This window comes from Coturnix japonica, chromosome 1 (assembly GCF_054131305.1).
Source record: "Coturnix japonica strain WE chromosome 1, WE-NBRP24, whole genome shotgun sequence".
Taxonomy (NCBI): Eukaryota; Metazoa; Chordata; class Aves; order Galliformes; family Phasianidae; genus Coturnix; species Coturnix japonica.
Genome location: NC_140663.1, coordinates 108,391,711 through 108,505,611, shown reverse-complemented (window position 1 = coordinate 108,505,611; position 113,901 = coordinate 108,391,711). Strand labels below are relative to the sequence as shown.

The window sequence follows — 113,901 nt, the reverse complement described above, 5'->3', positions numbered from 1 at the left end:
ACTGCAGGTGAGGCCTCACCAGTGCAGAGCAGGGGGGCAGGACATCCCCAGCCCACTGTGGGCAGAAGCAAGTGCCTGCCTGCCAGCCAGCAGCATTCCCAAGGTGCTGAGGTGTTTTCAAAACACATGGGTTAAAGTGCAGGGGCAGAATTTCCAAGGCTGGTTGCTGTCACTTGGCATCCCACTACCACTGCAAAGGCACCTTTGAACTGCCCTCCTCTAGCTTTACTTATGGCGGGTCAAACTCCATTCTGGGTCTTTGTGATCTCCATTAACCTTTCTATTAGCCCTGTTTCAGTGACTGGCACAACAACAACAACCAGATAGGAGAAAACACAGAACCTTCTCTGTTTTGCTTTACAAGCTCAATCTTGGTGCAATCAGTTTGGCCAGCTAAATTCCTCTTCCCCCCTACCCCAGACCAACTTCCTAGCATGGGCCAACACAGATTTGCAGGAACATTTACCACCACATAGCCAGAATGAAACTGGCCCAGAAACAGAAGGCTCTTACTCTGCAAAAGGAGACATCTTGTAGATAAATTCTTGGGATATATCAAGTACCCCCTGGATTACTGTTACCTTCCATCCATCTCTTCAAGCCACACATCAATGGATTTGCAAGCAGGAGTTATTTGCATCTGAGCAGCACTGGGCAGGCCTGGCAGAGGGGCAGAAATAAGCACCAAACAAGCACCAAAGAAGTAAGACTGTATTAATTCACTTTTAGACCAAACTGGCTGGAGGTTCCAGTGTTAACAGCAGTCATTGCACACTGCTCCTCAGCCTTGCAGGGAAACACACCCACCTTATGTAACCATGCATCTCCAAGAGCTGGCAGACAGTAAACAAGGCCAAGGGAATGAAGTCCACTGCATGACACAGTGCAGCCAGTTCAAATGGAAGTGACTGAGGCCAAGGTTAGAGAGTCTCAGAGAAGAAAGCCTTACCATAAGCAAATATGCAGGATTTATAGGCATCAGGCCATGACCTTCTCAGCACAAGGAAGCAATAAAATGATTCTGCATTTCCAAGCCAAGCTCGCCATCACCAAACTGTCTGAAATCTGACCAGAAGACATGCGGGAAGCTATGCCCTGGGGAAGCCCTGCATGTGTGAGGAAGCTACGCAACAACCACATTGCCAGCACTGCTTTTACTTGCCATTTGGAATTGGCTGTTACTTCGGGCTATGCAAAGCTAAATCACTTTTCACCCTGCAGTTGGATGCCCTCAGGATCCGTGCTGCATGCCCTAGCAGGACCAGCTTTGCCTCCACACACCACTGCCATGTGCCCCTGTGCAGTGCAGGCAGCCAGAGGCAGAGAGCCTGTACCACAACCCACAGCAACTGAGTGCTGCACATATGTGCTCAGAGGGGCTGAACCACAGAATGACAGGATGGCTGAGGCTGTTAGGTCCTAGGGGTCCATCAGGTCCTGTCCAAGCAGGGACACTCAGAGCAGGATGCTCAGGCCCATGGCCAGGCAGCTATTGGAGATCTCCAAAGGAGGAGACCCCACAGTCTCTGGGTAGCTCTGGCTGGCGCTCCCTCACCTGCACAGCACAGAAGTGCTGCCTGGTGCTCAGAGAGAACCTCCTGCACGGCAGTTTGTGCCTGTTGCCTCTGGTACTGGGCACCACTGACCAGAGCATAAAATCCCATGCTGCAGGAACGCCTTCCTCCAGCTGCTCTATAGTGTGGCATGATGGCTCAGCACCAACGATCCCTGCAGTGCCAGGTGCCTTCAAACAAGCCATAAAAATACCAGTCAGGAACCCGAAACTGTTTAGTTTCTTTTCAGGCAGCAGCTCCACTGCAGGAGGTTTATCTGCTCTCTCCTGCCCCACCACGATCCATTGCCAAACTGGCTCACCTTGAGGTAAACAACGTACTGGCAGCCCAACACTCAGCATGAAATCCTGGCCTTTGCTGCATCTGCCATGAAGTTATGAGACGCAGCCGTGACCTTCAAGTGTGCACCGTAAGAAACATCTGGTGCTCTTTTCAGCAAAGCATTCCACAACGTTTATGAACCCAAAACAAGCACCAGGTTGGAATTAGCCTACAATAAATTACTTCAGGGTACTGAGTTTTGCTTTCAGGAAACTGGTGTGGAAAGGCCTGAAATGAGGGTACACACAAAAAGAAGCCAGCACAGTTTCTTTGCAAGCTCTCACTGCTTCCTTGGCAGAGGAGAGGCTGCTGTGCAACAGGGGACAGCCCCAGGCAGCTGCCTTGGCACAGGGCAATGCAGCAGGGGGCTCTGGGGAGCCCAGCCATGCAGCTGGAGGTATGGAGCTGGCACAGAGTCCAGCCCCATGATGGGTCAGTGAGGCCACGGGGCCAATACAGTGACAAATTAACCCAGCTAAAAAGCACCACGTTCCAAATAAATGCACATAAAAGAGTGAATGTACTGTTTTCTGCCTCTCCAGGTAATAACTGCCTGCATTTTAAGGAAACATAGTCATGCGATCAGTGATAAAGGCTGCAGCAGTAACCACACATGAGGAGACTGAAGGACCCATAGCAGAGAAGCCTGGAAAGCAGGGGAGGCCAAGGTGTGACAGCTCTCCCAGTTACTCCAGGAAGGGCCAGAGGCCAGAGCAGCATTGGGAAGGCAGCCAGATGGGGGCACGGGCCCTCTAACACACCTCAAAACATAGAGACAGGTCCCCACAGGGGCTAATGCCACTCTATAAACATGTCATGCCTGATGCATGACAGCAGACATACTGCTCCCAGACAGCCTCCCTGCCTTCAGCAACCACCTTTTGTCCAGGCAGTTGGAAACTATTCTTTTAAGATAGATCAAAAAAACCCTATGGGAACAGTTTCAAGGGTAGGCACACAGCTGATGTCAGCAGGCTGTGTTCAACAACAAAACCCGTTTTTTTTGTAGGAAGCCAAAGCATAGCACGGCACTTTGAACTGAGGTTACCTTTATGATTCATGGTATGAATGAGCACTTGCTTGAGCGCCCTACAAGTCAGGAAATGGCTCCCTCAGGAAGTGAGTCTGAGGCCGGCTGTATTTACAGAGACGTTTGTGGACTTAATCTAGGGCAGGGGGTGGGGGAGGGGAAGAATCCCTTTCACTATGGATGATTGCACAGCTCCGTGCGTTTCTGTACACAGATACTAACAAAAAAGAAAGGATCCAGAAACACAAAGCCTGGAAAAGACCACTAAGATCATCTAGTCCAGCCATCAGCCCAACCCCACCATGCCCACTAACCGTTCCTCTCAGCGCCACGTCTCCACAGTTCTTGAACACCAACAAGGACAGTGATTCCATCTCCCTGGGCAGCCTCCATGGCTTTCTGCTTACAAGCTTTGCTTGGTGCATGCATGCAGCCACTTAGTCTTGCCCAGCTTAATGCTTAACCCTTCTCCCTACCTCCAGGAAGACAAAAGTGCTCTCCTGCACTGCCAGTAAGCCATCACAAGGCAGTACCTCTGTACATCTCTGTTTTAGGCCTGTTTTCCCCTCTGGCAGGCTCCATCTGGGTCCAGGTAGGGATTGAGGTCAGCTCATGCAGCAGGTGGGTACTGTGCCCTGGAACTGAGCGCATCACATTGACTACATAGACATTGGGATTATTACTACGATGGGACAGAGACCACAGGGTTTCAAAGAACTCCAATATGGTAAGTGGTGTGGTTGTGTAGCCATCATGTAGCAACACTGGAAAAAGGAGATTCCGTGGTAGCAAGAGCAACATTCTGGACGAACCCAAAACATCAAGATAACAACATGAAAGTCCAGATCACGCACCGGGCTTTAGCATGATGACCAACAATGAACTTCACTGATGGAATGGGAGAAAACAATGCAATTGCATCAATACACCAACACTGCTTTCAGAGAGGCCTGGAGAAAGCAGTCAGCTCCTGACATATCAAGAAGACACAGCCAAGAAACACCAGAATCAGCTGATGGCCCAGATGCAGAAGGACAGGATGTTTGTTACACAAGACTTTTTTCTGCTAAGAGACATCTCCTCTTCTGCTTTGTAGTTACGACATTGCTATTAAAGGTTTTCCTTGTAAACAAGCAGCTTTTGTACCTGTCAAAAACACTACCCAGGGCTGCTGACCCAGGCAGCTGCCAGGCCATCCAGGTGCAAAAGTTGATCCTGTTCTGAGATGCTACATTCAGAAAGATTCAGAAAAGCCCAGTGGGAAAGTACGTGGGCTCCTCTGGCAAACCTGAAGAACTGAAACGCTCTCTGTTAACTGCAAATTATTATGTTAAAACTGGCTTTACAAGGAGCTTGGAGTTTATAGTATAGACAAGTAGCAAGCCACTTGTCCAGCTGCAAAATAATACCACTGCTGCTGTCCCTATCTTGTTTTCTCACACTGAAGGATTGTAACTCTCTTCAGTAGTGACAGCTACAACAAGGAAGGTTCCAGAACACTCCAGTTATCACCTCTGCTGATAAATTCGCTGGGGCCTCCTGCAGTCAGAGCACTGACCCAACTTCTTTTTTTCTTTCAGTAAACACTTGTGTCAAAATACCGCGGTATTATTCAAAGCTGCAAGGTTTTCCATTTACATGGGCTAGCAGGATTAGTCAGCTGGCCATGTATTTCTGGCAAAATGAGAGGCTGCCTTATTCCACGTTTACTCAGACATATAAAAAAACTATGTAGAGGGATTTCCATCACACAGCAAGGGCTGAATTGGAGAATCAGATCATCTCCACAAGCTGCAGAGCTTAAAGAACGTGTTTTTAAGAGGCGGCATTGCAACCCATCCCTAACAAATACGCTGACACTGCGACTGAGGGCGCTGAGATGAGGACAGTTTCCTCATTTACACAGACTCCAGTTACCAAGTCAAAAGGCTTAGGGTGGAAGGTTGATCAAATTGCTGATGTGAAACTTGGGTGGGGAATATACTGCTTTTATCTGATGTTGTAATACTTACAAGCAAAGCCTGGCAAAAGATAACATACAGAAAAGAGGCCACAACATCTGTATACATATACATACATACAAACAGCAGCCAACTGCTCTCCTGTTCCTCATCGGGAGTATGTCGAGTGAGATGAATGCCTACAACCTCTTGCACTCTCCAAAGCATACATTATTTTTCTGTACTTGTAAAAAACTGTTGCTAGAAGAGGTAAACCAAGGATTCCAGTTAGGGACATCTTGTTCCCATTTTGGAACCATCCCCTCCATCTGTGTATGCAGGTGGCTGAAGGCAGCCTTTTTCCTGCTAGATAAAAGCATTTGCAGCCTATTGTTTTGGGGCATTTCTAAGCAGCGGTGTAAACAGGCAAAATAAGGATGCACCCAAACGAAAAGCATTTAAGTCACTACACTTAGTTAACCTGGTATTTTCTAAACACAACACATACAGTTATTTACCAGCCTAAAACACTCATAAAAACATGTGCTGAACATGTTGCGAGATACTATTTTCTGCCTGAGGCAACTACGTGCCTTATGCCTGTATCAAAGAATGTGCCTGTTTTATAATGCCCACATAGACTGGCATTAACATTGCCAAGGTTCATTTGTTTTTCCACTGTGGAAGTCTGTGGAAATACAGCCAGCCTGTGGAACACCGCAGCAAGTAACAACAAACATGTTTAGAAACATTTTAAATCCAATTTACCTTGTAGTTTCTTGCCTTTTTCTTTCAGAACTCATCTTACAGGCACTCATTTAGTTCCATCCTTCCCTTGTATTCACTGATGATTAATTTAGGAACATTTTAAGATTCACCCACAGTACTTTAAACGCTACGAGCTGCCTGGATTACAAGCATCACAACTGACTTTGTATCAGTATCTCCTGAAGCATCACCAGGGAGAGATTCCTGAAAATGGCACCAAATGATGGTTTTATTGTGAGAAATGGTTTTATAGTGAAAAGATTTCAAAATGTTTGAAATCTTCTTTTATTTCCCTTTGCTTTGTTTTTTCTCCCCTCCCTAGCCCAGGATGAGGAAACAGACAAGTTATTCTATAGCTGGTTCTCACCCCCATAGTATTCTCATACCCACTGAACCGTGCAGTCAAGCAAAAACAAGGACAAACATTAACAGCTCCATTCCCACCCATCTACTAGACAGGAATTCACAGATGCTTCATTATATACCTCCCACTGGCACTGGTGAGGCAGAAGATTGGTATAGAAAGGAGAGGGAGACTCAGACAAAACACAGGATTCATTGTAATTGTTGCAATGCATAATTCCAGTAACTAATGTCAACCAAAACACCATGCTACTTCAAGCTTTTCCTCACTGTTAGATGTAACAGCACTGTCAACAGCACCTTAAGAACCTTTCCTAGATTACACCAAGGTCAGACACATGATCTTAAAGAACACAGGAAAGGAAAAGAAATCATAACCATTTTATGTAATAGGAATTTTATTTTATACATAAATAATAACAAGACTGAGGATTTTTGCGACTTGCCACTTGCAATGCTGATCCTGCAATGGGACAAGCGTGGCAGACTTAACTCCCACTGGAGAGCAGAGGACAAGGTCTCAAGATTGACCCAAAATATGCAGCAGTGTCCTTTCCCAAACGCCATTCCAGAAGCCCGAGCAGCACATTGGCAGTCTTTCCTGAGGCAGAAGGCAGATTAGTCATACTCAAAATGAAAATGGATTCCGATGGTTATCCTCTTTTTCCTAGGAAATCGTTGCTTCTATCTATATTTTTATTCGCCTAAGTTAAAAAGTAAGAATTAAAAAAAAAGGGGGGGATTATATTGAGATGGGGGTGAAGAAGAGAGAAAAAACAGAATTACAATATCGGCCTTTTATACTTTTTTCTTTGATGCTGAAAGTTGATTAAAATCTATTTGATGAACACTCACTGTTAATATCTTGTGTAGGGATTTAAGTATTCATATCTCTGACATGACAGCACTAATCATAGAATGGCTTAGGTTGGAAGGGACCCCAAGGATCAAGTTCCTTGGTTCCTATAGCTGCGCTATATGCTGTATGGAAATACAGAAGAGAAAGTACATTTCATAGCAACAAAGCATCAATTGTCATCTTTTGTAATAAATGAGTGTTCTCAAATGGAACTCTATTTCATTCCCATCAGGTGTACTTTCTCTAATCTGATTTACTCTGGTATAAGTCTAGGGTAATGTAATTGGAACAAATACAGCCTGAACAGGTTAGAAATGACAGGTGCCATGGAAAACCACAAACTTTTGTCACCTCCATGACATTCACCAGCACAGCAACTGGATAAAATTAAAGCTTGTCTCTCTCACAATGGGATGGACACAGTCTGGGCTGTAGTTCACATATAATTGCTAACTACAGACATGCACTAAAGGAAGTGCAATGCTGCTGGGTTTTTTGGAACAGAGAAACATGTTACTCCTTCCAAGCCAAAGCAATTTTGTCCCTGGCTGATCAGTCAAAACTCAAAGACCCGTACTGTGACAAATCCTTATAAGGAAAATGAGACTGCGTTTGCTTTATAACCAGATTCAACTAGGAGTATTGCCAACAGTTTAAAATACAGCGATACTCTCAGGACTGATCTCATTCAGAATAAACAAACACATCTTTTCAAAGATCACAGCAGTGTTCTCCAACGTTTGGGATCACACAAATCCAACAAAACAGCTGGACTTGAGTACGGAGTTAAATAACCAGATTTGATTTCAAGCAGAAGTAGCAAATTGCCACCCCCACACAACAGCTGAAAACCGAGACTGAATTGAACTTCCACCATTTGGCTGCTCCAGGTCAAAACTCTAGTAGTTGCATTTATGTATCTCCTCCAGAAACAGCATGTGGTAAAGCGAGCAGATTTCAAAACCAGCAGCACCCAGATACTTTAAACAATCTTAACACTAGCAAGACAACAGAACATCTGAGGCAGCAGCTGTTAAAAAAGCATGCCTCAAAACTCACTTTACTTATACAGTATGAGTACTTAGGATTGAAATCCTGAGGACAAAGGTTTGGATAATTTTAGTATAAATCTTCCTGACAGCTTTTCCTCCTTTTTTATTTATTTATTTTTTATTTCTTCTTCTTAAACAAAACTTGTCATAAGCACAAAGTACCACTGTCTCAAAAAGCGAGTAATGACCTGGCAGGAATTATGTTTATATGCTAAAGAAAATAAAATCTATTTGTGGGTTTCTGTTTGTATTGAAGCTTGGGACAGTGTCCCATAAATACACCAAAATTAAGCTTTCCTGGCTTTTATCACTTACTAATGCTGTCCTAATTAAAAAGCAGCACAATTTCAGAGGAGCTTTCCTTCCTCTTTGCTTTCCTCAAAAAAATACAAAAATAAAATTTAAAAAAAAGACATCCTTAATATCTTCTGTGTAAAAAGATAATCTGATATTTTGTCCTAAATGATGTCCAATTATATAATCATTAGCGATAATAGGCCTTACAGACCCAGCTATTTCTGTTCTATGAACCAGAACTACCTTTAGAAGTTAAGAGTTATGTTTCTGTCTTTTGTTTTGTATTCTTTCTTTCTAGAAATTTAACAACCACCGGACTTCCTACAGTTTAGAAAGCAGCCTAAAACAGAACTGGAATCTCAACTCTAGTTTCTGGCTCAGAGCACTGGGGAACAATGACTCCATTTCCTCCACTATGGTTCCCAACTGAAGAAGCAAGACTCATTAGTGAGGTGCCCCAACATGAAAGGTCAGGCACACCATGGGTTGTTACAGGCTGTATGATGAGGCTGTACCTTAAAACTGCCAAAACTTTAGATAAAACATAAGAGCTGAGAATAGGATCCTCTCCTCTTCATACCTGCACAGGCAAACAGTTTTTTGGTACTAGAGGCAGAAATGGAATGGGGAGAAGAAAACAAACTATCAAACAGAACTGAAATTATTACCTTTCTTCCCCTTTACATCAATATGAAGAAGATAACTACCTAATAGTCAGATCTGCACGCGTTTGTGTTACTTTGCTGCTGCAGTCATATACAATTACTGATTTTTATCCTCTACCTGTTTGATGTCAAGTGATCTGGTGTTCTACTTCAGGGCTCGCTCTTCATCTGAAGCAGCATGGACTTCCAGGGGCTTGTCACCCTCCACTTCACCCTTAAGGAGAGAAAAACAGGCACAACACTTCAACTGAGGCAAGCCACTAGTAGCATTTTTGCTACAACAGGAGCCCTTCTCAAAAGCTGGAACAAAAACTTCTTGCAAAAAAAATCAAGTCATTGATGGGGCTGGTTCACTGTGATACCCTCCCCAAACTGTTTCTAGATTTTAGTCTTCCTGTAGTTAGCTCAGCAATTAATGGATGTGAAAGAACAAGTAGCTCAAGAGAAGATGCTTTAATTGACTCATTTTTGCCTGCACTAATAACAGAGGATGAATTCCCACAGAGTAGTTGCTATTTTGCATTCTTTGAATTCTGTGTGGACTTATACAATAGGCCTCTTTTAGTACATATCCTTTGAAAGAGTGTTCTCACACTTTCTCTGAAATAAATGATGGAAATCAAAGAATGAAGAGAGGCTTGTTACAGCATCTGGTCTATCTATTTGCCAAGTATGCTATAACAAACAGTCACTTGATTACAGTTTTAAATAGATGTCAACAAAAAAGAAAAAAACTTAAAGGGGTACACACATGGACAGAGGAACGAAGAACACAGCATTGTAGAACAGGCAGAGAGACCTAGGCCTCTTCAGATGCGAGAAGACCAGACAAAGGGGAAGTCCAATTTCTATACACAGTCATTTAATGGCCTTTTACATAATTGGAAGAGCCAGGCTCTTCTCTGAGGTTCACACCAAAAGGACAAGGAACAAAGGACATGGGAGCAGCACAGCAAATTTCTAGTAGTAGATATGAGGAAAGAGGAATGTAAATCACACCACAGTTGCCCAGAGAAGTGACTGAATCTCCATCTTTGGAGATATTCACTACTTGACTGGACAAGGCCCACGCCGCCAAATCTGTCTTCAAAGCCGGTCCTCCTTTGAACATAGGGAAGGATGAAATGATGGGAGGCCACACCCAACATCAGTTATTTTTACATTTTCAACACTAAAATTAAATTTTGCTTTGTTTGTATTCAGAAGAGATTTTTATCAGTATGCCTTCAATAAACGTGATGGAAAATAAAACAAAATAAGCAGGAAAAGACTAGAAAACATGACGGTTTTACAGGATCATTCACATTTATGCTCCAGCACCAGTTAAGCACTATGGTAGGGGCTCAGAATCCATGAAAAACTTCATATGCTGTGCTGGAGATAAGGACCGAATGCACTAAGATTTGATTATGAATATAACTCTTACAGTTCCTACTCAAAATACAACTAGCAAGACTTTTAAAAGATAAATCTTTGAAAAGAAAAAAAACACCGTTTTGATCGCTATCCTGGATATTTCATAGTAAATGAAGTCACATCCACAGAACACACCCATGTCAAAGCAATGACATAGTTCATAATTCTCATGTACAGGAACTTGTACATTCCGACATTTCACAGCACACAATGAACAAAGTGATTCACGATGCCTCATCTCAGGGATTACTCAATTCTGAGCAAATGAACTAAAAATAAGCTGTTCACAGAGGGTTGTGCTCTTCTACTTGCTTGCTTTGACTTGTAAAAATGAAAATGATACCCAGGTAGGGTGCTTTTTCTTTTTTGTGTTTGTTTGAGGGTTTTTTTCGGTTCTGGAAGGAGAAAAAGAATAAAAAAGCCAATACAACAAACAATAACAAGTGTAGGGAAACGGGGATTTTGCTCAGTTCCTTTGTGCTGATGAGATCAGTAGGTCTCATCACAGGGCTTGTCTTCATCAGAACCATCAGGAGTTGTTTAATTCAAGTCAAACCACTGCCAAAGCGTCACTCCTCATATACAAACACGTTTGCTCAATTAGCAATTAATAAATTCTTTTAACTCCAACCGTAGCCTGTGCTTACTGCATCAGTAGTGAGCCTGATAAAGCATTAAAGCAGGTAGCCAGAAAAAGAAGTCCTCCGAGCTGGCACAGGATATAAACACGCTTAATTTTACCAAGTGCCAAGGTCCTCAAGTCACACCCAAAACAAATTAGAAGCAAACAAACACGTTTAGGTCAATGACCCAAAAGACAGCCTCCTCCGTGGCACAATGCCTTCTTGTAATTAGAAGCAGGCACATAGTCAAAAAATCTTCCTATTTTCTGGCTCAACACAAGCACTTCATAACACATCTGGGTGAACAGAGTTCATGCATCAGATTTCTATCCCACAGCAGGAGAGGAAATATTTTGTATTGTTATGCAACTGACATTTTCAACTGTGTGATGATTGTAACAAATCTTCCTAACGCACTCCTGTATTCAATACACCAGGATTCCACAAGATTTAAAGAAATATATATATATATATTTCTTAATATATATATATTTATATATTATAATTATTTATTTATTTATTTATTTATATTTATGTACTGATATATTATATTGATGTATTATATCGTTATATGTAATTGAAAATAATAAAAGTAAGGGGGAGGGAGCAGTGGGGCTCCCAAAAGATAGAGTATGGCCCCAGAAAAGAAAAGGAATTACACAAGAAAAACAAAGCTTTTTAGGCTCACAGATACATAATTTGCACTTTCTTCTGTCTCTTTTGTTTGCCAGGTATTTATTGCTTAGCATAAAGATATCATCCTCTCCCAGTCAGTCAATAACAACACATTTTCAGCTGCTTACTTCTAGTTGAGCTTGAAATTTGCCCTCTCAGAAATATGGAGCACTTTAAAAAATGTTACTGTATTTTAAGTCACCCTAAAAAGCACAGCCTATAGTAGGGTAGATTCTTCGTTTTTCACCTCTCAAACACCCACATTCATCACAACCCAAACTGAGGATCCAGCCCAAAAGGAAACTGCAGCCTTTTCAAGTTCTACTCTGTTTTTGTCTTACTACCAAACAACAAAAAGTGAATGTATAACAGCAGGCAGTACTTTCTGTCAGAGGCGGATGTTTATCATTTAGTTCAGGTAGCTGTCAATCTCAAGAAACCACCAAATTGTTAATGTTTTTTTAACAGGAAATGCCCCTACCTATTTATCTGTCAGCTGCTCATGCTCTGTTCTAAAATATACTTAAACCACAAGTGACTCAAAACTCTCAAAGCACAATTTAGGTTTGCTATGATGACCATTTATCGTGTTCATGGTAAAGTTACCCAGCCAAGACACCGACACCACAACTTCCACTTTCATTGCTCCCTTGGTACAAGAGCAGGAAATGAGCACCCCAAAGCTGAACAGTCTTTAGGCTTGAAAGCACTCTGTGACCAGCTGATGCTTAACAAGATACTCAAACAGCTGTGCTTAACTAAGCATGTGTAGTTCTGTACATGCATACATATGTACTTAGACATATGCAGAAAGCATTGGTAAATTACAGATAGTTTCTATCACTAGACCAGGAATGAAACTCAAACAATGAGCTGTATGAGTTTCTCTGAATTTCTGAAGCCGTTTTAAAAAATAAACAAATGACAGCATGGGGAAAAACTAAAAGAATCAGTCTTGTGTAAGATGTTATTACTGATTGGAACAAGGTAAGAAAAAGCACACACTATTTTTCTGTGCTTCAGTATGTTTCAGCTCATGGCTGGAATAAAACCTGTGTCCAAGTGACTTGGTGCAAGAACACAGGGCTCCATGACTGCAACCACTGAAGCATGAGAGCTAACAACCCTACAGAACAGTACAGAGGATAAAAATAGCAAAACCAGAGACAAAAGAGGAAGGACAAAAAAGGTTGTGTTTTATGACAGCTATCATCAGATGAGCTGAGTGACAAACAAGAAACTTACAGCTCAGATATATTAAACTGGGGGTCTGAAACACAGACGTTTAAGTAGCTTTCAGTAAAGAAGTTATCATCTTTCGCATATAGAGCTACAGCCCTTAAAGCTGTTGCACAAAAATCCTCCAGCCATTATAGTTGTTTTAGCCCTCTGATCTAAGAGCAGGTATTATAGTTACCAAACTCATGGAGAATTAAACAGAGATCCTGTAGGGAGGAGAAAAAGAAGCTGCAATTCACAGTTCAGCAAACACTGAATGGGAAAGCAAGAAGAAAAGCGTAGAGGAAGGAGATCTTGCATGGATTTAATTGGGCAAAGAGACTAATTACTTAACAAAGAGTAACCAGAGCCAATGCAGAGCATGAGCCTTCATAATTGCAAAATTACAGTAATGAAAGTTTGGTATGGCCTAAGGCTACTCAAAAGAGCTCCAAACAGTATTCATCACTCCTAAAAACTCTATAAAATCATAGATATGATTCTCTATAAACTACAAACCAAGATAAACAAGGTTTGAACTTCACTGTCACCTTTCCTGAACACTGACTACTTGGTAAGATAAACGTTAACAGTAATTTCACTGATTTTTGTGAGATCCCTTCATGTGAGACAGTAATCAAGTAAGCAAAAAATATTCAGAAGATAGAATGCTTCAAATACACCTGGCCCACCAAGTAGCTGGTTACATTTCTTGCTCTGTGTTCTTTGTCTGGGGGAAGACATAGGAAAGTTGTCCCCTTGATATCAAGGTAACATAGGCAGAAGATGAATAACTACTCCTCATGTCCTTTTTGAAGAAAGCGTTTCATCCTTCTTTAAATAAAAAACATGGGCATAGATTGTCGCTTATGGTACCTGTATAGTTTCAGTTGAACACTTCTCATCTGATAACCACTTCCTTCAATGAGCCAGTGTCAGGATACCAGAATGCTGCACTGCAAATTACATATTCAGAACTACAGACTGACTTGCTCCTGTCAGCATTTCAAACACTGCAGCAAAAAGTCCTGGAATTCATCTTTCTTGGCAGAACGTAGGTGATATGGCCTCGATTTGGCATAGCTTACTGCCTCATAAAACCTTTAGGAAATCAACATACCACATGTATTTTAATGACCTACTGCTGCACAAACATGAAGTTATGCACAGCTGTGGTGCCTATGACCATCAAACAAATCATGGGCTGTGTAACAAATTAACACAAGCCAAGAAGAGCCACCCATATACAGTTCAACTATTTGCAAGGATCCTTCATGTAGCAACAAAGAAACGCTAGAGCAAATGTCACAAAAACAAACAAGTAACATCATTTGCTCTGGCATGGCCTCAGGAAATAAGTTACAACCACCAGGATAAGAATTCAAGCACAACTTTGCTTGAACTTAAGAAGTCCAGCTGCCTGCTACATCGAGAGGGAAAGAATATAGAAAAACAATCTGATAATTTTGACATCTTAGGACACAATAAAATAAAAAGCTCAGATAACTGTTACTGATTCAGTCCATCTGCCTTCCTGAAATATTTTTACGTTGCCTATTTGTTTGAGACATTTTTTGATAGACAAGGTTTTAGGAGAGGTACAATATGATTAACTAACCTCTGGTTATTCAAAGAGTAATACAGGTGCATTAATTGAAGAGCCTAGGAGTCAAAACAAGGTGACTATTCACAAGAAAAGTCAGCTGACAACAGCTCTCAAAAAACTCAGCAACTGCTAACACAGGTGAGCATTCCTCCAACCCATTCTGTTTGGAACCAGCGCTATACCTAGACCCACGCAGGAAACTCATTCCAATATCCAATACCCTCTCGCAAGTGCAGTTGTCTCTCTGCAAACTGTTTCTCTTGATGTCCATCCCACTTACTTCTTAGAACTCTGGGTTGCAAATATCTTGCTGTGGTCAGACAGTACTTCTGGTTTCTGTTCCCAGAACACCACCGTTAAAGCAACACATGAAAATCTTACAGGCTGCCCCTCATGCATATTTTACTAACCTGCACAATCATTCAGTGTCTTACACTGCAATTCACTGAGCCATCCACATGTATGTGGATAAACTTTCTTTATCTATATCAGAGGTACAACTACAAGGACAGCCTGCCCCTGAGGGCTGATGGAAACGTGCAGTAGATAAAAAACAAACATCATTACGATAATTAACTCCAGAAGCTTTAGGCAGCCTATAAATTATGATCTAGACATTACATAATGTAATGATTCAACAAAACGAGTTCCCCTTTCTTCACAAGTCAATTCTAATTGTCAGCTAATATCACCAATCACACTGCACTAATTTTGAATCTTTGCTTCCTACAAAATGCATTTGAAGTAAAACAGCACCTTCCTTCGTATTCTGTGGGTTTTCTTTTTTGTGCAATATTTATGAATAGCTGCCTGAGCATAGTGATGCACGGCATGCTGCTCTATCAGACATTACTATCCAGTCCCAACATACAGACCTAATACAAATAAACAATGATAGACATATCATTAAACTTCCAACCACTTTCTGAAATTGAAATAAGCCCAGTACTTTTTCCATAGCTTAGAAATATAATATGAAATCTTTGTCTTTAGAAATGTAAGCTGAGTCAGAGTAAGTAAGATCATTTCTTTGTCTAAAAACACGCTGGTAGATTTTCTCCTAATCCAGAAATCAAGTTTCTCAGCCTTCTTACCTTATCACCTTTTTTCCCATATCTCCTCTTTTTAGGATTATCCTTCCAAAGAGATTCTACAGCAATATATCCCTGGAGACTCCAGTCATACAGCTGGGCACCAGCAACCTTTGAAACAAAAGATATTTGAAAGCATGAGTCTAACAATCTCAGAAACATTAATGTGTTTCTCATTCACGTGGAAAAAATCCCAGGAGAACCCAAGAACTTGAACATCTTCCTGCTCAAACTCAGAGAATAAAGCCCTAATTAACATCTTTGAGAAAAATAATGCATGGGGAATTAGAAAAGCCAACTTGCTAGAAAAAGCTGTTAGAAGACTATGTGAAATACAACTGTATGAAAAGCAGTGGAATGATGCTGCACAGAAGCAATTCTAGGTTTTATAATCTGAGTAATCTATGCTCAATATATTTAATATACACAAATTATTTCTTAAACTGTCCATGCTCACTTTAAAGACAAAACATTCTTTCTCACTTTGATATTAATTTGCAATTTTACATTTTCACTGTCTTGATAAACTAGTAGGAATGCTCCCTTGTCTCTTTTTATTTGCAATTTAGAAGAAAAACCTGATTTGCTGATAGATGGCTGTAACAAATAATTAGCGATTAAGCCTCAAAACAGAAGATAGATAAGGAAAGGCAGCGTTTGCTATATTACACCTACAGGGAATTCTGTAACAGGACAAATCCCTACGTCTAATATGAGAATTCCCACCCCTTATGTGATATGGAACTATAATAACGATAGCATTGATAGATCCATAGCATCCTAACATCTAAGAGTTTTAGGTTTTCACAGCTCCAGGCACACATCAGTAGTAATTTTCAGATTAGTACCTTTTTCTTATAAAAACAGAAGCAAAAATAGACAATTTGTCCAACTAGATGGATTAAACTAAAAATTGTATGAAATGGAGAAATGAGAAGGTATCATTTGCTCTTCAATAGCAAAACTGGAAAACCACCACTATGAGATCAGAGCAAGTGTGATTTGTCTGAAGTTTCTTCCAGCCTCTACCGATGCACTGCTCAGAGTTTCCCTGAGCCAGAGGCAATTCCTGTAAGTAACAATGCCCAGTGAACACCTCCTTATGAACTCATCCCATCTCCTCTGGAGTCACATGCGTCTTTTTAGCATCCAGAACATCACATGCTGAGTTCTACTGCTAGGCACATATCACACAAAGAACGACCTCCTTCTGATTGAACAAGATTAGCTACATCAATTGTGCTCCATCACCATGACAGATATGGGCAGAGATCATGCTGCCACCTTTGTATTACAGCTTACATAAAATTTCAAACTGTACTCCAACCTCATATTGTGATTTTTTTAGTGCTGCATTATATTTTAGGAAGTGCAAATAAAAACCTGTCCATCTGCAACGTGCATACAAGGATAAATACTTCATAGTAAGGTACAGAAGCCCACATAGGTTATTCCACCACAGTCAGCGTTCCAACATTGCACACACCTCTCAAGAGGCAGAACCCACACGGAGTTCACATGTGCTGAGAAACACAGTTCTAGTGAGACTGTAAGCTGCAAGTTACAAGGTCAACAGGATTACTGCCAAGAAATTCTTGCTAATCATCTGATACACCCCCTTGTTAGCAGAACGCTAGAGGTTGTGTTGTATCTTGTACTTTACACCTCTCTCTTTCTCATGGAGTAGTTTCAGAGGAAAGAGGCAGGTACTGCAGTCAGCACCATGGCTCTAGGGAGTGGCAGTTACAATCCAGGAAAGTAAAAGGAACAGTAAGTACAGAAGTTCATTCAGCTGGTACTAAGTGTTCATTTGAGCACTGACACAGAGTTTCCTTCAGAAAAGGACATGTTCTTTTTTTCTGACAGTCATCTGCCATTCTTAATTTCTGAAAGGTAATTTCCAGTTTGTTTGCATTAAATTATTACACGCTAAAATACCTCTGTTTGGTGCAACACTGGAAGAAAGTTTGCATGCTAAAATGTAAACAAACAAGTTCAAAAGTCAGACTGACTGGTTTTCTGAAGTAGTTTGAAAGTGACCTTGGGCTACAAGTAGCCATATTTGCCCTGCTGTAGCACCATCAGCATAACCTAAGGCCAAATACACATGTGAACACACTTCCATCTTTTAACTCCACACGAGACTGTAAGTATATAATACTGAATATTCTGTATGCTGTATGTCAAGATTATCAAGTAGAATTATTCTTTACCAAAACTGCACGCTGAGAATCTAAACTGAGGATCTGCTGCCTTTTCTGCTGTACACCGCTAATGAAGTAGTCACAGTACAATTTTACATGCCTCTTCTATTCTGCAGTGAACATGGATCAATTGAACCCAACTCCTCTTTTTCAATCTATAGTCTCTGTAATTGTGTCATGCTCTCAGTTGCGTCAGCGTAGCTGATTATGCCTTACAGAATCAAACGGACATGGGAAGAGATATACATTCAGAAGAAAAACAATTTTGTTTGTTTACAAGTAAGTAAACTTCCGTATTAGGAAGTTTTCATTTCAAGAAGCAAGCAAGCATAAAACACATGCTGCTACATGGAACGTGAGAACTTCTAATACCAGGGAAAAAATAATAATTCTAATGACGAAGAGACTGATGTAAGTAATTTAATAATGGAAAGTTTTCCAGTTGGAATATAAACCACAGTTAATACAAAACATATTGAAATGCATTATGGTTAGCTGAAAAGCAATGCAGCTCTTACACACTAGTTAAAGTTCCACTACAACAAAAGAATCATTAATATTAAATTTGGTTCCCTTACCACATATACAACCTGACTGGTTGTTCTAAGTTACACAAATGAAAACAATGCTGACAGTGAAGTAATAAGTCCCTTACAAAATTGTGATTTGTTCCAGAATATTTCCTATAGTCTTCTACTAACCTGGCACATCAGCTTCATGCTGCAGGCATCTCTTTCAGTCTTAGAGAATATTTCTTTTTCACAGGCCTACGAAACTTTTCCAAATAATTACTATGTGAGTGTTTCCAATTTCAGATTGAAACATACAAAAGATAAGATAACAAGATGTGATCTGCTTAAAACTTTTCTCCTTTAAGAAAAGCACGTGTGAGGTTAGAGAAACCACAATAGTATCTAGGATATCACACTCTCCACAGAAGTTTTCAAACCCTTACATCTAGTTCCCTGACCAAGTCAACAGAGCTAAAACCACTCCAATCAAGTTCCAGGCTTAGAGTCCCTCACTGGATCTTTTTGTTATTCAAGTTGAACTAAGAACCATGAACTGATCAAAGCTCAACCATAAACTTCAAAGTTATGATAAAATAAACAAGGTATTGTGAAGCTGTTAGTAGCAAATCCACAGTTAATCACAGAATCATAGAATGGCCTGGGTTGAAAAGGACCACAATGATTACCTAGTTTCAACCCTCCTGCTACATGCAGGGTCACCAACCACCAGACCAGGCTGCCCAGAGCCACATCCAGCCTGGCCTTGAATGCCTTCATTAATGGGGTAACCTCCCTGGGTAACCTGTTCCAGTGTGCCACCACCCTCTGTGTGAAAAACTTCCTCCTAAACCCTAACCTAAACCTCCCCTGACTCAGTTTAAAACCATTCCCCCTTGTCCTATCACTATCTACCCTTGTGAACAGCTGTCCCCCCTCCTGTTTAAACACTCCCTTCAAGTACTGTAAGACTGCAGTGAAGTCTCTCCAGAGCCTTCTCGTTTCTATGCTAACAAGCCCAGTTCTCTCAACCTTTCCTCATAGGAGAGGTGCTCCAGCCCTCTGACCATCTTAGTGGCCCTCCTCTGGACATGTTCCAAGATCTCCACATCCTTCCTGTACCGGGGGCCCCAGGCCTGGATGCAGTACTGCAGATGGGGTCTCACAAGAGCTGAGTAGAGGGGGACAATCACCTCCCTCTCCCTGCTGGCCACCCCTCTTTTAATGCAGCCCAGAACACAGTTGGCCTTCCGGGCTGCAAGTGCACACTGCTGGCTCATATCCAGCTTCTTGTCCACCAGGACCCCCAGGTCCTTCTCAAGGAGATCTTCTCCCAGTTTGTATAAATACCTGGGGTTACCCCGATCCAAGTGCAGCACCCTGCACTTGGCCTTGTTGAACCTCATTAGGTTAACATGGGCCCACTTCTCCAGCTTGTCCAGTTAAGACTGAACAGAGCTTTTTTTAAATACAGTAACATCAGTTTGATCACCACTTTATCTTTTCCCACTTCACTGTTGAGAAGACAAACAGAATTTAAAGTTTCACAACAGAAATAACTAAGCTTCTTAAATTTTAGTCTTTTTCCTGCCACTTGCAGAATTTTCACACTCCGTGGATAAGTAAACAGACTTATCTGTATTTAGAGCATCTGAATCCTGGAAGCATTAAAAACAAACTCCTTCCAACACAAGCATATCGCTATGCTGTATTTGAATTCTCCTTAAGTCAGTGACGTTTCAGTTTTCAAGCTCTATGTTCTTGAGAACATCATCCTTTAATCCTGATATATCAGCATTATACACAAGCCAATTTATCAAAGCCTAAAGTAAAAAAAAATATTTCAGACAGACTAAGTAGGGGCACTTTGTGAAGATGAAAAAAAAAAAAAAAAGAATTTGATATAGAACTGAGGAATCTACCAGTAAAGTGTGTGTAGACAACAAGGTGTATAAGATGAACAGGGACTGCCAGCAAATGTCACTTCAGTTTTCTTCCCTCCTCCCCACCCCAGGAAACGCACCGTAAATCTAAGTTAGAATGACGTGCAAGTGCCTGAAACAACAAATGCATCAACAGAGAAGGCATTCAATAAGCAGCAGAACCCTTACCTCGTTTCAGAACGTGCACAGTATCTTTCTTCAAACTCTATTCAGCAAAACCTAATTAATGATCTTTATCTCAGAAATGTTACTCATGTGATTTCTGTTCAGAATCTCCTTTTGTGTTTTGTTTTTTTCTTTTAAACCCTGTTTTCATTTGTTCTCAAGACATTTTAGGCTTCCTTGTAACTGAACCTGCAAACTGTACGTACTGAGCTTATTTATATTAATTTATAATAACTTGAGGTTTGGGATTCAGAAAGGAGGTTATGGACCTCAAACTGAAGACAACATCAGATTTTCAAAAACAAAACAAAGTCACTGAAAGGAACAGAATTATTGAGAGGCTTCAGTTGGCAGGGATCTTAAAGCCCATCCAGTTCCAACCCCTGCCAAGGGCAGGGCTGTCACCCACTTGATCAGGCTGCCCAGGGCCCCAGCCAGCCTGGTCCTGAACTCCTCCAGGAATGGGGCGCCCACAACATGCCTGCCCTTCAACCTATACCACATTTTATTTGATAAAACTATTATTTTGTTAAGTGACGAGCATGCTGACCAGATTTCTAAGATTAATTTGAACATAGGAAGCAATAATTCCAAGTAAAAGACACTTCTCTAAAGAAAGGTGTAGTCACTGACCTTTGCAATAGCAACTGCTTGTTCAGGATAATACATGGAAGCACCAATACTCATGAAACCTGCAGGATACACCAGCTTCTTTATTTTTGATCCTGTTTTGCAATGAAAAATAGACTGTTAGAATATATGTTAACAGACAATGAATGGCCCTACTCAACTTCTACTTATAAATAACATCATTCTGTTATGTAGAGTTTAGCATATCTTCTGTTTAGTCTGATTTAAAAAACAAAAAAGTATTACTGGAACACTAACATAGTGAATATGACCTTACAGCTACAATTACTGAACAATACGTAATTTATTTGCGAACTAACTAATGAAGCACAAACCACAGTTAAGGGATAATTAAGAGAATTATACCAACTGATATTCTTTTCTAAAGGAAGAAAAACTCAGGAAAGAAAGTTTAGGTCACCATTCTTACAATATATTTCACAGAACAAGAACAGCTTACTATGAAGTTTGTAAGTTACCCTTGATTCACAAGTACTTATATGTCCATAGCTGTTCTTAAGACTAAGTGTTCTTGTTTCACTACAGCAGTTCACAAAAAAAATAGATGTATTTTTTAAAAGAAAACACTAACAATTAAGCCGTACGCCAATCACAAGGTAAATTCTGAACATTTTAATCAGTTCAAACTCTACTCAGTTATGCACAAGTCTGAATAGTGTAACTGCCTAAAAAGTTCATCCTTTCTCACAGCTGGCCAAAGGCTGTGTATGTTGGCTGGCCAGTGAGACAACTGCGTGCCGGTGAGTCAGTCACAGGGCACGATGCAGTTTAACAAGGAACGTAGACGGGAGCAGCTACAGGAACAAAGCAAGTAGTAAAACAGAAAAAAAAAGGGAAATGGGATCACAGAAGAGACATACTGGAGTCAGAATTCAGTAATCCTGTTCCTCATAGAATGTTTATTTCTACATGCAAAGTCATATGTGCTTCTAGTAACAGTTGGCATTTTTAGTTATAACTGCCAAGGAATCATAGAATGGCTTGGGTTGGAAGGGACCTCAAGGATCAGCAAGCTCCAACTATATAAAAATTAAATCAAGTACTTGTACTACATGGGATTTTTAGTTTTATTAAACTTAGGACCTTCACTTTCGGATTCAGTCTCAATACTGCTTCCTCCCTCCTCCTCCCCCTCCCCCCATGATCTTTGTGTTTCTCATAATTTTGCTACAGTCAACTAGAAACTGATATAATACATAATTGTGTAGCTCAAGGAGCAGGAGTTTAGAGAGAAAATGTCAAACTGGTTAAGACAGAGACCTTGATTGTCGTGAAAGTGCACACACCAGAAAAGAAAGCATTATTAAATATTTTGAGGAGTACGCACATGAATGTATATATTCATAGGATTACTTCAATTTCTGAATAGCCAAGCATACGCTTTGTTTCTTCAACACACATGGAGTCCGCTAATGTGTACTGTTACCCAAAGTGAGTTCTCCCTAGGGTTTAAGCTTTGCAACTTCCCAGGTCCAGTACCAAAAAGTATTTATCTGGTATCACTTCATTTCACCACATTAAGAATATTCCACCACAAATACAAAATATTTTCATAACTCACTTTTCTTAACATTTGTAACATTAACATTTCTTTCTGTTTAAGTATGAACATATTAGTTTCTTCATGAGTGCAATGAAACTAACTCTGTAGTTCTCTACAGTAACATATGTATGTGATCAAAAACTGAAAAAGACTTTTTGGCTAGGAAAAGAAATAAATACTTCTCCTACTTTTGTTATATTAAGCTAGAATTGAAGTGGATCAAAGGCTGGAGTCCAGTAACAGATACAATGTTCATAAGCATTAATTAATGGTTATACACACCTTTTACAAGAAGGTTCTGTATAATTTGAGGAATACTGTAGAAACATGCTTGCACAATTAAGTCAGATCTCATGTGTCACAGTTAAAAATTAGTAACAAGAAAAAAATCTCACAAATAAATGCTTTATCCCAAATTTTACCATAAGCAGTTCAAAAGGTTCCCACTGACCTCTGGCAAGAAACAATCCAAGAATTCCAGCAAAACCTATCACACCGAGCCTTGGATAAAATCCAGCAGGGGGGTTTTGCAGAAATTCACAGCCCTCTGAAAAGAAGTCAGAGCACAGTGCATTAATGTAATGTGAAAGTGTTTTTGTGATAAGGAATCATCAATATATGCTGGCAATTGTTACAAAACTGAGTAATCAAAACACATTTAATTATCATGCACATTTGAGATCTGCTGGCATAAAATTCAAAGCCTTTGAGATCTTCTCTAGTGACACATGAATGAAACTGAATATTGCATTGTATTTACCAATTTTCATAGAAGATTTTGCCTTTGCTACCAGGCCATCTGCTTTGCTTTGCTCTTTTGCACGTTGATTATAACCTTTTCAAATTAATGTTCAACATCCTTTACAAAATAGATTATTGCATTTACATGATGACAAGTATTAGTGTCGGTGAAACACTGTACAAAAAACAAATCACAGATCAAAGGAAGAACACAGCAAAAACAAAGCTCATTCCAAGATGGGAGTCTGATGGAAGATGAAAAACCTGTCATTAAAGAGATCAAGAGACCGAGACTGTTGAATTCAGGAAGGAAAAAGAGGTGCAGTATCTGAAAGGAGCCCTAGATAGCATCCACGCTCAGTCTCAATGAGACTAGATATGGAAGGATGCTTCCAGAACAGAAATGAATAATAAGTTACTTTGAATCAACTCAAAATTCTTAGGACATTCAAGGAAACAAACCAGCATGAGGCAAATTTCATTTACTGGGCTGAGTCAAGCAAATATTGATATATTATGCTTGGTTTCAGCTAGGAATACTTAGTCTTCCTTATGTGTCTGTCTTAATTACATTGGTTATGATAGATGCAGGTCTCAGACTCCAGCTGTTTAGAAAAGGAAATTTAAACTGATTTACTGTGCACAGAAAAGTAGCCTCAACTGGATAAAGAAAACCATACGCAGTGATTCTTAATGAGATTGCCTTCTGATAAAAGATACAGTACAGTCCTACATTTTAAATTGCTAGTTAAGAAAACTAAACTGATTTACCTCTACCATGCTCAACAGCTTTTTCTAATTTGGGCATAGCTTTGGCATAAAGATCCTAAAAAAAAAGGAAAAGAAAACAATGGTAAATAGATACCAATTAAGTGAAACTAACTATAGATTTTCACTGAAAAAAAAAAACCAAAAAATAGAACAAAAAACTGCTGGGTACCTAATAAAGTCTCCTGGTTAAACTACCTATTAATGTCTTTGTAGTTTTGGACCCATAAAACCTACCTGCATGTCTTTTTATTCAGTAAAAAAGAAATAAAGGGGAAACAAAACAAACAAACAAAAAAAGCATTGCTTTATACTAATACACAAGGTCAGCAAAGAAACCAAGGAAAAACAGAACAATTTCAGTTTCAATTTTACCCATCTTAAGAAAGCTACTTATTTTTATTCCCACTTCTTCATTCCCTTATTACAGGCTAACACACACATTTTTTCCTCCAAGTGGTCTTTGGATGGAGATTAAACATAATAGCTCAAAACACAGGAGTCTACTTCAATATTTCACTGATTTCCTGATCACGTATCCAAATTATTTTCAGAGATCATTTCAGGTTTCTCAGCATGTTTAGTCACTGCAAAAGTACTTGATTAAATGCAAAAGAGGCCAGTACAGCACTGCAACAAACTCTTTCCTAGTGTTTTACAGGGGGAGATGGAGCTCATTTTGCAGGGTGATACATTACTCTTTTCAAAAAATTATATCTAACAAAAATGGATTTCTGATGTGACTTGGAAAAAAAGAGATGCTGGTCCACTGTCCTATGTAGACTGAAGGGACTCTATCAAAGTAAGATTCTTGGACTGAAAATATACAAGACATAACAGACATAAATATATATGCAGACTTCACATCATCTTCTATCAAATTAAAAAAAAACTGGGTAAGAATAGCCTTGCTAATTGTTATTAAGCAAATAATAATTAACAAGTTAGACAGCATAAGACCATTCATTAATTAGGGAACAAGTCCATTAGCACATATGCCCAAAGCTGAAGAAGAGAATGGTCTTGCAATACCACTTGAGCTCTATCTGTGGAAAAGCATTTGTTTGAGATACTGCACGTGGATGTCATCTTTAGAAGAACTTCCATTTCCTCAAAGCCAACAGTGACCTAACAAAAACTTGTGGCAAAAAAGAAAAGTCTTAGCATGGGACACACAACAAATTTATATGGGTGTTATTAACAGCCAGTGAAGGAAACAACAAACAAACACCATTCTAAGGATCACATAGGCTAAGTAACTCTGATCTATCACAGCTCACACAAAACCAGTTCATTTCTGTACCTGTGTTTTGAATTGAGTTTCCCATAGGCTTAAGCAATGAACTTTAGAGAAGTAAAATTATGAACATAATCAATTTCCTAGGTACCGTGGGTTGTGTTTCTAAAGACAACTGGGAGACAAGTAGAAGATTATTTTCTTCAGTATATCTGGGGTAAAAATCCAAATGATCCCTGACTACAGTTAAGCAAGCAAGGTGATCCCAGGCCCATACAGGCTACACGCTCTCTTCATAGAATGAGTCAGTAAACCACTGCCAGGAAATGGTTTGTTATATGTAAACAGAACAGCATGTTTTATGTACATGACCACCATCTAGACAAAAAAAATAAAAAGGCAAATGAAAGGACACCAGGCAGTGAGACATGAAGCAGTGTTGAGAGCTTACGAGCAATCAGTCCTATCAACCAACTCAATTCATCTCCAATTTCATCTCAGAATTACCACAGGTAACCCAAGAGGGAATTATAGGCCAGAACTCTTTAACTATTACAGAAAATCAACCATCATCTTCAGAACTGAAGTTAGTACTTCTGTTGATGATGGCACTTTAGAAACACATCGCTAATCTGAGAAACCGAATATTGTAAAATGTTATGGTACCACTAATGGTCAGCACCACAGCACACAAATTCTAGGCAGGAAGGACACCCTGATCTGAACATTTTGGGTCTTTATGCAAAACAAGAAAAACAGTTTGCAGCTTAACACGAGGATTCACAGCTGTCAGTTTGCAAAGCAGAGAAACATGTACAGCTGCAAAGAGGCAACCAGGTGACAAGGATACCCTTGCTTCCCAAGTAAGCTTCAACACACAAAGTAAGGTCAGGAGAGAGCAAGAAAGCCAACAATGTAGTTCAGTACTCTAATACCAATAACTTAACCCCTGATTACAAAGATCTTTGCTACCATCTATGCCCCAATGACTACTTTTGTACTGTGTGACTATTTATTATGAACATGATACCTAACCAAAATATAAAAGCAAGTTTCAGGGTAAGGCCCAGAGGCCAAATTTGCTTCTGAGTAGCAGTTAGGGGATTTTTGCTCTTCTGGAGAGCCAAGTTCCTGCTCTCAACATTCCAGTTCAGTAAATACTATTTTTAATTATTATTATTTTTTATTTTACAAAGTTTTAATGTGTCATTGCTGCAATGAGGACAATTCAGTACAATTTGCTGCCTGCAAAACACACTGTTTGAGCATGCAAAATGCCACTGTCTTGAGTCACAGAACAGTACCAAATCCAGATATACCACCCCTTGTGATATCATAAACTTTTGAACTTCTATATAAGAAAACAGGCAGCAAATTAATCGTACTAGAAAAAAAGTTCAGGTTTTATTAGCAAGTCTAAAGGCCTGCTATAAAGGAACAAACATGACTTTACATTATTAACCTACTTGAACAGATTTTTGGTCAAAAAGATTATTTTCCAGTATCTAGTTTTATTTTGAGGTGAGGACACCTCAAAAGCCTTTGTAATGCTCTCTGCACAGAAAGTTTCCTTTACAGGCAGCGCTACCCTAAAAGCAATAAAAGATAATTAAGTTTTCCTGTTGTGAATAAGTAAATAAAACTTAAAAGATTTGTTTGTGGAGACATCAGCACTTTCAACAACAAATGATTCTAAGTTTATGAAGTTGATCATCAACCTCTCAAGTAACTTTGTTCCCTGATAACTACTCCATGAAAGTTAACTGTAAGAACATTACAGACAGTAATTCTGAGCTTCAGTTAGTTAACTTTTTTGGAACAGAAAGTGTGTAAAAGTAGGTGTTTAATTAACAGAAAGAAAAAAGTAGCTTATGTAATAAGGGGTAAACACAAGCCAGCTTGTGGAAAATACTAGGAGGTGCAGCATTGTGAAAAAATACTCACATAGCTGTTATTTTCTTCCTAAAAATGCTTTGTTGCTATCTATTAATTCTGTGCTGAAAACCAGGACCCGACCTTCATCCTTACCAGCAAAGCAATACCAGATGCAACACAAAACCATTATACCTGACACCAGGCTGTGTATGGCTCCATAGCATGCCGTAACTGTGCAACCCCCTCCTCCAATTGGGTTTGTGGATTCTCCACATATTTAGTCTCACGAGCTGGAGAGGAGTAGAGTGACAGCTGTGAATATTAGCAAACAAGAAGTTAAAAATAAAGGTGTAACTGTAAATAAGTTCTCAGGGTACATACAGCCTAACCAGAGAACATCTAACATGGTGCCTACTATATGAAAAATGAGCAATAAAAATTCAGGTACAGCTTTGAGACAACCATTATGAACAAAGTTTAATTATACACTGTGATGAAGATGACTTGTAATTGCTATGCAATTAATCCATAGCTGCTACATGATCCCAGTCACACGTTATAGATTAATATTAAACCAGTTAATAAGAATACAAAACGTAATAGTGAAAAATGCTTCTGGTCTTAATCAGCACTTCAGGTTCCCAGTTAAGCCACTCTGAAATCACAGTTGACCATTTTCTATATTTGCATAAGCCATCATTAAAGAATTTAAGTTGTTTCTAACACAGGTAACATCCAATACAAATTTGGCTGTTACTGAGCAGGAAAACGGTGCTACATCCCAATGTTGCCGTCATTAATCACATCAGCAACTGTCAGAATTAATAGCACCATGTGCCTGAGCAAACAGAAACTGTAACAGCCACCTGAAGAGCGGTGAGCATCCTCACGTGATAGATCATGATAAATACAGAAACAGTGTTCAGAGTTTTGCATCATAATGTATTTATTACAATCACCTTAACACATTCCAGACTGCAGCACTCCATTAAAAGGCCGAAGTCCATACTGCCCAACAGTAAAGTTCAGATCAAACTAAAAACTGCTCCTAGTGGTTTATACACTGCATTGATGCTTACAGTGAAAGATTTTATACCACATTTGTAAGATATGGATTTCACATAATATTTTAAAAGACAAACAACTTAAGTTTCACTTCTCAGGAAATGCAGTCATCTCTTGCTATCATGCTCAGAACCACTATAACTCTGACCCCAACAGATACCCTAATGGACGTGCCTGACACCAGAACAGAAGCCTCAGGGAGAATGAAATTCCCATACATTTTATGAAGCTGGACAGCTGATTAGTTCTAAATGAACATAGGCTGTGAATGCTCAGAACAGCAGCCAAAAACCCAGTGCTGCACGTTCTGCTCTGCTGCTGGTAGGCAAGCCAATGACTCAGCACACACTTAACGTCAGCCTGCTGCCTCATCACCAAGTCATGCCAGCAGAGGCACAGGGCACACAGGGGCCCAGGCAATGGTCACCAACACGAGGTCAGGAGGCTGCTTCAACCACTGCTGCTCTCAAACTACCCATGGGAGCTGCTGATCCAGACACACACAGACAGTGCAGGTACATACAGACATAGGTTATGTTTTGTTTTACTGCTCACATAACACTTGAGCTCGGGCTGATGTACTTAACATTTTAAGGGAAGCGTAAAGCCATATATGGTTATCAACTACAAAAACACATCATTTCACTGTTGGAGACTGTTTCAAGCCTATACAGCAATGCCAGTGAGTAATTACACTACAGTTTAATAGGGTGTTCTAGACCTCTCCTTACGAAACAACCAAAACATCTGTAACACCTTAGAGAAGGAATAAAGCAACAGGTAGTTATTATCATTACTACTCATATTAGTTGTTTGTTGAATGCTGCGAGGCAGGGAAAACTGGTATAATTCTTGGCAGAGGCAGCCCAGCCTGTAGGCTACACTGTTCAGGACTAAACTTTACTAAGAAAAAAATCCGCTTGGAAAAAAAGAGAATAAATTGCTGTGTTTTTTATAATAAAACCCTTTGATTTTGCTGTTTTATTGGAAAACACAAATGGAGTTTTTCTGCAATTTTCCAGCACTGTTCACTCATAATTAAAAATGTGGTCTGACTCGGGTGGGAAAAAAAAAAGTCCCATGGATTTAAAACATGAAACATTAAGTCTACAAACAGGAGTAGGTAATTTCTGAAAGGAGAAGAGAAGGCTTCAACACAAAAAAGTCTTGCACACAGACATGTCTACGCTGTAAAGCAGAGAGCATTAGATACAGCCCTAGGTAAAAGAAGCACAGTCACACCAATGTCTCTAATGCTAAAAACTAAGAAGCAAGTTTACAGGTAGGAATACAAAGTATAAAGAGAAGTACCTAAATGGGTTTTACACATCAAAGTATAACATCTGTCAGAATAGCGCAGGTATTTCTGTATAGATAGAATGCTGGCTGCTCTAACCATACTTACTTCATCAACTTTCAACAACTCTTTTTTGGATGTTTCCTTCTCTGAAGAGGAAGCGTAAACCTGGATAGAAAGCAAGCTCAGGCTTACTGGGGTGGCCCCCAGCCGAATTACCTAGAAACATGAGGGGAAGACAAACATACCCATAAGTTCAAACAGAACGCAAACATGTCTGAATACACCCCACCCATATAGACCATATATATGGCCCAGTAGATGATGAACAATAAATTAACACGGAAATCAGGAGAGAAGGGGAAGTCAGCAGTGCAACATCTAATGCTGTCAGGCACCCATATGATAACGTCTCGAATATTAGGATGATATTTAGAAAAGCCTAACACTAAAGGAGAGAGTAGCTGTAAAAGCTTTCATCTCACGAGAGATCTTCTGTTTTCTCCCACATCTGTCAACCTTGCTAGTATCAATTCTAACAATATGATATTCATGTTTTAAACAACTTTATGAGTATCCATAGCACCCTTCTTTTTTTCTCTTTTCTTTTCTCTTCTTTTCTCTTCTTTTCTTTTCTCTTCTTTTCTCTTCTCTTCTCTTCTTTTCTTTTCTTTTCTTTTCTTTTCTTTTCTTTTCTTTTCTTTTCTTTTCTTTTCTTTTCTTTTCTTTTCTTTTCTTTTCTTTTCTTTTCTTTTCTTTTCTTTTCTTTCCCCCCTGCACTCAGTACCAAAGAATTCAACATTTTATTTCTAGTTACTGAAAGCATCAGATCGATTTCTAACAATCTCAGGAACGACACAGAATCACAGAAGGAATCTCAAAGCCCACCCAGCCCCAACCCCTGCCATGGGCAGGGCTGTCCCCCACCAGCTCAGCTGCCCAGGGCCCCATCCAACCTGGCCTTGAGCAGCTCCAGGGATGAGGCACCACAGCTTCTCTGGTGAGGCACTGGCACAGGTCGCCCACAGAAGTGGTGGATGCCCCATCCCTGGAGACACTCAGGGTTAGGCTGGATGGAGCTCCAAGCACTCTGATCCAGCTTTTGATGTCCCTGTTCACTGCAGGTGAGTGCAGCCTGCCTTTGTAGGAGTAACCTCTCAGTGTCACATACTCTCACTTCTACTCTGATAAGCCCGTGCTTCAGTTGTGCAGCAGTCACAGCTCAGCCTAGCCCTGCCCGCAGCATCCATTCCCAGCAGTCTTGTTTTGGTGGCAGACACCTCTATCATGATGCAACCAACCCGACCCGTTTGGCCATTGGCCAGTCGTGCACAAGTGCAGAGCTTGGTGTGGGGTCAGCAAGTTGAACCTACTCATGAACATATTTGTGCTGACAAGCACCAGAGGGCTGTGCGGCCAGAGAAGGGAGGATGAAGGAGAAGGCAGCACAGGAACCAGGTCATAGGATCGCTTTTCAGAATAAAACATGAGGGATCTGATGGATCAAAAGGTACGGAAAAACTTACTTAAAGGTGAAGTTTTTCTGTATTTGTATTTACGGACACGTTATTACAGCACTATAATGGAACACCACAAAGACTGGGGCAGCTCTGTTCAGAGCCAAGGAAAGACGGGATCAATCTGCAGTGGTGATGCTGAGAGACTTTTCACATACTCCCATTAGCCAAGATGCACAAACACCACTAACCATTCAGAACTGCAGAACATAGTTCCTCATTCTTGCCTTTTTTTTTTCACTGCAAAGCTGTTCTCTCACTGAAAAGGCAAAGGTTTTAAATGCATTTTCATTCAGAGAAATACGCTTTCAGTAAAACATTACAGAAAACTTCTGCTGCTCATATTAATCATAACACAGAAGCGCAGGAAGTCTGACCACTTCACATTTACATGTTAACCATCACAAGTCTGAGATCAAGTTCTTCTTAATGTACCATCCAAGCTACACAGCAATGACCCTCCACACTGAGTACATTCCCAGAACAGATGCTACCAATAATCAAATACCACATACACATACAAGCACAATAAATCTTGTATTCACTAGTGTGAGAGATGAGCAGTTCTGCCTCCTGCTTCCAAAGCCTACATTTGGACCTCATGTCTTAGTTCCATATTAACCTTGTATTGTCAAACCAACTCATTTAGTATCACTTAGTGTCACATTTCAGTAGAGCTGTGCCTTCAGTTTGCCTATCTTACAGCTGTTCAGTTGATACAAAAAAGAAGTACAATAGGCTCTGTCTGGGCAGTGCTCTGTATTTACTTTAATGAAATATATATGTATATATTGTTTGTTGTTTCTAATTAAAAGAATAAAGTTTACCTGAAGACACCAAAACATTCCTAAGTCAATTTTGAGTGGAAAAGATAACCACATTTCAAAGAAATACAGGATACCTCGAGGTGGAAGGGACCAACAGTGATCATGAAATCACAGAATGGCTTGGGTTGGAAGGGACTGCAAGGATCATCAAGCCCCAACCTCCCTGCTACAGGCGGGGTGACCAACCTCCACATTTAATACTAGACCAGGCTGCCCAGGGTCCCATCCAACCTGGCCTTGAACCCTCCCAGGGATGAGGCATCCACAATCTCTCTAGGCAGCCTCCTAGCTCCATACTGCCCTCCTCCGAGTTCTTAACCACAGAATGCCAACAGGAGGAATAAATCACATATTAGTTCTCAAAACAAGTGATGGAAGAGAAGTCGTGCCATATTTTTTCTCACATCTGTGGTTTCGTGTTTCACTTGTTATCATTATTATCAGCTTGTCAAAGCCGGGAAAGAAAACAACAGAAAGGCTCCCTCACCGTACCTTCTGGGAAGGCTGATGTTTGCCGTAGCGTATGAAGGTGCTAAATACAATCACGGAATGTCAGAATCATTAGCACAGGAAAAGACAAAGCAGCTAATCCAACCTGCCCGCACTGTGCCCACTAACTACATCCCTTACTGACACAACTACACGGCTCTTCACCACCACCACAGAATCACAGAATGACCCGGGTTGGAAGGGACCTCAAGGATCATGTTGTTCCAACCCCCTTGCCTGGCAGGGCCACCAATCATACACATTTACTAGATCAGGTTGCCCAGGGCCCCGTCCAACCTGGCCTTGAACACCTCCAAGGACGGGGCATCCACAACCTCCCTGGGCAGCCTGTTCCAGGGCCTAACCACTCTCCTAGTGAAGAACTTCCCCCTAACATCCAACCTAAATCTTCCCTCTTTTCACTTAAAACCATTTCCCCGTGTCCTGCTATTGTCAGCCCTTTCCAAGAGTTTACTCCACTCCTGGGAGTAAGTTCCCTTCAGATATTGAAAGGCTGCAATGAGGTCACCCCGCAACCTTCTCTTCTCCAGGCTGAACAAGCCCAACTCCCTCAGCCTGTCCTCATAGGGGAGGTGCTCCAGCCCCCTGATCATCTTCGTGGCCCTCCTCTGGACCCTTTCCAAAATCTCCATGTCTTTTTTGTACTGAGGGCTCCACACCTGGACACAGTACAACAGATGGGGCCTCACAAGAGCACCACCGCCACCACCAAAGACAGTGACTCCACAGCCGCCCCGGGCAGCCATAACACAGCCATAGCAGTGCCATGAGCTATAAATAACGTGCTGTCTCGTATCGCGGGTCTCCGAGCTCATTGGGCAGCGCCGAGCTCCGCGCCCGCCTCGGGATCCGGTACCGCTCTTAGGGCGTCCCCTGCCGGACACACCGCGCTGCGCCGCCCCCTGACGATCCCGGCGCCTCCCTCCCTCCCGCCCGCAGACACGCCGGCTCCTCGCTGCTGCGAGGCTCCATTGGGGCTGAGGAACCCGGAGGAGGGATAGAGGGAAACGCGGGGCCGGGCCGCGGAGAGAGGCTGAGGAGTGGGGGCGAGCAGCCCCGGGGCTCCACAGCGGAGCAGGCAGACACGCGGGCGGGCAGTGACAGGCAGTGACGGCCACTAAGGGCTCCTCACCTTGAGCATGGTGCCACCCGGCTGCGGATACCCCGGCCAACCGCGTCGCAGCTATGATGGAGAACCACGCGTCGTCGCGTTGTAATCACATCACCGAGCGGCCGCTGGGTGCTTACGACACGGCCTGCGTGTATCCGCCACCGCCATGTTGTGGGCGGAACAACATGGGGTCTGCGATGTGTCTGGGAGCGGGATGCTCTTAGCCCTGGTAACTAATGACAGAATTAGAGATAACAGCCTTAAGTTGTGGCAGGAGAATTTCAGCATGGATAATAGGAAACTGAATAGGAACTGGACAGTGCTTCTCAGTGTGCTGTTTGTAAAAATAGCACAGTCCTTATTCGGTGATAGATTCAACTATTGTCAGGAGCTATAAGAGGTGAAGTAAGAAGACTGCAGGTTGTGCCTATCTTTTTAAAGCTTTATCATCTTTTTCTGTGTTACTTTACAGGCAGCAGGTGATTCTTGTGAGTTAATGGGATATTGGAAATACTTCAAACCAGTGGTATGTGTTTCAGTACCAAAACTATTAACAGGCGTTGGTAACAGATAACAGGTATTACTAAAGTGAAAGATGATATGCACGTAAGAAATGCTTTTAAATCTCTTATTACAGGTTTGATTGTAAACATTCCCTCTTTAACAAGAGTTGTATCTAAAATGTTGGTTGATGTTTAGTTGCGTCTAAATGACCTGTGATTAAAGAATACAAATGGGTCTCTTCCACCATTGAATTGTACTTATGCAGTCAGTGATACACATGGGGAAATAAGCCATCAGAGTACGGCAAACATTTCTGGAAAGGTGGTTTCCAGTATTTTTGGTAGCTTTGTGAGCAGTGCAGTGACTGGGCAGTTTGCAAAGCAGGCACATTTTTTGATGTATTTTATTCATCAATGGTATATATGATACAAATACATATTTCTGTGATTCACTGATATGCAGTGACTACACAGCAATTACAGATAGAAACGTAAATACCTGAAGAACAAAGAGCTGTCAGACTTTAAACAAAACTGAAGTTTCTGCATCTGAAGCTAAAGAATAAAGGCCTTTGGTCCGATCACCTCATGGCTGTTTCTAATGTTAGGTAAGAATCTGTACCAAGCTAGAGTTTAATTTCGCATGCAGCACCTTTCCCTCTCCTCGGTAAATAGCTTTTCTATAAACTTTTTTCTTTAATTTGGAGTTAAACTTACCTTGAACTTTTGCTTTCCATTCTTAAACACGAGTATTTTTTAAAGCATTCTGAATGTAATGCTTCTCAGAGTTGCTATTTTGGAAGCTACAGGGTTTGTAGCAATACATTGAAGAACTAAACTGAAAACTAAAGGACGGATGCTATTGCAATTTTCTTGGTGGCTTCCCACTGACCTACCTTGAACTGCATCAAAGGCACTTCTGCATTTTAGCACATGCTGTGTCATCAACTTTGTCACGTTCTAACAGCTTCCAAAACATACTTGGTGCTGTCTAAATCCTGAGCGGTGACAGGCAAATCAGATCAACGTATCCTGCAAAAAGAGCGTAATCCAATTGAATTGAGTTTCACTGTTGATAGCTCCGCTGGTTAAACACTGTCGTGTTCCTTCCATAATCCAGGTCTCTGACTTCTTACTGCAGCCATCAGTAGCTCGAGTTCCACATTTGGAATTACACCATCCCAGCACTGATGAATAATTCTTCTGCTAACAAGCAGCTGATACTACCAGCAGAGATGTCAGCTTAGAGGTGCACAGTTGGAGCACTACTAGTAGCAGTGAGAACAGAAACTAACAGGTATTTTTTGATGTTTCTTTGCACTCACCACAACAAAATCCAACTCTTCAAAATCAAATGCATCTCACATTTCTATTGAGCTGGTTACACGTAAAATGTGTTGCAACAGTTACTGGTCTCCTACATCAAATTTGTTCTTAAAAAGTTACTTTCACAGTAATGCTGAATTTCTTAGCAGGAGAAAGTATTTATCTTTGTATGAGGTATTGACTTCAGTATCTATCTGTATAAACACAAAATGTAGCACTTTATTTACCTGAATACGGACTGTATTTTAATGTTTCTAACAGTATCCACACACACTTCTAACAGTGAGAATCTATGGGACTTACCCACCTGCACATACAAAGGAAACTGCTGGAGAATGTAACCACTATGTGCTGCGCTATATCTTGCATGGTCCAGGTTAGCTGCAAATACGAAATACAGCTTCTCACACCTGTTTTTAGCAGAACAGATCATTGCAACTACAAAAAATAAAATCCAACTATACCACAGAGCTGGCATAAAACTGGAATGTATGCAGTTATCACGCTTGTTTAGGAGCAGAACTTCTCTGATGTACAGATGGTTACTTAGGTGTTACAAAGCTTGTATGCAGATTCCTTTGGCTGGAGTATTTAGTTTATTTAACTTATGCAGAGGTCAGCCTTACTCCTTGGTTTCAGAAAGCAGTACTTAGTCAAAATCCAGTTCTTTCAGAAATCAGCTAACATTTTCCAATGTTCTTCGTAATGACTGGATCAGCTCCCAGCATTAAGAACATGAATATTCACTAAAATAGAAGCTTTAGTTCAGTTAATTATAATAATCTGTTTTGGTTTTTTTCCTTCCTGACTGCACAATTCTTTTTAACACTTTGGATAATCCAGATCCATCCCTGGCAATGTTCAAGAGGTGTCTGGATGAGGAGCTACGAGAGATGGTTTAGTGGTTTGCTGTAGCTAGAGTAATTGGAGGATGGTTGGACTAAATGATCTTGTAGGTCCTTTCCATTCTTGTGATTCTGTGACCCAGGAGAAACAGCAAAGGTTGCAATAATGTACTGAGAATCAAGAGGCAATGTTTTGCACTGTAAAATGCCTACATTTGTAATGTTTTGAGTTTGTCATATTAAAAATTAACACTGGAAGTTACAGTAGTTTCTTGGTATTAAGCTGCCACCCTTGTGAGGTAAGAAATCCAAGGGAAACAACCTGTAAGGTCCAGAGCCAGAAGAGCTGTTACAAGTAACACAATTCCATGCATTTTGATGACTTCAGCAATCTCAGAAAGTAAATATGAGAGGAATACACTGACCAGCCTGGAATTCCTCCCTTCAGATTAAACCACACAGCAGCATATGGATGAAATATTTTGTTTCAGCTCATATTGTTTTGACAAAGAAGGGATTGTAAACTTAGTCTCAAATAGTTAGGAACACACCCATCACATACACATTTGACTTGAGCAGATGGAAGATTCTCACACAGAATAAAGAATTATATGATTGGTTTAACTCAAATATGTGAGATGAGCTACGTGACAAAAAGGGAGTACGTGAAGCAACACTTGGACTGTGCCTGAGGACATGCAGAAGGTGGGTGTGGGAAAGAAAGCTGGGAATTTATGTCAAAGATGTATCTATCTCATAAAATTAAACAGTGCAATATAAAGGTTAATAATTAAAGCCATCTATCAGAGCCATTTACTGAACATTTATCCTTAAGAGAACTATTACCATGGGTGACATCAGGGTGAGACACAATGCTGACATTCCTTCGTGTGGACATAAAACTGAAGAGTCACTGGGTACTTAGAGATCAGGAAGAGGTTTATTTTTACAAAGCACCTGTCAGTGCAACTAAAGGGAAGAATGTAGAAGTGAAAAAGCGTTAATGAAAACAAGAAATTACTCACATTCCCTGCACTCTTTCTGCAACAAGCAAAAACTTTTCATGTGCCAAGAACATTACAGTGGCCAAGAAGGTATGCTGGTGAAAAGATGACACTGAATAAATAAGACTTGGGTTAATGGCTGGGAGAAGGGAGAGAATACATCAACAAGTATGTTATGAACCCAAAAACATAGAATCAGAATCTATATGTGGGCCAGTATCATGGCAAAAAGGTATTGCCAAAAACATGAGCTGGCTCACGATGGAAGCTTAAAAGACAAATTAAAGAAATAAAATTACAACATGAATGACTGCAATCTTCTCTTCCACTGTACTATTCCACAACGTTTGGTCTCCTTTTCAATGAAAAATAGGGAATATCGCAAATAAGAGGCCTCTTCTCTTGTGATACATTCCACATCTGCACCGTTCTCTCATTAAACAACACTAAGTGTAGCATCAAGTTCAGTTAGCAAAGAGGGAGGAGCAAAATGATTTCACGCAAATAAAATCTTAATTGATCCTATGCACTAAAACAAAATTTAAACACTATTTTAGAACTCGAGATGAAAGAAAGGGGAAAAAAAAAAAAAAGAGAGACCTTCAGAGTTACTTTTAAACATTTTTTAACATAGAATCATAGAATTACCCATGTTGGAAAAGACCTTGAAGATCATCAAGTCCATCTGCAGCCTAACCAGTACCCTAACTCTTAACAACCCTACACTAAATCATATCCCCGAGCACCACATCCAAACGGCTCTTAAACACAACCAGGGATGGCGATTCAACCACCTCCCTGGGGAGCCTATTCCAGTACCTAACTACCCTTTCTGTGAAGAAGTTCTTCCTAATATCCAACCTAAACTTGCCCTGGTGCAACTTGAGGCCATGATTATTTTATGGCAGATTTTTAAAGCGGGGACTTTGACGCATAGAGCTGCTGAAGAACAGACAGTGGCAGAAACAAAGTTGTGGTAAGGGACTGACAGGGAAGATTTTTCAAGCAGCCTCATGAAAGCAAGTCGAGATCATGGTCTCTCTCCTGTTTTCCCTCACCCCTTCCCTTCTTGGTACTGGATGCTGTCCTAATCTGAGGCATTAATCCTGACATGAATGCTTCATTATGGAAAACTTGAAAACCCTGGCACACTACACTAAGCATTACAAAGCATACAGCAGAGGGTTTAAAGCTGAAAAATATTTTATTTACACTTCTCTTTATACATATTTTTATACATATATATTTTTTTTTCAGTTTAAAAACTGAACAGAGCACAAATGCGAGTCAGAGCATACTGTACCCACAGCTGAGGATAGTTACCTTCTGCCAAAAAGAGACAAGAAAAAAGGCTTTTTAAAACAGTTCAAAAGAGGCAAGTCTTAATTTTTTTTTACAGAGAAGTATATAGCAGCCCTGATGTAGTCATTAGACAGTTCATCCAAATGTACATATGAGGTCACACATATATATATATATATAATGTTATTTTTATATAGGAAAAGTATTTCCAATTGCTAGACACAAACACGGCAGACTTCGAAAATAACTTTTCCTGTTATCAAATACATTCCTTTCAATACAAACATTCTGATATTGTACACTAGAAACAAGTGGGATACTATAGCAGGATTGCATTCTCCAGCATATAACCATATACTTTAAAAAGATCTAAAAAAATAATAATATATAGGGGAAAATAAAAAACATAGCTCACTCTCCCCTTCACCTGTTCCCATAACTGACGTAGAAGTTAGGTGGGTTCCACTGAGGTAATACAAGCCCCCTAAGCACAGCTACAGTACAGTCCTACGTAATACTGTATCTCCTAGATTTACAGCAATGCTTCCTCTACTGGACCCATAGATCAAATCTGCCATCTGCAAATAGAAGTGGTTTTCCCCTAGCTACCAACTCAATATTAATCCAAAGGTATTTGACCATGGAAAGCTATTTTAAAAGACTATCTAAGCATTCATTCTAATTTGGGAAATGAAAATATATATATAAATTAGTAAAGATCCAGTGAAGCTTTTCTGCCACCTGGCACATGACTGCTTTTAAAGTTAGCCCACGCAAAGGGAAAATCTAAATTGTTTACAAACACCCCAAAATAGAACACTGATGCAAAAGTAGTCATTTATTTTAAGCAGCTTCAAATTGCTTTGCAAACACTAAAACCTCAACACATTAGCCACCGGCAAGCTCTGTTCTAAATGGATTACATCTATCTCCCCGTTCTGTTCTCTCCCTCATTCCTGCAGTGTGTCCTACCATGGCATGGTAACTTCACCAGGTATTTGTTACTAAATGAAGAACTGGCCGGCTGTTTTCTTTGATTACCAAGCCCTGTAATCACTTAGGCACGTGTTTAATCATATTTGTGCCTTTATGTTTTCCTTTAATTAACTTGGAGCTTTATGCATTCTTTAAATTGGACCGTTTGCATGTGTAAAGTCCACATTTGAAGCGTTAAAAGAATGAGGTGCCCAATTCACTACTTTTGCAAGGAAAAATACCTTTAAAAGGCAAAACTCTACAAATGTGATCACCTCTATTTCTAAAAAGACCCTGTCATTTACAAAGGTTAAATAAATTCATTTTTAGGGTCACTTGCATCTCCCCATAATGCTTACCTTCACAGAAGAATAGACATAATGAGCTAAGCAGTGTTTTTGTTCTCTCATTTGAACCTGCTGAATGTTATCCTTTACTTCCTGAGCATCAGCGCTTCGTTCCTGACGCAAATATGTACCGTACTGTCGGCAGGAAAAAAAAGGCAGCCCTTGCATTTCTAAAGCAGGAGGTCTGTAAGAAATAATGGCTGCAAACCTCAGAGACTGGAGAAACATTACAGTCACAGAACCTTAGAACTAGTATGAACAGGTCTGCTACCACACTGCAGAAAGTGGGGCATCTGCATGTTTCAAAGGTGGTAACAAAAGCAGGCTGCCAGGTATGTGATACACAGCTACTAGCCCCTCTCGCTGGTAGAGCTTTCTGAAATAGCAGATCCTTTGAAAAATTACTGCCTCCCTCCAGCTGAATCAAAGGAGAAAGAATTTCAAAAGGATGTCTTTTTTTTCAGCCCAATTCCTCCCACTGTGAAACCACTGCCAACACCTCGTGGGGAAAAAATAAGCTATTTTTTCCTTACGTAGTATTCTGAAAAGAATTATCTGTTAAAACAGAGATAACAGCACGCTGAATGGCAACAGGCAGCATTCAACCAACTCACAGAAGCACTGTGCTTTTTATCCATCCTGGCCCATTTGGAAACAAAACCCCTTCCTGGAGTTAGATGCTAAATTAAGAAGTGAAGCCGTTAATTTTTTGCTATAAGCATGAATAAACTAGACTGTAACTCACTATGTCCACCTTCTTAAGGAAAGGCAAGTACACTTGCAATCTTAAAGGAGGTCACACATTGAGTTTTAAATATCGAGGCAAGATCAGATTTGCAGGTGCTGCATGAAGGATGGGGTGGAAATAGACAAAACCCCCTCAAACTGATCAGTCAAAGATTGCGACTTACCTTCTTGACAAGTGAAAGGTGCTTCTAAAATCCTCCCTCCTTTTACCCAGATTGCTTTCGCTTTTATTTGAACTCAACAATCTGGAGGTAAATACTAAAGCCAAACAGTCCCAAACTTTCACATAAAGCAGAAAATACCCCTCTGACATAGAACATAGCAAAAATAACTGCCTCACAAGTTCCACTACAGTGAAAAGAGAACATACACCTCCAATTCAGGCTTGAAACGATAAAAGCATGGTAGAAATGTGAATTAACAAAACATTCTCACATACTCCCATTATAAACCCAAGCAATTTCCAATCGTTTCTAAAGCTCAAAAGGTTACAGCCAGCTTCTTGAAGGCATGACTACATGGAGGCTCCAACTGTTCAAGCCAGAATTTCACAGACCTGAACAACATCTTGACAGCTGGAGATAAACAGGAACTTAAAAGTAGAGCACCTAAAAATGATCTGGTTCTTAATGTTTCAAGTATCAATACACACCAAAGCCTTCACTAGCAGTTGCTTTGCCCACAGAACTCAGAAGTTACTTAAATACAGACCTGAAAAATAACTTGAAACACTTCCATCCTTACCAAGATTTCTAATTAAGTCTTAAGTGACATCCATTTACTACACTCGAATCATGGAAGACCAGATTCCCAGAACCACATCCATTTCTCAGACAAGCCCTTGTAGTAAAAAACCGTATGTTACAAGGGCTGTTCCAAAAGTAATGCCTCCTGTTTTATTATGTTGCCTTACAACATTAGAGATGGAAGTACAGTTGAAATAATGGTGTGGAACTCAATTCCTTCATGTGGAAAAATGGCACCCACTGATGTACAACACTTGCAGAACGTTTCTGGAGGTCCAACAGTGGGTGTGAGCACAGTGAAGTGGTAGGTGGTGTGTTTCAGCAGTGGTGACAGTGACATGGAAGACAAGCCACATTCTGGATGGCTACACATAGATGTCACACTACAAAACTCACCCAAGTCAATCTACAGATTATAATCAGGAAGCTGTAAAGAATAAGTATCTGCTTCAATGTGTTAGAAATAAGGTTGAAATATCAGAGTTTGCACCAGGTTGGTGCCATAAATGCTTCACATAGGAACAGAAAGAACACTGTATGGAAGTTTGTCAGGACCTACAGAACCAATGTGAGGCTGAAGGTGACAGTTTCCTAGACCACGCCATTACCAGTGATGAGATGCGGTGTCTGCACTGAGAGACAGAGTCAAAAATGCAGTCCTTGGAGCAGCAAGATGTGAATTCCCCATCAAAGAAAAAGTCAAGAGAGCTCTCAGCAGGCACAGTAACGTCTTTTGGGATAGGAAAGGTGCGATCCATCCAGATTTCCTGGATCCTGCACAAACCATCAACTCTGACCCATGCATTATGATGCAGACTAAGCTGAAGGCTCCAACTTCCAGAGTCAGGCCAGAGACAAAGACAACCTTTCTCCTGTTACATGATGACTGTTTGAAGACCATGGATCACACTGCCAGTCTTGACTGGACTGTCCTACCACACCTCCCACATAGTCTGGATTTGGGGCCTTCTGATTTCCCTCTGTTCAAGCTGATGAAAGAAGGACTGTGTAGGCAACATTTTCAATGCTGCATCATAGTAGCTGAGGAACAGTGGGTCACCTTCGCTGCTACCGATTTTTACAATCATGGCATGCATGCTCTTGTTCATTACTGCTGAGAATGCACAGCTAATGGTGGCAACTGTGGTAAAACATAGTGTTTTGTAGCTGAGAATTTGCTCTAAGTGTTACTGTGCTCTTTGTACATGTTGTAGTTTCCATGAAAATAAATAGGAGGTATTACTTTCAGAGTGAGCTACATATTAAGTACCTTGAAGCTTACTGAAGCAGGATTAGATTTCTGCTGCCCCATACATTTATTAAGAAATGAGGCTGTGACAAAAAAAGAATAGCGAAGAAAAGGTGGTGGGGTTTTTTTTGTTTTTTTTTGTGCCCTAATATTCTCTGAAATAGGTACAGAAGAACCTTTTTACTTGCACACAGCCAGCACCTACAGGAATCAGGTCATCTCTGCACCTACAAAGGGCAACGTACACACAAGTCTCACAGTAGAACTGAGGTTTTAGTGTAAATGCAGTTGGGTTTAAGTGGAACCACTAAGAAAGTAAATTATATTTCTCACTCAGTGAAGACTTAAATTTAAAAGCAAGCCTTAGTCTGCACTGGAAGGCTGAAGATCAGTGTTTGGTCCAGTCACTACCAGCATAGATGACTTACTAACACAGCTACGATGGCATAAATTCTCCCTTTCTGTTAAAACTGTTGAAGAAAATGCTCAATAAATCACTTTTAAGAAAAAAAGAACTACTGATCTGATTTAGATTATCACATCTCAACCTGGAACACAATTACTACAAAGACATCACGAATTATATAGAAGTTACAACAACATGTACAGCATCCTCATTGATGACTTAAAAATTAGTTTGGGTAAGTCGGTGTTATTTTTAACATGGGATTTTGCAGTGATTTTGGTCCCTCTGCAAGTGCATTCTTTTGAACTCCCTGAGTACAGTACATTCTTCTTCTACGGTGATTTCTAATTGGAAGATGCTAAATAAAGTGGATTTGCATTGCTAAGCCTGCTGCTTGGAGAAAAACAAAGTAGCATAAGACTTTAGTAAAGATGCAAGTGCGTGTTTCAGCATTTTGTCCCTACGCTCCTGAATTAAATGTAAGCCTTTGAGTTACCCACATTTCTCCTTCAGATTCTAGAAGTGATTGTTTTCACAACATTTAGGAAAGTAAGAATTAATTGTCATCATTTATACCTTGGCAAATCATTCTTACCGATATATTGTCAAGAATATCTGCAAGTTAACACAATGGAGTTATTAAAAGCCCTCAGGAACAGCACATTTCATTTCAGGCACTATAAGGTCAGTAGCTACAGCTATGAAGGTTGCTATTTTTCCTGTAGAAACATAAACGGTAGTAGCCATCCAACCTCCTAACTCAAAACACAGTAGTTCATAGCAGCCAAGAATTAAAACAAAAAACAAACAAACCCCAGAATACTATTAATAAAAGATTTACAAGCAAAGCTACTGCTCAGTATACACTATAGAGTACATCCAGTTCTGAAAACAACTGTGGGTCAAAGCAGTGCTGGTGAGCATTTACTTACTGACATTTTCCATTTTGATAAAAAAGAAGACTGGTAGCACATTCACACATAAAACAAACTCAGGTAAGATGCATTTAGTTTTTTTTAAATAATTTATAAAACAACAAATTATTAACAGTTCATTACGTAAAATCAGTATCAGGATTGTAAAGTTACTGAATCAATCAGTATGTGATATTTTGATACCAAATGAGGCTTCCAGTTACGTAAGAACTCTGACTTATTTAGTTCACTAATGGATAAAACTACACCTTAAATTTAACAGATATGGCTGAATTTGTGCACTGGTTCAAATACAGCTGCATGTAAAAAGATGATTCTTTTTTACAGTGTATATTTATGTGTATGTACATACTTTACTTACCAACAAACATAATGCAGACAACAGAAGGCAGCACAGAAATAGTCTTTTAAATAATAATATTTTTAAAAAGTTAAAGTTTTTTCAATTCAGTAGAAAACGTGTAATTCACATTTTGGCAGATTCACTAGTACTAATATACAAAACTTGGAAAAAAAAACACATGCAAAGAGATTGAGGTTATACTTAACAGTATTTAAGGGGAAACAGAAACACCTTGCAGATGTGAGAATATCTTGCAGTGAATAGGAAGAGCATCCAAACACAACATGAGACACAAAAATGGTTTTAGTTTTGCTCTTTTAAACTTATTTGTATCCTACAACAGCTGATGAGTTTCTACTTTGATGCTCAATTAAAAAAAGAGAATCAGGCCCTTCTTCCTTCCACAAATGTTTTGTTAAATTCAATTGATTTCAGAAGAAATCTGGTACCATAGCCATAGGAAAACAAACAGAAAAACAAAACAAAACCAAAAATTATCAAACTGTTATGGACATGAAATGCTATTAAAAGAATAAGCACACCCCCAAAAATATATCTTTTCTTCCCCCTGTTTACAACTGCATTTGTTAAAACAAACAAAAAATCCCACAACTTTTACAATATCAGACCAACTATTGGCTTTTCTAATAAACTTGGTAAATATTCTCCCTGTATATCCTGTTTCTCTTAATCATTTAGCACACAACATGCTAATGTCTCTGAAGGAATTAAATTAGATTGTATGTTAGCTGCTCCAAAAGTAATGCCTCCTGCTGTTTTACATTGGACAACAATGTTGGAGGCAGATGGCGGTGGTACAGCACTAGAGGTTGCGCTTTCCCTCCAATAGTCCATCGTGACAGATGGCAGCAGAGGGGCAGCCTGAGGAAGTGGGTGTGAAGTGCATGTGATTGGAATTCCTCCAACAAAACAGGAAACAATTGCACCCATTGGCATTCACTGACACGTGCTGAACATTTCTGGAGATCAACAGTGGATGTGAGCACAGCGAGGCAGTGGGTGGTGTGTTTCAGCAGTGGTAAGCGATGTGAAAGACAAGCTACGTTCCAGATGGCTGTACACAGCTGTCACGTCATGAAATGAGGAGCATCAAACCATCTGTGTGAATCAGTGAGTTATGACCAGGAATCCAACGCAAGGCTGAAAGTGATGGTTTTCTGGATCGCGTCACTATTGGTGATGAGATTTGCTGCCAAAATTTTGAGCCAGTGTCAAAAACAGCAGTTCATTGAGCGTGAATTCCTCAAAGGAAAAGTTCAGGATGCAGCCCTCAGCAGGCAAAATATTTGCACGGTCTTTTGGGATAGGAAAGCAGCAGTCTTTCTGGATTTCCTGAAACCCAGATAAACCATCCACTTTGACCACTCCATCATGACACTGATAAAGCTGAAGGCTCAAACTTCCACAGTCAGGCTGTAAAAGATCAACAAATAACACTTTATGACTTTTTGGGGTGTGCTTGGTATGTATCAAACACCTGCAGTGCAAAGCTGTTGCCATGACAATTAGCTGATAGACAGGATGCAACACAAACCTAAAAAGAAGACAGCCTTTCTCCTGTAACACGGTAACTCCATGCCCCATACTAGCATGAAGACCATGGATCATGCTGCCAATCCAGGCTGGATTGTTCCACCACATCCAATCCTATTATCTGGACTTGGGGCCTTCCAACTTCCATGCGTTCAAACCAATGAAAGACAGACTGCATGGACAACACTTTCCTATGAACTGCGCCATCACAGCTGCCATGGAACAGTGGGTCACCTCCGCTGGAGCAGATTTTCCTAAGCACAGCAGGCAGGCTCTTGTTCATTACTGTCGAGAATGCATAGCCCACAATGGTGACTATGGTGAAAAATAGTGTTTTGCAGCCAAGAACTTGCTCAATCAAGGACTGTTACTGTGCTCCTTGTAAATGTTGTACTTTCCATGGAAATAAATGGGAGGCATTACTTTCGGAATGATCTACTACTTTTTTTCTGACAAATAAGATTCAGCTTTTCATACTTCACCGCGTGTGTTTATTCTGTTTCAGCTGCAACGTCTAACGTGTTCCAAAACATATTCAGGGAAGTGCAAGCTGCAGACCTGTAAGCCATCCAGCTTACAGGGCATCCTTGGGTATTCATCCTCTTTCCACTTGTTTTCCTCTGGATCAAAGGTGAGAATTGAGTCACTGTAATGACCATTGTAACAGAGGCCTCCAAGAACCATTATCTGTTTGTCCAGAACAGCTACACCATGACCACTCCTACCAATCGGCATAGAAGCCAATATAGTCCACTGATCAGTATCAGGGTCATAAACCTCTGTAGATGGACACCCTTGAGATTCAAAGGAGGCCCTGAGGATCACACAGACACCACCAAAGACATAAAGCTTACCATTATAAGAAATCATTTTGTGAAAGCATCTTGCATAATTCATTTTGCATTTGTTCTCCCAACAGTTAGTGACCACTTGAGTCCTCCTTGTTCGCTGCTCTACTGTCCCTTCTTTACTGGGATCAAATACACACACTTGCTTAGAAGTTGAAGATGACGTAATTCCACCGGTGATATACAACTTGTTACCCAGGACAGTTCCTTCATGTCCATATTTATTGACTGGATAGGGATCTACAAACTCCCACTTATCTTCAGTAATATCATACCGTTCAGTTGAATAAAAGGTTTCATCCCTGGTTCTCCCAGCCACTGCATAAACGTACCTCCCAATAACTCCAACAGCAAACTCGGAACGCGGGACAGACATGTCTGCCATTCGTAACCAAGTGTTCTGTCTTGGGTCATATCTAAACACTTTGGATGAAGCATGAAACTCACCGTCTGGCCCCAGTTCTTCCCCACCTAACAGGAACACAAAGTTATTCACAATGGCAAGGCAGTCTGGTCGTAAAGGTACTTGAGGACCCTCTAGTTCCCACCATACCCTCGGTTTGTGCAAGAGAAGAATTTTACTGTTTACCATACTGTGTCCTATCATTCCTCTAAACACGGCAGTCTGGGGTTTGGCAGAACGAATTTTGTTGGATTTCATTTCCATCAAAGGCTGCTGGTGAACGCTATGAAAGTAATTCATGGCTTGGTCAACCTCATGTCGCAGCTGCCGGGAGTATCGGTAAAACTCTGATGTTTTTACCTATGAATACATTTAAAAGATATTAAAATTCTGACCAAGAGAAACAATCCAGAAAACCTAAATGGCTATGTGTAATTAAAAATTTGTTTTAGTTTAACTCAGGTATTCTCAACAGCAATTGCATTCATGTATGGAAGCTTAAGATAACGTACAGTTATTCAAAATCTACGAGGCAACTGAATGATTAAAAGCACAGTGGCTAATGTTGTCACTGGAATACTCACACACAAAATTTAAGCAGGGATTATGCACAGGTGAAACGCCCAAGTCCAAAAAATCATTATTCCTTCTTCCCAAGAAAGCCTCTTTACATCTTCTACTTAATCAATGAAACATCTAAGTTAAAAGTGTACTGTTTTCCTGATTTGTAAAGATATTCTGCACACCCATTCTGCATTTACCTAAGTCTACTCTAGACTAATGAATTCTAATGAATTCTCACAACAGAGCCCAAGTAGGTATTCCCAAACACTACGCTCTGCTCACAGGTCTATTTAATTGTGATGGAAAGGGAAGGTTCAGAATCCCTTCCTTCAGAACCTGCAATCACATTCCTCACTCTACAAGGCTGAATCTCTGTGCATCTCCTCAAACTAACACATACCTTTAATACAAGAAGAAAACATATCAATCACCATTCCTTTGCTTGCGCAATTTATTGGTAAATTGTGGAGGTAAGTTTGAACTCCTACTTGCCAAGTGAGACTTAAAACCTTTGTACTACTGCCAAGTACACCTCACTACCAGTCTTCAATTCGAGAAGCCTGCTCAGATTTTCTTAAGAAGACTCTACCTACTACCTAAGCTAATTTGAGCTCCTCCAACTGGTCCTGCAATGATTCCAAAATACATCCTCTGATTTGAATGTTCTGAACATTTTTATTTATCTAGCACCAAACAGGTCATGGATTACCACGTGACTCTCTTCAAAAATGCTTCACTCTTCCCGTACAGACAGCCTTGTCTCACACAGCATTCTGACTTATACCACTAAAACAAATCAAAAACCAAAACAAACAAAAAAATGCTAAATATTGCCAAATGCACAAATACTCTACCAGATTTGATCCCAGCTTTCAGTATCTTTCACATAAAACTGGACTGTTGCCATCCACCCAGCCACAGTACATTGGAGCTGGAATGCATTTTCTCTACTTCATTTTTAATCCCCATGAAAACCCCTGCCATGGGCAGGGCTGCCCCCCACCAGCTCAGCTGCCCAGGGCCCCATCCAACCTGGCCTTGAGCGCCTCCAGGGATGGGTCACCACAGCTTCTCTGGGCAGCTGTGCCAGCGCCCCACCACCCTCTAAGTAAAGAAATTATACTATGTCTTCTCAATGAACAAAGGTACTTGTATCAGGTTTCTAGAGAGCGAATTCTTCCTCCTCCGTGCAGATAAATAAAACAAATAGAAATCTGAGTAGGGATTATGCTGACTGAAATCTAAAGACTCATCAACCTTCCTACAGTTCATACTGTTTTCATATCCACTTATCTCTGGCCCTATTCAAATTGTAATTATAAGCCTGTCAAAAAACATTACTGAACTTTTGACACACTGACAGAATTTTGAAGTGAAATAGAAAAAGTCAAACACGTCTCTACAATGGCAGCAACCAAAGCTGACCTGCAACCACACGTCAGTATACATGATACTACAGACAAGTTGCTGTATTTAACTTCTCCTTTTTCTAGTCTGGATCTTTATTTACATGTGAAAAACAGTCAGTACCTGCACAGGACATGGAAGGGCTATTCTGTTTGTCAGCATAGCTATAAAAAGATAAAACAACGTAGCCTCTCTGCAGCAAGGACAATACCATCAAAATCAGTGTTTCACCAGTTTATAAAAGGGAACAACAAGAGAAACTGTCACAGTCAAGTTGGAATGTAACTGCAAAGAACTCTCAAATCAGAACAGACCCAGCAATCTGTAGACCAGAATCAAGGTGCTCAGCAAAAGATAAATACTGCTAGCAAGTCTACCCAAGTCAGCGATAACCCACAGACAGAAAAATACCAAGTGCAGAGCCCATTTAAGAGAAGTAGGAACCCCTAACCTTAACCACTAGGCACTTCTTGTTCTAAACTTCAGCACATGAAGTTGTAGAAAATATTCGACATGATTCACTAGACATGGAGGTGAGAAAAACACCGAAAAACAAGTGCTGAATATCTCTAAAGACAAAATCACAGTGACATAAAATTATGGCATCTTTCAAAAATGATGATCTGCTGAGCACATACTCAAAGATGGACTTATTAATATGCATTTCATCCTACCTCTGAAGTACAGGTTGATACTTCCAGTGGTTAATACATCTCTGATTTAAACTGGGAATTTATAAATCAGCATGAACTAGTTGTAACAAATCCTACACAAAAAGTATTAGAAAAAACTCCCAGTTTTAAGGACAAAGGGTTTTGAAACAACACTGTCATCTGAGTTATACACAGAAGCTAAATGAAGATTAATGAAAATATGAAAGAAAGGAACAACATGGTCATGGTACAGTAACAGAGAGAGAAACTCAACTTTCCTCAAGACTTACAGAGCTGTAGATAGGTTTCGAATAAGACCAATGTAACATGTGCGGTGAAACGTGCTTCCTAGCCATAAAACTCTCTTTTTCAATCATTTCCCCAAATCCTTCCATTTTCCTCACACATCTATGTTAAGGGCCAAGCAACAACAGAAGTACCTATTCCTACCTAAGAGGCAGTTCTTCCAGGGCAGTTCAGAGTAAGCACACAGGCTACACCTTCCCTTGTGCATCCCAGGTTCGTGTCAGTCTTGAAGTATTAACCCAGTCACTCATCACTTCCCTTTGAAAAAGACAAGCCATCCCTCTTAGATTGTAAATCTCTCTTAAAAATGCTGTAAGAAACAGAATGGCTTAAAATGCAAGAAGTGTCCTTTCTGTGACATGTAAAATTAAGTTATGTAAGTTATTTATGTCCCAGTATAATGACAGGCATCTTAGAAATGCCTATTAGAAAGGTTACATAAGAATACATATGACAAGTCACTGAGTGTAATTCAGTTTGCTCAACTGTAAGTCAGCCTTAGACTGTACTTGGTATATTCACACAGGATTTGTTTCTGTGCTTCAGCAAAGGATGAATTCTTATCTGTTCTCTGATCTCCAAAAAAGCACTGTGACTAGTATTTTCCCCTTTCTACATAAACGGATGTGTTTCCTTCAAGTTACTGACAGAACAGTTAACAAACATGCTCTTTCATTAAATAAAGGAAAATTTAAAAGCACGGTCATGTTTTTACATTAGCTTCAACTGCAGATGTCCTTTGTCACTGGTCATCCTGGGTTACTCAGCGCTCTTCAACCTAGCTGCAGTGCCAAATGACATGCATGTTTAATTCTACTCCCCTCTGCTCAGTGTAGAACAGTCCCACAGTAGAAACTGGACTGGTTTCACTCCATTGTCTCATGCAATTAATGGATAGGACATTCACAGGAAAAAGTTTTTACGGGTGACCATGTAGCCTGGGATGCTGAAAAAGACATCTCTCCTTATGTCATAGCTGCTTGTAGCTGCCAAGAGAAACTGCAAGAAGCTCTGTGTGCAGAATAGACATCAGTGATACCAAAACCAACTTCAGAAGTTACACCTAAATAGAACCCTAAAAAAGCACAACACCCATTCTATCACTTGCGCTTGCAGAAATTTCACTGAAAACAGTTTGATACTTGAACTTCTATTCCAAAAATTCAAAGAACTGAAATAGACTCTTTCACATGAATTTAACCTATTAGATTGACTATAAGAATATCTGATGACATCGGTTTTCCTAATGAAGACCTTAAATTATGCAATGAAGTCAAAGTTTTATTACAAGCAAGACACTACACAGCATCTTGCAGATTCCAGCTCCTACTAGGAATCCTAGGAATCATTTCTAACACGATATAAACATCACGTTAGTGTTCTAAAACAATTCTAGGTAATTAGATTTATTTTATGTCCACAGGCTAATAAAGGGTTGTCAATGGAAATTAAGTCTACTCAATCCACACGCACACAAAAAGTTAAAAAAAAAAAAAAGAAAAAAAGAATGTAATAACTCAGTCTCAAATAATTAATAGCTTTTATAATTATAATACAGTCTTATCTGTGTATAGATACCAAAAATGTATGAAAATAATGGTAAGTAGCCCAACAAAATACACAGGGCATTAAATCCTACTACTTCACCAAGAGGTGGAAAATACAGAATTTAAAAGTTCACCTGAACACACAAGATTAATAACAACGACATAACATAACAGCACAAGCTGAACAACTCCTAACTTGAATACAGTTAGTATTACAGTTAGTAGCCTGTGCAAGTGGCTTACAAGCTTTGTAGTTCTCTACCCATGTCAGATGTTCCCAAGTTTCTCACAAACCAGAGAGCAACATTTTTTGTCTATTCTTCAACAGAACAGTAGAAAAAGCAAGTTCTCATTTAACCTCTTAACACATACAATCATGAGTTGAATTTTTTATCACCTCTTACAAAGACTCCTCTGTTATTTAAAGTAAGTCATTACATTCCACACTGTCAAACACTTCTGATCGTATTATATGCCTTGAGTAAAATCAAATGGACGTCTAACTTTTCAGGATCAGGGCTAATTTCTAACTGCTTTGTAATAGCACAAGTACTGAAGATACAATAAAAACAAAAACACTGCAGGTTTAACAGCAGATGTCAACTTTCATTTGTAAAGAAGAAAAACGTACTTAAAAGACACAAGATCTACAGTCAGCATGTTTTGATTATATCAGTAACATCTGTCATGATATATGCTCTACAAAATCTCTGGGAAGCAAGAAACAACTTGCAGAAAACAAAGAATGACTGAAATAAAACCTGATACGTGACCTTGTTTTAAGATGTCCTTTCCATACGAAGTTACTTAAACACATGTGTTACAACCTACCTGTTGTAACCTCCATCCACTGTACATACTATTGCCTAACAATCAGATGGCATTACTTCTAGACGCTTGTTTTCTACGGGTCTACTGCTCCTCCTAACAGGACTGGGAATCTTATCTGTTTAACAACATGCTGCCCTAGCTAAATGATGAATTCTGCCTACTGCTTTTCAAATGCACCAACCTTCTCAAAAACACTGGATGGTGTCATCAAACAAAACCTGATGTTCTGAATGATGGTGTCCGTATGCCTCCAGCGTCTTCTATCATGGCGCAGCCAGGCCTGAACAGCTTCATACAGCTCTATCTCTGGAAACCTGCTCAGATGATCATTATCCAAGTAAGACATGAGCTTTTCAAAGCTCAGATATGAAAGGAAGTCAGGTCTGGACATGAGCGGCACAAAATTCTCTAGCAGGAAAGAGTCCAATTTTTCCCTGACTCCTTCGATGTTTACACCAAAATCATCCAGAAGTCTCATAATTTCAGCACAGTTTTCTAGGCAGATTTTAGCTAAGAGAAAAGAGCAGCAAAATTTTACCACCTCTATAAGCTGGACATACATGGCAGCCTGAAGGATTTCATGAACAGTGTTCATACTCAGTTCAATAGTTCCGTAATACATGAATTGGAGGACATGGCTGAAGCCTGTAGCTGTCAGACCTTTCAAATGGATTTTGTCCTGATCTCGTTCTCGCATGTCAGCTGTGAACATAATCCTGAAGTAATCGCTCTGGGTGGCAAGCAGTGCTTTATGAGCCTGAAATTGGTGGTCTTCAATGACAAGTGTGACATCAAGGAGCAATCCCTCCTCATACAGTGCTCTGAATCCAGCAGAGACACTGGTGTCATGGATGGAGGAGCTAAACCCTTCCACGTCCCCTGCCATGAATCACCTGAGGAAAAAATAAAATAAAAATAAAAATAAATTATTTCTAGTATTGAAAATATCACAAGCTCTTTCCGATCAGATAAATGCAAACTGAAGTTACTTTCAACAAGACTTAGAAGTCTTCCCCATCCTTAATTTTTCAGCTGAAGAGAAAACAACTTGAGACTTAAAACTGAAACTTTAGTTATTTCCCACCCCAAAGTACTCTTTGTTTAAAGAAAAGGTAATGAACGTGAATAACTATGAAATAAGGCCAAAATGATTCCTCTTTTCAAACTACTCAGAGGTTAGGATAATACATATACAATGCCAACTTTGCCACTGGTTTCTCCCTTCCCTCCTCGATCTTTCTAAAGTTATCTCAGGAAAGTAATAAAACACCCCATCTTGAGTATCAAAGGTTTAAGAAAGGAAGCAGAACTTCCTTCACTTCAGAAGCAAACTCCAGAAGGTCCATACAAAATATAATTCCCCACAAAATGTAGTATATTTAAAACGTGTGCTGGTTTACTCGTAAGTTATTGTGAGGAAACAGAATGGAGATATTATTCAAGTTTGCGTCTCATTTCTCTCATAATGATACAGTCCAATTTTACAGTGTCTTATGCTGAGAATTATTTATGTGATGAGATTTACAAACTGCTGAACACTAAGGCCATAGGAGGCACTGACAGGATTACATGGTAATAAATAATATTCTACATACTGAGTTTGGTGAAGCTTAAATGTTTATTAAGCATGTGAATATTAATAATATAGGTTTCTTTATTATATTAATAATAGGTTTCTTGGGCTGTTCTGGAAAACCCATTCAACTCATAAACCTGACAGAGAATAAAACTGTGGGGAATACCAAATATAGAGTTTGGCAGCAGGACAGATCTGACACAGAGGGCAGGACATTACACATAAGCAGGAAAACGGTGGAAGGGTAACACCTTCCCTTTTGGCACTGATACTCCATTACAACTGGCTCAGCCATTTTTATCTTTACCCCGCTCCAAATCACACTGGAATATTCATTCAGATTTCTATTTGTGCATTTTAATACGTAACCCTGACACTCCCATGACTGTTAACAGTTTGAAGCAGCAGCATACTGCTACTGGTAACCCACACACAAAGCCAAGTTACATTAAGATCAATACATGTTACAAACTGTTAATTTTTGTGTCTACAGAGCGTTAAAACAGAGCATGGACACCCAGTTGGCCAAGGTTTCACAACTTCAGAAAGCAATTATGTTGTACCCTGCTTCCTCAGTACCACATTCTAACTGCTGCCATTGTAACTGAGGTGTATTTGATTGGACTCCATAAGCAGATGATGAACTCCTCGCTTCAATCTGCACCCATCCTGGGAAGAAAAAAGGGAATTTTTTCCTTGACCATGCAAAGCTACAGAGGTGAGTGGGTGCTGGTAGCCACACCTCATGGAACGCTCACCACACACACACTGTCCAAGCCTGATGACAGTAGAATTGTCATGAATCTATATGAAAACCGAGGCCTGACAAGAAAACTCAAACTCGTCAAGGTTAGGGCAGTAGCAAGAGACAAAGCTGTCAATCCGATCACTTTCTTAGCAGTATCCATGGTAGCATATTCCCCTCAATGTCCCTGAAGACAGAGAGAAAATTTAAACTGCGCTAGAACTATGCATTTTGAGTCCCTTGCTCCTGAACACAGCATATTTCTACCAGAAAGGAAAATAACCAAACACCTTGTTCTTAGTTGTTGATCATTCTTGTATAAAAGCAGGCAACGAAAGAATTCTCTGTCTCAAAAAGAAGCAACAAAGCGATGAGAAAGCATAAAGCTTGTGCTTTCCAATAGAATGTATGATACCAAATACAAGACAAGCAGTAATATTAGCATTTTTTCTTTCATTAGAACATCTCCAATTCCCCCCTTCCACTCCCTGCTCTCTGACGTTACAGAATGACCCGGGTTGGAAGGGACCTCAAGGATCATGTAGTTCCAACCCCCCTGCCTGGCAGGGCCACCAAACATACACATTTACTAGATCAGGTTGCCCAGGGCCCCGTCCAACCTGGTCTTGAACACCTCCAAGGACGGGGCATCCACAACCTCCCTGGGCAGCCTGTTCCAGGGCCTAACCACTCTCCTAGTAAATGCTGAGCTCACACTGCATTGAGGGAACACTTTCTAGGTTCCAACTCACACATCTCCCTGAAGGCGATTACTTGGTAAAAAATACATTAAAACAGGATGTCAGACACAAAATTCTACAACAGAGGCAGGTAATCAGCACTCTGAAATTATTATTTCAGAATGTTTCAAAAACTGTTTAGCTTTAAGTCATTTAATTCTTCTTTTCACATCTCACAGTCTCACAGTCTCATGCGGGTTGGAAGGGACCTTAGAGATCATCGAGTCCAACCCCCAGGATTCGAGCCTCTGTGTAGCAGAGCAGCACTTCTACCACTTGCATCACATGGGGATTCAAACCCAGGGCCTCTGGTGTTGCAAAGCAGCATCCTTAACCACTGCGCCACCGGCCAACATCTCCTGTATTATTTTTAATAAATCCCCATTTTCCAATACCAAAATACGTTTCATCACACACATCAAGCTGCTTTCAGTGGGTTACTTAAGAAGAGCCAAAGAGCCATCTAAAGAAGTTTCAGAATCTTACGAGCAACGTGGGGAAGAATACTTACCTCCCTCCCTTAAATGAGCAAATTCCCACTTACTGGTACTAAACCATACACTATATCAGAAGTTATAGTTTTCTTTACAACTAAAGAAATGTATTGGGCGGCACGTTTATTTTAACAAGGGGTTAAAACAGTACAGACACTGGAAGACTTAACAGTTAAATGTATATTATGACCAAGGGGGAGAAGTCCTCATTTCTAAAGCTGCCACACTAAGTCAAAAGCAAATGGCAGTGCGGCCATTTAAATAATAGAAAAGCATAACAAAATACTCACAAATGAAGCCATTTTTCTAAAGCATAGCTATCTTCATTCCTCCCACACACTTTCCATCTTAGATGTAATTCTATGCGCTATTCAAATGCTGCAGCTTATTTCCCAGAAGATAATAACGTAACATTTTTCCCCCCCTGTTTTCAATAAAAATGCAAAATTCAAGAGTTACAGCTTTTCCCACCCGTGCAAATGACAATAGCTCACTTGATTTGAAGGAAGCCTACGGTAGTCTGTAAGAAAATTGGAACAGAAAGAAAATCCAACCTATAAACAATGAAGGGGGGGGGAGAGAAAAATCTAAGTTGGCGTTCTGCATTGTCCTGCGCATACTGAAGCTATCGGTATAATGCAGTACAGGAAGGAAGATTCTCTGCTGGAAGAAAAAAAAGCCAACGAGAAATACTCTTAACCTTATTCGCTTTTCTTGACATTTCTTCCTCTTTTAGCACACAGCGCATTACAGCATCTACTGAGGCTGTAAAAGCTCCTTCTTGGAACATCGATTTCTCATCTTTATTCTGCAGTTGTAACAGAAGTCTGTAAACCTTGTTCCACACTGTTTTTCTTGCCAAACAAGGAGAACCTTCTTTACTCAGCGTGTCTGAGGCTTAGAGGCACAAGCAGAAAAGAGGAAGGCTCAACTCACAAGCTACTACTGAGGATGAATTAAGGGAATACTCATTTATTTCACCAGACATACAGAGTTGTGCTTTGGTATCACAGTTCTAAAATACAGCTTAAAATCCAAAGTCTGTTCCATCTATCCCATTCCTTTCATCTGTCAATGCGTGCATTTCAATGCAAATTTTACAGCTGGTACATATGCTTTCTGTAGCACCACACACAGTAAAAGCTGCTTTGAGCTCAATTCTTTGACCCAAACACTGTTCAAAGTAGCACTTCCCTGCACTAACAGGACACGTTTCCAAAGTCAGTTTTCACACATACATATGAAAATGCTATATATACAAGCAAAACATTTCTAGTTACTCAGACTCACCACTGGGCCTCTGAATGCAGCTAGATATGCAATTAGTGTATCTCCTAGTGAAGAACTTCCCCCTAACATCCAACCTAAATCTTCCCTCTTTTAACTTAAAACCATTTCCCTGTGTCCTGCTATTGTCAGCCCTTTCGAAGAGTTTACTCCCCTCCTGGGAGTAAGTTCCCTTCAGGTACTGAAAGGCTGCAATGAGGTCACCCCGCAACCTTCTCTTCTCCAGGCTGAACAAGCCCAACTCCCTCAGCCTGTCCTCATAGGGGAGGTGCTCCAGCCCCCTGATCATTTTCGTGGCCCTCCTCTGGACCCTTTCCAAAATCTCCATGTCTTTTTTGTACTGAGGGCTCCACACCTGGACACAGTACTCCAGATGGGGCCTCTTCTCTCCTAAATTAACAGTAACAAGGTATACATTAGTTTCTCTTAGTATTATGTGCATTAAGTGGATGACGTAAGTGCACTTGACAGACATCAAAATAGCTCTGAACCATTTGACTAAAATATCAGTACAGCTCCACCTGTACATAAAACCACACTCCTTGCATGGAGCTCAACCCAATCTTGGGCCACTTACATGAAAGGACACGACAGGACCACCCTACCCCAAGAGTCAGCGTTTTGTTACATATATTTGCATGTTATACCATAACTTTATCAAATGCCAGGATTATTAATAACCACTGATTTTCTCACTGCCAAGACACTTATTAAGAAAACGGTGCTGCAAAAAAAATCTAATTATATTCGTTTACAGGAATGTTTGGGCTTTAAGAATAATAAATGGTAAGGAGCAGGCAGTGATATTTTAGTAAAAACAATTCTAGCTGTCAACAGTTTAGGTTTACATTTTACTTTTAGGTTTACTTCAACTACACCCTAAAACTCAATGTCTTTCTCATTGCTATTGGTAAGCTCATTGCTAACTTAGTGTCACCTTTAGTAGCCCTCTGAGAAAATACACCTCAAGAGATTGTGCCCTTTGTCCAAGGCACAGCATTAAACTGCACAGCCAAACGCCAGCTTTATTTGTCAGAAAGACAGAAAGCTTCCCCATTCTGGCAGCTCCATAGATGATAAAGACCTCCAGGGTGAGCCCAGCAGCAACCAGGCCGGCTCTGCCTGCTGAAAGGCAAATCAGCACGTGTAGATCCATAGCAGCCATAGGATGTAATTAAGGAAAGTGAAAGGAGATGAGTGACAGTGGGAAAGTTTATAGGACTTGCGGTGGAAATTAAACTCATGGGCTGGATGTTGGGAGGAACAACACAGCGAGGATGCCGACACGTGGTGCTGTGCTGAAGGGACCCGAGTGTGAATTGGGGCAATGGCGGTGCAAGTGCCGGGTTACATCTGAGGAGCATCTCTACGACACGGCAAAGACAAGAGCATGCAGATTGCAGCAGTGCTGCTTTTGTATCGAGGAACAGTTTTACGGCTATGCTAATCTTCTTCTAAAAGAAAGGGGGGGGGGGGAGGGGGAAGGAAAAAAAAAATAAACAAACAACAAGCTTCGTGTTTTTAAGCAACGTTTACGAATTAACCAACACGAGCCAAAACATCAGGACCAACCCTGAGCGGCTGCCCGCTCCTTCCACTAACGATTCTTATTTCTCCTCTCAAACTACTATTGGGATCGCTGCCGATGGCCAGCGGCCGGCGCTCGGTGACTGACCTACTTCAGCTCGCCCACTGACGCGCCCACACCGGCCCGCAGCCCCGAGGAGCAGCGCGGCTGGGAGCCCTCAGCGGCCGCCCCCGGCCCCGCACGGCTCTCCCGCGGAGGCCGGACCAACCAAGGGAGAAAACGGGAGGCCCGGGGGCGGCTGCACCTACCTCTCGGCGGCGGCAGAGCCGGGACCGCGGCTCCTCCCGCTGAGCCGACGGAGAGGGAGCCCCGCACGGAGCATAAAGCCGGAGGCGCGGGGGGGCTGAGCAGAGGGGCAGCAGCCGAGGCACGGCCGACAGGAGGAGGAGGAGACGGAGGAGGAAGAGGGGGGACCCTGGGCTTCCTCCTCCCCACCGCCCGCGGTCGGGGGAGCCGCCCCCCGCCGCGCACGCCCGCGCACCGTAGCTCCCGGCCCAGCCCAGCCGGGCCGGGCCCGGCCTCGCCCCCGGGGTCCCTGCCGCCCCCCGCCGCGTTACCTTCGGCGCTGCCCAGCGAGGCCGCTGGCGCCATGTTCCCCCGCCGCGGGCGCCCCGCGCCGCCCGTCACTTCCGCCGCCACCTGCGGGCCCGGGACGGCGGGGGGCCGCGCCCCGAGCGGTACAGGCCGTGCCGCCTCTCCCCGGCCCGGCACCGCTCTCCCACCCCCGCCCGGCGGCGCTCCCGGGCCTCGCCGTGCCCCGCGCGGGCTGATCCCCTGGAGGGGGAAAGGCTCTCACCGGGGACCGGGAGCAGCCGCCGCTGGGGATCGGGAATGCGGTCCCAAGGAGCGTCATCTGCTTGGCTCGTCCGCGGGCGGCTCTAGGGCTGACCGTGTCGTTTCGCCCTCCCGCTCGCAGCGGCCCCTTTCAGCGCCAGCACCGCAGCTCCCCTCGGGAACGAGCGTGGTACGGAAAGCCGCTCCGAGCGGCAGCGGCCCCTCTCAGGAGCCGGCTGAGCTCCTCCCCCTCGCACCTGGCAGCCACAGGCAGCGGCTGACCCCGGCTGCCTCCCTGTCCCGGGCAGCCCTGCCAGCCGCTGTGGGAACCGGGTCACGGAACCAGGCGGCTCAGGGCAGCTGTGCTGAGCAACCATCTACACGCAGCTCCCGGTCCTGAGCGGGGCTCTGCCTTAGCACAGGCTTCTCCTGCTTTCTGTAGCTTGCTGCTGGCTGACAAAAGCTAAAACAACCCAACAACCTCCTCACGTGCTTAATCACAGAATGTCCTGACACCATATGAAACTACGAGGTGCTTTGGGCTGTCCCTGCTTCCTTCAAACTTCTCTCTGCCTGCTATGTCACTCACTGCTTTAAATAACGGGATGTGCACCGCCATCCTCTCCCTGATTATTGCCGTTCCCACCCCCTTCGCTGTCTATTTGCAGTTGCTCGTTACCACCCCCATCCCATTCTTGATTTCTAAAACAGTATAACTCCTCTCTGACTGCCACCCTCAATCTGAATGTCTATCCCACCTCTCACTGCTTCACACAATGAACCTGCTGTTGCATGCACAGCTTCACAAAAGACTACCCACTGCTATTCCCACTGCTATTCCCACTGCCTCCCACGGCTCCTACACACCTACTTACTCCACACTACAAACAACCCGCTCCCATTCACCGACTCCTTCATACAGGTGACCTGACCTCTCTCTGCTCAGCCAGCTTCATACCACTCCACCTCCTACACTTAACTCACACAGTAAATTTGCCCCATTTCCCCAGTTGCTGTTTCAAAACCTGTTACTCGTGCAACCAAGGTGATATAACTGACCATTATCAAAGCAGTTCCTGTCTAAGTCCCAAAGGAAAGACATGGAATTAAATGATCTTTCATAGTGGTGAGGCTGGTCTCTTTTCAGTAGTGCGTGGGGACAGGACTAGGGGTAATGGGATGAAACTACAGCATAGGAAGTTCCACACGAATGTGTGGAAGAACTTCTTTACAGTGAGGGTGACGGAGCACTGGAACAGGCTGCCCAGGGAGGTGGTGGAGTCTCCTTCTCTGGAGATATTCAAGACCCGCCTGGACACCTACCTGTGTGATGTGGTGTAGGGAGCCTGCTTTGGCAGGGGGTTGGACTCGATGATCTCTAGAGGTCCCTTCCAACCCCTACAATTCTGTGATTCTGTGATTCGAATGAGTTGGAAGGGACCTTTAAAGGACGTCTGGTTCAACTCCCCTGCAATGAACAGCTACAGCTACATCAGGTGCTCAGAGCCCTGTTCAGCCTCACCTTCTCTGTCTCCTGGGATGGGCCATCTACCACCTCTCTGGGCTGGACAACCTGTTTCAGTGCTTCACTTACCCCTATTATAAAAAGGTTTTTCTTCTTATACCCAACCTAATCTCCCATTTTAGTTTAAAACCATTTTCCCTTTTCCTATCACAGCAGACCCTGCAAAAAGAGCATTAAAAATGTTCTCCTTTACTCACTGGGTCTGTCTTCTGCCAAACCGAGCACACACCACTGACATCTTGTGATCTGGCGAAAAGAATCTAGAGCAGAAAATCTATTTCTCACATACAGAATCAACGCAACAAAACATCACACTTCATTCTTCAGACTTTCAACCTGTGTAAGTCAATAAGGATAAAAAAGACTGGCAGGGCTGTTCTGGTTTTACCTGACTGTCATTTTGCTGTTTGCAGTTTGTGGTAAGCTGAGGTGTAAGATGATCTTCAAGTTGCTCCTACACACTGCAGCAGAAATGGATTCAAACCTAGTAAAAAACAAAGAGAAAACTATAAACAAACACAACCATGCATCAGCTGTGACAGCATTTAAGAGCATAAATAAAAGTGACTCCTCCATACTGAATAATTTACTTGTACTGAAGGTTTCAATCTCCTAATTAAAACTACAGGGCTGTTAAACTTAGGTCCTAGACAGTCTTTAGTCTTGCATTTTTCTTCATGCTACAAACATTACTCAGTACAGTAAAGCAAAATAATAAGACAGAAGGTGTAAAGCAGACAATTTCATTGTTAAACATAATAATAGTGTATTTCTTCAGATTTCTGACACTTATTGGGAAAGAGTAAATCATTTCTACAGGCTGCTGCAACAACTGTTTCTATAACCCTATACTGTGCTGTGTTATTGCATAATTACAGCAGTAAGTACCTACAGAATCCAGTATTTTCAGCTCATTTCCATCAGTGATCATACGTGCCTCATGCTGAGGCAACCACATTCGAGTATTGCATCATATTCTCCATGCTTGCTCTGTCTATCTTGGTCGTAAGCATATATGGTTTTCTCAGAAGCAAGATATTTTATACAAAAATCGTACAACATCACATAGTCTAATGGAAGATTAGAAATGAACATTTATTTTCAAGACCAAACGTGCAAAATGATTTGGTAGGAAGATGTATTCAGTCACTAGCAACATCGTTGTGGTTTATTACCACATTCTTGTATCCTTTCCTTCAAAACAAGAATGCTGGCCATGCATTTGCTATAGGTGTATCAGGAAATACTATCAGGAAAGAATGGAAATGGCATTTGTGGAAGTGGGAAGTGACGAGTCTTGTTAAACCAGACATACTGGTTTGGCACACATTTCCACCAATCATATTGCTGGGTGCTTGGGAATTACTGCTTGGACCTGAGTAGTCAGGCAAAATCTGTGAAGCTCCACACTTTCTAGCCGGCAAAAACACTGCTGAAGAATGTGAATGCATGTGATGCAGTTGGTTACTTGTATTGAAAGCAGTTGCTCTGATCAAAGAAATCTAGTTGGCAACAATGTCTTCTAAGGCTTTTCCACAGAGGAGGAATCAGTTCAGTTTCTCACGGGGGAGGGTTGTGAATTTGGACCTTGGTCTCCAGACTGTGTGTCATCAGTGTATTGGCGATTTTACTTGGTTTTTAAGGAATGCAAGGCTCAGCTGACTCTGAAAACAACAGGTGCTAGTTGTCTGCAATCAAAGACTCAGGCTGCTTGTGTTGGGCTTTAGACAACACAGAGGACACACTAACTATGGCAAGGCCTATGGCCAGCGGAGATGGCTAACACATGTACAGCGGCATTTACCATTAGTGCCAATAAGCTGATGGCCACCATTGATGCTCACTTGCAGTACATACAGGCACACGCTGCCTTAACTTCACCCCTTCTCCTGCCTGCACCACACCGCTCAAACCCCCCAACACACCTACGTTTCCATGCTGTTAGACACGCATCGACAAGCGCCGGCGTCCTCACATCCACCAGCACAGCCCGAAGCCTCCCGCGTTGGGGCAGGGAGCGCCTCATGCTGATCCTCCCACCGCAGCTACTGCGACTCAGCAGCGGGCGGTGACCCCGCGCCCGTGCAGCCTGCCATTGTGAGAGGCAGCCCCCGTCATAGTATCACAGTATCATAGTATCATGCGGGTTGGAAGGGACCTTAGAGATCATCGAGAGTCCAAACCCCTGGGATTCGAGTCTCCTGTGTAGCAGAGCGTGGGCACGTCTACCACTTGCGCCACAGGGGGGATTCGAACCCAGAGCCTCCGCTGTTGCAAAGCGGCGTCCTTAACCACTGCGCCACCAGGGCCCACACGAAGGCAGCGCTCCCCCGGCAGCCATTACCCACAGCCACACACACACCACCCCTACAACCCTCCGCCGTTACCCCGCGGCGGCCGCAAGGCGCATGCGCACAGCCCCGCTTCCATGACGGCTCCGGTTGCATCACCCGGGGCTGCCCATTGCCGCGCCTGAGCCGCTGTCGCCTCGCGGCGGGACTGAGGGCGGCTACGAGCCGCACAGCGCCGAGCGTCCCTGAGCCCGGGCCGGCCGTGTCGGGCCGAGAGTGCCGGGCGTGGTGGAGGCGGCGCCAATGGAAGCGAGGGGTCAGGCGGCCGTGCGGGCAGCCCCGCTTCCTCTTGCGGCCAAGATGGCGGGAGACGAGGCGGGAGTGACGCTGGGGCAGCCGCACCTCTCCCGGCAGGACCTCGCCACCTTGGTGCGGCCCGCGTGGGGGGCGCCCGCACGGCGACGGGGGGGCTCTGCGGGACGGGGGGCGGGGAGAGGAGGGCGAAAGGCTTCGCTGCTCTCCACGGGGCTGCCGACGACGGGAGGGCCGGGAGCCGAGCTGAAGGCTGTGCGGCCGGGCGGGGGTGGCTGCGGCCGGGCTGCTGGGCGCCTCTGGAGGCCGGCTGGCTGGGTGGGTGGGTGGGTGCAGGCTGAGGGGAGCGCTGAGAACTGGGCAGGTCACGGCGGCCTCCGCGTGGCTGGCCGGCATGGGGTGCCGAGGGCTCACACTGTGGTAAATAGGGAGCCGCCTCCTCCGAACGGGCCGGTAGCGTGAGCTGCTCGGCGTGCCCGAGTTGGGCAGGTGTGCTGTGTAGAGCTGTCAGGGAAGTGCCTGCTCTTAGAATCACAGAATAGTTTGAGTTGGAAAGGACCCTTAAAGGCCATCGAGTCCAGGGAGGTTGTGGATGCCCCGTCCTTGGAGGTGTTCAAGACCAGGTTGGACGGGGCCCTGGGCAACCTGATCTAGTAAATGTGGATGTTTGGTGGCCCTGCCAGGCAGGGGGGTTGGAACTACATGATCCTTGAGGTCCCTTCCAACCCGGGTCATTCTGTGAGTCCGTGTACCCAGCAAGGAGCTGGGACACCTACAGCTACATCAGGGTGCTCGGAGCCATGTTCGGCCTGACAGATCCCGGTGCAGCATGACAAACTACAGAACGTTTGTACATGCACATGTGGTGTTTTTTGTTGTTGTTATTGTCAGTAGCAATGTTTCATATTCTTTGAATATGAGAATTTTTTTTTTGTGTGTCCTAGCATGTTTGTTAGTGAAGCACATTAGTAACTTCAGAAAGCTTCTTATTTTTCTTTTTCATTGGGTATTTTGCCAGCTGGCAAGAGTGCAGCAGTTCCTCATTTCCTGATCAACAGGAATTACCATTCAGCCCCACTCTGTCCTTTGTTCAGTGGGCCCTTGAAAGCCTTCAGCTCACCGTAGCCTGTTGCTGAGCTTAACTTGATGCCAGCCTTGAAGAAAAATGGCATTTGTGCTGATCCTGTACTTCGGGAACAGGTCTCTTGGTGACAGGGTTTGCATCATTCATGGCGCTGTCATCCGGCTGCACAGCGCCATCTGCAGGTCATGGGCCCATCGCCGGCCTCAGTGAGCTCAGGTGCTAAGTTAGTTGTCTAGATAGACAAAAATATAATTGAACCTGGACATATTACTCACTTAATGCTTAAAATATAAGTAAGATTATGTTTTTACACAGCTATGGTCAATTTTAATAACGTGCAGAACCTGCTTGTGTCTGAGTGTGAACATGGTGTGATTTCACAAAGCTTTACATTCTGTTCTGCAACAAAGATGATTCATGGAACTTTGCTTGAACTCAGCAGCTCATCCCTTCACTGCAGGCTTTGAAGTTACCATGAACAGATTCAGAAAATGGCACAGAGAGATGTTTCAGTGGATTTTAACACTTGCGCTGTATCTGAACAATGAGCTTTTCTAAAGGAGATGATAACAAAAAAAAGCAGAACACAAAGCAACTAATTTGTAGGGTTTTTTGTTTGGTTCTTTCTTCCTTTTGTTTTACACTGAATGAATGTATCTGTAAGTGATGTGACATGCCAGCAGTTTTGTCTGGTACCTAAAGTGGGAAGAAAGGTATTTGAGGAAAAGCGGCCATTTAAGAAGTCAGATCCGTGGTGCTAATAACATTTCAGGATGTACTTGCTCCAAACTGTTAGTTCTAATTACGTATTGACTATAATGGAACCATTGCACACAACTAACAGCTGTCCATTGACAAGTGTAGGTATGGTTGGCCCTGTAGTCCATGGAAAGTTAATCTCAGCATGTTATAACCAGTTTAATTTTGGGTACGTGTGGGGTGTATTTTTGGTTTGAGTTTCATTTTTTGGTTTTGCTTGCTTCCTTTATTGCTTTACAACCTAATCTGACTGTAGGCTCGTGTTCCCTTTTACCCTGTTTCACGTACTTATGAAAACTGGAATGTGTAACTCAAGTTACTTTAAGGGGCTTGGTTGGATTTTGAGACAATACGTCCAAGCATTTAGATACCAAATGAATAAACTGTAAAATCTCCTTCATTACAGGATGTTACCAAGCTGACGCCTCTGTCGCCAGAAGTCATCAGCAGACAAGCTACAATTAATATAGGTAAAAGGAAGTCTGAATAAGAGGGAGCGGGGAACGTGTTAATGTGGTGCTTCGTAGTGCTCGTGTGTTAACGTATGGTATCTATGTGGGGGAAAAAAGTAAGACATTTATACTTACAGTGATATAGATAAGGTATTTCTATTACACATTTTGTCAGGATGCAGGAAGAGACTTGTCAGACCCTTCTAACTTGAAAAACATTACAGTTTTAATTCATGAGCGCTACTTTGAATGAAGTAGATGAGTAGTTCTTTTTAATCTTAAAATTGGGAATTGAAATAGTTACCACAGAAGTATAGATTGTAGAAATGTCTGTTGAGGGCTCATTCTAAGCTGTTGTTCATTTATACAAAAACAGCTAAGGAATCCGTATGTATTTTGATGGTAACACTGGGCTTACTGGCTCCAGAGCGTTTGGGTAATTGTGTTGATGGTCACTGTGCATGCTGAACAGCAGTTAACTGACAAACATTTGCCTTTAAAACATAGGTACAATTGGCCACGTAGCCCACGGGAAGTCGACAGTAGTCAAAGCTATATCTGGTGTTCATACTGTCAGGTTTAAAAATGAGCTGGAAAGAAATATCACGATCAAGCTGGGTTATGCCAATGCCAAGGTGAGTCACTGATAGAAATCAAGCAAGTATGTCACTAAGATATTACAAGGTGGATAAAGGCTTATCAGTAACTATTGATGAATGAAACTTTAAAACCAAAATACTTGCAGATTTACAAGTTGGATGACCCGAGCTGTTCCCGACCGGAATGTTACCGATCCTGTGGAAGCAGTACCCCAGATGAATTCCCTACAGATATTCCTGGCACCAAAGGGAATTTCAAACTAGTCAGGTAAATGCTGTGGAATTAGTGGTATAAATTATGCTTAATTTAGTTATACTTTACGTAACTAACAATACTCAGGGTTGAGCTGCAAGCTGAATGAGAACAGCAGACCACATGCTCTTAGGCACTTCAGATTGGACGCCCCAGATGTGAAGCATATTTAACCCGTGTTCTTTTATTAGCTGTGGTGTGCAATCCAGAGTAAAGCACAACTCTATTTTCTGTCCCTGAGTGCTTTGCTCTGAAGTGAAACAGTATTTTTTTTTTCCTGCTCTGAACATATTAAAGTACATATTAAAGCCACTAGAATCACAGAATCAGAATCACAGAATTATCAAGGTTGGAAAAGACCTAGAAGATCATCTAGTCCAACCATTACCAATACTTCCTGGCTAAATCATATTCCTCAACACAACATCCAAACGTTTCTTGAACACTCCCATGGTCGGTGACTCCACCACCTCCCTGGGCAGTGCATTCCAATGCCTGACTACCCTTTCTGAGAAGTAATACTTCCTCATGTCCAGCCTGAATCTCCCCTGGCGCAGCTTAAAACCATTCCCTCTAGTTCTGTCACTGATTACACGAGAGAAGAGGCCAACCCCCAGCTCACTACAACCTCCCTTCAGGAAGTTATAGAGAGCTAATAAAAACTAATGTGGGCCTCACATACCCATTCTTTTGAATTCCTTTTTCTTACTAGAGGCAGAAAAGTTTTTCAAGTTCCAGAAAAGAATATTAAATAAAGCCTGATTCTTAACATGAGATGAGTCTTGGTGCTAGAGTGTAGGTGTCCTTTATTAATTTGGTAATCATAGCATGGTCATTAGACAAGTATAGTAATCTAAATAGTTGTTGTGTGAGTCTTTGCTGTGACTAAATGAGAGTAGTCACAAAGGCTGTTGTATGACAGGATTCTTAGTTCAAGCTATTGTATGAAATACGTGCACTGCTCTGTGCCTTCTTTTAATCACATCTCTGGTAGAGCGCTTTTAACAGTAACTCCTGTTGGAGGGTGATGGTTACACAGCTGTTGTTAAGATGGTGCTAAAAAGCATTAGGTTCAGCATTTTGCTGCTTATTTGCTTACAGTAGGTGTTTAATTTCTGTTTACAAAGCAGTAAATGAGTCCCTTGCTCTTTGATGACGTGTTACATGGTTTCTTCATGGAGCAAATTCGCACCAGAAAGCAGTGTACTGACTGTTATGGTTCCTGTTTATTTGCTTTTTAGTTCATTTTCAGCATTCATTTAATTTGTGTGTATGCTTAGGTATTCGCATTCACAGAAATTATTGGTAATTGGCTTTTTGACCTTCTCACTGTTGTCTCCACCAGGCATGTCTCTTTTGTGGATTGTCCTGGCCACGACATTTTGATGGCTACTATGTTGAACGGCGCAGCAGTAATGGATGCAGCTTTACTGCTGATAGGTAGGTCTACAATGCAATAGGTCTACAGTGATAGTCATGTCTCTGTTACATACTGGTTGGTTTGTTTTTAATGAAGACACATCACAGATCACAGAATGACCCGGGTTGGAAGGGACCTCAAGGATCATGTAGTTCCAACCCCCCTGCCTGGCAGGGCCACCAAACATACACCTTTACTAGATCAGGTTGCCTGGGGCCCCATCCAACCTGGCCTTGAACACCTCCAAGGACGGGGCATCCACAACCTCCCTGGGCAGCCTGTTCCAGGGCCTAACCACTCTCCTAGTGAAGAACTTCCCCCTAACATCCAACCTAAATCTTCCCTCTTTTAACTTAAAACCATTTCCCCGTGTCCTGCTACTGTCAGCCCTTTTGAAGAGCTTACTCCCGTCCTGGGTGTAAATTACATTTATTAACTGTGTGAGTTTCGTCTCCCTTTATGGTTTTTTATATTACAATCACTTTTCTTCTTTCAGCTGGTAATGAGTCGTGTCCTCAACCCCAGACCTCAGAACATCTAGCTGCTATAGAAATCATGAAACTGAAACACATTTTGATTCTGCAGAATAAGATTGATTTAGTGAAGGAGAGCCAGGCTAAAGAACAATACGAGCAGATTCTTGCATTTGTGCAAGGTAAGCTTTCAATGGCAGAAGTCTGGTCAGTGGTAGAAATTCTTCACTGCTGGGAGAATTGTTTCTATGTATTTATGAAAGAAGTCTCATACTTGGATTACGCTGGCATATGTGGTTTGTTAATTTAGAAAAATAGCCCGTTGGAGTTGTTCCTCTTTCATATTTCAGACTGCTTTGCTGAAATACGTACTGGGATATGTTAAAGACTGCAGAGCTGGGTTGTCACTATCAGAGATAGCTGATGGGGCTCTCCTTCATTCACAACAGTTGCCTTGCATAAGCTGTTCATTACAGCTACATCAGTGGCTTGGGGTAGAAATCCACATTCCTTTGTCAGAGCTGCAGACATTGAGAAATATAGATAGAATTAAAATGAATAATGTTTAGCAAACCTTGATAACTATATTCTTCCATATAAATAATTGTGTTGTTTTGGTTTTTTTTTAATATTTAGTTGCATTGCAGGCCTTAGAAGAGGTTGATTATGAAGTTGATAGGAATTTTGGTTCATCAAAGTGAAATCTGTCTTTAATACTGATTCATGGAATATTTAGATATCCAATCTCTCTATGGAATTTCTCTTAAGATTTTTTTTTTATCACCAAAAAGCAGAATATTATCTGTAAGCAGTTTTCATAGAGCAATTGTAAAACTTCACTGTACGCATTTACCCAGTAATGCAGTGGCAATCTGCTTCAGATTGCCTCAAAAAGTAGGTCTGGCTGGTTGGAGCTGAAATGTTGAAGGGAATGGGAGATGCTGTGATACTTATTGCTTTGGGAAACATGTGTAAAGTGCACCTCAAATTTCATTAGTGCTTTTGACAGCTACAGAACACTTGATTGTGTTTCTGCAAATCCTGTATTAAGGCTTGATGTCAAACTTCTTTCAGGTACAGTTGCAGAAGGAGCTCCAATAATTCCGATCTCAGCACAGCTGAAATACAACATTGAGGTAGTCTGCGAGTATATAGTGAAAAAAATTCCAGTCCCTTTGCGAGACTTTACATCTGAACCAAGGCTTATTGGTATGTAGGTGCTTGTGTTTGAGCTTTTGTGGCTGTTATTTGTTATGCCCTTAGAACACCATGTGGCGGGATTCTCAAGAAGGGGTGGGTTTAAAAACAGTGTTCAGTTCTCCTCCTTTTGAAGTATTTCCTGGAAGCTGTATTGTTTGTTCATAGTTGAACTACCACACTTAAATCTATCTGAGGTAATTGCTGGCTTGACATCATGTGTACAACAGCAGTAAAATGTGATAATGATGAGAAGGTTGTTGATTAAAACTTCAGTTGCTAGACATTCCATTTAACAAAGTGCTGACAAACTGTTGTATATGAAAATCATTTATATGGAAGTCCTATAGACAGGGTAGCCTGGTCAGATTTTCTATATTAAGGACTCTCAGTTCTTGTCCAATATATTTAGAAATCCAGTTCTGCTACAGTGAATCTGTGGTTTTCTCTTTCCCAGTAATGCCACAAAAACGTGGAAGACCTTTTAAAAAGAAGTTAATAATTCATATGAACACAGAGTATTAAAACAAGGTTACAAGAATAGTGACACTGTGAATATTGAAGCTTTTCTCAGAATAGCTGATGATTCTTTTTCAGCTATTGATATTTATTCTTTGCTGTGAATAAATATCTTTTTTTTAAAATGATGTTAATGTGTATGAGCAGCTCTAATGAATCTGAGAACAAAATCAGCTCAATAAAATACTCCTATTTTATTCAGTCTGAATAAAGTTTTTGTACATAATTAAATATCTTCAAGATGATGGGGTAATAATCAGTTTTTAAAGAACTTGTGCTTTTCTTTAACAACGGGATCTTAACTATAAATTTGATTCTATTCTATTCTTTTTAGTAATTAGGTCCTTTGATGTTAACAAGCCTGGCTGTGAAGTTGATGACCTTAAAGGGGGTGTAGCTGGTGGTAGTATTCTAAAAGGTGTTTTAAAGGTAATCTTCACTCCCTTCTTTGGAAATTTGTAGTGATAATGAGTAGGGTTTTGTTGTTGTTGTTGTTTTTCTACATGCATGCTTAGTACAAAATAAGTATATGAAATTGAATTGTATATATATCTATATACACCTGTCTTTTCTGTATGTGCCATGTCTCATTGATACTTCCCCGGTTTTTACAGGAAAAATAAATGCTTACATTGTACTTATACATAGATAGATGTAGATATGTATTTGTTACTTCGGTCTTAGCTTTTTCTACTGATGATGTCATCTTCATTGCTTACAAACATTGAGTGAGCTGGGTTTTTTTCTGTCCCACCCCTCCTACTTTCTGAATTACTCTGAGGAGAAGGGGGGAAAGCCTTCAGAGGTACCTCTAAGCTGTGTGTGGGTTCTTAGAGATCTCACTTCTCCACATAAATATTCTGTGTATGTATATGTATGCATATATTTTCTTTCTCATGGGACACTGTTAATATATGGGAACTTTAAAAGTTATTCTGTTAGGCAAAAAAAACAAACCGTCTTTGAACATTAATTCAACGTACGCATTCTTTGTCTTTTATTTTATTGGCCATCAATTATATGGATCAAATTAACCCCATTTTTCTCAGTGCTGTAACATTTCTAAATGAAGTATTTAAAAATAAATGCAGACCCTAAAATTTGCACATTGGAGCTCCAACTAATAAAACCCTTTTGTAAAAGCAGTTATTTAGACTGTACTGGAAAGAAAAGTAATTGTTTCATTGGATGTAAGCTGAAGAGGTTTAGGTATTATTAGGTTTATACTAAATAGCACAGAAGATCTGCAGTAGCCCAGAACCAAGGGTTTGTATCCATACTACAGTCTTGGAATAAGCATGTCTTGCCTGTGACTAGAAGATTAGCTTTCCATTCCTGTGAAACAACCTGTCAACCACTTTCTCACTTTCGTAATTAGGTCGGTCAGGAAATTGAGGTCCGACCTGGTATTGTGTCCAAGGACAGTGAAGGAAAACTCATGTGCAAGCCAATCTTTTCCAAAATTGTGTCACTCTTTGCTGAGCACAACGATTTACAATACGCTGCTCCAGGAGGACTTATAGGTAAGGATATTCTTTTATGAAGAGATTTATTACCTAATGCTTATTGAAAACACTTGATTATTATACTAAAAGTCATTGCTAAGTGAAACCAAAAAGGCTATGAGCAATTTAACATGTATTTAAAAAGAGACAAATAAATGACGCTTATGGAAAACCTGTATTTATGAGATAATTTGTCTGGATGTCAGTAGCCAATTCAGTTCAACTTGAATTGTTAAGTGTATCACCCTTAACAGTAGAATATTTCTTCATCCTGTTTAGACAAAGATCGCAGTCTTGCTGACATTCTGAGAGTGCCGCCCAGATAATAGGGAATGCCTGGTACATTTTCAGTGTTTTTTCAGTATATTGTTTTTAGATCTCATTCAAGTATTTGAAGATGTAAATGTGACAGCCACCTTTCAATTACTCCTTGTGACGTTCCTTGTTATGTTGTAGGTGTTGGAACTAAGATTGACCCAACTTTGTGCCGGGCTGACCGAATGGTAGGGCAAGTTCTTGGTGCAGTTGGAGCATTGCCTGAAATATTTACAGAGTTAGAAATTTCCTATTTCCTGCTGAGACGACTGCTGGGTGTGCGCACTGAAGGAGACAAGAAAGCTGCAAAGGTCTGTACTTAATACATTTAGAATTGATTAATTTAAGAGTACCGCAGTCTGTTCTGTGATTTCTGTTAAGATAACTTGTGCAAAGTTGTATTAATATGTACATTTTTGAACCATATAGTAATTCGGTTTCCCTCTTCATACATGGCTGTCTCTTGTCATCTGTTGTCTCTTTAATGTTGTAGAATAAAAGTTTTCAGAGGAGTAGGAATTCATAACAGAGTAGGTTGAAATACTGTGAAGTATTTATGTCTTCAATTCAGAAGTTCTTCTAACCTCATTTGTAGCTGTTATCGTTTGCTATCAACCTATTAATGTGTGCAGTAATCAGCTTTACATACACACCGATCTACTTTCTGCTTGTAGATTCTCTCTCTGAAGAGCTTTTTAAAGCTAAGTATTTCTGAAACACTGCAGTCAAAAAGAAACTGTGAACTTAATGCACACTAAGGTCTCATGTTCCATGATCCTTTTTACACTAATCAAACTACAAGATCATTTTTAGTATTAAAGCTCCTTTTTGAATTAAAATCTATAGACTGCTTTGTGTAAATCAAATGCTTTAGCCCTTTATCCTCTGTGAATTGGTTTGTTTGGGGTTTTTTCTTTCTGAGGAATCATTTTGATGTATGTAGACAGATAATTTGAAGAAACAGTAAAACATTCATTCCACTTATAGCAATATCCAAGGCAGCTGTTTTGCTTTCAATGCAGTACGTGCAGTGCTAGGTATGTATTAAAGAAAATGGCATGATGCGCTTTGTTGGGATTCCTCTACAAGAGTCTGTGCTACTACACGCAGAGCATATCTATATGTTTGTCCTTCACAAGAGTTAAAAATAGAAAACTTTTTATCCGCAAATGCTCTTTTGCATCATTTGTGCATGGGTTATATATAGATTCTGCATTTCTCAGCTGTCTCGTTTCTGTGGCAGTTGAATCACAAAAGATGTTCAATAATGCCTGTGGTATTTTTCTTCATTTGAGCGATTGTGCTGTTGAATACTGTTATGCTTAGTGGGAATAGGTTGTTTCAAATACTACAGCTTACGTTTCAGAGTTTTGTGTGTGTTATTTCAGGTGCAAAAATTATCAAAGAATGAAGTTTTAATGGTAAATATTGGATCCTTATCTACTGGAGGAAGAGTCAGCGCAGTAAAGGCTGACTTGGGGAAGATAGTGCTGACTAACCCAGTATGCACAGAAGTGGGAGAAAAAATTGCCCTGAGTCGAAGAGTTGAGAAGCACTGGCGGTAAGTTGGTGTTAAATTGGTAGAATACCTGGCTGTTACTGCATAAAAAAATAAATCATATTAAGAATAAAGAGGTAGATCTGATCACGCTCTAGAAGAGTCATCTCTGTTTTAAAGAATTCCTCTGAATTCTGACACACTGATGCTGTTACTGGGGGGTGCTTCATCTTATACTCATATCCTCTTTTGAAGGAAGCAGGGTAGGTGATGAGATATCTTTTAAGTATCAGACAAGGAATCATCTGATATTTATGGCTCTGTTGATAAAACAGCCATGCAGTAATGAAGGAAACAGTAGGCAACCTTGGAGCAGTGGTTTGAAAATTCAAGTAATGTTACGCCAAAGCCTGTCTTCATGCATGCCACAGTCAGTGGAATTCAACCTGTGGAGCTGTGCAGTGCAACCTCTAAAGAAGTAGTAGGGGAGTGGAGATGGGGCCTATGAAGTTCTAGTATTACATGTACTCAGAACAGAGGGAAAAGTATTAACTACTTTGATCTGTTTAAATGTCAGTTATAAAAATGTCAATCTGCACTGAAATATATGGAGGCTGAATGATGAGCAGGTTTGATTGATGATTCATTTTAGGCCTAATGTCGTACTTCTCTGTAGATGATTATACATATGGTACCTTTTACGTATTCCATATATACCATAAGAATTTAACAGTGTTTGGATTCCTTGACCCTACACAGCTCTTACAGCGTGAGAGACAGTATAAGGGAACAGAAGCATCCATCTGAGATGTTCTTGCTGTATGAAAAAGAACTGAGATTTAAATATCAATGGATGATTTTTCAGATATCAGAAAAGCGTGAGCAATTTAGTACATGCTGCCTTGGAGATAGTTGATAAATCAGAGAACTGGTTATTCCCTGGGGAAAGGGAAGAAAAAAATGAGGAAAAAAAATGATGTGATTTAAACATACTAAAAAACCCGATCCAATTACAGTCAATGAAAGCAAAATGAAGAGGAGAAACTATGTATATTGGAAACTATGCTATTTTAAGCCACAGACTGCCAACCTATGCAAATTTTAATGTGAGTTCTGTTCCAAGGCATCTGGCCTTTGAAGATTACTTCTCACTCCTGAAACATAACCAATTTTTGCCAAAGGCTGACTTATCTCTCTACGGTTGGCATAATGAGAAGGAAACTTAACTGCTTGAAGGGATGGAGTACTGAAAAATGAGAAAGCAAGAAAAGGAGAAATAAAATAGGAAATAAATACATAAAGGCATAGAAGTTAAGTAGCTAGCAAATGGCGAAGCAAACAACGTGCATTAGTGATTGTAAGGAACTGTGGCTTCAAACACAGGATAGCTACAAGGTATGAATATGGTCTCAAAAAGTAGGAAGTGCTGCAATAGTATAATTCAGTTCTTCTTTTAGCTTATCTGTCAAAGTCCAGAGAGAGCCCTACTGTTAGCAAATTACATGGGAACACGCTTGTGGTTTCTGTGTATTTCCTTGCCAGAAATGAAAAATGTGTTAAAGATAGTTCTATGGACTGCCTGCTGACTGTGGAAATGAACACATCCTTTTAAGTATATTATTCTGAGGCAACAGCAGCCTATAATAGGGGCTTTGGTTGTACTGAACTTACCTGAGACTTGAGTTACCATTATGGGTTGCAAGTTCATTAAGAGTTAAATTTGGAGTTTTACTGCAGTTGTCTGTATTTTTCCATGTTCATTTCTCTTTGAAAGTAATGCAGCACTTACATGTAGAAAGAGATGAAGCTATAATTGCAGTTAACTCCTCCAATATACATTATAGAATTTTCCATGTTTAAATTCACCATTCAGCAGTACTTTCTTCATTGATTACAGACACGCCAATGTTCTGTGTCCCTCGTCCTTCTTTATTCTGTTTCTACTAACCACTCTTAGATCTGGTGGGATGTTTTGTGAGGGAGGTGAGCGGGGAAAGAATCCAAGCATCTTAAGAACTGACGGCTTAAGCGTAATAAAAGTATGTTGATCTGTTCTGGGTGTTTCTGCCTGCTATTAAAAGTTGCCAACTGTTTTTCTTTTTGCAGTTTAATTGGTTGGGGTCAGATCAGAAGAGGAGTGACAATCAAACCAACTGTTGATGACGACTGAAGAACAAAAAAAGAATGCTTTGTTTTTAAAGACGAAGCGCCCGTTTCTATTTTGGAGGGAGTGTATCTTCATAATGGGATTGGAAGCTGTGCAACCACTGTCTTTGAATTGTATGGCTGTCGTACACTATTGAATTTTACCCTCTTACTAAAATACTAGTCACTATCACCATTAAAAGTGTAAAAGAATCGGCGTAGAAGTGGGTTTCATTATCCACATTTTAGTAGAAATTGATTGTACATGTCTCACGGCATGTCTAATTTATGTTATTTTGTGTGTTTTGGACATATCTGTTTAATATCAGTCAAGCCAGCCCCAGTGTAACACACAAATGATAAATGTGGTATTGAAATAAAATATTGCTTATTTTCATCATATAATGTTTTGAGTAACAAAAGACAGTGGTGGTTGTTCAACCAATACAAGAGCTAAAGGCAAGCAGAAGTTATTCTGGCCTTGAAGACTAACACCCTTTCTGTGCAACATCTTGCCTTGTTTAGGTGTTTCTGCTGTTTACAGGAAAAGCTTGTTCCTAAGTTTGTGTATAGGGTTGTAACTGTGCTATGCCTTATAGTTAAGATGGCGGCACTGACTGACTTCAATTTGTTGCTTCCAGTGTTACAAGGACCCTTAGATAAACTCCCCCAAGAGAAAGACACAAACTGGATCTGAATCAGCAGTACTTTCTTTGAAATTAGTTCAGAATGGATTTATGAAGAGAACGTAGTTAGTCTGAACTGTAGCTCCTTGTCCTCGTGGAACTTGATGTGGGTGACCTGGCAGAGTTTAAATTTATATTAAGCTGTTGAGCAAATCATAGCTGTGGTCTTGAACTATAAAATGCCTGGGAAAGGGTGTGAAGGGAATGATTCTGGAGGAAGAAATCAGGATGGGGAGAATGGTTTATCAACCACGTGTGCTTGGCTAGTCTGAATCTTGCTCCTTAGGAGAAAACAATGTAGTATACTCAACTGTGGGGTACTAACACTCATTTAATGTTTTCATTTGTACTAATGTACTTAACTTTAGCTATTTTATATACTAAGTTCTTTAGCCAATCGTGCTACTTTCCACATTTTTATACAAAGTACTGCCTTTGTTTTCAAAATCTTGTTTGAGTTGCTCTGTTTAGTATCTGAAAGAGCATTCTGAGGGTTGCTTTTTTCCACTCATCATAGTGGACATCAGCGAAGCAGGCTGGTTTTGTTTCCTATTGTGCTTTGTACTTCATGTTGCCTTATTCCATCTATGTTCTTGTACTCAGTCTCCTGGTTTGTAAAGTACTTCTACCTCAGATGGTGTTGAGACTAAATACATGAGTATTTGTGTAGTGCTTCTCTTTTTTAAAAGAGAGTGTCAGATACAGTTATTCCTGATTCTTCTGTTACTTGACCAGCATAAAGCTTTGAATGTGCCGTTCAAATATTTCACCTTCAATGCTTTGGAAGCTAATTTCTCTAACTCTGAATTCTAAAACCTTAGATAAACCTAAGTCTTAACTAATCTATGGGCACAAAAGAAAATGTAGGCTGCCACAGAGAGCAGGATCAATATTGCCTCAAAACTGAAATCTACTCCAAAGAGTTCCTCTGCATACTATATATCTTGCAAGTACTACCCAACTAGTTGTGGCTTTTTTGTTGTTTTTGTGCAAAGGAGGCAAGTTAGTGATGGGCAAAATAAAACCAAATCACCTTTTTGTCTTTCCCCAGCGCTTCGTCCGTTTCCACTGCTTTAGTTGTGTTCAGAACTACTCTGAGCTGACTGAAGGGAGGACGCGTGTTGAAGTATAGAGCATCTCTTTCCTAGAATACATTGGTTGGCTGTACAGTTGGAAGGGTTACACGGGAGAGCTTCCAGAGGTGTGGTAGTGCTGCTGGTAACAGCTACAAGCTGGCTTTGCTTGGTGTCACAGAAATACTGGAAAGAAGTCATTCTTTAGTGACGCAGCGGCATTTCTCTAAAGCATGAGTACATTTGTTACTTACACTGTTGCATATATGCAACACTAGCTCTCTAGCAAAAGGTCAGTGAGCAGCTGTGCTGGAAATAGAATAATTCCAGGACGCAGAAAAGGAATAAAGAAAGCTGAGAGCTTCTATTTGCATGTGTTACAACCAGAAGGATTAGCATGGTGGAAGGGTGATACAAAAATGCAACAACAGAGGGACCAGCACAGATTGGATGATATTTCACAGGAAAAGTAAACGTGCTCACCTGTCTCCAAAGATCAAGGCTCACAGAATGGACTCTACAAGGGCAGGATCTCCAACTAGAGATCCTTTCCCAGTGGCAGTCAGCCCTTAAGTGAGGTGTAAGAGAGGCGCAGCCAGGCTCCACCCCTGCCGGTCACACAGCTGAATTGCCTTCACCTGTGCTCCCAGGGCTGAGAGGGTCCTTTCCCCAGGTGACAGGCTGTGTGTGATTCAGCAGTTCGCATGCAGCATGTGATGCTTTATGGTCTCTGTTCTTTGAAGACGTAACTATAGGGCACTGAGAAAGATATCAAACCTTGAAAGCACGGTTAGGCTTAGATTCAGCTGTCACAGGGCTGACTGCAGGCGTTGTGTCAGGCGCTGTTACTTCAGGATGATGTAAGGAGGCGGTGTGACGCAACAGAGCTCTGCGGCACCGCACAGAGGCTTGTGCAAACGGCACAGAGCTGCAGCGCTGCGGCTGTGATTCTGTCTGGAACTTTCACGTGTCTTTGCGAACTGCCAAGTGCAGGCACAGCTCGCACCGCGCTCTGAAGAAGCGTGAATTTTTCAGCGTCTTAAAACACATCCGCACTTGTGGACGGCATCTCGCTGCCTGGCCATCCCTTCCAGGCCATACGATGGCGCCTGTGCCTGCCTGATGGCAGCCAGCTGCCTGCCAGCCGCGGTAGGTGTCCCGTCTTGAGTCGGCTTTGCCATTGCCATCGTCATTACCATCGCTGCTCTGCGCAGTGTCTGCTGCTTCCAGCTGCAACAGTCAGACGTGTCTATAGGTAGCACAAACATGTAAGTTCTCCTTTCTTACCTGGAAAGGAAAATAAAATGACAACCTGAAAAAAGCCCCCTCCTCTCCCCCCCCCCCCCCCCAAGAAAAGCACTGAGAAATGCCACAAATGTAAGTCTTATGTTCCATAATTATAGGGGTAATAAATACCAAAATCAAAAAGCATGGGGTAGGCCAGAAGGCAGCTGTTGGCCATTCGAGCTCCTGCCCATGGTAGGAGCAAGGCCCACTGGGCAGCTCTATTTGCCTTTCTCCAGCTGGCAGCGTAGGGGTCATTTGGTGTGAGGCTGATCTGGAGGGATTTTGGAGCATTCGGATGTGTCAGGGCACAGCTCTCCTCCACTGCCTCTCCGCCAACACTGGTAAAGAAATCAGACATATGAGACAGGGGTTGTTCTAAACAGAAGGATACCCTCAGCTGTCTCCCCTGCCAACACTGCAGTTAGTTACTGCTTCAGTTAATTTACAATATGATTGAAGGGCTTGAAAAGGTTTTCCTTCTTCAAATGTGCCTTAAGGTTTTTCCCTCAGGCTGTATGATTCATTTTTGTTCCTGTTTGTGCTCAATCATCTGTTATTAATCTCAAAATGTTTCATTGACTCTTAACTACTCCCCCCTCAGAACTGAGCACCTCAGCTTAAAAGTATGGTTTGATAGGGTTGGTACTGGATATACAGCAGTAGAATATTCTTTCTTTTCTACTTCTTCCTGCTCACAGTGAAAACGTCACCAATAACAAAGCTCAGCAAAAAGTATTTCCCATGTATCCCCTCAGTAGTAATTGTGAAGGACTCAATCCTTTATAAATCTAAAATGGAGTCATGCTTTTCACCAACGAAGGTATGAGTTCATAAATATTCCTTCCACAACACTTGCAGGCATTCCCATATTCCCACATTGGCTTTGGCTTCTCGCCTGCCTATCTGGTAACGTGTGTTAACGCGCTGAGCCAGCAGCACCAGTGTGTCCCAGCACAGCGAGTGTGTGCACACCTCAGGCACATGGAGCGTCCTACTAATACCGTGGGACTGTCAGGCGCTTAAAGATAAGCTTGTGTTTTGTTTCAGAGCTTTAATCTTAAATTACTTCGATTTTCCTGAAGGAGGCACAGTCTTTTCTTCACGTTCCTTAGTTCATGCTATTGCAGTAATGTGTGTCTTTGTGCCGGAAATTTACTTTTTCCCATTGCAATGCAACATTTGCCTTGTAAAGGACTTCTAACCTTTTGTCAAGGTGTCTGTGCATACACTATTAGTACAGACAAGTGGAATCTCCATCCTTACCTGTGTGACTTAGCGAGCTGATGGGCTGCTGACAAGTTCCTGTGCACACTATTACCGAGCACAAACCCCCCACCAATGTAAGGAGCCTGCAGACTGTGCATTCCAACTCAAGTGAGAATGAAGAAATAAGGGGCTTCATCAGAGAGACCTTTACTTCCAGGAGCTGTGCTTTGCGTTTACTTTTATTCCATTCTCAAGTCCTATAGGTCTAATCCTACATGAAAGTGTCACGTCACGACATGTATTTTCATGTAAGTTTAGGAAAGAAATTGCTCGTGTCTGTACTGGAGGAACCCACTTTTCATGTCTATGTGGTATCTGGGATCTGAGGGTTTCCAAGTGCTGTCACGTCTCATACACATGTAGCCGCAAGAATTTTGCTTGACACAAAGTTCACTTTTGGGTTCCATTTTGAAACAATAAATACATAACTAAAAAAAAAAAAAAAAAGAAGAAGTTTATACTGTTGTACAGTTCAAGTCCTACTGAAAGCAGAGTTTGCCCCTCAACGTAATGATTTGTTTTGTAATGCCCCACTGCCTTGCTTAACTATTTATTAGAGAAGGGAGGGGCTGGCACAGTCCTATTTCAAAACACAATGCTGTGTAGTCACCGAGGCAGATAGCCCTCAGGGCTGAGTGCAACTTCTTTAGCCAAGAAGAGAATAAAAATACCTTTTAACTGTCTGAGTCCTCTCCAGCCCTTCTTTTGTCAGGGTCTCTCAGGCTGTCCTCCAGCAACATGTTCGGTTGTTACCGCTCCTTTCACCCTCATCACATGTACCAACGGCTCGCAAGAAGTACGTTGGATTCTCAGAGAAAGAAGGCAAGTAAAATGTGAGCCTACAGAATTGTAAGGTAAGCTTTGGACTGTTGTTTTTTTCTTTTTTTTTTTCCCTAAAACGATGAGAATTTAAACCAAGAGGATGTTATTTGTAACTGTGGAATAAATTATTAACCTCCCTACCCCGTTAAAAATTCCTTTAAGCTTGCGCAGTGCTCAATTATGAAATTATGGTGGAAATTCTGCCTTTAACAACTAAATGCCAAGAAGTCTGCTGAGCACTGGTAGACCAAGAAATATCAGTGCTTTTCATGCATTCTCCAGAGGACAGCAGGGACCCCTGCTCTGTATGAGGACCTCTCTGCTGTTTGAAATTAAGATCTCTTTTCGGAATATTTTTCTTCCCATAAGTTTGATTTTCTTTATCATTATCATTATTTTTTAACAAGGGGGGAAAAAAAGAAAATCTGCAGTTTTGATCTCAGGCAGCTTTAAAAATTGTGTCTGGAACCTTCCCAAAAACAAAATCAGATTGAGGCCAACACCCCTAATGGAAAATTTCAGACTTGTGAAGGCTGGCAGAATTCTATGAGCAACTGAAAACTCGTGTGGTGCAAAGTGTCACACAGCTTCAAAGTAAGGGATGCCGTGCTGCCCGCCCCCAATGATTTAACTACAGAGGTTACCTGAGATATACAGCACGGCAGATCTCATTGGCCTTCCAGCATTTTCACCAGTTTAGACATATTAGGTCAGCTTTAACTCATTGCCTTTGCATAACACCACCATGAGAAAGAATGTAAAAGGACAGATGCTCTCCTGTCACTTCTCTACAGCCACCTTGCAGAGCACAGCACAAGAAGACCCAACACAGGCCCTTTACATTCCTCTCCTCATTCCAAACTCACTTCATGCTTCTGCTGGGAGCTTCCTTATGTCAGACACTGTTCTCTGAGATGCGTGAAAATACCTGAATAAAAAAGTCAGTCATCAGACTTGTAATTTGGAACGCATTTCTTGTTACTCTTCTTTGTAAGTAGGAACAACTAGAGGCTCTGTCCAAATCTGAGTCCATTCTTCAGATATCAAGCTACACTAACAAATACAGTGCTTATGTCCCATTTTATTGTCCAGCATGTCCACTTCCTACTCCTTTGCTATTCAGTTCAGATGAATGTCCATGGGAGCCATTTTTTTCTGCACGGAGGAATTCAATCCCACAGTACTACTTCACATGCACTTAGATTTGTCAAACAGCTCCTCTGCTGCCATCTGTCATGTGGCAACAAAATGTAATGGGATACTGGTGGGAAGGTTCAGCCTCCATTGCCACACAATCAGCATTCACCTTGGATGTCGTGGGCCAATATAATAAAGTAGAAAGCATTACTTTTGGAGCAGCCATCATACAAATACTTTCATACTTGGACACGTTAAGAAATAACTTATGTAAATGGTTCAACGTACAGATTAATCCAGACTGTGTGATTGATTGTTCTGCATTACTGTACTATTTCTCATCACTCACCCAGCCCACCATCATGGGCACAATGACAGTATTTCTAGATAGAGGTGTTGAACCAGATACCGTAACTAAGCCCTGACCTTTGTGAACAATCCAGCTTTGGTTATTTCTTCAGACCCATCAGCTTTTAACCCATTTTATATACTGTATTGATGCTAAGTGAGACTAAGTGAGTAGTATGAATCACTTTACCAAAGTTTGCTCTACAGTTTTGTTCTCAAGCTTCTTACTTACATAAGTGATGAAAATTGGCATACATGCCAAGACCTTTTCTCCCTGAGCCATACTCACTGGTGTTAGTTATTCTTCATCAAAGAAATCTTGTGTTTTCTTATCCATTATTTTAATGGGGGCTGACATTAACATGATGGGTCACGTTAAACACTTAACACTAAACATGCAGAGGTCTGGGCTTCTGAAGTCCATATTTGTTCAAAAGAGATGTAGTCTCTGCCACGTATCATGGGTTGCTTGGGTGAATAGTGGAGATGTTACTAATAGAAGTATTTCATTCTCCCTGTGTATCACTAATGATTTAGCAGATACCACAAGTACTCTGGCTTTCATACATACAGGTTTTTATATTTAACTGCATCAAACTTCCGACTGTTACGTAGTTAGTTTCAGAAGTAGATCACACTCAGCTAACGTGGAAAGATGTATTTTTCCAATTATTTCAGTAAGTTGGCAGCTACCCCCATAGAACTGCTAAAAAAGTATATTAGCTAAAGACCATTCTGAGAGAAACTAGAACAACCCCCCCACTTCCCATCCTAACTCAGCCTTTAATTTTCCTCCCTTACTGTGGCTGCACAGGAAAACACTGAACATGTCAACAGGCTCAGAATATTTTTTGTACTTGGCAGCTGATTTAGCCCAAAATTGATGACTCATCACCAGCCAATGGGCTTGTCCACCATGAAAGGAAACATCATAATGTCACTGGCTTATAAAGCAACTCAGTGAGGTTGGAGATGAAAAAACAAACAGATCTTCCATAAAGGCCTACAAAGCAGCCAACAGAAAGCTGACTACCCCAAACGTAGCGTCCCATTCCTGTAACTTATGGCAGTTAGTTAACAATGGTACACCTAGAGCTTCAGAAATGTGGTAGTGTTACTTGGATATTCGTATTTGCTAAGCATGTTGCTGATAACCAGGAAATAAGGTACAAGATAGACAGGAAGGAACTGAGACTGAAAATGGCTTTTTACTAATTTCTGGAATTTATAAATTATCAGTGACATGGATGCAAGCATTAACAGCCATAGCAACTTCCAGCCACACCAGTTTTTCATGACATACAGAGCTGGTAGTATGCACATTTACTCCTTTTGAGAAAACCCAGGTGGAACCTGAGCAAAACAGCACAATGAACAACATAATAATTAAGTCTCCAAGTAAGAAATTACTACCGTGTAGCTTTGGAATTAACCCAGTGATGACCAAGTTTGAGTAGAATTCAAAAGGATATTTCAGCAAAAGCCACAAGCTCAACTGGTGAGCACAAAGTCTGATATAGCAAGGTTACCTACTGATGAGCGACAGACACTAAAACAAGTTTTAGGGAAAACTAAAGACACGCTGGACCACAGGTAAAATGAGAATCAAAAGGTAAGGGCTCTGTTTGTAGGCTGCAGAACAACTGGGCTACAAACTAACATAGAAGCTATCATCTGTATCTGTATCAAATCTAACCCAATCTCACCTCTGATAGAGGCCTGAAATCCTATTGTTTATGATGTATTTCTTATCGTTTGCCTACTGCACTCCAAAAAGTGCAAGTTACATAAACATTTATGCAAATACATTATGGTTTTACAAAGTGGAGCAAGCACTCTTATCTACAGTTTTCAAGCATGTTTCTGCTCTTGGACTCCCTCATCACACATGAGAGAAGAAACAGCTGTGAATATCAGTTGTGAACATGGCTTCTTTTCTGTCAGCTCAAGAAATGGGAGTTCCCCATTCCTGATCTTGCCAAGCACACAGGCTGACATCAGAAACATTAATAGCTGGGGAAAACATTTAGGTGATGAATAGATCAGGACAAAGTCTCTCCTTAGAGGTGAAATGGCCATATGCTGACAGTGTGAATAACCAAGCACGGTCAGAAAAAAAGGTTGATATTCATATTTTCACAAGTCATCTGGAGATATGTCTTCCAATGGCATCAGCTTTTTTGACACCTCTCCTTTCAATGACCTAATATTTGGATGCGCTGAATATTTGAGGGTAATGTGTCACATATTCTGGACTTCTGTGCCTCAGCTGAATGAGCAATTTGTATGTTCTCAGAACTAACCAGTTTGTGGGATGCCCTGCCATTCATTATAATTTTCTATGCGCTTTGAATTTGTGGGGAAAGAAAAAAAAAGCTTCAAAAGCATAGAAGCATGAAAATGGAAGGTACTTCTGCAGAGCATCCGGTCCAACTCCCGCTCAGAGCAGGGTCTCAAACTACAGCAGGCTGCTTGAGGCTTTGTGCAGTTCTGTTCCGAGCATCTCCAAAGATGAGAGAATCAACAGTTTGATTCACTTTAAGGTATTTTTTTCCCTTCTTATATTTCAATTTGTGCCACTGCCTCTCACTCTGACACTGAACACCAATGAGTGTTGTCTTCAGTCCCCTCATGAGTATTTATACACAGGTAAAATCCCCAAGCCTTCTTTTCTTCAGCCTGAACAGTTCCAGCTCTTTCAGTCTCTTCTCATATATCAAATGCTCCGGTACCTTGACCATTTTAGTGGCCTAGCTTCTATGAAATACGGTATAATAAAAGTCATTAGAGGCATGACCCAGCCACAGAACTTACCAACGCACATGTGAAAAACAATAAATACTTTTTACCTTTCTAAGAAATGTCTATATGAGATCTGACTTGCTGTTGATTATGAATCAGTGAACATCTTTCTCTGCTCTTGCTTCCTTGGCCTCTTTCATCCTAAAAAGAATATTAACTTATTTTACATTTATATCATACTTACGGTGAAGACTAACAATTCAATTTAAGGTAAATATTTTAGAAACCTGTCCTGCAATACAAGGTTGTGCTGATTCTATGAAAGCTTAATTAAAACTCTGGTGAAGCGAATCACAAGAAATTTGCTTCTGAAGCGTAATGACTTCTCCTCTGCTCACAGTACCACGGTCAGGGTACACGTTTGCCACATAAGAATTTCACAAGCAATCCCAAATTACTTCCAAAGCCCGTGTGTTAGGATGGGAAAGACTACAGCACAAAAGTACAGCTGAGTCAATGTTGAGCCCAAAGCATAAACATACCCAACAAAAACATTGTGTGTGCGCTGCTCATGGCCAGATAAGTCACACTTGCATCAGTTGATAAGCGTGACAGCCAATTTACTTCCAGTTTACTTCAGTGGTGAGAATAGCATAAGAAGCAGTCTCCTCAAGCCCTGATCACATAATGACATGAATTTACTTCCTTGTTGCCATGAGGCTGCTTATGGCGTGTAACTTCTGATAGCCTGAACACTCTAGGCTGCACTTCTCATGGATCAACAGTGACTGTTTTCTTGAAAAGCAAAAGAAAATCTGATCAACTTTTAGGACAAGGATCAGAAAACACTGCCAGCCAAGCACGCTGTTTTTGGCATAATATTCCTCCAAATGTTCTGCAGTCTACAAAGGAAGACCCCTTCCCTATTTTCTGTTTCCCCCATTTCTGTCTCCTTGCATAAGCACTGCTGGGCCTAGGAACCACAGCTGCCTTTTACGTAAGTGCCAGTAGCTCTAGGGTTAGCACCATCCCCGCTGCATGCGGGAGCCCCTTTCCTCACTGAAATCTGGGGCCTTTCTGATTAATTGTTGTTATTACTGCTAGCAATACCTGCCAGGTGCAACCGCACCCGGTGACACAAGGCCACCACAGGACCCCGGCCACCTAACACCCATCGCTCCATCTCGGCGCCCCAAAATCCCCACACATCCGCACCCCGGGACGCCTCGGCCAGGCCGACTGCGGAGCTGGGCCTGTCGGGCCGCGCCACAACAAGGCCGGGCCGGGCCGGGCCGCGGGCCTGCACCGCGGGATAGCGGCCTTAGGGCGGGGGAGGCTCCAGTATGTTGGGGCCGGGTCGGGAGGGGGTCCCCGGGACCGTAGCTCCGCTGCGGGAGCGCAAACGGAGCCCCGAGCGGCGCTTGGCGGCCGAGCGGCGGCGGAGGCGGCGGCAGGAGGAGCCGCGGGGAGCCCAGCGCCGCCGCGCCGCGCCTCCCCCTCCCGCCGCCACCGCCGCCGCCGCCACCCTTTCCCGCGCCGCGCCCGGCACAGGCCCCGGCGGACGGCTGGCCCGAGACGGCGGGCAGCGGCGGCGGCGCGCTCCCTTCCGCCTTTTCCTGGGTCTCTCTCGGGCAGTGACGTGACGTGCTGACGGCGGGCCCGGCCCGGGGAGCTTGGCCGCTTCCACTCAGCTCCGAGCTCGGCCCCTCCCTCCCCTCCCGCCCGCCCGCCCCGCCGCAGCCGCCGCCGCGCTCGGCCCAGTCGCGCTGAGAGAGGCCGCGCCGAGCCGAGCGCCGCCGCCCGCCACCCGCACGGTAAGCAGCCCGGGAGCGGGCCCCGCCGCCCGGCCCGGCCCGGGCCTTCCCCTGCCCGCAGCAGGCCGCGGCGCAGGCCCCGAGGAGGCCGCAGGTAGGCCGCGCCAGGGCTCCGGCACCACAGCGGGCCGCACCGCTCGGGACGGCGTTTTCCGCGCGCCCGGGGCGGCCCCGGACGGCGGAGACGGCGGCGGGAGGGGGGCGGGAGCCGAGGGGGGAGGTTGCGGGCCCGAGGGGAGGCGGGCGAGGTCGGTGCCAGGCCCCGGGCCCGGCCGAAGGGGGTTCGGAGAGTGTGTGGAGGAGGAGACAAAATGGCGGCGCGCGGGGGGGGGAGGCGGAGGGCGCCGGGCGCCATCTTGAATTAATCGTTCGCCATAGTCTGCGCCTCAGCGCGGCCCGGCCGGGCCGGAGGGGGGAGCCCCTGGCCCCGCTCTGCTCTGCGCGGCGCCGGGCCGCGGGTTCCGCAGAGGGACGGCCTGCCCACCCCGCCGCTCCCCCGCCTCTCCCTCCTCCCCGCCCGGCAGCTCAGCGAGTCGCGGGGAAGCCCGACGCTTTCCGGCCCGCGGCCTGGGCCGGGCGGGGTTTGGCGCGGCCGGCTCGGCGGTGGGAGGTTTGCCCTCAGCGTCCTGCCCCGCCGCCAGCGAGGAGCCAGGTGAGGAGGCGCAGTGTGCCCGGCCCTGTGGGCCCTCCTCGGTTGTGGCCTCTTCTCCTCCGAGCTGACCGTCCCCTCTGCTGCACAGGTCTCCAGCACAGTGGAAAGTAGTTTCTGAGGGACGCCCAGGACCGGTTATATCCTTAACGTAGATTTTGATGAGCGTTAGCTTAGGTGTCGCCCGGTGCTCAAAACCTCTGTGAAATCACAGAATCACAGAATGACCCGGGTTGGAAGGGACCTCAAGGATCATGTAGTTCCAGCCCCCCTGGACAAGGCCTCTTTTGTAACCAGTTTCTGCAAATACTCACATCCCTGAACTACAACAAAGAGAAAAAGACTTGTTTTTTGGTTTTTTTTTTTTTTTTGGTTTTTTTTTTTTTACCGTGCCACAATGAAAACAGCAGTGCTGATTCTCCTGCCAAAACTGAGGGAGATGCATGAAGAAATAAACAGCAAAATGATTACACTGTCATCTTTGTAACATTGTTTTTATTCCATTTAATCACCTCGTTTTGGTTGGGGGTTATATCCAAGATAAGGATTAGGTGCTGCAGGAGTCTCGTTTTTAACCTTTGGTGTGTGTGATTGAGAGCACGTGTGCACATGGCATTCTCTGTAAATGGGTCACGTAGGGAGAGTTCTGATGCCGCAGCAGCGGTGTAGGCTGAACCCATGGTGGTCTCATGCCACCACAAAGCTTCGGACAGCTCAGGGCTCCGCTCCAGTTGGGCCATGTGAGGCCTGCTGGTTTTTTAATGTGTTGTAGCAAAGCATGATGGGGACGTGGTTGTGGTTGTACTCAAGTATTTTTAGTGTGGGCTGGGGCTTTTGGACAAGAATGGGAAATGTTGCTGTTCTTGGCTTTATTCTGGGATGAGAGTTTCACAACGTGGGTATTTGGTTCTTTTTTTCCTCTCATCCTGGATGAACAGATAAACTGTTCTTTCCTTAGGAGTACACAAAAGAGTAGTTTGTATATTTCTTTATACTAAGGATGGCTTTTCCAATGTCTCCCCCCCACACACCCCACCTTTTTTTTCCCCTCTAGTTTCCCGCTCCCTATTTTTTAGCTCCAATACTGTCCATTTTGCTGCATATTAAAGGTCTTTATAGAGTTAATTTCTTGCAAGTAACTATTTTTAAAGTTGCCCTCTCTCTTGCCAGCTTGGTCATTTCTTAGTTCACCTTGATTACCTCGCTAGGCTTATTAAGTCAAGGCTTTTATTTGTGGCAAAGCTATTTTATGTCTGCATTGCTTTTCTAGACTGATTGTATATTCAGGAGGAGTTGTATGGAAAAGGCTGTATTTTGTTTGCAGAATTCATTTTATTGCTTACAGCTTCATAGTGTTCATTCCACAAATGCGTTTATTACTATTTGTCCTTTCACTTGAAAATATTGCCTCGATATTCATAAAACCAAAACCAGGCAAATCTCTGAACAAATACATAAGAGTCAATTTGTAAGAAATCCCTGCCTTTACAGGTCAAATTAGGTGTTTTTAGGGTTGTGTTAGTTCTAAATCTACATAACAACACACCCCAAACAAGTAAAAGGTGCATGCGTTTAGTTCATTGTAGAGATGGAAACCCACTGCTTAGGTACCTGGGCTTTTCCCATTCTAGTTAGAAAAGCAGATCCCAAATCACTGCACTTTGAGCAAAGAGCCCTATAGATTCAGCCATTGAGAAGGACCAGGTGTTCTCTCTCTGGGCACCTGCTTCTCTTGGAGAGTTTTGGTTCCCAAACCAGAACTGGAAATGCCTTCTGTCTGCTTCACTGCCAGAGCCCGCTCCTGAGGTAAGTGTTGCTGGAACGTTTTGAAGAGCTGAGAGGAGTTTCTGCCCTTCTTGAAACCTTGCAGGATGAGCTGCTGGAATTGCTTCTTAGCCTTAAGATAGAGTTTAGGGCAATTACCGAGGAATGCAAAGGTATTTCGGTGTGGTGTGCTCGCATTGAGGTGCTTTGGTATTTCTCACGTCATACAAGAGAGGTCTCACCACAGAGTCACCACTGGGTGCAGAACCACCTTCCTTTGTGTGGTGAACCTAGGAGGGCTGCGCTGCTCCACTGATCAGATGAAGAGCAAACAGGAAGAAGCTCAGCATTTTTTCATGCGCTGCTTAGAAAGTTACACCCTGAAGTGCTTTCAGGATACTTTTAGGCTTCCCCCCCCCCCCCCCCCCCATCTGTAAATAAATGCCTGGATGATGTTTGGGCTGCAGAGTTTGAATTAGGCGCCTTTAATGTATTAAACAGTTTACTTAAATCCTGTTTTAGATGCCTGACTTCTCTTTTGATCCTTTACCAGCAGCACACGTTTCTGTTTGTGACTGGGAGTCTGTGCCTACTGGAGCACTTTGGAAGCCTCTATGGCCCTGCACAGCTGTAGGGTTTTGTGTACATGGGTTTGCTGGCTGGAGCTGGGTACAGAGTTCGTTGTGGGAAACCATATGTAGGAAGAGATTGAGATAAAATGCTTCTTTTCCTTCTTTGGATACCAAAGCATAGATGTGTGTCCTTTTAAAGACTAAGTCTTGAAAACTCAGTTGCCTGGGAAGCTTCTCCATTAGGTTTGTGTAGAACGTGGGCCTTTATTTTGCAGTGTTATGCCCCTGTAGGTAAAAAGAGCTGGCTAATACAGAAGAGGCTGTGCTAGTACGCAGAGTATGCAGTTGAAGGTTTGCACAGGTGGCTGTGTCTTTGCAAAATTACATCACGGTGAACACCACAGAGACTTGCTGGTTTTAGCAGCTGTCACTGGGGATGTGGGCAGCAGTGGTAGAGAAGCGGTGTTGGGTATGCTCTGAAAGCTGGGATGTGGTGGTGGTCTCCAAGTGGAAGAGCACAGACAGTTGGAAGGTGGAGAGCATCACTTACAGAGACGGTGAAGGATGTGGGGAAAGGACAGGATAGGGAAAGTAGGAGTGCGTGAGTCATAAGCAGTGGGAATTTGTGGTGGTCGGGTGGGTGGCGAAAGCAGGAAATAGACAAAACGGATGCCAGTTCCTCCAGTGACTGGTGGTGAACTGACACTTCAAGCTGGTTGGGTTCCAGTTTATCAGAGGGCAGCATGAATGGTAATAAAGCCCTCACAAGCATAATCGTAAACAGTGTCTTGGCTTTTCTCTGAAACCTGGACATGATCACTAGCTTCTGATGGGCATTGGAAGGAGGCCTTGAGTTCTCACCAACCCTTAACACCTCTGCCTCCTGCTCAGAGAATCTCTAGAAAGCTGATATAGTTTTGCTACAAATTTATGTGTAGCAGGGTTTTGTGTGAGCTATGGGAGCGTACTATAGTTGTAAACTGCAAAGAGTAAGTGAGCAGATGAGTGAGTAATGGACAATGTAAATACTAAGATGCTAGAAGTTAGAGTTCAACAAGAATAAGAACTGAAAACAACACTAAAGATGGCTGTGTGTATGGGAGAAATTTGTAGCAAGTTCGCTGGCCGTGTTCTGATAGAAGTATACAAATTTGGGCAGGAATAAATCTTCAGTATTGATTGCATGAAACTTTGTTTCTGTTCTTGTTTCTCTGGCCCAGCAGAAGTTGATCACATCAGTCAGACTGTTTGCTACAAATGGCTGTTGCAACTTTTGTGTTTTTATCCTCATAAAGACTCACGTAAATGTTAGTTGACACAATTTTGTAAAGATGATGATTCTTATGGAAACCTTGGGCAAAATCTTAATGTTTTTTTCGAGGCCTGTTTGAAGGTAGCAGCAAAGCTGGGGGATTCCTGTCACTGAAAAGTGGCTGGGGGGTGGGAGAACTGCTGAAGTCTGTGTTGTCCACTTGTATGGAAATATTAGGCAGCGTTCTGCTGCCTCTTGCTGGCTCAGTGCTTATGAAGCTAGTTGTCTTTAAGTGGAAGTTTATGTTAGATCGTATTTTACCCAACTAGGTTTGCCTTATCCTTATTACAATGCTTATATGCAAAGAGAAAAACACAGAGTAGGGTTTTGGATCTAGTTAATGTAGTTAGAATTTTGACTTTGGGTGCCGAGTGGCTCTTTTGCTAAGAGTGAAAGTGTTACATGTTGAAGAAAAGATGACATTCTGTTGACAGACTTACTGTGACTTTTGGCAATTTTGGAGAACCGGTGATATTCTAAATTGAAAAGCAGATTGGTACATTGTGGTGTGGCGTGTGCATTCTAAATATTCATGCATCTGAAGTTTGAAAACCCCTGGAGTTATACTCTGGGTACAGTTCACATTGTAGTCAGTTCCTGAAATGAACTAAGAGGAGTAACTTTCTCTTGGCTATCATATACTCTTTCCAGTGTATGAAAGGGGATGAGGTGGAGGTGAAGTGTTTCAAATTGCTAGCTACCTACCTTTAACTTCATCTTATTGACCTTTCCTGATTTAGGAACATTGTATCCCCTGCCACCCCACAAAAAAAACCAAAAAAACCAAACCCACTTGAATGTGGACTTGCCCAGGCTTTGTCTTCTTGTTGTTGTTAATAAGGTAATAAGGAAATCATCATATTTACGTATCACTTTATCACGGCTTTTTCTGTTCTCTCTGTATTTCTGGGTTATTGACGAATGGCCTGGGATAGTCAAGAGATTGGCCTCCTCATACTGAGTCGTGAATGTATGGTGTTTTGGAGTAGTAGTTCTCGAATGCCAAGTAAATGTACTCTGAGTGATACATGGGCTGTCTTCAGGTCAACAGATGTTCTCTGTTCAGTTTCATGTGCCCATAATTTCAGTATTTCCTGTGATCAATGTTGCACAGGCAGAGACAACCTTCTTACCATAATGCTTATAACTTACATAACCTTTCTTCTTTGCCTTCTACAGACACTGTGACTGATGAGAGTTAAAGGCCATGGATGAAGATGGGCTTGAATTGCAGCCGCATGAGCCAAATGCATTTTTTGATCCAACAGGTCTGTCGGGAGATAATACATAAATAAGAATGTACACACCAGATGCTGTTGACTGCTTTTAGTTCATGCTGTCTTTGCTTAAAGGTGCTATGCTTCATCAGTGCTTTTGTAAAGGGTCATCTCTTCACATTTTCATCAGCTTTTGTTACTCAAAGCAGTACAGATGAGCTACTCTTCTGTGAAGCAATAGTTATTTGGACTGGGGGAGATCCTAAAAGCTGGTAACCTGTTCATCTTAGTTGTGTTACCACCTACTGAGGATTTGTTTTATCAGCTCCCGTATATCCGTCTGCCTGTTTTAATTGCTTATAAGCTACTACGATGGTTTTGCTAAATGGCTACATAGTATCAAAGCTGAAGCAGAATAGAAGTGATTTCAATATTAACTGCTTCATCTGAGTTAGTTTTACATCGTAAATGTTAATTGTATTTTTCAGGAGCTGATGCCACACATATGGACGGAGATCAGATTGTTGTGGAAGTACAGGAAACAGTGTTTGTTTCAGATGTAGTCGACTCAGATATAACTGTGCATAATTTTGTTCCTGACGATCCAGATTCTGTAGTAATCCAAGATGTCATTGAGGATGTTGTCATTGAGGATGTTCAGTGCCCAGATATTATGGAAGAGCCAGACGTATCTGAAACTGTCATTATTCCTGAACAAGTGCTGGACACAGACGTGGCTGAAGAGGTTTCTTTGGCTCATTGCACTGTCCCAGATGATGTTTTGGCTTCAGACATAACAGCAGAAGCAATGTCTATACCAGAACATGTACTGACGAGCGAGTCAATGCATGTACCTGAAGTTGGACATGTAGAACATGTAGTTCATGATAACGTTGAAGAAGCAGATATTGTCACCGATACTCTGGGAACAGATGTTGTTTCTGAAGAAGTCTTGGTGGCAGACTGTGCATCGGAAGCAGTGATCGATGCCAACGGGATCCCTGTGGAACATCAAGACGAGAAGGGCAACTGTGAAGATTACCTGATGATTTCTCGTAAGTGTCTTGGTAAAGCCATCAACACTTTTATGATATGAGCTTGGGTGATACTCAAAATGTGTGAATGAAAGCTTACAACAGAGTCAAAATCGTTTTTTCTATATTATTGAAAGAAATGCAGGTCTCACTAACGTGATTAAATTGAGGTATCTTTGAGAATGCCTACCAGCTAAAACATTGGGTGAAATTAATGGAGAGAACTACTGGCAAATGTATGACTGGTTACAGATATGAGCAATAGAGTAAGAATTCCAGTAAGCTGTATGTCGTGTGCTTAGTAAGCAGTAAAAGAAAATAAATGTGACATTGTTGGGAAAACCACTTATGTACCGGTTACGAAGGTTACTGCCGAGTCAATAAGAAAACCTAAAGCTTATTAAATGGAAAAGGGGGAGTCAGAAAAGTGATTCTTGGAAGCCTGAAACACCAATTTATCCTTGTCTTTTATTTTTGTGAAGGCCTCTCCTTCCTCTCCATTTACAGTTAGATACAAACAGCAGCATCTTTTTCTTTGCTTTTTAGGATGTGGTCTTTATTAAGCAGGGGACAGAGCTGCTAATTAAAAGAGCTCATAGCTGAGAAGCAGTTGTGAATATCTTAGTCTTTGGTAGAACAGTGGCACGATGCGTTTGATTCACATTTCAGAAGGCTTAGAAAGTGGGCAAACACATCGTGTTATCCATCCTTTTTCAACTGAGGATATCCATTAGTGTGAAGTAGAGCCTGTTCCAAGTATGTTACTTGTTGCAGTGTTCACTTAGTGCAGCACCTGGGAACATCAAGCTGTCACTACTGAATGTGTTTTTCATAGAAATAGAAAAAGCTTTGTTAGGCTGATACGTTTAATTGCAACTCCAGGCACTTCACTTTTGTCCAGCATTCAATAACATGTTGATGAAGCATGCTTTTTGCCCTCCTTCAGTTACCTTTTTTTCCCTTGTTTTTCTTTTGCTTTGGCTGCTTCCTTTGAAATGTATGATAATTTGTTTTAATTTTGTATTCTGTGCTTTTGGATTTTAATGTTGCTTCTCCTTGCCTAAGATCACTGCATTTCTTAATTTATCATCTCTTGAGTTCCTTGAGTAACCTTGTGCTGCCATGTTTTGAGTTTATATGAAGTGCTGTTAACTCTGTTATGTGGGAAAACAAATGGGATAATGCAATATGTGAATAACACAAGGTATTGTAAAATTAATCTGCAGGAACTGAAGTGGAGAGAGAGAAGGGATCAGGAATGCTGCTCCTTGCAATATTGTGTATCCAAACTGATAATTCTCTCTGTACAATACCCTGCATTTCAATGAAGCTTTCCAATTCTCGTCCCCACTTTGGTCAGATGAAATCAAGCTTAAATCCTTCTGCACCTGCAGCATAGTTAGGAAACAAAGTGGATAACCCACTGATGGAACTGAGACCTGGCTGTAAGGGCCCTGCTGGTGGTCGTTATGTGTTTCGTATCCTCTGCTGTAGTTCTTCCAAATGCTGTCACACCTGCTTCTCTGCTCACCCTTCCCCTGCAGGTTGGCATCCTGCAGCTTGGACAGCTGTGAAACCTCTGAGGCTGCAAGCACAGCAACACTTGGCATACCTTGTCTGCATTCATTTAGGGGGGAGGGGTGGATAGAGTAGTCTCCCATTCAGCTTTTCTGGTGTAGTTATATAGAGGTTGAGGACTGAGAGTGTTCCTTGATGCCATGTCGTGTGATCCCTAAAATACCCAACCAGCTGGGAAGCCTGTTAGATGTAGGTGCCTTCAGCAGTTGGTACCTGACAGAAAACAGGAATCTGATTGTTGTGCTGGGATAGTCATAGTTTTTTAGTCATATGTTTCTCCATATGTATTTCTATGCTTTGATACTTTATTTAGCATTAAATTCCCCTTTATTGTCTTTCAAAGTAGTTTCTTTACATTCAGAACCTTAAATAAGGCAGCATTTAAAACATTTGTTTTTATTACCAAGCACGAATCTTCTTTATTTGCATTTAAAATGTTAAATATGTACGACTGCTCATTTTAAAGGGAAGTTCCCTATTACCACCTACTGTGTTTAAAGCCTGCAGAACGAGTTCTTCTGGTTGCAAAGTCAGAGGCTAGTGCTTTCCCATCAAGTAAAGGCAATCTTCCCAAATAGTCTCTTCGTTGTGTGGAAAACATTATCTGAATTCATTTCCTTTCCTTTTCTTCTTTTGCATCAGCGGTTGTGTGTGTTTATTCATTTTTTCTGTCGACTGTCTCAGTTGTTCAGCCATAGGTGGCTTTTAGAAGGAAGTCAAATCAACTCTGGTTTTTATTTATTCATCTTCACCTGTAAGTTCATGCTTGATTTTGGCAAACCTTCTTGAGCTGCTGGGGTGGATGCTGGAATACCATTTTGTCAGCCGTTACAACAGCCAAGCGTGGCTGCTTCCCAGAGCTGGGAGGTAGTTCTTGTTAGGGATGGTTTTACTCATCTTCTTTTCTCTGGCTGCTTGTAAGGCAGGCAGTGATGCTTTGGGTTCTTTCTGTGGCCATAGGTTTTGCAGTCAGTGTTGTTGACAGCAGGTCATAGACCCGACCTTTTTGCTATCTTTTTCCTGTCTTTTGGCTTTCTTCAAATGTTTGCATTATTGTTCCTGATGAACTGAGCCTACACACATTTTTTTCAAAGAAGATAATTTCTTCACTTCTATCTTGAAAATACTGGTTTCAGAATGACTAATACGTGTGTACATTAATGTTGCATCTCTGCCTTTTTTCTTGGTTTCACACTGTTTGGTATCTTAAGTGAGTGTAATCTCTGTGGGTTCCATTGTGTGACTTTCCTTCAATAAACTGTTTTTCATTTCCAAGATAATGTTCCTTGGCACAGCCTCTGTTATCACTTGCTCATTGTTATACTCACCTTTTTTTCTTGGATGCTTTGCCCTCAAGCCTGTTTTGGTCTGTAGTAGATTTGGGACGCAGGAGGGCTGAGTCAGGTATATGTTCATTCATCAGAGAATGCAAACTGCTACTAATTAGTATCACAGAATCACAGTCACAGAATGACCCGGGTTGGAAGGGACCTCAAGGATCATGTAGTTCCAACCCCCCTGCCTGGCAGGGCCACCAAACATACACCTTTACTAGATCAGGTTGCCCAGGGCCCCGTCCAACCTGGTCTTGAACACCTCCAAGGACGGGGCATCCACAACCTCCCTGGGCAGCCTGTTCCAGGGCCTAACCACTCTCCTAGTGAAGAACTTCCCCCTAACATCCAACCTAACTCTTCCCTCTTTTAACTTAAAACCATTTCCCCGTGTCCTGCTATTGTCAGCCCTTTTGAAGAGTTTACTGCCCTCCTGGGAGTAAGTTCCCTTCAGGTATTGAAAGGCTGCAATGAGGTCAGCCCGCAACCTTCTCTTCTCCAGGCTGAACAAGACCAAAGCTTGAAAAGGACTCAGGGAGGTTTGAAAGTCAGTTCTTTCATGTAAGGCTTAGCCCATAAAGTTTGATCAGGAAAGGATTGATTGTGTTCTGACTCACACCCATCCACGTTGTTCGGTAGCAATTCTGAAGGCCTTTAAAATCATCTCTCCCCATGTAAAACAGTAATGGTGAGATAGGTGGGAGTTAGCAAAACCAAAAAAAACCAGCACTTGCTGGCAAAGGAGAGTTGTACTGTATTAAGGAAATCGAGGTTTTTGCTTGTTTGATTTTATTTATTTATATTTAACAATTTGGCAAAGTAAGATGCTTGAACTAGTTCCAAACGACAAAGACATTGTACTCTGGTGTTCTTGTATTTAATTGCAATAAAAACAGCGAGGCACTGAGTAAGGAGCTTTGATCAGAGGAGTGTGGGGAGAAGGAAGGGTCACCTTGCAGAGGTTAATTGGACTTTTAGAAAGTTAAGTCATGTATCTAAATGTCAGGTCCATGTCCTGTGACCAAGTTAGGTGCATCATTGCACGCTGTATCTGAACTAATGCATTTCATCACAGGAGTCAGAATCCAGGATGCTCAAGGAGATACAGTAATGACTGTGACATTTCCTAGGTTTGGGGGAAGCACATCTGTTCTCATCCATGGATAACATGATTAGGTTGAAAGGAATGGATCTTATATACAGAGCCATAATGTTCGTGCTTTCACTGGTGCGATACCATAGTTGTCTTGTGCCATACAGTTGACATCTAATCAAGGAAACAGAATCTTTTGGTTTGCTTTTCTGGTGTAGGTAGTATAAATGGGTACCCCCCTCCTCACCTTTGTTTAGGCTGCCCAGGGAGGTGGTGGAGTCTCCTTCTCTGGAGATATTCAAGACCCGCCTGGACGCCTACCTGTGTGACGTGGTGTAGGGAGCCTGCTTTGGCAGGGGGGTTGGACTCGATGATCTCTAGAGGTCCCTTCCAACCCCTACAATTCTGTGATTCTGTTTTTCTCTCGAGGCTCTTAAAGTTGCAGAAACTTTTTCCTTTCTGTGGGGTAGAACTTGTTGCCTTGTGCTTTGCTCGGCCTTCAGCAGGGCCCCAGCAGTTGTTGCAGATGGGCTGCTCAGGAGGTCACCGTGAGAGTGAGGGAGAGTTTCCTCTGTTCACGTGTTGCCTCGGTGCTCTCTCTGTTTTGTGGTCTGGGGAGCAGAACCAGAAGGGTGAGTGAGAGTTAGATGCTGAGGAAATGCTCCTTGATGGCTGCCCTGAGGGGACGTTCAGACTCTTAAGCGAATGCTATTGCTCATGTGTAATGGCAAGGCATTGAAATGAAAATGGAGCACATTTCTCTTTTCCCACAGGTTAGGGAACCTACTTTGCCATTAAAGGAATAATTGGATGGTAAAAAAAAAAAAAGTGGGCTAGGAATTCTTTGTTATCAAGCGAGGTACAAGTGAAATGCTTGTACCACACATAACTGAGTGGTCTGTCTGGGGAATGCAGCACGCTTTTGATTATTTCACAAGAAGCAAGAGAGTCAACTGTGTCCTTTGTGATTTTGAATAGGTAAATAGTTTGTTTTGTGTATTGGAAATATCACTAATCGTATTTTTTTTCTAGTGTGTGACTCCAGTTTAGTAACAACCTACTGTGTCTACTTGAAAAGAAACGGTCTCTTTATAAGCTAAACTGATGATTTTCAGTCAGATGGGTTTTTCTGTGTGTGTTCTGTAATTTCAAAGAGGAAGATGTACGTGGGATCCTTTAATGGACTGTGAGTTTGAATGAAAAATGTGAACGTCATTGGAGCTCCAGTTTTTTAACGTTGATCAGTCAACTAGTTATGAATATGAATAATGTTCTGATTGTGTGCTGAGATAGGTGGCAAATGTAAAAACACAAGGAAAGCGTCAAATAGAAATCAAATTTCATAAATGCTACCAGAACGTTAAGGAATCGGTATAGTTTAATGCTTATGTATATCCATAGAACAAAGTACTGTGAAAGTGGTGCTTAGTGTGATAGATAACCCCTTCTCTTTTGCCTTGTTTCTCTCTTTCTGTCTTCTATTCCTTTTTCTTTCCATGGCCCTTTTCTTCATGTTCCCTGTTTGTTACTATACTGCAGATGCTACTACTTTTTCAGGTTCTTCAAGGACTTAGTTTTTCATTTCTTATCGTCTGTTGGAGTGATTATTTTTTTTCCCTTTCGTATGAGAAAAGTTGGCATAGTACTTCTACAAATCAATTCCATTACGTTTGAATGGTGCTGTTAAACAATACTTTGATTGAGAGACCAGGGAATATTCGGCATGGAGAAGACTGAGGGGATCTTATCGATGCTTATCAATATCTGATGGACGGATGTTAAGAGAGTGGGGCCGAGCTTTTTTTCAGTGGTGCCTGGTGACATTAAATGGGCAATGGGCACAAACTGGAATGCAAAGTTCTGTCTGAACGTGAAGAAGAACTTCTTTACTGTGTGAGTGACAGAGCACTGGAACAGGCTGCCCGGGGAGGTGGCGGAGTCTCCTCTGGAGTGCTCCAGTACTGCCTGGACACTTTCCTGTGCAAGCTGCTGTAAGGAACCTGCTTTAGCAGGGGGCTGCACTGGGTGACCTCCAGAGGTCCCTTCCAACCCATACAGTTTTGTGGTTTTAAAAATACTGTTGGATATGGAGCGAAGTCAGGGATAAACAAACAAGAAATTGGGTAGGGAACTTTATTTTAATCATGTTGTTGAAACGTGCTTTTGAACCTTGGAGAATTTACTTCAAAGAATAAACAGAGTATATTTTTATAATCTGGAATTCTTCTGTTGTATCAATGTTATGAGCAGATACTTCTATATGTATTCTGTTTTTGTTGAAGGAAACCAACCTGTTGTGTACAGTGCATGTAGGTTTTTCTCTTTAATTGCTTCAGCCATAATTTTCCTTCCCTGAGTCTATTCCAACATCAGTTGAACTTGGCGGCAGACCTCCCCTTTGGCTTCAGTGGTGTAAAATCAGTCTACGCTGATTTGAAAGCCTTCCAAGTACACGTGTGTGACACTGGTAACAGCCAAGTTAAAGGAGAGCAACTACACATATCTAATAGGAACCAAAGCAAGTCTTTTTGTCAGAGTTCCAGTGAAGTTTGATGTTTCGTGTGTATACCAAAGAATTTATAGAAATCTACTCAGTGACCAAGTGCATGTACTGTAGAGCTACGTTTTTAATGTGATTCAAAACAACATCTTAAGGTTTTACTTCTGAAGTGCTTTGGGGTTCAGTTTTGGAGGATGTTAAGCTGTCCCTTGCCATCAGTTGTTTAAATACTGCTACTTAGGAAGGAACTGTAGAACTGTCACAGATCCTGAACTTGGAATAAGAGTCTTAAGAATTTTTTTCTGCTGTTGTTCTTGTGAGGAGAGAGAAGCTAATTTATTTTCATGATCATTAATGCATTTAACTTTATCCCTATTTCTTTTTGAGTAATGGTGCTGTGTTGAGGGCTCATTCTTATATACTGTCATGTTTGATGCACAAGACAGAATGCATGCTACTTTTATCTAACGTAAAAGCCAATTAATTCATTCACTTCCTCTCAGGAGAACAACAGTAATGATCTTCTGAGCCTAAGTTTTTTATTTTAAGTAGATCTTCAAGTAGGGAGAAGATTTGCAGTCACTGAGTAGTAAAGTTGTGATGTAGTTATGAGGGTAGTTTTGTGTGTGCCAGTGAAACGAGCATGCTGTATTAAAGTACTTAAGTGCTAAGCATGGTAGCTAAAAATGCTGCAGCAGTTGCTGGACAGTTCTTACGCTTCTTTTTAGTGTATGTCTTACACCTTCATGTTATGAATCAAAGCTACAGTTGGCTCTGAGGGAGCTAAATCTGCCTTTAAACGTAGTTGAGAGTGAACTCACCAATTTCAAAGGCATGTTGTCACATGAAGAATTCTTAAATAATCTCAGATCTGTGAGAAAGTTGCGGAGCTTTTGGAACTGGAAGATCATGCAGAGGTTTTGAAATACTGGATTGCATTTTGTTAACGCATATTTAGCATTTTTTTCTTGAACACCCATGCTTGGTACAGTAAGATGGTGTGTGTGTGCGCATGTGCCTGTGTAGAGTGCGTCTTAAAAATCAGAAACGTGTTCCTTAGAAAACTGGCTGCTTGCCATGTTTGTGTGGGAGGCCTGGGCAAGTTATGGCAGTTCATGCTGGAGCTGGGTGTCAGCTCACTTCTGGGAGGGAGAGAAGAAAATGTGAGATGATAATCAGGAGTGTCGATAGGACCACAGTATAAAATCCAGCGCAGGTCCCTCTGGTAATGGTGCTGTGAGTTGGATAGGTGCTGCAGTGTGAGGGCGGTGCTTTGAAACTGAGTGGATGAGAAAAGGTGTTGCAGAAGAAGCATTAATAACACCACCTTGCAAGAAACCAGACTGAACTGGCAGTAGTGCCACTTGCATTAGGGAGAGTCAAGCAGTAGATAATGCTTTGGAAAAGAAATGGTTAACAGTTTATTAGACGCAAAGGAGAAAACAGCTGAAACTGAGAATAAGTAAAATTACACCACAGAGTAAGTACTAACCTGCTGTTCCTTGCTACCACCATCTTGCTGCAGACCACAGTTTCATAGTAGTGTTGCCTGGTGTGGTGCTTATGCTTCTTGGCATGCAACACACTTGCACTTTCCCCTTAACTAGAAGATATGGCTTGAATTTATTTGTTTACTGACATTGATTTCAAGGATGTGAAAAAGAATTATGTATGGGTAGGTTATTTTTCACAATGTAATTTTAAACCGCTTCCAAATTTGAGAAATAAATTTTTTCATAAGTCTGTCTGTATATGGCTGGATAATTTTAATAACTTGTTTTTGTAGTGGATGATGCTGGTAAGATAGAACATGAAGGTTCTGCTGAAATTACCATGGAAGCAGAGTCAGAAAGTGGATCTTGTAAAGTGGATGGCATTTGTCCAGAAGTCATCAAGGTCTATATATTCAAAGCAGACCCTGGAGAAGATGATTTAGGTAAAACATGCTCATTTTAGAATACTCCAACCTGACATGTGAAATTTTGCATTATTAGAGACGGTTTCTCTCAAGTCAGCTGTAAGGAGCTGTGGGTCTAAATGTGAAAGAGTTGCAAACTTTCAGTTTTCTGCAGTTTAGAATAGAATTTGAACAAAATGTATTAAAATATTTTGTCCTGGTCTTCCTGATTAGGGGGCACAGTAGACGTTGTGGAGAGCGAGCCAGAAAATGATCATGCAGTTGGCTTACTTGATCAAAATAGCAGTATTCGTATTCCAAGGGAGAAAATGGTTTACATGACCGTAAATGATTCTCAGCACGAAGACGAAGATTTAAGTAAGTAGGTGGCTTTCATTTGGGAACAGGGATTTTCACTTTCAGCAGTACAGTTCATATTAATTTTTTTCTTGATTTCTGTTTCTCTTAGATGTTGCAGAAATAGCCGATGAGGTTTATATGGAAGTGATAGTAGGAGAGGAAGATGCAGCAGTCACCCACGAACAGCAAATTGATGACAATGAGATTAAAACTTTCATGCCAATAGCATGGGCAGCAGCTTATGGTAAGTAATATTCACTGAATTCTTCTTGGTGACACTACGAGAAAGTACTGGGTTGGTTTTTGGAGGGCAGTGGAGCATCTGTGCTTTTGTACCTGTTTTAGTCTAGGAATTGTTTCTGAGCATAATGAGGCTTAAGATTAAAAAGAGAAGAAGAGAGGAGCTGTGAAACAGGCTTCTTTCTGTTCCTGTTTTATCAGACCTTTTCCTTCATGTTGTCATGATGTGGAACGGGAAGTGCAGAACCTTTCAGTCAAAAAATTGCATCTCAAGTACATTTGTCTGTCACAATTTTAGTATACATTGATTGGGAACAGGACTCTGTGTCTTTTTATTTGGGAAGAAAAAAGCAGATGGAAATATGTGGCATTCAGTGTAACCATGAAGAGCATCGCTGACCTTTAGCTTGGTTTAAGTGTTTTCTGGAAGGAACTTATAAATATGTGATTTCACAAAAGGAAATAACTAATTAATAAAAAAGATACTGGAGGGATACATCACAGAGACGTGAGAATATTTATTGAACATTAGTATCTGAGCACCAGCTGGTGCTTAAACCGATCTCCAAAACTCACATAGGCTGGTAGAGTAAAATCTCATCTTAGAAATTTTGCCTTATTGCTCTCATCCTCCTCCTGAATGTACTTGGAGTAAATGAAGGAGAAGAAATACCAGAGTAGAGGACAAAACTTAGGTCATGTGTCTGCATGATGTGAATTTTGGTGATGGTGTCAGTAAACCACTGACAGGGAAGTGCTGAGAATGCAACACAGGGCTGGAATCGTGGATGTAAGTCAAGTGAGGGCAAGATTTTGGGGAGCAGTGTGTGGTGGAAAGTGGTTAGGAGGTGGATGGTAACGCACCCAGAGCCTTGCCTTTGGCTGAATGTTGTTGAGCATAGTTTCAGTGCAGAGGAAAGGACAGAAGTCAGGTTGAGTGGGAATTCAAAATGAAGTTAAGTGAACTCAAGAACGGTTGTAGGCGGAATGTTCAGTGATTGAGGAGAACTAGGAAAAAATTGAGCAGACTGCTAAGAACACAGAGGTAGAATTTGAAGTGGAGTTAAGAACATAAGAAACAGTAGAGTGAGTGTGTCATCAGTGGTAAGCAACCCGACATTCAACTTGAGAGCTGGTGGGGAAGGGAAGAAATAATGAAGCATGAAGGCATGAGAATGGCTGAGGTTTGTCATTTGCGCTTTGCAGAGCTCTTCTCTACTTCAAGAGGTATTAAAAGTAGACAACAAATGGGATCTTACAGTGGCAAACCTGTTTCGTTGCTGTATCATAGCAGAGCCCCATTCTTCTATGTATTGTATTCCAAAAGCTCCACACTTTTATCCTAGTATTAGAAAATGTTTAAGGCTTTCTTTTCTTTTTTTTTTTTTTTTTTTGGTGTGTGTTACCATCTAGAAGGACTCTTTATACAAGAAGGATTCTTTATACACCTACTGCAAACTGTACTGTCTGTGTGTAAGATGTGAAACTTTTTTGTTTTCAATGCTTACATCATTTGCCATGTTTGCTGTTCAACACTTGAGCTAGCAGATAGATAAGAATCTTCAGGCTCTGCCCATGGCTGTTACTGGTTTTGATTCTCTTTGCATTCAAGCATGAAATTACATTCACAGCACTCTAATGAAGAGAAGAGCTATTGAGCATCTTATGCTGTCTCCCACTTTAGTCTTTCTGTCTTGTTTGTGTGCTGTTCTTTTAAACACAAAGGTCTGTGAAGCAAAGGTGGTTTTCTCTGTGTTACACATGCTTTCTGTTCCCTGTAGGAATAGATAAATAATAAATACAGAGGAGTGCAAAGAACTTGCAGTGTAATTTGTGTGTGAGTTTATGGGCTGTTTAGAACAACTGACTGATCACAGTTTTGAAACATAGTTTGGGAGCTTTAGTGAGGCAAATTCAGATGCCCAGAAGTGAATGAGAGCACCTGTGGATGTATTTCAGGGCTGTTGAAGACCATCAGGTGCAATAAACACTGTGACCTGTTCATATTTACTGATGTTAAACATCTGGGGTGTAATTAGTAGCCAAAGAAATGCAAAAAGTGTGCACTTAAACTCTTTGCAAAGTGGAAAGCCTTTCGTTCACTCCTATAAGTTGTGTACTGTAAAATTAGTTTTATGGAGCCAAGGCTTCCAGCTTGATACTGTAGTACAAAGCACAGTTCATCAGCTACATACAGAGCAGTTTTTTAACTCATCCTGTATGTTAGAATGGTTTAATTAAATGTCAAAACAATCGTTTATCCTTTTCTTTTTTGTAAGTAGCATTATAGAGTGTGTTGCTCAAATAATCTGTGGTGTGGTGACAAGAGGTAACCTTTAAACTTGCTTTATTAGGTAATAATAATGATGGCATTGAAAGTCGGAATGGCACTGCAAGTGCTCTTTTGCACATAGATGAGTCAGCGGGACTTGGGAGACTGGCAAAGCAAAAACCAAAGAAGAAAAGGAGACCTGAGTCCAGGCAGTATCAAACAGGTGAGTTATGGCTCTCTGCGTGCTTGTCCGTAAACAAATGCTTTGCTGATAGGATGTTTAATGCCATTTACAATGAATACTTGGAAAGTTGTTTTGTTGGAAACACTTCTAGATCATGGAAGTATGCATATTTTCTTCTGAAGGTTTTCAATAAAACAGTATCATAGCAAAAGGTTAAAAAAAAGAAAAGAAATAGATGAACTTAACTTGCCGTACTGATAGAAATATGTGCCACATGTATAGAAAGTAACTTGTTTGTAAAGATAAGGTTAGATTGATAAACAGTACTAAGTAATAGTACTTTTAAAAAACCTTTTTGTCTTCGTTGAAATTGTACAGAACAATACAGTTTGTTACATCAGCTCAGCTAGTAACTGGTAAATATGAGCGTTGTATTTTTTTAGTGGATAGCTTTAATAAATGCCCTTTTTAAACTGTGAAATAAATTGCCTCAGTGTTCATTCCAGTGTTCTTACTTGCATCTGTAAGAACAAATACACTATTTTGGTGTTATTTGGTTTCTGCTACTGCTGTGTTACATTTTGAAGGGTTTCTTTGGTCTGATAAAGTTGAAAAGGCACACAGCTTTTCTTTTGTAGCCCTGCCTTGAATTATCCGAAAAGTTTCTTTCCAAACCATGACTTAACCGTAGGAGTTCTGTTTTGTCTAGCTCTGACTAAGTAAACCCAGCAAGTCTTAATTTTCAAGTTGGCTTTTTCTATTTTCAGCTATGTATTCGGTTCTCTTAAAACACTGTTGAATAAGAGAGCTTTTTAGCGTGCCTAGACAAATTTGGTAGAAGCAAATCAGGCTGATGGATCAGAGCAAACAAGTTCCAAAGCTTTGAGGTGTCTGTGTGTGAAATGTGTTCTCATTGATCCCTGCTTGGTACCTCTTCAGATCATAACTGACAGATGGCATGAGAAGGAGGTGTTAGTTTGGGACATGGATTGTAGTCAGTGATAGGTGGCTGAACAGCCAAACCTGCAGATTCATGGAAGGTCAAAGATGGTGGTGTGATAAGCTCACTGTGTGATGCTGAATGAGCTGCCTGCTGCTCTTTGCAATGGTATTGGCTTTTGTGTGTGTTCAGTGCATGACCTCACAATTACCTGAGCTGAAAATCGGTCGGATGATGCTTTGGTTGTCTCCATCTGAGATCAGTATTTCCTTTCTCCTGATGATGATAATAGATGAAAATACTAATTCTCTCCAATTCTTCTACTTAGCCCAGTAACAAGCTTGGTAATTGCATAGCAAAGCATGTGTGCCTGACTCGATCTTATTTAGCGATTCAGCTTAGCGTTAAGGTTGAAAGAAAAGAATGGACTGAAGTATAGAGTTGTTGAAAGGGTTTCTCTGTTGTTTTTCAGCAATAATCATTGGGCCCGATGGTCATCCACTGACAGTCTATCCCTGCATGATTTGTGGAAAGAAATTTAAATCTAGAGGTTTCTTGAAAAGGCACATGAAAAACCACCCGGAGCACCTTCTTACTAAGAAAAAGTACAGATGCACAGACTGCGATTACACTACGAATAAGAAAATAAGTTTACATAACCACTTGGAGAGTCATAAGCTGACCAACAAAACAGAAAAGCTTATTGAGCGTGATGAGTGTGGGAAAAGCTTCTCTCACACGGGAGCGTTATTTGCGCACAAGATGGTGCACAGGGACAAAGGAGTGAATAAAATGCACAAGTGCAAATTCTGCGACTATGAGACAGCAGAACAAGGATTGCTAAGTCATCACCTTTTAGCTGTCCACAGCAAGAACTTTCCTCATATTTGTGTGGAGTGTGGCAAGGGATTTCGTCATCCGTCGGAGCTGAAGAAGCACATGCGAATCCACACTGGTGAGAAACCATACCAGTGCCAATATTGTGAATACCGATCTGCCGACTCTTCTAACTTGAAAACTCACGTAAAGACTAAACATAGCAAGGAAACGTCGTCCAAGTGTGATATTTGTTTCCAGACTTTTTCAGATACCAAAGAGCTACAGCAGCATACGCTTATGCATCAAGAAAGCAAAACACATCAGTGTTTGCATTGTGACCATAAGAGCTCAAACTCGAGTGATCTGAAACGACATATAATTTCAGTCCACACAAAAGACTATCCCCATAAGTGTGATATGTGTGATAAAGGCTTTCACCGGCCTTCGGAACTGAAAAAACACGTGGCGGCTCACAAGGGTAAAAAATTACACCAATGCAGACATTGTGACTTTAAGATTGCAGATCCGTTTATTCTGAGTCGCCACATACTCTCAGTTCACACAAAGGATCTTCCATTCAGGTGCAAGAGATGTAGGAAGGGCTTTAGGCAACAAAACGAGCTGAAAAAACACATGAAAACACACAGTGGCAGGAAAGTGTATCAATGCGAGTACTGTGAGTATAGCACTACAGACGCCTCAGGCTTCAAACGGCATGTTATTTCCATTCATACAAAAGACTACCCTCACCGATGTGAGTATTGCAAGAAAGGTTTCCGAAGGCCTTCAGAGAAGAACCAGCACATTATGCGGCATCATAAAGATGTTGGGCTGCCTTAAAGTCTCTTTCACAGACTTACGGCTGGAATTGCAAAGGAATTTTGCCTTTCGGGCAGTTAGCTTATTTTAAAGCCAATCACCTGCGATCACACACACAGACACAGACACACACACACAGGAGAGAAAAAAGAAAAACCAACAAAAAAATACCCCCATACTGTGCATTTGATTTGTTGCTGTATAAAAATAGGATTATTGCTTCTAGTTGACTTTTATACCTTTTGTTCAATAGCGTGTTCTGAATTCTATTCAGTTTGTTTAATAAATGAAGAAAAGATGGCAACAATAAAGTTGCATTTAATAAAGTAAACCCTGTCTCTTAATGAATTTTTCAACCGTAATAGCTTAAGTATATTTATCTTACTGACCTCGTTGATACTCACAGTGTCCATGTTAATGCAGTTTTGTTGTGAGTTTTAAAACTATGAAATTTCTCTTGCTGAAATTGTCAGAGGTGTGTATGAAATGGGGAATTGTAACGCTAAAGTCACTAGGGCCCACCTGATTGTCTTGTTCTGACTATACAGACTTTGTGGCAAGTTAACTGTGTTACCTTTAAGGAGTTACACGTCAGACGTTATTGCGGGAAAGCTTCTGCATTTTAATTCAGGTTTCAAAGATGAAATTTTAAAATGGTTTGGGGCATTTTTATTATTTTTTAATCGCATTTAAAAGTACGCTCAAACATGCTTGTTGTTCTGTGCTTCTTTGTCTCGGAAAGGTTTGCGTGTTATAGAGGAGTTGGATTTTACTTTCAGTTTACTGCCGGCTTGGTATTGGAAACATGAAATACTGTTGTTCTGTTTGCAAAGTTGATAGGTCGCAACTGTCTGTATGTGCTGATAAATGTACCTCCGCTGTAATGGCTTTATGTATGTTAGCATTTCTTTGGAGGAACGGTGCGCTGTTTGAGTCACGTTTCTATTCTGAGATGACTTAAGAATAAAATTTAAGACCAAGAGGTGCCTTGATTTTGGAAATGAGATGCTGACATTGAGAGCTTCAGAGGGGTCGGAACGGGGCAGTTGCGTTCATAAGGAGTAGAGGTGTTTTTGTGTAGCTGTCCTTCATCAGAACAATAACTTAGGGCAGTAGCAGAACTGTTTCTAAATGGAATGTTTTTCCTGAGCCATCAGCAGCTGTGTTGAGCTGCTGTTTATTAATGAGTACGGCATCCAGAAATCAACCCAGTTCTTGTAGTCTGTTTATAAACAGCTGGGAGAACATTACAATTATTATATGCAATTTTGCCACCTGAAGACTATTACAAAGTACTGCTGTATCATTTGCTAATTGCAGAGTAAATAAATGTACAAAGTGTGAAGTCATGTACGTTAACAACAACCGCTGGGCAAAAATAGAAAAAAGGATTTAATTATAAGCCAGATTTTAGGGCCCAGGCCCGCTCCCCTTTCTCAGATCCCCCCTGAAGCTGCCAGCTGGCTGTGCATTGCAGAATTTGGACCCAATTTGGATAGATTTGGAACTAACCGTTCACTAACTAATGGGTTCAGGGCCCGTCCCAGTGCTTTCCCTTGTTTGTAGGCAGGCGAGTGTCCTGTTAAACAGGAATTTCAGTAACCATTTCGAGTTTGGGGCCATAAAGGGACAAAGGTTTCCTCTCAGATGTGCACCTTCTAAACGATCTGTATTAGGTTTTGTTACCGAATCCTTGTGTTTCACCGTAAGCTTCAGTACTTGTGTCTGTTTCGCTGGTTCAGGAGAGCCTAAAGCCACGTCCCTGCCTTGTACAACGCTGCTGCTTTGGATGCTGCCTACCAGTGCCCCCCGGGCTTGTGCCGCGTGTAGCCCCGCCAGCGGCTGCCCGTCACCCTTTGGTGCGTGGTGCTGCTCTGCGCCTTGGCTGAAAGCCGCGCTGCAGTCAGTGGATGTTCTGTGTGGCCGTAGCTGTCCGCCTGTCGCCCACGGGTTGCCAAATGAAATGTGTTAAAACACACCGGAGGTTCTCCACGCGCGTCTCTTTACAGAGAGTCCCCTTCTTTGGCTTCCCCCCTCCTCGTACGTTCAGGCATTTTCTCACTGGAAACCTGAGAAGTGTACAAAATGTGCATAAATTCCCATAGGATTTTAGCCATTTTTGACTTGATTTTTTTTAAATAAGCTGAAAGACAAAGAACACAATTTTACACATTTGTTTTCCTCTTATGTAGCCTGGAATCATACTCACACCTTTATTCTTTTTTTTTTTTTTTTTTTTTTTTAAGCACAATGTCGAAAGTTTTTTTTCTTAATTTTTTTTTTTTTTTAAATAATTGAGGGTTTTGTCAAGTGGAATTTTGTAAAATGTATTTGTCTGTATAAAGAGCAAATGGAAATATAGTTATTGTTAATGTACTGACATTAGTTACAGGTTAGTTTGAATCCTTAAATAATTTGCTTAGCAAATGCTATGAATGGATGTTTCAGTTTAATGTTTAAAAAAGGTACAGATTTTTACAAGGACATACTATAAATTATTGTTCTGTAGAAAACCCCCCTGTTAAATATTGTATACGTCCTTCCCTTCTGTACACTTTGTAAAAAAGACAAAAGGAAAAAAACGAAGTACATAGAATCATATAGGGATGTGTGACATTATTGTAACTGTGTACTTGATAATAACGTGAAAAAATAAAATTCAAAGTATTTTCCTGTTAACGAATGTTGGGTCTATTTGATGCCGGTAACCGAGGCTGAGTGTTGGGAGGGCTTCTGAAATGGGTCCTCCCGCTGCCCCGTCAGTGCTTAAGCTCAGTTGAATTAAACAGTGTAACCTGATGTCATCCAACTGCCCCCATTAACCCGATCGCGGAGCTGCTGCGGAGTGCCGCTGCCCTCTTGACCTGTGTGAAACAGGAGGAGGTGAAGCGTGGCTGTTGCTGGCCCAGGTGCCCTCAGGATGTTTGCTCTCGTCTGGTGCCGTGAGGAAATGCTTGTTCGCTCCTCATCTTGTTGTGCCGTACAGCAAGGCTTACGTGGGGCAGCTCTTCATATTACCAAGCTGTGGCTCAGCTGCCCGCCATCTGCTTTTTCTGTTTTCTCCATCCTCCCATGCTTCTCAGCCACTTATGGAGCCAGCAACGCTCCGGGCACTGCAGAACGCACACATTTGTGGCTGCTGGGAGTTAGAGGCAGGAGCAGTTGCTGCTTCTCGCACATGCGGGCTGGCAAACCCTTCCCTCCTTGCATTCGTTCAGCCATAAAAGCCTGGCTGCTTGGCTGCCAGCCCAATGGAGCTCCCCTGGGCGAGGTGCCCGCAGCCACACCAGCAGCAGGGCAGGCAGCAAAGCTGGGTGTCAATCAGGGCTTCCTTGAAAGCCTTACTTGCCATTGGAAAGCCTAATTAGGAAAACGTGAAGCCAGCTGACAGGTCGATGTGTTTCACTGGCTTATTAAAGGTAGTAATTAGAACGAAATGATATATAATTAATAGGAAACAACATGTAAACAATTAGGGCAGGTGGAGGACTAGTGAAGGTGTGTCTGAGTGGATGTCAGTAAGCATTGGGGCAGCAGCATGGTCTGGAGTGAGGAATTGGAAGCACAGGTGCCTCGTGCTCAGTGCAGGTCAGGGACAATGCAGTGTACAGCTATGGGAGGCACTGACTGGAGTTACACAGGAACTCTGCACACCTGGAAAAGCATTACCACCGAACTGAAGGCACAGCTCGGTATGTCATCTTGGCACGAGCCCAGGCAAAAAGAGGTGGTAACATGGCCCCCATTTCTCTCTTGCACCAGCACAAATAGAGAACATTGTTAAGGCTGGTACCGCCAAGGCAGTGTTAGGAAAACTGGGGCATGTTACGTCTGACACAGCCCAGGAACACGAGGAATGTGAGGGCTGCATCCATCCGACACAGTGAATCACTCCCCGCAGGCACGCACAGGTGTGGGAGCTGGGTGGTGCAGCAGGCCTAGTGGTCGGCAGAAAGAGAGAGATAAAAGAAATACACTAAACTGAGGGTATTTATGCATGTTTATCTTTTTACTATACTTTAAAACGTGATAATGGTACGATTAATACCACTTTGCATATCAATCAGGACCTACTACCAGAGCGCTTTTCCTCGGCTGTTAGCCTGCCCATACAGCAGCCTTGTCCTCTGCCAAGGAGCAGTCTGAAGTCGTTCTGGCCGCTGGCAGCAATGCTGATACGTGACCAGACAGCCCCACTGAGCTCCTTTCCAGCAGCACCCGAAGCAGTCATCTCACCGGGCAGCTCAACAACAGCACAGCAAAGCTGAGCTGTGCACAGGAAATACGTCAGTCTACACTGCCGCATAGCAGACCTTTACACTGCCCAGCGTATGCCTTGGAAACGGCAGCAAGCCACTGCTGTCTTCCTTATGAACAAAGACCAAGGCCTGCCACCTAATGTGGGGCAGCCTGTGGGGCCAGCAGGAGGACTGGGACGGCGGAAAGCTGAGAGGCAGCCCTGTTTCACTAATGTCCCTTTGTGCGGCTGATAGCTTCTGAAATGAGCTGCAGGCAAGTGAATGTGACACAAGGACCTGCTTGGGCACTGGCAGGGATAAGGGAAGATTTCCTTCCTGCTGCAGGAAAATGAGAAGACAGTGGCTAGGAAGGGGAAATCAGCAATTAGGCACCAGCTGCAGTGCGTTTCCTATCACAAAAGGCATGTTCTGAAAGGAACATCCCCACTCTCCAGTGAGGGGAAGTTTTGAGGAGGGCGTTTTGGCCCTGGATGCCAGCAGGGCCACTCTTAGGCTGTGCCTTCCAGGTGCCAGCAAAGTGCTGGTGGTGCTGGGACATTGCTGCTAAGGCCTTGCTCAGCCTGCAGGGCTGGGTACATCACTCCTGACCTGGGGGTCGAGAGCTGCGTGCCCTGTGCTGTGCGCACACACTGGGCAGGATTTCCTTGCCTATGACAGGATTAAGTAAATTCTATCCAAATCCTCATCAGACCTGACTGTGCTTAGCTCGTTAGCACTAAGAGGTTTTGTGAGCCTTAAATCGGTGATCCCTTTAGCGGAACCTGCAGTGGCAAATGGCAAGAGGAGAGGATGCTGCAGCAGGGTGCCCTATCCATCATGGAGACGATAGGTCTGTGGGTTACCGTGGGATCTCGCTGCTCCCTTATCCCTGTGAGTCCTGCTCCCTCTCAGGGCCACCCAGCTTGAGGGATAGGCAGAAATCCCCGCGGGCCGTTTGCTCTTGGCTTTCAGTTTCAAGGTCAAGCTAAACCCGGCCGAGAGAACAAACTAAGGCACAGCGGAGCCGCCCGGATCATGCCATGGGGCTGTCCTCGGGGGAAGAACAGCTCTGCGATAAGTGATGGAGCTCACTCTGCTCTCCTACGGCGGCCGAGGTCGGGGCCGCCTGGTCGCTAGGTGGCAACAGCGGCTAAGGCCAGGCAGGGCCGCGTCCCGTGTGCTGAGGGAGCCGGGGGATTTGACTGCAAGGTGTTGGACTGGGCACTGCTGCGCTCTGACTGAGCACACTGGGCACTGCCCTGTTCCACTTCCCTCTCTCCCTTCCAAGAGGGAAGGAGAAATCCCTCTTGACCCCCACCTCACTACAACCACCTTTCAGGCAGCTGTAGGGAGTGAAATGGTCACCCTTGAGCCTTCTCCAGACAGAACAGTCTCAGGAAGAATTTAAACATGGCAGTGGCAGGGATGGACCTTACCTTAAACCTCTCGCACGGGCTCACTGCGACTGACAGAACAGAAATGCCACTGGTGACACTGAGCAGCAGGAGAGCAAGCATGGAACACTGACACCAGTTCACTAGTGAGGGCTGGAACAGATTGCACAGAGAAGCTGTGGTGCCCCATCCCTGGAGGTGCTCAAGGCCAGGTTGGATGGGGCCCTGGGCAGCTGAGCTGGTGGGGGGCAGCCCTGACCACGGATGGGGGTTGGATCTCGATGGACTTTAGTCTCTTCCAACTCAAACCATTCTATGGTTCTGTTTCTATGTTAGTTAATGCCAAGTGAAGGAGGGTTTATACATTTTCTCCATCACAGCAACAAATGTGTTCATCATAGGTAATGTTTTTACACCCAGTACCATAGGAATTAATGATTCACCACTTAATTTCCTCTTCCCCTACTCCCTCCACCTTTCTTTTGCTGGTCTTCAGCCAACTGAAACATCAGGTCTGTAATGACTTTAAGCACCATTTATGCTGCCATCACGGCAATTTAAATTGTCACTTTCTATTAAAAGGTCTAACTCCAAATGGTTGTAGCTGAAAGCATCGGCACTGACAGTGCAATTAAATAAAGAAACTCTTTTCTTGGG

The 113,901-nt window shown here is 42.0% G+C and overlaps 5 protein-coding genes and 1 long non-coding RNA gene across 48 annotated transcripts; 3 read left to right on the top strand and 3 right to left on the bottom strand.

The window, feature by feature from the left end:
* Positions 1-6,376: 6,376 nt before the first annotated feature.
* On the bottom strand, positions 6,377-33,569 carry APOO (apolipoprotein O). 6 transcript variants are annotated; one of them, XM_085530859.1, is made up of 10 exons: positions 33,483-33,569; positions 31,205-31,272; positions 29,605-29,715; positions 27,327-27,446; positions 24,026-24,080; positions 22,965-23,060; positions 20,953-21,044; positions 15,502-15,609; positions 8,988-9,083; positions 6,377-6,700 (listed from the first exon to the last, which is right to left on the bottom strand). In XM_085530859.1, the coding sequence occupies exons 2-9, from the start codon at positions 31,205-31,207 to the stop codon at positions 9,015-9,017; spliced, it is 654 nt and encodes a 217-aa protein (XP_085386985.1). In that variant the 5' UTR covers positions 31,208-31,272; positions 33,483-33,569; the 3' UTR covers positions 6,377-6,700; positions 8,988-9,014. The 6 variants fall into 6 exon arrangements, with proteins under 6 accessions (XP_085386985.1, XP_085386988.1, XP_015741087.1 ...); XM_085530862.1 differs by having other exon boundaries at positions 6,377-6,597; XM_015885601.3 differs by lacking the exon at positions 31,205-31,272.
* A 58-nt stretch (positions 33,570-33,627) lies between these two features.
* LOC107325105 (uncharacterized) lies at positions 33,628-36,393 on the top strand. 16 transcript variants are annotated; one of them, XR_014940204.1, is made up of 5 exons: positions 33,628-33,690; positions 33,934-33,987; positions 34,428-34,572; positions 35,085-35,261; positions 35,574-36,393. It is a non-coding gene; the product is annotated as an uncharacterized LOC107325105 (long non-coding RNA). The 16 variants fall into 16 exon arrangements; XR_014940198.1 differs by having other exon boundaries at positions 34,439-34,572; positions 35,085-36,393; XR_004305444.2 differs by having other exon boundaries at positions 35,085-36,393.
* Positions 36,394-38,324: 1,931 nt separating this feature from the next.
* Positions 38,325-63,432, bottom strand: KLHL15 (kelch like family member 15). 19 transcript variants are annotated; one of them, XM_015885710.3, is made up of 5 exons: positions 62,957-63,432; positions 61,420-61,515; positions 52,484-53,195; positions 47,181-47,354; positions 38,325-47,062 (listed from the first exon to the last, which is right to left on the bottom strand). In XM_015885710.3, exons 3-5 carry the CDS (start codon positions 53,186-53,188, stop codon positions 46,832-46,834), a joined length of 1,110 nt encoding a protein of 369 aa, XP_015741196.1. In that variant the 5' UTR covers positions 53,189-53,195; positions 61,420-61,515; positions 62,957-63,432; the 3' UTR covers positions 38,325-46,831. The 19 variants fall into 19 exon arrangements, with proteins under 19 accessions (XP_015741196.1, XP_085386800.1, XP_015741150.1 ...); XM_085530674.1 differs by having other exon boundaries at positions 38,325-45,623; XM_085530657.1 differs by having other exon boundaries at positions 45,487-45,623; positions 46,598-47,354.
* A 241-nt stretch (positions 63,433-63,673) lies between these two features.
* On the top strand, positions 63,674-76,255 carry EIF2S3 (eukaryotic translation initiation factor 2 subunit gamma). The gene is made up of 12 exons (XM_015885723.3): positions 63,674-63,751; positions 65,884-65,947; positions 66,437-66,564; positions 66,675-66,796; positions 68,127-68,221; positions 68,698-68,856; positions 69,749-69,883; positions 70,725-70,819; positions 71,769-71,913; positions 72,352-72,521; positions 73,599-73,771; positions 75,815-76,255. The coding sequence occupies exons 1-12, from the start codon at positions 63,683-63,685 to the stop codon at positions 75,876-75,878; spliced, it is 1,419 nt and encodes a 472-aa protein (XP_015741209.2). The 5' UTR covers positions 63,674-63,682; the 3' UTR covers positions 75,879-76,255.
* A 7,406-nt stretch (positions 76,256-83,661) lies between these two features.
* LOC107325161 (uncharacterized) lies at positions 83,662-92,355 on the bottom strand. The gene is made up of 6 exons (XM_085536471.1): positions 92,284-92,355; positions 91,766-91,801; positions 89,433-89,574; positions 87,645-87,794; positions 86,325-87,552; positions 83,662-85,415 (listed from the first exon to the last, which is right to left on the bottom strand). Exons 1-6 carry the CDS (start codon positions 92,353-92,355, stop codon positions 85,370-85,372), a joined length of 1,674 nt encoding a protein of 557 aa, XP_085392597.1. The 3' UTR covers positions 83,662-85,369.
* On the top strand, positions 86,963-110,291 carry ZFX (zinc finger protein X-linked). Of its 5 annotated transcripts, none has more exons than XM_015885629.3 (8): positions 86,963-87,028; positions 92,505-92,593; positions 93,031-93,597; positions 101,868-102,017; positions 102,213-102,356; positions 102,448-102,582; positions 104,933-105,073; positions 106,447-110,291. In XM_015885629.3, exons 2-8 carry the CDS (start codon positions 92,533-92,535, stop codon positions 107,631-107,633), a joined length of 2,385 nt encoding a protein of 794 aa, XP_015741115.1. In that variant the 5' UTR covers positions 86,963-87,028; positions 92,505-92,532; the 3' UTR covers positions 107,634-110,291. The 5 variants fall into 5 exon arrangements, with proteins under 5 accessions (XP_015741115.1, XP_015741121.1, XP_015741129.1 ...); XM_015885635.3 differs by having other exon boundaries at positions 86,963-87,122; XM_015885643.3 differs by lacking the exon at positions 101,868-102,017.
* The last annotated feature ends 3,610 nt before the right edge of the window (positions 110,292-113,901 follow it).

What these genes read in the sequence shown, in the direction of transcription:
- ZFX (XM_015885629.3), top strand. Translation starts at nt 92,533, where the DNA reads ATGGATGAAGATGGGCTTGAATTGCAGCCGCATGAGCCAAATGCATTT. An exon ending in AGATTACCTGATGATTTCTC is followed by an intron (nt 93,598 to 101,867) that starts GTAAGTGTCTTG and finishes TTGTTTTTGTAG; the next exon opens with TGGATGATGCTGGTAAGATA. An exon ending in GCACGAAGACGAAGATTTAA is followed by an intron (nt 102,357 to 102,447) that starts GTAAGTAGGTGG and finishes TGTTTCTCTTAG; the next exon opens with ATGTTGCAGAAATAGCCGAT.
- APOO (XM_015885601.3), bottom strand. An exon ending in TGGATTGTTTCTTGCCAGAG is followed by an intron (nt 21,045 to 22,964) that starts GTCAGTGGGAAC and finishes ATTGCAAAACAG; the next exon opens with GATCAAAAATAAAGAAGCTG. An exon ending in AAGCAGTTGCTATTGCAAAG is followed by an intron (nt 15,610 to 20,952) that starts GTCAGTGACTAC and finishes TTTGTTTCAAAG; the next exon opens with GTTGCTGGTGCCCAGCTGTA.
- LOC107325161 (XM_085536471.1), bottom strand. Translation starts at nt 92,355, where the DNA reads ATGTATCACTCAGAGTACATTTACTTGGCATTCGAGAACTACTACTCC. An exon ending in GGCGGGGCAGGACGCTGAGG is followed by an intron (nt 87,553 to 87,644) that starts GCAAACCTCCCA and finishes CGACTCGCTGAG; the next exon opens with CTGCCGGGCGGGGAGGAGGG. An exon ending in GGTGCGGTTGCACCTGGCAG is followed by an intron (nt 85,416 to 86,324) that starts GTATTGCTAGCA and finishes TATTCTTTTTAG; the next exon opens with GATGAAAGAGGCCAAGGAAG.
- KLHL15 (XM_015885664.3), bottom strand. Translation starts at nt 53,188, where the DNA reads ATGGCAGGGGACGTGGAAGGGTTTAGCTCCTCCATCCATGACACCAGT. An exon ending in CATCCAGTGTTTTTGAGAAG is followed by an intron (nt 47,355 to 52,483) that starts GTTGGTGCATTT and finishes ATGTATTCATAG; the next exon opens with GTAAAAACATCAGAGTTTTA.
- EIF2S3 (XM_015885723.3), top strand. Translation starts at nt 63,683, where the DNA reads ATGGCGGGAGACGAGGCGGGAGTGACGCTGGGGCAGCCGCACCTCTCC. An exon ending in GGGAATTTCAAACTAGTCAG is followed by an intron (nt 66,797 to 68,126) that starts GTAAATGCTGTG and finishes TGTCTCCACCAG; the next exon opens with GCATGTCTCTTTTGTGGATT. An exon ending in TTCTAAAAGGTGTTTTAAAG is followed by an intron (nt 70,820 to 71,768) that starts GTAATCTTCACT and finishes TTTCGTAATTAG; the next exon opens with GTCGGTCAGGAAATTGAGGT.